General features: G+C 45.7%; 2 protein-coding genes across 4 annotated transcripts in view; both read right to left on the bottom strand.

Annotated features, from left to right (window-relative positions):
- Positions 1–9737: 9737 nt before the first annotated feature.
- On the bottom strand, positions 9738–86543 carry LOC126522337 (mannan-binding lectin serine protease 1-like). 3 transcript variants are annotated; one of them, XM_050171066.3, is made up of 13 exons: positions 86309–86543; positions 58307–58398; positions 48852–49091; positions 48037–48210; positions 47025–47231; positions 45836–45988; positions 41577–41727; positions 39493–39707; positions 34770–35057; positions 31593–31684; positions 26905–27144; positions 17076–17297; positions 9738–11660 (listed from the first exon to the last, which is right to left on the bottom strand). In XM_050171066.3, the coding sequence occupies exons 1-13, from the start codon at positions 86419–86421 to the stop codon at positions 11436–11438; spliced, it is 2412 nt and encodes an 803-aa protein (XP_050027023.1). In that variant the 5' UTR covers positions 86422–86543; the 3' UTR covers positions 9738–11435. The 3 variants fall into 3 exon arrangements, with proteins under 3 accessions (XP_050027023.1, XP_054922334.1, XP_054922335.1); XM_055066359.2 differs by lacking the exon at positions 86309–86543 and having other exon boundaries at positions 58307–58820; XM_055066360.2 differs by lacking the exons at positions 9738–11660; positions 17076–17297; positions 26905–27144; positions 86309–86543 and adding an exon at positions 31225–31528 and having other exon boundaries at positions 58307–58820.
- A 56818-nt stretch (positions 86544–143361) lies between these two features.
- LOC126522167 (uncharacterized) overlaps positions 143362–144179 on the bottom strand; it is a 2871-nt gene continuing 2053 nt past the window's right edge. Inside the window, exon 2 of the mRNA XM_050170909.2 lies at positions 143362–144179. This exon is cut by the window's right edge and continues 445 nt beyond it. The gene's annotated coding sequence lies outside the window, so the exon portion shown is untranslated.

Raw genomic sequence — 144179 nt, forward strand, 5'->3', positions numbered from 1 at the left:
TGAGAGCGCGTAGCGGGGTCTTTTCAGATGTGTCGAAAGGTTAGATGATGGGTTGTGCGCAGAGGTAGCGAATGAAATGGACGAACTAGAGGGACGAGGTCGGGCGGCAAAAGAATAGTTAGTCGAAGTTCAGTGGGCGCGGCAGTGGTGAGCGATATGCCCGATGTGTCCACAGTTAAAGCATATCGCCTTGTCGTCAAGAGTGGGCCATTCGAGCGGGTTACGTTGTCCAGAAGCGTAGTAAGAGAAGCGGGAAGCGAATGGGGGTGGATAAAGAGGTTCAGAGCGCACGCGAATGAATGGAGTGAAGGCCGACGTTTGAAAATTTCTGACGGAGGACGGCCTGCGTCAAGAAGATCGTCGCCGGAGAAGGATCAGATGACGGGAAGGAAGTAGCCGCCGGTTGTGTTGCTTCGACTTCACGACGAATGATGTGGCTTAAGTTGCCACATCGTGAGGACTGGTGGAAGAGGTCGTAACACGATGACGTAGTGGCTGTGTGGAGGAGGCGCGCGAGTTGGTGGGATATCTTTTTGTGAATTTAAACTGCCACTTGCTCATCTGCACGCAGTTCGGTCTCATTACTAATCTTATCAATCTTTATGCGACTCGTATCGGTCGTTATCAACGTTATCGCAATTGATCCAACTCCTATTAGCCATTGTCTGTCGTTATCAATCTCATTGGACATAATCCAACCATTATCGGACCTTATGAGTCTTATCAGAATTGCTGCGATCATGGTTAGTAGCCCTTACAACTATTCAGCACCTGATCCCTCTGTGTTGAAGAATTATTAACCGTGATGGCACCCACATAACCCGTCATCACTACAAATCACCCTTTTCAAATTACTGACTGCTTATCTCTCAGTATAGCGTAGCGCGAGTAGCATGAACACTCAGAGATCTGTTGCATTTCGGTCGGTGAAGGAACGCCACAACGGAAGGCACATCCCGCATCACCAACCACCGAAACGCATCGGGGATGTTCCTTATATCTACAATGCTCCAAGTCGGCTCTACATGTGGTCCTAGAGATGGCTTTAAACACGGCAGCGTTAAGGACCCCGTCGGACATCGTTTCGCGAAGAATCATTCCGAAGCACAACTAGGCAGGCCCTCCGCGGGGCGAAGAGGCGTAAAATGGGGCAGAAAAATCGTGAAGTATGACCTAAACCCAACCTGCAGATATCATAGCGTGGTATTGTAAGTTGAATATGCGAGAAAACATAATTATGTTACGCGGAAGCTGAAACACAAACCCCTCTTCCAGCGTTTCTACCATTCATAGAGCGGCGCGGCCCGATTAGTGCCTTGCAACAACACCATCCAGATGGCGCTCGCCCCCGCGCATCCTCAAGAAAGCTGCGGTTCTCGGGAAGTGTCACAAGCAGTCGGGGATATTTGAATGCTATCGCGTTCCACCCTTAAAGGCGACGCTTAAGCGTCCTCCAAATTTATTCTACCAGCAACAAATCTTTCAACAAAGTCTTTATAGAAACTGCTCTTCTTTGTTGTATTGTGTCGCCGGTACAACACTTTCATATGGTTTAGTATATTCACCTTCTGACAGCGCACGTGTTTGGACCACCGGCCAAACACCCTCAGCTTCTGAGCGTGTGGCCGTAGGTTCGAAATTCAGAACAGCTAGCGCCATTTCTTTCGTATTTATTTTGTTTAATACATTCATTTCTTTATCGGGATTCATCTTACGTGACTGACGGACGGGTTTCCTCTTCGAGTTGGCATAGAATGCTTACAAATTTAAATAAAAGTCATGAGCCATTCCACTCTGTGTAGGTGAATGACCAGTGAAGCTGCTTAGCGCACGACGCAGAGGGTACACACAATTTTCTACAAAGCTTTGAAGTCATTTACGGTAATGTTTATATACATCCGCGTGGACGACGGGATCGCTGACCCGAGGAGCCGGAACAAACTAGACACGCGCGATGACTCGACGGGTCCGCCTTCACGGGAGAGGGGAAGGAGAAGAAAGTGGATACGCAAGCGCTCGGAACGCCGACAAAGAGAGGGCAGTGCCAACGTAGTCTTAGCCGACGCAGGTCATGGTGTAGCCACTCCCTTTTCGGTCCCCATACATCCACAGTGAAAGCACCGACAATGACCACAGGGGTAGTGTCCTCGCAACTAACGCACACGAAGTGAGTCGCCGTGAATATTACAGGGCTGTGAGCCGTCGCAGTTTTTGCTTGCATGCAGGGGTATCAGCCATTCATGGCGGCAGTTTTCGGCATGCTGTTCTGTGTGTTGTATGCGCGCTTAGAAAGAATATAAGCACTGTTCGCTTCCCTTGACTGAGTGCTTGTAGCCTCTGCCTTACCGGGCTATGAGCCATTGCATTTTTGTTTGCTTACAGGGTAGTAGTTATTGGTGATGATAGATTTTGTTGACACAGAACAAGAATGCGCGGAACCCTACCATATACAGCTTCGCTGTAAGGGGGAGTGGGAGTATTTGACGTCTTTGATATGCCAGTAGGTTGTAAGATCCCATTTGAAAGGCCCTTGTCATCCGATCTCAGTAGGACATACCTCCGGGCCTGAACTAAAGGCCTAAGTACGCTAGGCTGATACGACGCTGATTTGATACTTAAAGTTCCGTGTAGTTAGGCTCTTACAAAAGTGATATTACAGAAACCGTCTTTAACGTTGTGCGATCCGCGTAGAAGTGGGAAGCAGCGACATGGCGAACGGTAACTTCAAACCCGCTACTAAATCAGCAGTGAGAGCCATTTGCAAAGCTCTGCCGTTTATGTGAGCTCGTCTCTGTGTCATGCGACGCTGGTAGCATGCTCGAATTTGTGTGTTAGGCAGCACTAAGTGAAAAATCCATGTCAGCGCTGCATGCTTTTCAGTGTCAAGGCCGCTCATAACGCGCAGTGACTAGGTTCGTTGTGACTCAGTACGACACGTATACGGTGGGCAAGCCACGGATCGTGGACGGGTCTGCAGAGTTGAGTGACAGAAAATCAGCTGAAACCTCTATTCGGCACACGTTATGGCAACGCGCTGTTTATCCAGCCATCGCATGAAGTAGCGCATACGTGCTGTCCTCCTTCCTTATAGTGTACGGAGCCTGCGTGCCCCACTGGAGGCTCAGAGTTCTTCAGATGAGGATTCTTCCAAATATGAGGTTGATAGAGAATATGAGCCGTTAAGCCTGTTCGTTTTTCAGAATCCGTACCATTGTTTAAATTTCCACCGATTAGCCGCCAAGTACAAGAACAATCCGGCGACTCCTGAGCACTTCTTACGAGTTGTCAATGCGAAAGCTGTAAGGTCCGATTGAACGCCGCTCAGTGGTCCTACGAGTTAGGAGTTCTCTCGGGCAAGCGAGCGTGCCGAGATGCTTGGTTCATATAGCCGATTTGGTAAGACATTCGGCTACTGAGCGTGGATTCACAGGTTCGAAACTCGCTACCGCCAACGCTTTTCCTCGTGAATTTATCAGGCCTTTTTATACATTAATTGCTTTATAGCGATTACCGAGGCATACTTAGAGATCAGGCGCGAGCTCTCGCGGAGAAGGAAGGCGCGGATAGCAGAGGTTTCCAAGACCAAAGGTGGCGTGGCGTCGCAGCAATGCCCTCTCGCTTCACGCAACTCCTAGCGCGACAAGGCGGCAGCAGGTGTTCCCAAATTTCGCCCACTCTGCTCCGTCAATACGTGCACGTGACGTGGCAAAGCAGCCAATGGGAATTTGTTCTCCATCTCAAAGCTGGTTGCAACAGGTTGTAAACTACGAAGCGAGCAGTGGTGGTGTCCCGGCGATGCGGCAAATGGTGTGCTCATTGAGCGTTTTGTTCCTTTGTCTAGTCTCTACAATAGGGATTGTGAGAATTCATGCAATTTAAGACACACTAGAAGGCGTTCATCTTCATTATTTTAAGCTGCATGGCTTAAATATCGCAATTTATTGTGTAAATATATATTTGCTTTTCGCCAAGAACATTCCAGAAATGGTAACTTGCACATTCCAATATTATGCTCCAAATATGGCGGAAATCATACCACTGGTTCAGCACCTATTGTTCAGACAGCACTGAGATCTTTTTATATATTCAGTTAAACGAACGTAGGAGGCAAACGCAAAAAAGGCGAACCGGAGGCTTCCCGCAAAGTAGTGCGCCGTCATAGCAAACATGGCCTGCGCCAAAGCAGTCGCGTCTCATGCGCGCCGTTCCTCCAAGGAGGAGGAAAGAGAAAAGTAGAAGGCAGGGAGGTTAACCAGAATAACGTCCGGTTGGCTACCCTACACCGGGGGAATGGGAAAGGGAGAACAAAGATCACAGGGAGAGAGAGGAGGGAAGGAAAGAAGGAAATTGCGGCGAGTTCGCTGACGCGTGTGGTGATGTTTCCCAAGGGGCACGAAGACTTTAGCTTTAAATGCCTTAGAATCGCTTCGAAATGAGTGTGAAAAGAAGCCACCAAGAATTTTCTGGTCCAGAGGACCGCACAACTAACGCAGGCGAGCGAGTGGACTCTGTACGAGTGGGTGTCGGAGAAAGAAAAGGCAGGCAGAGTGTTGACACCGAAGAAACGTTCCAGTGGAAGAGGTCGTGAGCGTAAAAAGAAGCAGGACGAATTTGACCTAGGGCTGTTGCGAAGGGTCGTGGACACCTTTTTTCGGCGGAACGAGATCCCCATTGCCACCAAGCTGATGCGCATCTTTGAAGGGGAGAGCGAGCTGCTATCGGTATCGACGGTAACTATGCACAGAATGTTGAAGAAGCTTGGCTTCCGGTACAAGAAGCGATCTCGGAACGCACTGCTCATAGGAGTGACACACATTGTGCAGTCTCACCGCCGTTACCTGCCCCAGATTGTCCAGTTGCGACGCCAAGGTAGGTACATTTCTTACACCGACGAAACGTGGCTCAACACCGGCTACACGAGTAGTCAAGTTTGGGTTGACGAAACCGTAGATACCCTGCGTAACGCGCGTCGATCCTGCCCGTCAACGGGCCTCAAAAACCCCAGTGGCAAATGCAGCAGGCTTGTTGTGACACTGCGGCAATATAAATGGCTTTGTTGAAGGTGCAGGGGAAGTTTTTTTACGCAAAGAAAAGCGGAGGCAATTATCATGAGGAAATGAACGGCGTGCACTATGAAAAGTGGTTGATTGAGAAATCGCTGCCAGTTCTGCCACCTGTAAATGTTGCGGTTATGGACAGTGCATCTTATCACTCCGTGAAACAGGAAAAGTTGCCGCGAATGAGCAGCCTGCAAAAGGAAATACAGGACTGGCTTTCTGCAAAGGGGGTTGCGTACGGCCAGGACATGGTAAAAGTTGAGCTGGTGAAGCTCACCGAAAACACTAATGCGGGTGGAGACGGATACTGAGTGGACTGTATCTCTGTAGCACCAGGTCACCTTTGTGCACTTGCCCACCCCCCCTATCAATTTCAACTGAATCCGATAGAGCTCGCAAGCGCTGATGTGAAATGTTTCGTGGCCAGGGAAAACAAGGCGTTCAAGATGCAAGACGTGGAGCCGCTGGTATGGAACGGATGGAGCAAGCGAGCGTGGAGAAGTAGAAGTGCGTACAGCACGGTCTAGACGAAGAAGACTCGAAGAAGATAGTGAATCACATTATTGGTGTTGTTGACAGTCTGGACCCAGTGGAGGTGAACCTCGGAGAGGACACACCGAGTAGTGATGACGCAATCTCTGCTGATGAAGACGACATCGAGTGCGAGCCATTGTGATGGCCTTCATCAAGACAGGCTGCGCATTCTGTGTATGGCATGGTATGAAGAACTTTATTTAGGTCCTGAGGGATCACTCTGGGACTGATGCGGGCCGCTCCCACGTAGGTAGAGAGGCCAAGTCCCTCTGCCGTCAAACAGACCCTCTGGACAGCCCTGAGTTGGTCCGCCAGCACTTCACTGTGCAGCATTCACTGCCACCACTGTTCACCTCGAGAACCATCACCGGCCAACGCCAAGCAGCGCCAAAGCCTGTTTTCTAAATCGAGCCAACCCCCAAACTTACTACAATAGGCTGAAACCCCGCAGTCCGGATTAATTTTATTCATCATGACCGGGTTAGGGTACGTTCGTGTCTGCAAAAGCCTTAATGTAACCGCCTGTGGCCTATTTAATTTAGAATGTGGCACGGGGAATGCCCTGCATACTAAGTAATAGTGCTTGGTGATTTCGTTGTAGATTAACAGTTGGTCCCTGTGCTCAGGAGCGGGAGATCCAGCCCCTTCAGGGAGTACACGGCACACTAATCCTCGTGCCTCCCTGTGCGCCACCTCCTTAAGGTTACGCGGGGCTCCCTCCACTGTCGCCATGTGCGCCGGGTACGAAGTAACTGTAGGCGAAGTGAAATCCCTACCCTGCAGCAGTCTATTAGCCGGTTCCGCAACAAATCCTCTCGAGAAGGCTTTAATCGCAGATCGCGAGTCACTGAACACCAAAACTCTTCTTGAATCAATTAGTGCTAGAGCAATAGCCATCTATTCGGCAACTCCCGGATCTTTGGTATGAATGGAAGCAGCATTTCTAATGCTTCCTTTGCCATCTACTACCACCATCGAATAAGCATTTTTACCATTAATCCATGCGGCGTCAACAAACGTCGACTCCTCCTCCTAATCCTTTGCCTCTTGCAACAAAGCCCTAGCTCTCGCGACCCGCCTCCCTACATTGTACACGGGGTGCACATTCCGCGGAAACGGACGAACCATGATATTTGCCCTAAGGTTCACGTTCAACTCGTGTAGGGGGGCCCTATCGTGCGACACAGCCACCGATTCTTCAATTGACTCTGAAATATACCTACCCGCTCGTGTACCTAGCAACCGCTCCCTCTGTGCAGTACGCTGAGTCTCGGCAATTTCATCTAAAGTATTATGCAAACCCAGTCGTAACAACATATCGTTTGACGTAGTCATAGGCAGACCAAGCGCAGCCTTGACAGCTTTTCTGTCTGATTAATGCTTCCAATTTATTTTTCTCCCCCTATGTACTGTGAATATTACGCGTCTTTTTTAAGTGTTCATAAATATAAAAAGTATACCTGTCCGGTGAGGAGTTCCATTCTGAAGGGCTTTGCAATAGGTTAGACAGCTCTGCTTTGTTTTTTTTTCTCTGGCTTGGTAGTTGTCAAACAAACTTGCTTGTTAACTCCACCATGGACGATGACAGGAGGTCGTATGAGGACGACATTAGGTGTCCGGCCATTCTATGAGCTTCGTCAAACGTTTGCGTGAAAATTGGTTTTATGCAAGACTGTCATGTGGAGTAGCAAAAGTGCCCTGAACTTGCATTTCTACTTCTGGGGGTGATTTTCATGTTTTACACATTTTGAGTTGGCTGTTTCTGTGCAGATAGAATTCTTGTTTATTACCGAAAGAAGTGCAATTGTTTTAGTGCTAATCTGTCATGACCGAAGTCGACGGTCCTCAATCAGCTTTTTGTACATTGTAAGTAGGTCATCCTGGAGACCACATGCGCATAATACATGCGACTTCCTCAAAAGAGCCTGTGTATTTTATGTGTGTCTCTCTGAAGTACAGAAATGAAAATCGGTCCTACAACGCGTTCTACATCCTTGCATATGTTATACAACTGTCTCATGTACTGTTGCCTCTTTTTTTTTGCCTGTGACATGGTAATGGTTGATGAATAAGTGCAATGAAGAGGCACCCCGAGAACATGAGGCTGTCCTTTTCATAGTGGCTTTGTGATGCTGCTAGAATGGCGTAGCGACGGCATCATGCTATTTGTATCAAAACTGCGACTGATGATTATCTATGATACAGGCTGAGATAAATATCCCCAGGGTTGTGCAGTCGTCTGAGAAGTCAAACGTCATCACATTTGCTTTGCGATAATTTCGGTGTAGCAGGAGTTACAGAGGTTCTTTGTAACCTTGCTACTCCCGCAATGACCCATGTATTGACTGCAGATGGGAATTACGAAACGGTTACAATTCCACCGTAAACTAAATCCTTAAGTAATTGAAACTCGGTGTACCGTTCGAGTCGACCTAGTGGTCTCTTGTACAATAATTTTTTCGAAGATAGATTGAGAACTACAAGGCATTTGAATGAAAGTTGGCTTTGCCGCGTAGCATATTCTGCTGACGGAGCACGCCACGAATAAATCCCGAGGTGTGAGCTACATAAAGTTTGGCGGGAAAACGACATAATACCCACAAAAACACAACCAACCACAGAAGAAAGGAGCTACCTGTAGAGGTTCTTATTGGCTTCCGTGAGGAGCAATCGTAGATCGCGGAGAAACGAACAAAAGTACTACTCAAACAGTACGGTGCGGTGTATTGGGCGTTAGGAAGCGAGAAAAAGTTTAGGTAACAAACATACAGACAAGAAACTTTATTTGGTTCTAAGGGTTTACGTTGTAGTCGCGGGCCGCAGCCGCGCCGGGCGGAAGACCATGATCTTCAGCCCTGTCGCAGGCCCTTTGGACAGCCAAATTACCGTAAAAAAATCTCCAGTGAAAAGTTTGAGCTCTACCTATACGGATTCGTACTTGCGTCCGCTGAGACGCGCACGTCCTTGCGGGACGGGCGTTCAGACTATTAGGCCACGTGTGAGAGCGAGCGTGAGCTAACACAACCCGGAGGAGCACGCCTTCCTGATTAATTGAAATCTGACCAGCTTTTGCAGTGGTGCAACCAACCTGTGAGATGGACTATAGGTGCCATTTCTGTGCTCTGGACCACAGACACCGGCTTTTTCGCTCAATGGGCCATTTGATGCTTTCGCGTCAAAAAGCAACATACTGAATGTCGTTCAGCTAGCCTCAGGGAGACTGCCCGAAGGACAGTCGGCCAGTCTCACGAAGCCTTGCTAAATGCCGAACCTATGAGCCCGCTCTCAAACATTGCTGATGTATACCCGGTACGACATTTGCAAGGGAGAGATGGTTGTTCTAAAAGAAAGGGTTTGCGGCTGCAGAAGCATGCGTCTACGTGAAAATCTGCAAGAATGTGAGAGCGGGGAAGGATTTGCTTTATAATATAGTACAAGGAAAATGAAGGGAACATGATTTGTCATTTTAGTGTTTTACGCTCGAGTGCAAATGAATGCCTGGAGAACGTCGTTAGTTTAGTAGCAGAAATGAACACTGCCGCAGCCTTCGAGATATTGCGATGCCCCCTAAAAAATTCCAGACAGGTTGTTCTCACATGGCGATTAAGCGCAGTTTGTGATTCCCCCGAAAAATAACTAAATATGATATAGTTGGTCGAAAACGCCATTTGTACCTAGGCTACTGGTCTTAAAGATACTTAGCCCCACAAAAAATCACGCCATAGAAAATTAAAACAACTTGTCCATAGAAAATTCATTGGTACGAACAAACCGTGAAATGAGAATCAATTATAGTGGAGTAATTATAATCGTTACATTAATTATTTGTTATTAATGGATTTACCTAACTATCCGCAACTGAAAATTTGCTCCAGCATAACAAAAACACTAATATGAGCTCTACATTAGGTCTGCAGCGTTTAAATCGGTCTTTAAGCCGCGAGTTCCCATATAGAATATGATGAGTTGGCGTTCTTGTGGCTAAAGAAGAAACGCGTTCAATACACCAGCCCAGTTGATGCATCTTCTTAATTTTCGCAAGTGTACATTGTGTGTGTTTCTTTGTTTATTTGTCTCTATAACGGTGAACCTTCCTCACATAGCGAGCACAGTCGTTGCTGAAGCCGTGCAACCGTCGATAGCAACTCAGGCTTTTGATACCGCTTTATTGAATTTCTTGAGACATGAAGTAATGAACACACTGTTACACACAACAGTATAGCTTAGGGTGCACACTGCACAAACTGCAGAAGAGATTACTGAAAGGATTGACATCTACACACACACACATGAAAAGCAAAGTGGAATATGGCTCAGGCAATGACTGTTTCTGAGGGCTGCCAATAGTTTATTGCAAGCTGTACAGCAAAACTCGCAATGCTGGAGACCCATCGAAAACAGTTCACAGGTGGACTCCGTGCATGCATTCTCAGCCCTCGATGCGCCCCAGTAGCAATTAGTGAAAGCAAAATTGAGCTAGTAACAGTTTTCAAGGCAAGACCTGACGACGCAGTATAAAAAAATTGGTCCTGTTTGCCTATGAACAAAAATTTTGAAAGGCAGTTGGAGTATTGCTGCCTGCCCGAGACTAGAATATGGAACACTTTCAGGGCTGCTTGAGAAAGATTTCACTTCTACCGTAACGTAGCTGATGAACGAAATGTTCAGCTCCGTGTAAGGACTTCACGGAATCTGGTGTAGCCGAATTACGAAAAACATTTTGCTTCAAGCAGCTGTTCTTCCATTGCACCTCTAAGCCACCCTAAATGCCTGGCAATCAATCTAAGCAAAACATAACGGTTCATAGGCGTTGACGTGGAACAAATTGGTCCAAATTCGCTACTAAACGCATTCAACAGCATTATGTCCAGGCCTCGCTAGAACAATATTTACATTATTGAAAACACTGTTGAATCACAAGACACTATTGAATCACTGAATCTACAGCTGGAATAACGTTCCTCAGAGGCTTCGAAAAGCCAAATTTTAATTTTAAATGATACACTTCAACAGTACAAGGATATCATTATGTCCAGGACTTCTGCAGGTGATTACTTTGGAGGTATGAAACGGTCGCCAAGGGGCTAAGGATTACAGCTAGATTTCTAAAGGCCTCTGAAGTTTGCCAGAGATTATTCGCAGGGGTCATTACTGCGAGGGTGGTGTTAGTGCCTACTCGCCCTTTTTTTTTTTGTCGAAATTACGACTTAATTGGATGATCCCTGGAGGTTCTTTTCGCTTCACTAGAGCGCCAGGTTTCCCTTTAGTAGGACTAGCTTTTCTAACGTTGGATACCAGTCCAACGACACCCGCGTTCATCCCAAATGACAGCGTGCTTCAAGCCATCGAACCGCCCGAGAAAGTAGCACGCTTGTCAATCACAGTTCGTGGTGTTGCCGCGCCATATGGCATTCTGTATGACCACGCATGTTGACCTTTGTGCGCAGGTAGACTTTGGGCGTGTCTAAGTGGCACTGGTGTGTGTATTGTTTTGTGTTTTTGCACGCATTATTTTGTGGAGAACCCCTCCCCGCGCCGCGTTCACATTCCGATCTTCATTCGATTTCTCCTTTTACTCTTAGTGTTAGCCGTTAAACGCCCGAGTAATCACCTCCTGCCTCCGTCGCAATATCACCGGAAGTCACGCCCAGCGTTCAGTATGGTCATACGGTGTGGAACACTATATGTGCACATGTTCGCCTGTACTTTCTTCTCGAGTGCGAAGGCCGTCCCCCCTCTGTCCTGAGAAGTTCAGTTCGCCCCGCACGCTTACAGGGCTCGACTCTGCGTACAGTCGAGGAATCTGGACGCATCACTCTGCGGAGTGACCTGCCGGTGAACACCTCAGCTGATGATGCTCTTGACCCATTGGTGAAAGCGGTTCACTTTGGTGTAGAATCCGTAGCTGCCCTTGGAACCACAGAGCACGCTGTCGCCCCAGCTGACGATGCCGATGAGGTACCAGCGGCCTCCGCGCTCTGCCACCAGGGGTCCACCGCTGTCTCCGTCGCAGGCGTCGCGGGCAACGCCGCCCGTAGTTGCGCCCGCGCACAGCATATTCTCGGTCACCTGCGCATGTTTTTCCCCGTCAGCATTTCAATGCACTGTGATTGACTGTAGCACGGATTGAAAATATCAAACAAAAGTTCCAGAGGCTACACAATGGCGGGAGCACAGCTCTTGCAATAAGTTTGCCAAATCAAACATTTGTGACAGGAATGTGCTACAAACAGGATGTCTCAGCTGTCATGGATCGCGTTTTTAAACATAACGAGCCATTCTACGCGAAGATAACCAGGCGCATAGTGTTCACAGTCGAGCAGAGCAGGCGACAGCAGTATTAATGCTGATGCCATATAATTTCGCAATTAGTTGAAATTCTTTAATCTTTAGTTGCTGCTCCTAATGTCATGCTGTCAATGAAAAAAATGTAGAAAATTGAAAGAAACTTAAGTTTGGGCATATTTTCGACCAGGTATTTCTTGTCCGTTTATTGTTTCCGGCTGATAATGAAAGCCCGGGCAAAATAAATAAATATCGCGTGCACAACCGTCCGTCCGCATCAAAAAGCATATTTTTCAGTTTTCGCGGGCTTTCTTTATCAGCCAGAAGAAATAAACTGGACGCAAGTACCTGGCTCAAAACAAGCCAGCTTTATGCTCCTTGCAATTTTCTGCTAATTCATTCACATCACAGCATTAGGATCACTAATTAAAAAATTAGCTGAGTGCAGATAATTAGTCAAATGAATGGCATCAACATCAAAAACTGCTGGCAGCCACTCTCTTCAACTGTGAACAATATGCACTTGATTATCTTCGAGTAGAATGCGCGTCTTTTTATAGCGAAGCTTTATGTGGCTAGGTTCTAGAAAAAATTGCGTGCGTCTATCGCGCAGTGTAGATCAAAAATCTCCCCATATGTGGACCGATTCCGAAGACGGTGCAATACCAGGCCTACCCGCGGCATAGGTGAAGCTGGCTTTAAGCACTCCACCAATTTGCAAAATTAAGTTTAATATCTTAGAAGAAACACTACAATTTTACCTGCGTTGACAATGTCTACGTTCTCACCGCCCTACCTTTGTCAGTGTTCGAGGCGCTTGCGTATCTCATTTCCTTTCTTTTCCCTCTCCCGTGGTGGCGGTCCCGTAAGCGTGCTGCCCATCACGACAGCGAGGCGTAAAAAAATGCGAACCGTCCATGCGGTCCCGATCCCGCAAACTTGAAGTGTTTCACCCTAGCAACCAACGGCCAGGTCTCAGAGGGAGTTTTTGGGGAACCAATTTTTTGTGGCCTGTGTTGTGTGTGCCTGATCGCCTGTAGTTTTTGAGTGACCTCCAAACCATTACTGTACAGCGGGACGTCGACTAACGAACGACCGCCCTGGCTACGGTGAAGAAGTGTGTGTCCTCAGAGTGCGGTAAGGTGCATCTCTGCTCTACATGCCGGGATTCGTAAGTAAAATGTGGCGTACCGCGTTTTGCGACAATACATGGGATGTATGTCCCCCGGTGCCTCATGATTTTCCAAAGCACAACATCCCGGAGGAACGACTAGTCGCGCCTCGCCTTCCATTTATGCGCATACGGCGTTTGACGCATGACAATGGACAGTTCGCCATTAATGGATCCACATATACAGCTTCACTGTTTATCCACCTTCGCATAGCGAAATGGCACTGAATTTTTTTTAACTCAATGCATGATAGCTGCGACACCCTCTTTAATATTTTAGGGACAGCAACTTTATATTTTCATGTCAGCAGATTGCTTATTTGTACTGGTATGTGCGTTTACAAAGAATATATAGGGTACTCTGATAAAGCTAATAAAATGCGAGAAGAAATGCATTTTCGCTTGTTGTCTTTACTTAGTTCCAGCATTACTGTTTATTAGGCACTCGAAGCTTCTCGCACAAGGATGGACAACAAAATACAATCATGAGACACATGATGAGGAAATCCCGACTTACCTCGCCTTATACAATGCCGCTTACATCGATTACCAGCCTTGTAAATTATGCAAATCGTACCAGTAGGAAACAATGACTTCTAGCTCCCTAGATACTGTGTTTGACCCAAGTAAGTTAATATTTCCCGCTAACTCGTTGGAGGCGCTCGAATATGATGAACCTGTAATGTTCAAGCTACAGCATTCTGAATAAGTAATGAAATGTTGTGGAACTCAGCTAAACTGTGTGATAGCAGAAAACAGTAAGTTGAAAGGTTACAGTTATTATAGGTTATAGTTGAAAGGTATATAGGCAATGGAGCGCGGTGACATCTCTAGAAACTGCATTGCGGGAGGAGACCGTAAGATGAACCTGCCTCTTAGAAAAACGAACCTGCTATTAGTTTTCTTAATAGCACAGCTCTTTCCTTTTTAAGCTTTGCATTATATATAGGCAGCTGAGTTGGGAGATGCAGAAATGAACTGCGTCTTTTAAGAAAACTAATTAGAAAAGTCAGCCCCACGAGGAGCAGCCATGAAGATTGCGTTGTCACCTGCTTATAGAAAGAAAGATGCTTTTAATTTTCTCTTCAGAATATTGTTGCACGATATATATGCTGGTGGCACATACCCAAATCAGACAAGACTTTCGCGCTTATATATATATATATATATATATATATATATATATATATATATATGTGTGTGTGTGTGTGTGTGTGTGTATGTGTGTGTGTGTGTGTGTGTGTGTGTGTGCGTGTGTGTACACCCTGCATGCACTTTCATAAGCGAAATCGGACAATATTTTGGCAAAAATTACAACACGCACTTACATGCTAACTTTGTGCCATCCTTCGAAGAAACAAAACTCATCGAAGAGGTTTGGAAAAGGATAGGATGAATCAACTAGTGGCAAAGCTGTTGTGATCAATACCTAGGGGGCGATGATCAATTCCACGACATCAGAGGCCATTCAGCAAACGCTGAAATGACTTGAGGGAAATAACTTGCTTCATACACTATTAAAACAGATAATGGCAGATGCAAGTCTCCAGCCTAAGCCACACATCTTTATTTATTAATTTATTCAGAAAACCTCAAAGGCTCCAGGAGGAGTATTGTGTGAGGAGGGGGGGATTATACAATATATATGTTCATAAGTGGAAGCATTTGAAGGAATGGAAAGAGGTAACGAATATATGAGACGTATACTAAGCTACATAAGACGAGGTGACGTTACATAATAGTTCGCGGAACGCAATATACATTATCAGAATGAATGGCCGCCACCTGCACTATGTAAGGGTGCATCATTTAACACCGTCAAATTTTACAGAAGTAATGTAAGGGCACATCTATTGACATTGGCAACTACGGAAGTTAGCGAGCCGTGTGTGCATAATTAAGAGAAAATTAATGAAAGCAACTGGTCACGAAAAAATTTGTGGTTACTTTATGACGAAACTTAAGAGGATCATGAATGTCGGCAACAATATCAGGGAGGCTATTCCATAGTTCAATGGCTAGTGGTAAGGCTGATGAATTGAAGGCGTTTGTGTGCGCAAAGATAGGTTTGAAGGAGCGGCTGTTGTGCAAGCGGCGAGGCGTTCGTAACGGTTGAGAGAGAGGGAGGACGGTTTGGTGCTGACAGTTTGTTGTTTTATGAAATAAGCAGACTAGAGCAATCTCTCTGCTTGATTCTAAGGAGGATAAGGACAAAGAAGATTTAATATTAGTAACAGCTCAGCGGCGGCTGTAGTCCTTGGTGACGGCTCTAGTCCTCCTACACGTTCAAGAGCGCTGATTAGTTATAGGTTTGATGAGGTGACCAAATTGATGACGCGTGTTCAAGTTGAGGACAAACGAATTTTAGATGTGCTTAAATTAAAAAAGTTCGCCTAAATAGAAACAGTTCAGAATTTATAAACACATGCAGCAGGTAACATAACGTATTTTTGGCATCGCCAATTACTAGCGCTGGCCGGCATAACTAAGTATGTGATAACCGCGTATATGCAAAAATTATCCGAAATTTTCTCAATAGATTTTAGGTCATTTTACACATACACTAGAATTATGGAAATGCAGCCGTTCAATGTTCAAGTTGCATATGTGCGAAGGAATTTCATGACCTCAGCAGTTGCGAAATACGTCTGCCCAAACTTGCGGAACTTGAGGAGAAGTGAATTGACGTTATAGATAAACTTTTTCTGAAAGCTTCCCTTATGCCGCAAAATACCAATTTCAGACAGCGTTAGAGGACATAGCCTAAATATTCCTACAATGTGCACGTCCCATATTAAGCACTAACTGGTCTTAAGCATTAACTGGCTATTAAGCACTAAATAGTCGGATTACATTGCTTGCAGTATCGTTTTGTAAGTGGCTCAAAGTCATATTGTTGCTCAAAAGCTTAATCAGAATTTCGTTCTTTCGCACATACTGAAATAAAGTATTTCAAATACAGTTTCATCGAAATGAAAGATTGAGTTTTAATTATTAGTCGTCAGTTTGTTGTCACCGTGTTAGGACGGGGCTATGAAACTAATCGACATCGTGTGTGCTGTGAAGCACGTGACCTACGTCTGTTTTAAACCATGCAATGTATTTCAATCTGCTGTTTCGAGCAGTGAAAGCACGTACGTAGTAGGTGTCTGCTCCCCGAGCGGGCGACTATTGCAAGTATGATTTCGCAGCGACAGCTCCGATAGCAACGACTCTTCACAGCCGGTTGCATCGTGCACTGGCACTCTCTCTGCTGTGATCCCACGGTGCTTCCGTTAGCCTGCAAGTCATCTTCGTCTTTTTAATATTTAGGCCGCGCTCTGTTGTCAGTCTTCAACGGCGAGAAGCAGAACAGAATGAGACCTTGAGAGTCGAGTCGGGAGTTTCAGTTTTCCATAGACCGTGGGGGCACCTTTACAGACACATATGCTCGCTGTCGCGGCATTAACGTCAGGGTCATGGAGCTTCCTTCTGAAGACCCAAATAACTACGCGGACGCACCGCGAGACTGCATCAGAAGATCTGGGAAAACGCGAGAAGCATTGTTATAACCGTGACATGGTTATATGAAATCCTATGTATTTAGGAAAGGAGTTATTCGCGCGCACAAACAAGCGTCTGTCACCACGAGGATTGCCTTGCTGAACAAAAAGAAAGCATAATTTCTAGTGCAGTGTCCTAAGTTATGTGGCTCTCCCCACATGAATACGGCGGTATCTAGTCTGCTGATGACACAGTTTAAATCGTTACAACGAGACTAATATCAAAATAGAGCCGCAGCTGATAAAATTAGTATTTCACGCAATGTAGCGCAGACGAAGCCATATCCGGCATGGAGATTTCGCACCATGCTGGTAGAGCTCAAAAGCCAAGCAAGAGTGAGAAGACAACACGATTAAAGTTCGTTGGCTTCTCATATAGTCCATATTTTCGGTATATCTGAACCAATCATTGGAAGCCAATGCCTCGCTGTACGAAATCTTCAAAGCAGCTATGGCCTTCAAAACGGAGGCTGGACAGATACGCACCGTAAAATTTGTGGACCGTCGGCAAGTCTCGGGCGCGTGGATGGGCACCTCCACTTCCTGCAGGCGGCTGGATGCGCGCTTGTTGTTCATGGTGCGGCCCCAGCCGGACACCAGTGCCTTCTGCTTGGAGCGCAGAAAGAAATCCTTCTCGACCTGGTCCGCGTCGCCTAGGCACACGGGTGAGACAAGCGTGCTGAAGGGGACGTGCTCAGCCAGCTCGACCTGTAGCGCAGTGAGAGCGTGACAAGTGATAAAGTTTTTAGGGATACACCAACAAGCTAATGCGAAGGAAAAAGGGTTGATGAATATCAGGGAATCTCAAAACACAATCAGTGCCACAATATTCCAAAATCAATGTTTTCCCAAATGTTTTAACGCGATAAGAATTATGCCGACGCCTGGGGCGCAATTAGGCCGTCACCGCCGTAGTCTTGCTGTCGTACTATCAACCGCGCATGGGCGGCCCAAGGGCAAATGCCAAGATCATAGAGTTTCTTACAATTACTAGAGGGAACCGTGTCGCTAGTGTCTACGGCCATTGAAACCAGGACGGTTCAGTCAACATGGAAATGGTGGTTATGTGCACTTACATATAGGCATACACGTTAAACTCTCACCTTTCCGCGCACTTCACACACACACACACACACACACACTTTTTTCCACAGTAACATTCCTGACTCTAAAGCACTAAAACTAGATGGTGCTCGTGAGATGGACGCAAGGACTAGCTGGTTTGCGTGTTCTTCTTTAGGCCACAAATGGATAGAAAAAGTTATGCAGATCAAACGGAAATGCTCGTATCTATGTGCAGCGAAGCGTTCGTGAAGCGGCTGAATGAATGGTACGCAACTGAATGCGATGCGTACATTTCTCTTTATTCTTGCCTGAGTGATACGACGAGAAGTGAAACAGCTGTCCATGTTTCTCCCAGGAAGAGTGGGGCTGGTATGTACTTGCAAGGAGAACTATCACTCGTACGGATGTAAATATGATTAAGTATTGTTGTACTGCTTTTGTGACAGTTACTCATATCTAATCTGTACGAACGGCTATGTAATATAAAACGAGTTCATATACAATACGAATACACTCTCGTCAACTTTAAATCCCAAATGATAATGCTAGGCACATGCATACAGTGGCTGATCTGCAAATAAACCCCGCCTCTCGCCTTACTCAGCATAAAGTTGAATGGTATGTAATGTTTCTCCGGGCACAAATTATGGCTCTCAATCTGTCGCTTTCTGTTTTCCAAGGGTGTTAGTAGGCGACAAAAAGTTGACAGTCACTTTAGCATACGCTAAAGAGGAAGGCCTGAAAGCCTGCATGCTCACGACGCATTCATTACATTACTTGACATTGTCGTGCGAAGGCATTGTTACTTCCACTTGCGTGTTTATCCCACCAACAATTGCGGGATCGAGTGCCCTGATTATTTCTACCTTGAAAGACGGTGCATTAATTAACTTCGCCCTAATTAGCACCAAAGGTCGTGGGTTCGACTTTCATCAAAGGTCGTGGGTTCGAGTGGCTTCATTATCTAAACTTCATTTACCTGTACTGTAATTAACATCAAAGGTGGTGGGTTAGCCTCGTGACCTTCATGACGTCAACTAGAATAAAACTTCTACAACTGTTTGTAGAATGCTACAAACAGACACATACGCCACGCAAAACAAGAGAGAGAGAGAGAGAGAGGAGGAAAGACAGGGAGGTTAGCCAGTGTAAGTACCGGCTGGCTACCCTGTGCTGGGGAAAGGGGTAAAGGGAATAAAAGGAGACCATTAACACCATTACATGCCCGAGCTCAACGACAAGTCTTATTGCACCAATTGCAATAGATCCCTTAACGTATATCATTTACTGTGGCCGTGCTCGCAAGCTCCGAACCGGACAAGCGCAAGTTTGAGGAAGCAATCCGGAGCGAAGAACTCGCTCCCCAACTCTGGGCCGTCCAGCACGACGCCGCCAGGAAACTCAACCTCCCGGTTCCGTCGTGGGAGGCGCGCACTCCATTATAGCCCAAAGCTCTCGTGGCCTGCAGGACCTTGAATAAAGCTGATTTCCTTCCTTCCTTGGAGATGTGGCCGGTTCGCCCGTATTTCCAATGTGGGTTCGACTCCCATCAAAGGTCTTGGGTACGAATGCATTAACTAACTATATCTTAATTACCTCGGCCTTAATTAGCTTTGCCTTACTTAACACCACAGGTAGCGCTGAGGCTTCTTCTCCACCTCGGGTCCACGCTTTCTTATATATTGACGGCCTAATTCGCCCTAATTAAAACCAAAGGTCACGAGTTTGACTGCCACCAAAGGTCGTGAGTCTTAATTAACTTCCCCTTTATTAACACCACAGGTCAGGCGATCGACTCCCACTGCAGGTGAAGGGTTCAACTCCCTATGGCTTTTGCTGCCATGAATTTTGGGGCCATAACGCCAGACATCGGATTTTTCGACCCATTAGCCATCTAAGGCTTTCGCCTTAATAACAATTCAGCATTTGAGTGTGTTGTCTAAAACTTCAGTATTGGAAATTCTGGGCTAAATAGGTTACGGTTTCCGAAAATCTGGCGGTTTTGAATGAAGTATGAGTTATGGTTGATGTCCGTATTGTGAAAGGCCAGGTGTGCGTTTTTTGTGGAAATTTACTTTCTGCTTCCATTGTGTCCTGTTGGTCCTATCAGAGGTTATGTGGCTAGGCAAGGCGTCCTGTAAGCAGCTTTCTTTTTTCACCTCACATAACAATGTATGTACATGTCTCATGGGCCATATGTAGTTTAATAAATTCAACCTCAAAAATGAGCCCATAATTAGTGTTACAAAACCAATGGACGAAGAAGTAGTCGAAACATAAAACGTTTTTTTAACTGATAGAAGCCATTGAAAATTTTCTTGAGCGTGGGCGCCTTAAAGATACATATGGGTCTACAGTACAATTAAGAATTTATGTCGGTATTTATTGTTTTATTAGGCAGACTAAAGGTGCATCGTTGGCAATAATATATCAACCAAAATTCCGTAAGATATTAAGCAGGAGCATGTCATGACCCATACCGATCTGCCTAGGAATGGCACAGGTGAGAACCGGACACTTGAAAAAATCTACGAAGCAGTTGAATGCCATGCGTTCTTCCATAAATTGATTTTTGTGCTCAGAAATTCACATAAGAACCGACGTTATTGGGGCAATATTTCCGTCATTGTTTAATTTTTATTACATAGTACAGTGGTGAGCTCACTCGCAAAATTTTATTCCCAAGAAAAGTCACTGCTTGATTCAGTGAGGAAGCACCATGGAATACAAAAAGAAGAACAATAGCTCCGCACAAGATCGTTATTCCGAGTTTTCACCCTCGATACTGACACAGTAATCACCAGTGATAATATATGACGGGGAAGAATATTATCACTGATAAATTGGGAAAAATCTTAGACAACTGAAAGCGGCTTTAATTGAAAAATTAGGTCAAATGAAATCTCGATTTTCTTTTGAACAGGGACCCAGGAGGGTCCAGAGTCACTTGCTATAAATAAAGTTTTCTGTCTGTTTGTCTGTCTGTAATGCAAAAAATTAAGTATAATAATGAGCGTAAGGAAGGGCACGGATCCGGCACCTGCGAGGCTGTTGCTCTTTCTGGTGCAACACTGAAAGTGATCTGACGTCTACTAGCTCACGTGAAACTGTTTATGCATAACCGACGCAAGGTCATAAACTGGCTACAGGAATGGAAGACACGGCGAAGGGGCCACAGCATGGAAACAAGATCATGGGCACTCTCCTGGAATACCTACAGGAGACGCCTTTGTCCCTTCAAATTTAACTTGCCCTGTGCTCTCGTGTCCACTTAAATTGGCGAGAAATTCAACAAGCAGGCGCAACAAAGCCCGGGTAGGAAGGCGAAGAAAGCAACTTTCCTAAATGCTTCAAGTGCTCGAGTACTTGAGTGCTTGTGGCTTGAGGTGATTGAGAGCTTGAAAGCACGCATTTGTTCCAGTGATGATATTTAGGGATCCTATGCTGTTTCGCGCGCGGTCTCTTTTACTTCAGCGAACATACCAACCAAAATTGCGACCTCAGTTTGTGACATTGATTAAAGTACAGATGGGGATGTTGATGTGCACACGCGCCATACTCATGCGCAATTCCATAGAGAACAGAGTTGGTCATGTGCATGTGTTAAAGGGCCGAAATAAATGGGTAGATATGCAGATTCATTACAAATGTATACTTTCGCTTTCCGCTGGAGACATGCGATTGGTCCGCCACATCCTAAGCCTCCCCCCCCCTCTCACCACACGCATTTGTCCTCCCACTCCCTGATATCTCCCGGACTACATTGCCTAAAAGGCCAAAGGAACAAAATCCCATGATGGCTTAATCGGCCACCAGTGACGGCTACTACTGAAGCAATGTTAACAAAGATACAGGGCTGGTAATTGTCATTTTTTCATGCTAGCAGCCCTTAAACAGCACCTGTATACGACGCACGCACCTATTCGTTGGCAGCTATGACGGAGGTACCGGCACTTTGCCTGCGAGATTGTTCAGCCCTATACGGGAAACAGCGGGTAACGGCAAAACTCGAAGCTCATTCGAAGGAGCCATGCTTTCTTAGTCATGCGTCATTTCCCGCCAGTGCTAATGCCAAAATTTTTATATAAGATGGTCTTTAGTTCCTTTGAATCACCCTTAGCAGATTTGTCCTCGCACTCTTTCTGAGCAACGGTCCATTCACTAAGCGCTTGCCACGAAGGCTTCTTCCCGTGTATTTTGTTCCTAGTGAACTGCTTTAAAAATGAGTGACTCACCCAATTGTCAATCGCTAATGCCATCACGTGACGACCTAGAAGCTAACGCCCAGTTCTGCAGACCCAACACACTGCGCAAATCGATGTTATAAGGCGAATCTTGCTGACAGCTGGCTATCCAGTATCATTTCAGGTACAACAATGCGTTCCCGGGTAGACAAGCGTATTTGTACAACATCTGTGTACATAACGCGACCGTGTGTGTGAAGCCAGGAACAAGGCGACCGCTACGACAATAGTACGACGGTTATGACAACACGACGCATTTTATAGCGAAGCTCTTCGTGCAACTAAATGCGCTTGAAAACAGTAAGTGTGCATTTATTTTTTTCAAAGGGGAACGCAGAAGCGTTGCGGCAAAAAGGAGGAGGCCTGTTTAAGTCTCCTTTTTTCCCGCAGCGCTTCTGCGCTCCCCCTTTGCAAAAATCATGTCAAGCCAACTAGCCCTTACTATTCTAAAGTGCATGTGCACTTTCGCGCTGTCCCCAGCAAAGTACCTAGATACCTACCAAGCTCTCTACAATTTTGCATGTGTGCTTGTGGTCGTGATGCGGTCGTCTTCGTTCTATCCTGGTCATTTCAGTTTCGTTATCCGACTCTCGTCATGCTGGCCTAGGTGCGCCATCGTCTTCATAATGTTTGTTTAAATTATGGGGTTTACGTGCCAAAACCACTTTCTGATTATGAGGCACGCTGTAGTAGAGGACTCCAGAAATTTCGACCACCTGGGGTTCTTTAACGTGCACCTAAATCTGAATACTCAGGTGTTTTCACATTTTGCCCCCATCGAAACGCGGCCGCCGTGGCCGGGATTCGATCCCGCGACCTCGTGCTCAGCAGCCGTCTTGATAACGGTCATCGCCTTCCCATTGTAGCCATACCTCGTCGTCACGTTGTCGTCATGTCATTTTCATAATTTCAGAAACTCCATGCAATTGTGATCATGCTTTCGTCGTCATATCGCCTCCGTCTTTCCTTTGACGTTATTTATTTTTTGCCACTCCAACGCACTCACGCTGTCGTCATTTAATATTGATTATTCCACCGTTGTCATGACATCATCGTCATTTCGTCGTTCTTGCATTCGTTGTCACATGGTCGTCGTGATGCTGTCATGGTCGTTTCGTCGCCGTCGTTCCAGCTTCGACGTATAGTTGTCGCCGCGCCATCGGCGTCGTGTTACCGCCTTCATACAGTCGTTGTCGTGCAGTCATCCTCACGGCATCAACGTCATACCTTCGTCATTATCATATGATCCTCATGCCGTCGTTGTCATCCATCATCACCAATTCAGAATCGTCGTCCCATTGTTGTGATGCCATCATTGTCATACCGCCTTTGTCGTCACATCGATATCTCTTCATCGTCGCCACAAAGTAATCGTCGTGCCGTCTCGCTCATGACCGACCTTGGCGCGCGAGTGTCATTGTTCGTAGCAAAGTAAGCCGATCGCGGAGACGGCACATGTAGCCGAAGCAACTGACGTCCCAGATTGACCACTACAGATTCTAAATAAGAGTCTGTTTAGCAGTACGGGGTGCGCTGCATTGCTTGAATGCTAATCGCTTTAACGTCGACAGCGATCGTGAGAGGAGTGCTTTTCTGCCTATTGTCCAGTAGAATTATGCTGGCCCCGTTTGCTCTCTCATCTGCACGGCTGTCGCTTCAGGTTACGACTTGCATTTGTTTCCTTCCATGTCTCGTTCCGCGGTTCTTACGTTCTTCTCAAGCTTCAGTTTCTGCCCCAGATGTTAGTACCGGTAGAATACAATGATTGTACGCTTTTCATTTCAAAGATAGCGGTCAACTTTTGCTCATGGTTTATTAATGCTGGCCGTATGCGCTCCAACACAGTTTTATTCTTCTTCAAAATTTCTTGTTATGCTCCGGGTCTCCTCTGAGCAATTGATCTAGATATAAACGTTCTGTTGCACGTATATTCCAGAGGCTTACTGCCCATCATGAGTTGTTATTATTTTGCCAGACTGCTGAACATTAACTTTGTGTTTTGTATAGCAAGCTTCAACATTACTCTTATACTTCCTCAGCTCAGGTCCTGGGAGGAGAAGGGGAAGGTGACGCCGTAGTGGGGGTCTCCGGAATAATTTATGACCACTAGGGGATCTTTGCCGTCTCCCAATGCAAGGGACACGGGTGTTCTTGCATACCGCCCCCACGGAAATGTGGCCGCCACAGCCAGGATTTGATCCCACGACCTCGTGCTTAGCAGCGCCACACCATAGCGGCTAAGCCAGCGCGGCGGGTAGTAGGTGTTGACGTGAGGGAAGAATGTGAGCGGTTGTGATAACATCATGCTAGTGTGCTGTGAGAGAGTGGCCCAATCTCACCGTCTAAAACTTTATTTTTATTTTATTGATAAGGCTCGATACAAGGCGAGACACTGACCTACCTACCGCAAAGTACCCGTCAAAAATTAAAAATATCGAAATAAAACAAAATTATTTAGAAGCTCTGGGGCCACGTTATCTTTGAACGGTACGCATAAAATCCGAATGAAGGCCAAGCTTTTCTTAGTTTGTTCATCTTGATGTTGAGTTTCACAACTTTTTCACTAGAAGGCGTGTCAAACACGCCGCTCTGTTTCACAATAAATTCCGACGTGCCATATTTTTGCACGCGATGTACTGAGCGCGTGGCATAGGTGAATTGCGTTGAAAGAGATGCCAATACAAGAAAGAACATTGCGAGAAAGAACGTGAACGGGTAACGCGCTTTAACGCAGCAACACGCTGTAGATCACTATCCTCCAACTGTATTCAGTGTCACTTCTGGTTTCTTGTGCTTGAGGAAGACAAGCACACGAAATGTAAACGCTGCTGATATGGAACAGAACACGGAAGTTTAAAGTTTGCATTAATCACGAAAGAAGGATGTACTCACTATCCAATGAGTATTGAAAGAACGGCAACACCAACAAGTTCTTCTTATTGAGCACACGTCAGCCGAGAAAAATACGTAGCAAGCGGACCCGTAGTTCTGCCTCCTGAATGCAGATCGTGATAGTTTCGTGGACTCCACAAAGATTGTTTCTGTCGTAATAATATTGTATCTTTTCGCGACGCGCTCGTCACATCATTTCAGCATACGCTGCGGCAATTACGTGCTATTCATACATTATGAGAACAACTTATTTGTGGCAGCGTCTCGGGCACACGTGATAATGATACGAAATCGTGACCGCGGTTCAGTCATTTGTTTCGCTGTGATACCCCCAAGTAAGCTGAGCTATATATATTCGTGCGCATGGGAATGCCCTGATCGCGCACAGAGTATACATGCAATCATATCCTTCTATAAGGGGTGGGAACAGCGCTTGAAAATAAACGCGACCGTGCCATGCCTGGGAGCAGCTCGTGCGTAGGCTTCAACGTCACATTGGCGCGGCTCGGTAGGGACCTTGCCAAAAGGCGGGAAAAGCCTATTGACCTCCCCGTTCTCCCATGTCCGGTGCGTATCCGTCTATGTTTGCGTAGCGCGACTCGAATTCACCGATGCTTTAGCGTGCCAACTTTGATTTCCCGTCCTCGTGCAACAATACTAGCACTGCCACGTGCTCGAAGGAAGCGCCAATTATGCAGCGATCGGCTGGCCATACCTTAAGTAGAAGTGAACGCTAGGTAGCGTGGACGAGGTCCAAGATGTTTTTACTTTTGACCCTTTATTCAATAAACACTCGATTGTTAGTCGTCGCCAGCCTTGTGTATCTTTCCTCCTATAGCATCTGCGTCCAACACGTTGCTGCTTGGGTATGCTCACGTTAGTTGTCTGTATAAAGCCGCTATGTACTAAGACCTTCTTCAGACCCTTGAGCTTAGGTTTTCCTCTATACCTTGCGGTTCTTCATATCGATCGCGTTTCGGCTTGACAGAAAATTTATATTATAAGCCAACTAACTGAACCGCAGAAAACTAGAAGTGAAGGAAGGAAATCCGAGCAAGGCACGGTTCTCTAGCAAAAAGCACACATTCTTTATTGTTTTTTCTTTTATAGCATTTGAGAATTTTTGAGATGTACAGAATTTCATAAAGTCAGCTATTTCAAACAGAATAGTTCTAGTTATTCACATACATTATTCAAGGAGGCGTACATTACTTGTCCGAGAAATAGAAACACAGATTTACCTAATTAACAAAAAAATTTTTATTGACTTAATTAAACACTCTACGGAACTTATTACAACTTACAATCCGTAGCCGGTGAATTCACAAGGCGCATCCACTGCAATTAGTTTCCAGGATAACGCCAGGTTCTAGATATTCAGTGCCAAAGAATGCGATAAGATAGATGCGGCGTTCGAGTTACTTTTGCCCTTCAACGCTTAAAATAGCGTTTTGTTCAAAAAGTAAGTGGAAAGCAGTGCACTTCTACCGCTACTTTGATGACGCATGTCTAGGAACCCAGGCCATCGTCAAACTTCGTTCAAACTTTGCGAGCTCGCCGGCTACAGTTCGTAAATTTCAATAGGTAACGTCAAGTAAATAATTAAAACGTTGATTATTAAATTCTGTCACTTAGTTTATTATGTGTAATCATTTGTCGTTTAAGTAGTATCTGCCTCTTTGAATAAATCAGCTCAAGGACTGAAACTGTGCTTACCGCCTCAGGCGATTTGAAAAATTCTGTAAAATTCAAAAGAAAAATATATCACCTCGTGCAATCCCACTTCGATACTCCTTTACGGGATAAAATAGCCTTTCCGCAGATATAGACGAATGTAACAACTAATGTTCGGTGTTAACATCACAAAGCGGCATTCTTTCGTCAGATAGCTTCTTTCTTTTAAAAAATGAAAAGAGAGAAAAGGAAAATACCAGTAGGCACCTTCTCAGCACAGAAGAATGGTACGTTGGCATTATTTCATAATGGAATGAGCAAAGTAAGCAGACAAGTGTGCTAGGGCTGTCTGAAATCTTTGTTACTTCTTTTGCGATGCGGATTCACCCCCGAATAATGTGACTGCAGCCCTGAAACGCACTGATGCGTGGTCTACTCACCAGGGCGATGTCGCTGTCGACGGTGACCAAGCGGTAGTTGGGGTGTATGCGGATGTCTCGAACGTCGGTGACCAGCTCCTCTTTTTCCTCCTGGTCCACGTATAGCTTGCCGAGTGCCACCTCGATCTGGGCTGTTCGCGTGCGCAGGTTCTCGACGCAGTGGGCCGCCGTGAGCACGTACCGCTCGCTCACCAGGCTGCCGCTGCAGAAGGCGTCGCCGCTGCGGTACCGCAGAAGAGCCTGCACCAAGACCACGGCGGCACTTTTTTTGAAAGCGTGCGCTAGAAGACACTTTCCCGAGTACGGCACTACGCTTGTCGTGGCCATGCAAGGTATACTCAAGCTCTAGGTGCCGAATTACCGAAAGACATTCGAAAAAGCCCCGTCGCTTTGACACAGCATCCGCGAAAGTATTCGTTTTACAAGAGATATACAAATAAAGAGGGGAAGGGGGGGCGGCGAAAAAGCTGTACATTTTACAATGTAATCATGCCTTGTATGAAGTCAAGCAAGAGCCACGCATGTGTTCCTGGCCTCCGTAATTTCGGTGAAAAGATGGAAAAAATAACAACGGAGTATAGGCGAACACAATTACATAGCCGCGCGACCATTTTAAATCACTTGAGCATTGGTTACGCTCACCAACATTTTCAATGCTGCCTCAAACTTAAGCGATTTCGAGCGATTTTAATGGAATGTAAACTGTACACTGGCGTCAACGATCACACGAATGTCAACGATGGCAATACCATTAAGCTCTGCTGATGAACAAATCTTCACCCTTGAACAAACTTTATTCACGCTATAGGTTCAGTATGTGACGAACGAACGGTCTAGACAAGTCACTTTCGAAATGCAAGTTACCTGGCGCCAGAAGTTAGAGACCTACAACAGTGGCACATCTTCTAGAACTGATGTGGAATGTATAGTGGTCCAGTGAACCAGAATATGCGCATGAAAAAAAGGATGCTTTACACACGGATCAAACGAAGTAAACAGATCTACGATTGACAAATCTCAGATATTGCCAAGAAATACTGACGTCATAGCCGACGTGTGCGATTTCACTTTTGAAGGAGGCCAGTAATGGGACTGAGAGCAGAAATTTCATACGCGCAAGATGTATTTACCAAGAACAGTGCAATATGCATGAGAAAAAAAAAAGCATTCAAAGGCTGTAAATAAAAAAAAAAACTTATCTCGCAGGATCGCTTATTTTCGAGGTTGTTACCGGCTGGTTGAAACGGAAGTGCAAGTACCCCTCCACAATGAAAACAACAGCCGAGGTAAACTGGCAAGAAGTAGCCAACTCCGTTAAAGTTACCTCTGCTGCAAAAAAATAAAAAGAAGTACCTCTTCTAGCGGCAGTTGACTTTCATACGCCACACGCTGTTTCCCATTGCGTTGCGTTGGCAATTTCAGATCCAAACCGGGTGCGTGCGGTTTTAGATCCGCAAACCATGACAAACAGCTCTAAAACTGTATGCTCGCGCTCGAAGAATCCGGGACACCTTTAGTCACCGCTAAATGGATGATTGTTCGGAGGTTTCGGAAACACTTTCTTCCTACTGCTCATTTTTAAAATGGCAACGTTTCGATGATGAGTCAAAGTAAAAAAAATAATAACAACATAAAGCGGAGGACGAAAAACCACGCTTAAAGAGAAGGTAAAAGAAACACACATTAAAATGCCAAGCAAGTGCAACTGCACGAACTTACTCGGTGTGTCACACGTACAAAAAAATGCTGTTCATTGCGCGTAATGCCCTTCTTGTAATCTACGGAGAAGGGCGAGCTCCACGAAAACTCCTAAAGAAATCGACCTGCTCCTAAGCGCGCCTACTCTGGCAGTACTGCTGTTCATCGAGCGGTAAAGCGAGGCACGAAACTTACCCTCATCTCGCTCACCACGAAGACGGGAACCGGATGCAGCTAATCTTCTTCGCGGTTATTGTGATACAGTAAAGAAAACGAAGTAGTGCCCGCGAGAAGGGAGAGCTCGAGGGAACATTAAAGAGGACGGTGTTCATCGGCAAGCATGTGCCGCATTGTTCCTGCCACAGGAACGTATGCCTAGCCATTTATAATTTTCTATGTGGCACAAAAAGAATGCCTTGTTAATAGTTCTTAGTTTCCACAATTGATTTACTTCTACTTCAGTCTACGAAATTAAAAAAAAGCACAAATACACAGTTTAAATCCTTCTAGTATTGTTATTCAAAAATTTAGCTTACCCAAGTTTAAGTATATGTTTTTTTTTTCTAATATTCTTTTGTTTTAAGTATTCCTATCAACGCAAGGTTTACTATAGTATTGATCACAAGTTTCACTCATGTATTCACAGTTTATTTTTCATCTTGGATTATATATTTATTTTACTTTTTGTGTTAGTTATTTATTAACCAAATTCCTTTATTCATTCAATCATATTACCACCTGATTCGTGGCCTATCCCCCATAGTGGGTTTGTGCCATTTGTTGAGGATTCATCATCATCATCATCATCATCCTCTGTGAACTCCGACATACAACAGCTGCGCGATGCATTAATATCGGTGTCCGCAGCCATCATCTTCCTTGCACATGCCTCCATTTTGTTTGTTTACGTTTAGGTGCGAGGTGGGAGAGGGAGTTGGGGACAAGCGATTTTCTTAGTCCTCCACGAAATCCTGAAACACTTGTTATAGGTCGACGCTTTACGCGAACTGTCTTGCGTATGGGTTGCACATAACAGAAACTCTCGCAGGAGGATTAAACACTGGTTCTCCACTCTTGTAGACAAGAGCAACTGAACTGACATTATGACGGACAGCTGCTACTTTCAAACACTTCGATTTCTTCCCGTTTTCGAAACGCTGCATTTGCGCTGCGATAATTGCGCAATAAATAAATATTCCCTAGATTTCATTAATGTATTACTGATAGGCAACAATTTAAGACTATGTGTATATTTAGAGTTTCGCTGACCGGGAAATTTTTCGTTATAAAAAAAAATAAAATGCGGGAGAGTGCCGCTTGTAATCTGCCTATCAAAGGCCTTTCTAAATTTGTACGTGCGGCATTTGAGCCTATGGACGAAGTGCGGACAAATACAGACACTTATTTCTGAAAGAAATATCTGTGTGCCAAACCATCGTCAATGTATGAGCGCATTAAAAAAAAGAATGAAGGATCCAGCATCAACGTCTGCAGTATTCGAAACTACGAAGGGTCCAATTCCTCCCTTTATTTTTTTGGATTCCTCTATGTATTTGCATGTGAGTCGCATACGTGACTGTGAGATGACGCGTTGTAGTTGAGTCGTTCTGCTGATATGTAAGAGTTTTGGCTCAGTGCGGTAAAGGTTGCTATTTTTTTAAATGTATTTCGCAATATGCGCGACTTTCACATTACGCCAGCACTGAGTTCAACGAAACCTGAAATGAAGTAATGCTCTCCCTCACATGCTCTGGGAGTGCGGGTCGACATACCCCAAGTTCATCAAGGAGGAGTGGGACTCGCTTTTGCGTAGCCCCGCTCTAGAAAAGCAAATCCTGGCCGTCCGGCGTGCCCGCGACCGGGCCGGTGGGCTAGACCTGCCGGTCCCGACGTGGGACTAGCCGGGTGCGCGACGAGTTCGCGTCCTCGCCGGACCTACAATAAAGTTTATTCACTCACTCACGCTCTCCCGTGACGTGTGGTCCCACCACACTAGTGGGGCGAGATAAAATGTGTTTCTTTTTTTCATTTATTTCTTTTTTGATGAGCTACAAGCCTAATAAAAGTCAGAGTGCAGTGCGTTGACATTTGCAAGGCCAAGCTGGGGGTAACGAAACGTGCGCGTCGAATATTGCGCCATGGGTACCGTAGCCATGACTTCAACTGTGAAGCCCTTCAGATCCGCGACCCGAAAATGTTGCCGCCCCCAAAAAAAGAAACAAAAAAAAAAAGATCGGTCCCGTAGGCCAAGACGAGTATAATGGCCGGACGACAAATGCACACGGAGCGCAGCGCAAGCTAACCTTAGTGCGTAGCAGAGACTTCTTTCTCCCAAGTCGTGAGCAATAAATCGATTGCGACGTTGGAGGAAACGGAGCTTGCCGGGCGTTCCGCTGGCCACTAGTGAGTCGATCCTTATAAATGGGCAAGTCCGCGAAATACTGGAATGCCCGTCTCCGCTAAAACACGGCCACAGAAATACCCGATAACGTATACAGAATACCACGCGCAAACGCTCACGAGAACGAACACTCTTTCTGAAGAGATTCGCGCGATCAGCGTTCGCACGCATGCTCACGCACTGTCAGAACAAAAACAGCACCGACAGAACGGCCCGGGAGGTCAAGAGAGAAAGCCGGCGTGTTTACCATTCCAGCGACCGCATTTAATCACGCTTCGGAAATTCCTAGAAAAAAAATCAGGAGGGAGAAGGTTGCGAAACGGGCTGGCCAGCCGTTTTTTTCCTGGCCGGTCACGTCGCCGAAGGGGTTGCGAGGTGCCCGATGCCGCCACGGATATCGAGGAGGCAATTTTGTTTCTGTCGCATTTCTTTCTTCTTCTTCTCTCTCGTCACGGAGGGCCCGCCAAGACGAGGGGTATATCCAGTCCGCCGGTTTGGTGCCAGCGGGTGCGGCGCTGGCGTCGCCTGGAAATTGGCGGCGAGGGCGACAGCGAGAAGAGATAAAAAGGGGAGGCCGCCGGGTACCTACCTGCCAGGGATGGGCTCCCTTGGGCGCATCGTGGCCGCCGGAGATCCTCTCGGCGGGCGCGTTCGCCTTGTCCAAGTCCACGCGGCCGCAAACTGCAAGAGACGAGAGGATGTGCGTCGGTCGGTTATCCAATAGTGATTGGGACGTAGTCGGGTTAGGCAAGATTCTTTTACGCTAGTATTGCTACGACGGTCCAGGAGCTGGGAGTACGAGGTATATGGTGGTGCCACGAGAAGGCTTCAATTGATGCCACACTGTCAGTTGTTCCTTTATCTCAAACCAGCATCGGTCGAGTGGTTGCAAAAAGAATGATGAACTTTTTTACAGCTTCTTGAGGAGCTGGTGATCCACCGTGTTAGCATTGCGTTGCATAGATGTGAGAAGCCGTCTGCAACGACACCTGGAGTCTCAAAGTTTGGGTTCGCGCTATGGTGTTTTGTTCTCTGACTGTCATTGGAGATTATTTGGAGCCTTTTTGCAGCGCTGATTATGTGGCGTTGTTCACTGTGCACGCAGGTGCGCAGGGTACTTCGTCGTTCGTGGATTACTGGCGGAGCTGTGCAACCGAAGCATTCAATATGTTTAAGCCATGCATTAGGGAAGACGCTGTGAAGGGTTACTTTGCGTGAATATTAAGCGCCTTTGCGATGCTACGCGAGCTTGCAGGTGGGTACTGGTCTGAGAACGAGCACATAAGGCACAGCTTTGTCTGTGCAAAGTCTATGAAGTGTGGACTTCGTACCTGCCTTCCGCGGTCACAACTGCTTTCTTTTGCCGTCTGCGTCATAATGTGCGACTCTTTCTCGCAAGTTTTCGTGGGATGGGCTGGACTGACTTGTACATAAGATGCGTTCCTCGAGGGCATAGCAATGAAACTTGGAGACGTTTTACAGATACACCCACACGTTCTTGCGCTAGCATCGGGCACGAATGCAGCTACCGCTACCACTTTGTTGTCATGTTTTCTGTGAAACGATGTGGTAGGTAATCGAGCACAGTTTTCACTTAAAATCACGAACTAATCGTGATTCGTAATGATCACAGCTCAACAAACACGCCATAATTATGGAGCGGAAACGAGGCTTAGCAGCATGTGCAAGTGTATAAATACGTTTTCAGTTAGACACGTATGGCTTGAGGCCGGATCGCTAACAGTTTGAGGCCAATGGCAGAATTGTGCTGATGGTCGTGCTTATATAATCTTTAGGCTAACGCCACACATGATGACGCTGGTTCCATGTAGAGTATATGAAGTAAGCGGTGCCCGCGATTTGTATTTTCGTGCCGTTTGTCTATAGCACAAGTCAGGAGCTTAAACCAACAAACAACCATCGATAGAACACACTTCTACATGACTGACCGCGACGTCATATAAAAGCTGAAAATTTTTATAGAGGGCTTCTCAGGCCATGTGTTATTTCGTGCTCTGGACACTTCGCGATAAGTATACGCTGGGATTTCATGGCCATTTCCCCAATACTCAAAGTAGAATGCTAGTTTTTTGTGAAACAAGAACGCTCTACAATTAAAAAGCTTAAAAATAACCTCATGATGTGTACTGTGTCAGTGCTGTCTTGCTGAGAAGGGAATCGCTCAATTATGTCCTAGCCTAATCATCGCAAGATTTTAGTACGCCAGCACGCTGGTGGGGTCGAAGAAATGGGAATATTGTGCTACATTTTAAGGTGTAGCGCTGCCAGCTCTGTCTCTCACGCTTATGAAACCATGATTTCTGCATACCCTTAATGCTTATAATTGCTCGATGTGCTGACTGTACAAACTGCCAATAAAAATTATCCTGCAAAAATTTATTTCATATTTCCGTCTATTATGAAAGCCTACACTAACAAAAAAAATCAGGGAACGCACTTGGCACATCCTCATAAGGCACTAAAATGTTTGGTGTTTGACAACTGTTGAGGATTGCTTTTCGACTTAGAAACGAGCTTGCTCTACGAGCGCTCACAGACATGGCAAATGACCTTTTATCACTGTTCTATGCAAATAGAATATTATGTTCAACCGGTTATTTATCTATCATGCACTTTCGAAATAAAACGACCCAATAAAAAACAACTATACAGCACAAAGTTCCCGAATGCACTTGCATGCAATGGCTATTGCTTCGTTCATGAATAAATTATGACTTCGGAGCCGTGCGTTACAAGATTTGAAAGTGAACACAAAAGTATTTCCATGACCAAATAGCTATCCGCATACGATGCAATGAGATTTGGACATTTCAAAATGTTGAAACATATTGAGAACCTCACAGTGTCGTGCAGTGTAAGCATTTAATTATTTCACAATATGTTAATAACGTCAAAGTGAACGTGCTAGTGCTCACCCGGCTGCATTAAACACTAAGTTTGAACACGCGAAAGGTAGCGACAGCTGTACAGTACGTTGCCATGAAAGGCTCTTTGGTTGATGCGGTAATTCTGCTGTCAAGACGTAACAAAAAATCTTGCCTCAAAGTAAAAGCATGCTCGTTTAGTACGCAGTCGCCTGATTCGATATGGTAAAGCAAACAAAAATAATTATCCCGAATGCCGCTGACACAACGAGAATGACACTTGTCAAGCCAAATACCCGTAAGTGTGCAGCAACAGTTTCGGCCCACCAAATTACACATGAAAGACTAGCGTAACGTCGACGTTATATCCACGATTCGAGTTAAAAGGAACATTCCTGAAACCAATCAGCGAACACAATAATAAGAACGCGTGCGTTCGATTCTTTGGTCATAAACATCTAATACTCGACATGTGATCTTACTCAACAGCTACTTCAATCTCTGGTTAGCCTCCCTGTCTTTTCTTTGCCTCTCTCTCTCTCTCTCAAAACTACAGGCTCCCGCCAATAGTCAACAATAACGTAACAAGCGCGAGGCAAGCAAAGGCGAGTTAGGACCCCGCCTTGCAAGACTTTTATCGCTCACGTACGCTGACGCGCTGCCACAGACCAAGCTTCCGCGCTGAGGCTGAAGTTTAGCATCCGCGCCACTGGACGTTTGCTGTTTATTTTCGCCGCGAGAGCGGCGTTTATATTGGTCATAAGTAACAGTCTCAGTAACGTGATGATCGCTGAGGGGTGGGATAAGGCTTTATTTTTCTGGCAGTTTCTGGCGCAAAGGGGCGCTGTGGTTCGCGGACGGCGGCAGGCTGAAGTGCTGACCTTCTTGCAGGCGCGACTTGGGCATGACGGCCACGGCGGCGGAGAAGGAGCGCGAGCAGTTCTTGGCCACGTCGGTGGCCACGCACGCGTACACGCCGCTGTCCTCTGGCCGCGAGTCGTTGATGGTCAGGAAGCCGATGGGCAGGATGGTCACGCGATCCACCCCGGTCCGGAGCTGGGCCCCGTTGCGCGTCCAGTGGGTGGCCACGTGCGCCCCGCTCGTCTCGCACGGCAGGATCACCGTCTCGCCGCGGGTGAAGCTCGTGTCCTGGGGCACCTTGCGTTGCACTGCGCGGGAGACACGTGGCACGAAAAAGGGGCGCTCAAAGCCGTGGCCTCGCGAGAAATAGCGTGCGCAACCAACATTTACACCATCAGTCGAGCAAGCGCTTCCAAAGTAATGGGCTCTTTAGGTGTAATTATTGGAATGAGGAAGAGGTCTTCTACAAAGGCAGGAGGGTGTTTTCAGGCGCACCAGTACAACACACAGAAAAAATTACTCAATAATTAACAGTGTCAGCGGTGGGCCGTACGGCGGTCTCTCTGATGCCCATCATGTGACAGTGCTTACCAACAAGGCAACGAAAAAAAAATGGCAGAATATAGTAGGCCTGCCCACAAATTTCTTTCATAAGGTCCCGCTCCGGCAAATATCACCATGCAGAACGCACTGGAAAGTGCAATGTCTCGATATGATCTATGTACATCGGGACATGAAGAACCTTGGACTATAAAGCGCTTATTGTATTTCTTTTTAATGCTTACAGGGGCGCTATAACGTAAAGCTATTCTAAACTTTTCTATTCCAATTCTGCTATCAGCCCTCCACCATTGGTCATAAACTTTTTTGGGCCACTCCCAGTTCGCCTGTCTGTCATGCGACGTCACGAAAACCACGATAGCTCCGTATCTGACATGACCTGTACACACTAATTATGCATTATTCGACCGAACAAAAGAAAAATATTTTTGATTCGAGGCTTTTTCGCCATTCACTCGCTGCTATAGGTCAAAACGTCTCAGGCTGCACTTACCTCACCTGCCTGTCACTCGACGTCACAAAATCGCGAAAACTCATTGCGTCAAAGTGATGTGTACGGGTTAAAGAGGCAATAATATTGCGAACGAAGCATGATTTTTTTTTTCTGAATAGCCGGTGACTTCCCCGTGCCGAAAGGAATAGAAGATGGCTGCCGCCGATCGCTCTGGCACTGGCTACTCGCACATACTGGAGACCATGGGTTTATTTGCGTATAGCAAAACTTTTTTTGCATGGTCGTATAACGTTATCGAGCCCTTTCGGCACATATACGACATCGCTCTGCCAACTGATATTTGCTGAGGATTCATTTTAGCAGCATTCCTAACCATACGTTGCAGGCCGCCGCGATTTTCGACTAGCCACCGCAAGCTAAGTAAGGGGAAGCTGACCTATCGCAGAAGTCGGTGCCACCCTCTTCATCCGGTTATCCATTTTCAGTGCGCTCGCTCGGCCTCATCGAAACCATCTCCACTTAAGCTGGCTCCTCGCCTCTTGTCAGCCAATTAGATATGAAAAAGCGCCCAATGTAGGCAATGTTATGCGTTTTCAAAGCAAACAAAAGTGACCTTCTATAAACGAGGAGAGCGTTTGATTGGGCTGTTCAGGCAACGCTGCGGGTCACCGCACGAAGCTTGCGTCAGCAGTTATGTAAATTTGACGGCAGGAGATTGGAATAAATACGTATTGGAATAGTTTTACGTTATAGGGCCCCAGATGGCGAAAGGTGAAATTTCCTCAAGTACCAGCGACAAAACTCGGGCTCCTATTCACAAAAATGTGTCGCCTAGAATAGTTCGCGAGAGCAATTCTGGCCAATCTTGAAGCTGCACATATTCGCCGAAGCGACAGGTCAATAAGGAAGAGGACTTACGAACAAAAGTTATGTGAATTCAGTTTCAGTAGCTTGAGCAGTTGGGAATTTTTCATATCTACACATTTGACACCTACAGAACCAACGGTTGCATGCGTTATCATTGCCTCAATTGCCGATGAGTTAGGTTTTTCTTTTTCAAGATGACTAGGCCTAGGAAGCCATGCGATCACTCAGTCCAGGTAGTCTGCTCGTAATGAGTAAATTCCTGAGCATTCTGAATTACAGAAATCCATTCCATTTGCGTCATTGGCATTTCCGCTTTGTCTACTACAGATCACTGCGCAACATCGCAGGTACAAATAGTGCGTTAAATTTCTTTTGCGCATCATTTCTCAGAGCTGTTAGGAACCACCCGGTATTTCTTCGGATTTTACCACATGTTATTGAAGAATTGCCACTACCTTCCCGGCGCGCTATGGGTGGCGGATTAATGGACGTTGAGGCCTGCTTAGATAAAGAGCGAGCTATACGCAACGCACTTCCGAAGACGTGACTGCAGCACGGGCAAACTAAAGCCGGAAGCAACGACTCCCTGTAGATTGAATTTACTGTCAGGAAAAACGTGTGATGAGCGCGAATAAATCGAAAAGTTGTTCGCCAGTTAGCGGTGGCTAACGCTAAATTCGATGACTACAGTTTTAGGTGCGCCAATTACATGTTGCATTTTAAAGCATGCTCATAGAGAGACAAATAGAAGAAGCAGGGAAGTTAACCAGATTGCACCTCGTTTGCTACCCTACACTATGGGAAGAGGAATGTAGAAGAAAGGAAAGAAAGAATAAGAGCCTGAGTGATGTTTTCCCCCGTACAACAGCGCTCACGACGCAAATACAGATGGTGGCACCATTGAGCAATGTTCGCGTGGTTTTCTGTGGCAGTCACACACTGGAGTCCGTGGTCCCATAACATTTCTGTGAAGCCTCCGTCGTCTAATGGTTTTAAAACTGCGCGCAACGCTTAAAGCCCATGACCACAACTTCCAAGAAACAAATGACAATTAGAATCGGCTTTCATCTGATAGAAATTTGCGGTGACCACAATGAAAAAGTGCATTATAGCGTGCGGTCGTGTTATTCCACCTGCTGTCACCACCGGTCATCTTTCTCTGCCGGGCAACGATATTATGTCTCGCCGATATCCAACTTCTTTGACTCAAGAGATGGTAGCCATAGATCTCAATGGCGGATACTCAATATTATTCATTCAGGTTTTCTTCAAATCCTTGGCAACCCCGCAAGTGCTTTCATGCGCTCTGCCAAATTTAGCAACAACTGTGCAACTCGTCAAGCATGGCAATGGAAAGCCGATTGAACTTGTCCAAGGTATCGTATCAAATATGGCCGTTCACTGCTGAGATATGCAGCTCACATTGCCTCTCTCGACATTCATTTGTCCTTTTCAACATTGTTGCCAGACATGCTTGGTAGTAACGTCAAAGATATGTTAGTGCTTCTGCTTGAGCAGGCGCTACCTTTGTCTGCTTTTCAATTCATATTCTTATGCCAAGTGGTGCTGTTACATATAGGATTACAAACATTATATATTCAAACCTCAACCCTAAGCGTGTGCTCATAATTGCTGTGATTCATCTTTAGCTGTGGAAGACATTATAACGCTATTTCAAGCATCCAGCTTGCGTCGTTAAAATATATGCAAGTTATGGCACTATGTATATATAGGCACACTGTTCCAGAAGTTCGAACTTGTTACTCACTTCGTTTACACTGCAGGATGTAACGTTAAAGAAGGCGTGTGTCCATACGTTTGTTGGATTAGGTAGCACCACGGTCATCAGGCCAGATTTCTCAAGTTGCAACCAATGCCAGATGTTAACAAACATGCTAATTATATCATAGTGTATTCAACTGGTACCCACAAGCATATCGGTGTGCGCTGGCACCGGATTGCGTATCTGCTCCCCTCCTTTTTTCTAACTTTGAGTTACTGAATGTCTTCCATACCTTCACAGACAGCTTTGGCTCGAGGAAGAGTAATTTTACTCGAAGTATTACCTGGACTGGAAAACTTTATTATGGTCCTGCAGAACCATAATAAAGATTTCCAGTCCAGTATTAAAACACAAATGAAGACAGAACTACCAGGAATATTGACATCATCATGTTATTAAGTAGTTTGAACCAAGAAGCTTTTGTCTCTAAAAGGCGCTTCACTGTGTTTAACAGAACATATCATTCGAGCAGTTACCGTAATACTACCGTCTGCTGCGTTTCCACGGCTAATGTTGTTATGGTGAAATATTACGCACTTACGGAAGATTCAGTATGATGGCTCATACCGGTGCGGCAATTGCACGGCATCTAATCAAGGTGAAGCGCTTCACGAAAACTCTTTTGTCCCTTCAATTCAACAAGCTAGGCTTCAGTGTTATAGGAAAATGTTTACTTCGTGGTTTAACCAGATGCGAAGACAACCATCAACTTATCACGATAGTAATGTTAGGCACGCCGCAGCGACGGGCTTGTGATTGATCTTGACCGCCTGCCGTCGTTTAAAACGCACCTAAATATAATTACCCGAGCGTTTCTTCATTTCGCCACCATCGAACAGCGGCTGACGCTATCGCATCGAACCCGCGCCATCGTGCTCAGCAACGCAACGCCATAGTCAGTAAGTACAGCAGCGGCTGCAGAAAACGATGAATGTCGTGAGATGGCACACGACATTATTGGGCCAATTACTTCGCGCACTAAATATTACACGTTGAGAAATACAAGACGAAAAGCATCGCCGTTGCCACATTTGCAGTCGGCGTTAACTCACTTAAATATGTTGCAGGCAACGCTTACCAATTTCGCAGGGTGGCTTGACGATGGCCGGTCCAGCGTAGCTGATCTTGAAGTGGAGGTCACGCACTGCCGAGCCGCTGGACACGCGGCAGGTGTAGTTTCCGCGCAAAGATACGTCCATCTCGCGGACCCATAGCGTGTTGTTGCCCACAAGGAGCAGGCCCTCGAGGTTTGGGTCCTGGCTGAAGATGCGCAGTTGCTCTTCCTCTTTGAACCTGAAGACGAAAGTGCGATGCGGACAATGTATACAGGCTCCACGAAATATCTTGCCTGACATGAGTGCCTAGAATGCGTTGTGCCTTACTATCACCTTTCCATGTGAAGGACTTCGCCGAATTGCGCCATATCTGCCCCTAAACAACCCCGTACTTTCTTTTTTCTGAATACAGGTAAACGATCTCATCGCAATACCAAAGGCATTGATGACGTGAGGAGTACTCAAGCTATATTTGTGCTATGATAGGCGTGTCCGAGCGTACCTTTCCATGTAAAGGACTTCGCCGAATTGCGCCATATCTGCTCTTTACGAACCCGCCCCCCCTTTTTTTTTTATGAATACAGGTAAACGATCTCATCGCAATACGAAAGGCACTGATGACGCGAGGAGTTCTCAAGCTATATTTGTGCTATGATAGGCGTGTCCGAGCGTAAGGTTGCTTCCGCATACGGGGTGAACGGAATTTAGGGACTTGTTCTGTGCGGTAAACAACCCGTAAATTTGCACTGCTGCACTCCGAAAATTGCTAACAGTTAAATGTTTGCCTAATGGCACAGCTGAGTGCCTCATGCCTCAAATAAGTTCGCCAACGGTTAAAGCTGACCGAAAAAGAAAGCCGCAGTGCACTGTATGTATTCAATAGAATAGTTAAGTGGGCCAACCGCAAGGATGGCCGCCTCATCGACGATGCGACGAGCTCGGTGAAGACTTGATCACAAAGTTAGCTGGGCCCCCTTTGTCCAATAATATATGTTGCCTTTTACGATGCCACAATGAATGTAGCATTTAAGCGCAACGTATGTATGGACAGATTGGGAGCCGAAATTATCTCCGATAACCACCCCGGTAATATAGGAAGCACGAGCATGGCAGGTGGTTTTACTAGCATCATGCTATGAAATATGCGGTTCATTACAAGGAAAGTTGCAGGAAGGCACGTTTCCAGGAAATGTGCTGGAAGACGTACCGGATGGAATAATACTGATCCGCCCAGTACCCCCCTTACTGATGGCTCCTGCCCGTTTCCTTCCAGCGGAGGCTGAGTAGAGTACAGTGAAACGATTGTTCCTTAAAAAATAAGTTATCTTGAAAAGTAAGAAGTAATACAGTTCACACCACGCGAAACATATTCTAAATCTAAGCCGTTCACTCACATGTCTACCCCGTTTTGAGCGCCAGTAAATTGTGCAGACTCAAAGTGTAGCATGAATGTTCTTTAACAAATAAGAGCACTCTCAGGCGCTCTAAGGTACTTTTATGAGACCTAGGGATAGCCTTCACGGTAAACAGTGGGTACACTTCTGGCTTCTGCTTTTTCAGGGCCACGAAAGTTGATTGTGACAATCGGGGCACATACGACAAAACTTCTTGGCACACCTTGAACAGCTATACTGCTATTAAATACTTAAAAAGAGAAGGCGAGGTAGCCACTACGTTCATTAATGGGTCAGCCAAAAAATGGCACATTTCAATCCCTGCTGCTACAGCCGCATCCTAGCGGAGGACGCGCGCTGCAAGAAAGCACGTGGAAGCTACATATAGTTCTGCGCCTGTGTTCGCAATTAATCTGTATCCCACCATTAATTCGCTGCTTGCAAACCAGGTGTCTCTTGCGGCCGTAAACACCGAGGTTTCGAGTGAATGCGACCTTGAGCTAAATGCGCATTGACATTTTTTTCTTCCACGTTAGATCTAGAAGTACGAAAATATGATTAGAAATCGGACAGGAAAGGTGGGATTTCGAAGCCAATTGACTTCAACTTTCAACACGCGGAGTTTACAAAAAAAAAAAGACAGACAGAGGCCACAGAATGCGACAGCGCACAACTGTACGTATGCGTGCCTGCTGTATCAGCGGCCAGCTCACCAGGTAGTCGAGGTGTATTGCGGGTGCGCCGGAACGCAGCGGAAGATGTGCGACTCTCGGTAGCGCAGTGAGGCGTCCCGCGGCGATTGGCGCACGTCCAGAAGGTCCTCCTCGTCGAAGCCTCGGCTCTTGCCCGTCTGATCCTTGGGACCTGCGGGCACGTAGCTCGATCGATTCCTTGCGTGTGTACAAGAAGGCGCGACTCTGTGCAGCCGCTCCCTCCGGCCCTCTTCCGGCCATCGGACACTTCGGACGTCAAAACTTAACAGCCATGATGCAGATACCGTAGTTCATCAATACCGGATCTGAACGTATTATTTATACGAGCGTTAGTACGCAGTAGAACGCGCTGGTCGGCACAGCGATGCTGACCGTAAGTGCGGGGTATTTCTACCCCGAGACACAAGTATTAAAATTGCTACGTTGAGACAGAAAACACGACTAAGTGTCGCTGAGGTTGGCGTCTCTTAAGAAGAATATGCAAATGGCCGACGTCTTTTCGAAAAGGCAACGGTCCAATAGATCCGTAGCGCTAGAGCTAATCATTAATATGTCCGCAATAGAGCGCTTCTAGCATAAATACACCATAAATAAATATAATCTTCGATGGGGCTGTCTTCTAAAACTAGTTGCGGGCTATGTGGAAGTGGCGGACTTTGCATTTCACAACTACGCCACCGACCACAAAGATAATTTATCACGGGCCACAAGAAATACGAACAGGGCTCAGCAGTACGACCAACCTGTCGCGGTATAAGAATGACTAGTTTATTATTACCCCCATAACGCTTTCATCAAGACTTCGCGAATGCTGTCTTATTTAATGTACTCACAATATAGATTTTCAGTATGCATGCCAGGCATATATGGCTCGCATCACATCCATCGAATGGCATGGCACGCTGCACTTGATATGTGTGATGCTGCGTTCCTTCCATCTTTAACCCTTTCTCTGTTCCTTGCTAATGTCCACCGTTCTCTCTTTAAAATTTTTTCTCATTCTCCTGGGTTCATATCTGTAGGCCCTTCGGTGGCTTACTTATATTTAAGGTCATATCGTTGGCAAACACTAAAAAAGGTAGTCTTCTCACAGCTTTAATTTCTTACGGAAAGGCATCGAGAAAATTTGCATTCCTTTGGGCGCTGAAATTTATTGTCACACCTGCTGTCCATTCTTTTCCCTTGTAAAATGCTAGATAGCGATAATTCGGGCACGTGTTCCCTCAAAATTTACTGCGCGAGAACGATAGACAACCGTTTTGTTGTTGCCATGGGCAACAACTACCCGACTGCAATGGAAACTGCTCGGACAACATCGCGTGCAGTCGGGTGCGAAGAGCATACGACATTTCGCTTCCGCATTGATCGTTCTTTGCGCCCCGTGGCACGCGAGGAGTTGTCAGGCCCGCCAATGTCTAGCAGCTTTTGCCTGAGAGCAGTCGAGTACTATGCGCGCAAGCTCACTGTAATGCGAAATTCCAGACAGTGTTGTGATAGCCGTCATGCTCTAGGACAGCTTGTGCGATGTCTCTCCATACGCTGCGAAGTATATTTGAGACGCGCACGAGCAATCGCAAGGAAGCACTTTAGAGGCAGCAAGAAAACACAAAAAAGGAACTCTTCCTGTTTACCATACAGGCGAATTCGCAACGGGGCGTCGCGCCTTGACCCAGGAAATACTTGAGAAAGGCAAATACGAATGGCAGTTAGAACACGCATAATCAATCTCACCTGGGACTAAATTAATCGAAATGAATGCGTAGGCATTAAAGTAATAAAACACAAACCACATGTGTTTTTCAATGAAATGGGCCTGTTGGAAGAAAATTAATGTGGGCTGTGGTAACCTGGCATCCTCTGGTTTTGTCAGCTAGGACAGAGGCCCTTGCTCTACAGCGTTCTTCCAAACCTTCGAGATTAATGTCAAGGTTCATCGTGTTTAGACTTCCACCTTCCTCCAGCTCTTTTCGCAATAATTCACGGTGTCAAGATGTGTTACTACGTTGGTATTTTTATGAGCTTGTTTCCTCTTGCCACATCATTGTTGTCATAGCTAAAGGTGTAATTTGCTTGATTGTAAGATACCCCGCTCTCCCAGAAGTATTCAGTCAACCTTGCTTTCAGTAATGCCATCCCATGACACGAACACAAGTCTCGAACTTTCACCGCACCGGTTATCCGTTCTATGCATTGCATGAGCTGCATTTTTCCGCCTACACACAACTAGACTATCAGCTTATCAGCTTTCTCGCATTTTACCTTCTATCCACTCGGTTGCCTAGTAACGTTACACGTGCCAACCTTATTTGTGCTATGAACCACATCTCTTCGTACTCGTCCGTGTTAGCGTTGCTGTTTGTCAATCATGCATCTCTAAACATTTAAAGTAAATAGCTTTCTTTGGTTTATGTGCCCGTTTTCCGAGTAGACAGTGGTGGCCGGTCTTTTACCGCACACACAGATGCGCCGATACAAAGAGCACGTGCCCTGGCGCCACCGAGTTGTGGGACGCAGTAGTCTCCGAGCGCGAACTATTATAGCTTTTTGAGGCGCATCTGTTGTTGCGCGAGAGCTCTAGGGTGTCTGAAGGTTTAGATGCCATGGTAGAGTGCTCCGAAAGGACAGCCCTTCTCTCCTCCCGTACCTTTCAGTCACGGTGAGGCTGGGGTGGTTGTAGTTCTCCACGCCGCAATTCAAGCCGTTGAAGAGAACACACAACTAATCGCGGCTTATGTGTCTAGCCACCTATTTACACTACCCGCAAGGATGTGCTGGTTAACGGCTCCGTTTTGTATTGAAATACGGAATGAAACAACGAACTCTACGTAAATATCTACGCTGCAAGAACTGCGCACATTCGAGCGCATCAATATGTTGACGAATGAAAAGGTTTTCTAGAAGCGTTGGATGATTCGCTCATTTAATCGTTGCGGGTGGTTCCCGCACGCTTCTCTCTTTTTTTTCCTAATCAGTCTTCGATTACAGACCCTATAGTTTCAAACTTGTGGAATGTTGTAAAGATATGCTTTTACACTCTGGCACGTACAATGTATCGGTGCTGCTATGTTTACAACACCATCATGAAACGCGTGGTGCCATGCCACGTATATATTCTCACGTTCCCTTCCTTCGTCTTTATGCACGAACATGCTTCGCCGCCTATTTATTAACGCAGTGGTTGTGCTCTTTAAAGAAACCGATACAACAGTGCTGGTGATTCAGGCCCAGCCTTGTCATTGCATGGAAATGGGTTAACCGAACATTCATGCCTGTCGCCGCCGAATCAAGGATACGCAGCCACCAAGGAAATATTGGATGTTGGCTCGGTGCCTAACGGTGTCATTATTTCCTGCGTAAGACCCGACGTATTTTACTGCGCACGCAAGCACGCTCTTGCGACGCACAGAGTACCGAGAGCGTCGTTAAAAACTGCGTAACCCACGCAGACGGCCGTTTTGTGTTATTGCGTGTTTCATCGGCTGGTGATCAGGTGATAGGGTGGCATTTTTGATGGTGAAATCTACCTCGCAGAAAGCAACTAGTTACGCGTTTCTTTCTTTTTTTTTTTTTTGAGGGCAGATTATACACGAAAACAACTGAACGCGTTCAATTATTCAGTGTCCACTCATCGTTGCGCCGCCTCGAAGCAATCGCCCCGAATCGCTTTGCGACTGCAAGCTTACTCGCAATACGGCGACATTGTTTCTTGTGAGACTTTAATCGGCGTTTTATACGTTCGTGAGGGCGCAGCTCGGCAACTAGGAAAACGAATGACATGCTACAGGACACCAGCACAGTCAGACCAAACGCATCCCGTACGCCCTTCACGCCTTCTCTCCCTGTTGTCAAGGGACATATACGAGCGTGAAGTTGACAGTAAAGACGTAGCTCTGTATACCTGTACATATCACGAAACGCTCTTTTCTAGGAGCTTGCAGTAGGCGGAAGGCATATTGATTGAGCCATTCCCTTACGTGGGATGTATTGCACACAGAAGCCAGATGTAACCACTAATTGCAGATGTTACCGGTAATTGTTGCGCCTGAACGCCGCTCGTGACGTGAGCTAGGAGTTTGAAGCCCGATACGTTACATCTGTGAACAAATGGAAATGCTAAAGCGTAAGCAATGGCTTCTTGTATGGGGGCACCGCAGACTACGCAGATTTCATTCAACGTCAACCCACACGGCTCAGCATACAAGAAGTTCCACGTTTCCTGTACAGCACTGCTTAAACAAGACAATTGTTCATCCGCTCACCAAGAGGCTTCTTGTGGACGCGGAACTCGGCCTTAAATCCGCGACCACTCAGGTACGAATCACTGTTGAAGAATAGGAACATCTCTCGGCCAGTTGAAGATACCGCCTCCGGTTCGCCCTGGGCTCCACAAAAGCGGCCCAGCAGGTAGGCGTCTGCGTCAGCAGCAAAAATGAATCAGCAGGAGTGTCCCTCACGTCAGACATTTCATATCATTTCTGAGAATTCACATGGACACGCCCGAAAATTGCCCTTGGTGGGGAGGGGGAAAGCATGAAACTGGGGTGCATAGATTTCCAAATGAGAGTAGAGATCAGATAGTAGTATTTATTCAGTTCAAACAAGGATCGGTTGATAATGCAATACGCAAAGCAAGGCAGGGGCTGTGGAAATTGCAGTAGTGGTGAAGTCGGGGATAGTTTTTGCAAACTGCGTTCCCCTTTGAACAGCGCCTAACAGTTAGTGGATCAGCAGTTTTCCATTCTGCGGCCATAGGCATGCGGACGCCCCTGCCAGTAACTGAATCGATGACATCGAGCTTAGCAGCAGAATACAACAGCCACTAGGCCAACCAGGAGTTGCTAGCCGAGTTAGAGTTTACACTCGCAGTAATGCAATGTATGCTGATGCAAAAGCCGACATTGTTTGATGCCCAGCGTTACTCCTAATGTACTTATTGTGGTAATTTCGCTAGATGGGATATATCATCGAATTTTCTCTGATCTTGTATACATTATTCATTTCTGTAGGCCGGCAGTTGATGAGAACAGTCTCATTCCTTCGGCCTGACTCACTGGTTTCTACCTTCGCAACGATATGCTGTGGTTTCGAGGAATTCGTCGATGTCACGGAGTACGCTTCTGTCTCTAAGCGGTGTCTCTCGCACCAGTGAAAAACTTACACTGAAGTTTTAAGGAATTATTGGAATTATTGGATTCCATAACTTTTAACACTGAGCATAGGAAGACATGTGTTTCAAGGTCTCGAAACATTTAGGTCTTGATTTCTACGTTCGCCCCTGTTCTTTTCCTACCAGCGGCCATCGAGCCGAGCACAAAGCTTGTCTCGCGACATTTGTAATTTGTTTATCAGAGCGGTTAAACACCACCACTAGCACCACATTATTCGGCGAGAACACTGAGCGAAACCGGCCCAGAATATATCACGCACTTGACGGCGGCGGTGTCTCACCTTCATTTGAACCGTCTCGGACCTCTATCTTGTCGTAAGGGCAGTCCTTGTACGGGTCCAGTTGTATGTCGACGAAGTACAGTGTGATTATGTTCTGTGGTCCGGCATCCAGCGGCACACGGCACGATGAGTTTGGCGGGTACGCGTCCGGGTAGTTTGGGCTGCTGATGAAGCCACGGGAGTCCTCTGTCCACACCCGGCAGTTGCCTGCACGCGGAATCGATCTCCGGTCAAAATGTGAACGCTTTGTCACGCTTTCTAAAAGAAGCGAACTACAACACAAACATTCCCCATGCGCAACATGCAATTTAAACTTGAATGATCGGGTGTCAAAGGTGCCATCGAAACAAAACTTCGGCGATCAAAATTTTGTTTTCTCTTTTAGTAGAGGTCTTTCCTAAAGAAGCTCGTTTTTTTTTTTTTTGAAGACTCATAAAGTAGCTTTTAGGACACAAGGATGATTCCACTAACCATTGTTAAGCTAATGCACATTCAACAGTAAAACGTAGTAGGCTCTCCAACCTTACTTTTTATTTCTATATTCGTTTGCTGTGTTACCTCTTCCGATTTCTCCTGACATTCAGATATTACTTTGGAAGACCTTCAGTAAAATACCAAAATTATCATGTCCATAAAGTAAGATAGACAATGGAGTCGAAAAGTAAAGACGCCTTGATTTTCCACATAGTTCTTTCACTGCTAGCCTTGAACTTGACCAACATGGCTAGTGGGCATTCTTTCCTTACGAAAAACAGGATGCAGAACAGTGGCAGGAAGAAATGGGACAAGAAACAACAGATGACCGAGAAGCACTTGTTACGGTCCTTTGCAGGCCGGTCTCTATCTGACGGCCTAGTGTCTGTGGTGCGGTGCATCAGTGCACTAGGTCGGAGGTGGTGTAGCATTGATGTGACAGGAACACACTAGACAACATCCAGCGACATCATTGAGCTCTCAGGTATCTGAGCGGTGGCAGGAAAGACTGTTGCGACCTGTACTTTGTGTTACTCACTGGGCTCGGCGTGCTGTTCCTCGAGCTCGTTGTAGCCGTGGTACCTGGCCCGAAAACCCTGCAGGTTAACTATGTCGTCCGAGTGGAAATGCACCGCCATGGCGTTGCCCGTAGAGCGCAGCTCTAGTGAACTTTTCTGGTTCTCTCGGCAGAAGCGACCGAGCGACGGGCTGTCTGCAAATGACAGGGAAAAAAACAAATAGGTGCATAAAAATTTGCGTTCAGAATGGGCACTGCTCATTAGGTCACTCATTGGCAGTTAGGTCACTTGCGAAAGCATTCGGTTGAGCAGCGTTATTCTTCTGCAGGTTCATTTTTTTTATGTAACTGCCAGACATATAAATTTAAAAAGCTGCACTTGGCATGAAATGAGCGGGTGACTGTAACATCGGAGCACCTTGCAACTAGCTGCTTCAAGATAGATCAGTATTCTTCCAAAATAGCTTATTGTATATTCTTATTAGCCACACTCTTATGAAACTGAAATTACCTACATTCTTTCTAGAACCTTATCCCCCGTTTTGTGAATTTTTCCGTATACGACTTGCCATGTTTATGACAGAATCTCCAACAATTGTAATTTACTTGGTTTATTCGGTTCCAGATATTTGAAGTTCACTGCTTGCTGAACGTTTACAGTCGCTACATGACAAGTACTGCTAAGATGTAGGTGTGGAAAGAACAGTATCCCTACGTTGTGTTCACACGTCAGACAAAAAAACGTTTGCAGACCTTTTTTTTGGCGAGAATCTTTTTTGTGTGTGCAAACACAATAAACGAGCCATGTGACACCACATCCAAAGCGCGCCGCTTACCGAAGGTAGGGCCGTCGAAGATTTCGACGTAGTCCGACGAGCAGCGCGGGTTCCTCTCCATGAACAGCGTCTCGAACTTCAGGGCCACCACGTCACCGGGCTTGACCCGAAGCACCGAGAAGCAGTCCGTGTTGGGCGGGTACGTGTCCGGGAAGTTGGGGCTCTCGACGAGGCCCTTGTTGTCCCGCACTTCCACGGGACACGCCGACATGCGCGAGGAGACGACCGCCGGCGAACCGACTGCGCCCAGAAAGGAACCACCGCGAGAGTGACCACCACGCTGCTGGCGCTGCTGCTGCGGCCGCTGCTGCTGCTGTCGCTGTGGTTGCGGTTGAAACCGCTGCGTCGGACGCGCTGACGGCGGAACACCGCCACGAGTTTCATGCGCTGCGAGTTCAGACACGGGCGACTCTGACTCGCCGGGACATCGGGCCACGCCTGCGAGGGGAGGCAACAATGCATTGGGCGGCCGGTGCGCCCAGTCTGTTCGCCTCGCGAGCCAAGCCTCGTAGAGAGGGCACGGTCTCCCCTTTTCGAGTTCTTGAAAATCGGACTGCTCTCGACGTTAAGTCAGCGGTCTATTCCCTTGTATTCCCGGGAATTCCCGTCTTTTCCAGAGTAGACTCCGTCATCGAGGTCATCATCATAATCATCAGCCTACTTATGTCCAATGCAGGACGAAGGTCTCTCCCTGCGATCTCCAATTGTACGGGGTCATTTTAGGAAGGCTGACTTCTCCTTGTGTCACGCGTCTCGCTCATGGTGGCACCCCTTCGCGGGCCAGGAGGGCAGTCTGAAGGCGAACGGAGCGCTAACGGGAGCAACTACCCGCGCTCTGTTTGACTCTACTTTCGGGAGCTCTCGTACTCCTATACGGAGCAGACCTGCCCTGTTTCTGCGGAATAGGAATAAATCCCTGAAGGGAATTCTTACGCAGAATGAGTTATTAGCCTACACCCGAAAGAAGTTCCGACCATATGTTTGTGATGAAAGTCTAACGAACGTATAGGGCGATGGCATTGGAAATATGTATTTCTTTATATTTTGCTTTGTGCACCTGCACAGTGTTGATTCTGAAGTGATAAGGCACGCGGCGTGTACCGTGTCCGCTTATCACTAATTCAGTCGTGCACTTCGGAACTGCCGACCACAGAAGAAAAGTATACGATTCATTCAGAATATATCTAGTCGTGATCATACATGCCCATACTTTGCCGAGAACCGGATACTTCATATAGAAATGTTGTATAAACAGCGTTTGTTGCAATTGATTTTTCTCGAATTAAAACCAAATCGTGAGATGTTGTTTCATACATATACAAATACGGAGATACCATATTATTTCAGACACAAAAACTTCGTAAAGGTTAAAACGAGAACTAGTCAGGGTATGTAACTATTAAAATGGCAAATTCCGAACCTTGCGAATTGCTTTCCATCGTTTTTAGATACAATCGAGAGTTCTCCCTCCTTGCTTGCTTTCAGAAAACTAACTAAAATGTATTTCCTCCAATAGTTGCAATTTTGGTGTATGTTTGTTTTGCTCTCTTCTATCCAGTTATAGTCTATTGGCCTTAATAGTTATGTGTCATGTTCATGATGAATGTGTTGGCGACTAATTCTGTGTGTGTTTGATACTATGTACGTGCATATTGATTTGTATGTGTTTGGTATATTGCAGTGTGCTTTGAAGCATATTACGGTCATGTTGTCTACTGCGCGTGCTGTCTCCTGTCAAAGGCCTAGTCAGGTGGCTCTTAGTGCCGCCTTTTGCCTTGGCATTAAGAAAACCGCTCTTGAGCGTTGCTTTGTCAATAAACAAACAAACAAACAAACATAAGTTTTAGCTCGTTGAGGAGCTGAAGGATGGCCACTTTTGGGATATTCAAAAAATCACGCGACTTCGGTGTTGCGCTGGTAAGCACGAGATAGCGGGACCAAATGCCGCCCATGATGGCCGAATTTTGATGCAGACGAAACGCAAGAAACTGATTTAGATGCACGTTAAAGAACCCGACGTGGTCAAAATTAAACCCAAAAAGAACCCAACGTGGCCTCGTGATCAAATCGTGCATTTGGCACGTAAAAATCCATAATTTGTGTGTGTTTCGGAAAAAGATTCTTTATTTTTTCGAAGCAATATTTAATGTGTATTTTGCTTGTAGGGTGCCCGCTTATATTCCCAAATAAAACCCGAACAGTAGTGAAGTGATACCTACTTAGCAGGCATCCTGAGTCCGGCACCCAGAATAGATGTATCTTAAATGCGTGACCCTACCCAAATCCGCCTTCGCCCAGCCCACATCGATCCAGAATCCCTCATCCCCATTCAAATCCCCAATCCTATTTTGGAAGACTTAGGAGACGTATGTAGATATTAGTGGTTCAGTACGAATTCCACTATATGACTGAGCTTCAATTTAAAGAAAAAGGTTGGCTAATCAGTGGAAAGTCTATTTAACTATCATTAGCCATCTGCAGAGTGCGATTTACAATAGAAGTAATGTCCGCCTCTTCTAGGATGCTACGTAAAGAGGTCCAACAGCTCTCTATAACACAGATGGCGTTTAACAATGTAAGACAAGACTTTTGGGAATAAAACAAAAACGTTTCGAACACTTATTCCTCTCATCTCTAGTAAGTGACGGTCTTCCAGAAAGTCAGGAGAATCGACAAAATATAAGAGCTCAAGTAAAACTCTTGCTTGGGCTAGTTGGTTCATGCTTGAAGTACGTAAAGGCAAGGCGCAGAAGAGCAGGACTTAGGAAGGACAAGGCGCCCGTCTTGTCGTTTGTGTTTCTTCCTAAGTCCTGGTCTTCTGCGCCTTGCCTTTACATATAAGAGCTCGTATCGCGTTCAACGAATTACTTATAAAGCTTGAAAATATTTTTGTTCCTATCTAACGAACCAAGATGGCGGAAGTCAGTCCTGGGGCGCTATAACGTAAAGCTATTCCAAACCTTTCCAAACTATCTTTATTCCATTTGTGCAATAAGCCCTTCACGACTGGTCAAAAATGTTCGAGCTACCCCCGCTTCGCCTGCCTGCCATGCGACGTCAAGAAAACCGAGAGAGTTCCCCATCTGATGTGACATATGCACACTGATCATGCATGAATGGGCACAACAAAAGAAAAATAAAGATTTCGGATTCCACACCGTTTTTCGCCATTAGCCCTCCGCTATTGGTTAAAAGATTTCGGGCTGCGCCCACTTCCCCTTTCTGCAACGCAACACAAAAAAAAAACGCGAGGATTCACCAGGTTAAGGTGACGTGTGCTCATTAAAGATGCTTCAATACGCCGAAAATAATTCAACTTTATTTTCGAAATAGCCGGAGACTGCACCGTTCTGAAAGGAATAGAACATGTCTGCCTACCGATCGCCCTGGCACTGGCTGCTCGTAGCTACTGGTAAGAACGAATTTATTTGTGTATGAAACATAAAAAAAAAGCAATTGCGTGTCAGTATAACTTGGTCGAAGCCCTTTCGGCACGCTTACAACATCACTCTGACAAATCTTCGTTGCTGAGGATCCGTTTTAGCGGCATTCTTAACCTTCCGTTGCACGCCGCCGCGATTTTGGACTAGCCACCCTCAAGCTAAGCAAGCAGAAGCGGGCCATCTCTAGGCTGCGGCACCACCCGCCTTCTTATTCGGTTATTTACTTTCACTGGGCTGGCTGGGCCTCACCGAAACCCTTTCCATTTCTGTGAGCTTCTCGCCTCTTTGCACCCAGTAAGAGAAAGCTGGCAAAGTAAGCAATGCGATTCGCGTTGAATCGATACAAAGGTGACTTCCTATAAACAAGGACAGCGTTTGATTGGTTGGTTTAAAGAACACTGCGGGTCACCGCCCGATGCTTACGCCGGTTGTACGTAAATTTCACGTCAGGAGGTTGCAACAAAAATAGATTGTAATAGCTTTACGTTATAGGGCCCCTGCATACGGCGTCTGTCGCAGCGCCCGTGTATCTTTGCAGCGTCAAAAGCAACGAATATACAGCAGTCACACAATCCATGACGAGTATAGCCGCTTTCACGAAATTTCGTGACGCGACACGCTGCTATGGCGAGGTGCTGTCGGCAGTAATTGATGTTTACGTGCGTCCGTTTTCTTTCCCTCGTTTTTTTTTCGTTTGTTCATTTCTTTCTTTCCTTTCTTTCCTTCTCTTTTTTTTTTCATGTCGACGCCTCTAGCGTTCCGTGTCAGAATTTGCTTCGGACTGGTGCTTCTGCGTCGATATAGCGTCGCGGTCACGCTATCGCCGAGTACGGTAGCCGCCATCCTCCAATAAGACCTAAGCTTGAACATCACGCTTAGAGTCTACAGAACTCCATCGCTGCACACGCTCCTTTGAAAATTATGAAAAAAAAAATTTATTTCAACGTTCCCTTGAAGGAAGACGCGGTGTCGCGTGCTTTCAAGCTTCGCTAGCCTGCACTACTACTATACTTTATTTTTCGTTTTTGTTTACCTTGGTGACGTTCCTTCGGCGTTTTCATCGAGTGAAAACGTGTAAATAAACGTAATGAACTGATGTCACAAGAACGATCACTGTTATATTACCGGTAGCCTGGAGCAGCTATTTAGATGTTTTAGTGTAGAATCTGGAGGGCCTCAGAAAGGCTGGTCAATGTTTAAATACGTTAACCTATCCTCGTCAAAGCCGTCCTTATCAACCTAACCCACTGAGGAAAAACCTGCGTTTGACAAAAATAGGTCCACCTATCGAAACATTGGCCAGCCTTTTTGAGGTCGTTTATTCCTGTTTACGTAACTTCTGTACCACAGTGTGCTACTTTGTTTGTCCATATCTTTCTATATGTCGATGTGGATGCCTTAGATGAACAAGTAGTAAAACATACACCCGAAAGCCTTTCTGCATCGACACGAAGACACCTTCCTCTCGTTCCTTTATTGCGGAACGTGGCCTATCTGCCGGCTGGCAAAACTTCGTATACTATGGGCAGTAGGAAGAAATTTTTGCTGACAACACATTTTCTTTTTCCTGTCATTGCGATACCCTTCTCACAAATGACATAATGATAGTTTCTTCTGTGTCTCACATGCCTCGACACATCACTATCTCCATTATTCAGCAAGGAAAACAGCGCAGTTTCCCAGGAAGGCCTCGGCGCAGAGTCTGAATTTCCGCGCTCGTTGCACCCCGTTCAGCAAAACAAGTTGGTCATTTTATTGGAAAGCTCGGCAGGTGCGGATAACGAGCTCAGAGGAGTGGGACAATAAGTGCTCTCCACAATAAAGAAAGGAAAAAGAAAAAAAGCGAATCCAACGTGAGATCTTCATTAAAGCACGTGTCAGCAGAAGCTCCATAGAATGAGTGCCACCGAACTTACTCCCTGGTTTCTTGCTCCGATTATCGTCCACTTTATTTGTAATGTTGCTTTATCTTGCAATTATCTGCGTTGGTGTTGTTCGAATTATGTTTACACGTATTTAGCGGCAGTTCTCCCTTTGTATCTGGACTGCTACAGAGACTTCCTTGCCACAGAATTCTAATGGAAAGTTTAGGTGACCTAAGTTTACCTAAAGAGAGAAAGAGATGAAGAGGAAAGGCAGGGAGGTTAACCAGATATCAGTCTCCGGTTTGCTACCCTACACTGGGGATGGGAGATAGGGGTTAGAAAAATGACAGAGAGGAAAACGCTAAAAAAAATTTTACAAAACACGCACACATGAAGACATCTTCAAGTTTACCTAAATTTTCGTTCCACTTAACCTCCCCGCTCTCTTCTGTTCTTTTGTTTCTCCGTCTCAGGTACAGACAGTTATCTTTCCTTTCTTTTTTTCTTTATCGCGCTTCTGCCCAAGCCTTCTTCTCTTGGATATATCTCTGCCTTTTTCACACGCGTATTCCCGGGATGCTTTTTAAGTCACAGTGTTCCTCGGATCATTGTACATGCCTCGTTCGCTTGGTTAGAATGGAACTATGCTTTATTCGTTCGCTCTCATTTACCTGGCTAGCCGCGCGAAGGAGGTGCGCCACTAGTGTGACGTATTCACGGCGCTTAAATAACATAACAGCGCCGCGTGCGATGAAAGGTGGCTCATGATCAAACCTTCAATGAAGAAGAAGCTGGAATCGTCTCAAAGCGAAATTGACTGAATAAATGAGCTAGCTGTCGTAAATGGCTGAATTAACAGACAGGAACACTACCTCACCTTCATATCAGTGACTATGCATGAGTGTGTAACCGAAGCGGGTTTGGAATTACAGCGGATAATCAGATCGGCGCGGTGTAAAGCATGAATTCGTTTGTAAAACAAACTGGTGATTAGGATTGAATCTGGCGTACGGCTGCCTTTTTTTAGCTCCATGATTTCATTTCCATGACAGCCACGGGCGCTTTCTTTAGCCGTTGTTTCACGGCTAAATAAAGCCCTTAACGACGAGGTCTTCATGGTGGGGTGCTGGCACCAGGACGAACAGCGCTCTGTCTACGCAGTCACCCTTTTTCCCTTCTTTTTTTAATGCGAAACCATCAGATTGCCATTGAGCGAAAAGTCCGGTGTCTGTAGCAGCGAAACGGTACCTGAATTCCCATTGGCTGCGAGGCCACGTCACGTATGGGCCTCGACGGAGCAGTGCGGGCGAAAGCGAACACCCGGTGCCGCGCTCGCACCCCAGCTCTTGCGTGAGGGAAATGGGCACCGCCACGAGGTCATGACATGCAGACTGTGCGCCCTTATTACTTTGGCTTTGCTTTTTTATGTATCAGAGGTATGCCATTAAGGAAGCTGCTCGAAATGGAGTAGTACCTTATCCATTTAACTTACTTTTCTCCGAATGGTTCTTTTTCTTAGTGCTTCTGAGTAACGTTGCGAACAATATGAAAAGTCTCAGCCGGTCGCTTCACGAAGGACTTTTCTGGCGAGCGACTCCGAATTTCTTTCTATTTTGACCGATCAGCCATTGAAGACGCAGTTTTTCTGTCCGGGACCCACTGGAGCATAGCGCATCTACAGCTGCCGTAGTGTTGCTCTCTTCCTTCCCGTTGGGTTATGAAATGGAGGAAATACAAGGCCAAAAACGGCATGAACAAGGCATGACTCAAGCTAGCTGAAGAAGAAAAATAGCCGTCAAAAATAATAGTGCGAGTGTACAGGGGGGTGGGACGTAGTCTGAAGCAGAATTAAGAAATTTTGGTGAGAACGAAATACTCGCAAGAAAGTACACATTAAGCATGACAGCCCTTTTTCTTGTGGCGCGAAAATCCAACATGCGTTGAAGCGCAAACTTACACCGCAGCTGTCAACAGCATTTTGCTCCCGCTTGCGTCTTCATGCGTCATATCGTAACGAGTTCTTGTCCGTATAATCAAGAGATTCACAATACAATGCTCGCATAGTGCGCTGTAGGCACTGAAAACTATTAAAAGCAAAGCTTGTCTACTACCAACGTCTCTTGGGGCGGCGACTGGGCACACGCGCTTAAACTTCGTCTGAACCAGTACATGAAAAGGCTACTTTCAAGGCCATTAAACACTTACGAAAGCCTCAGCTTCCAATTTTTAACAGTGTATTACACCTTTTTGCGCTGCTGATTTCCAGTACACGTGTTCAATTTGTTTTGTTCTGTTCTATTTCTCTCAGTATTTCAATTATAGTTTGCTTTACGGGTGGCGCCCTGAGAGTCTTGTACCCGAAGCCACGTTCAAAGCTCTGGTAACACGAACAAGCCTTCTTTTTGTTATTGCAATAGCAATTATAGGAACACACCAAGGCAATTTCTGCCGGCGCCGTCGACGTGGTGTTCCGTATATACTTATGTGTATGTGTGGTACATATTTATGTGTGCCATATGAAATACAGCCGATATACTATTCAACCGTGAAAGTGGCTCCCACTGGGTCATTGACTTTTTTCCTGAATTATTCCTGAGATTTTTGGTAGTTGTAGCGAGAAGCCAAAAGGTCCCGATACATTTGTTTTACCGCGTACGCCGTTTCCCTTAAATATTGTCACGCTATAAAAAAGTTCAAAGCAAGATTTGTGCTGACAACCTGAAAGTGATGTGATTTCACTGGGGTCGCTCTTAACGGGCATCGCAGTGACGCTTGTGCGATCTCATTCCAGGCCCTACACGGCTTGTTAAAGCATTCAAGGGTGTAAGAAATTTTGGCAGACCGAGGTACGTCGCCTCCGTATATAGTCCCGTCCGCGTGTAGTTAGAACACCGTCCTAGCTGTTCAATCCCAACGCTAAACCATCTTATCGCTGTGAATGCTTCGCTCTTCGGGCGAGACTATCATTCTTTTTATTTTTTATTGTGTTGTTTAGGGGTCCGTAACTACGCAGTGGGTTATGGATGACGCCGTACTGAAGGGCCTCGTAATAATTTTGACCACCTCGGTTTCTTGATAAGCGCATAAATATTGAACATTGACGCATTTAAAGCGAAGCTTTCATGCCGCGTTGCACACACCTTTATCGTACGCATCTGGCCTCTACCGCCGAACGCCCCGGATGCATGGTTCGACAAGCGGCATCGAGCACCCTTTCTCGCGAGCAAGCCAACGCGATGAGACGCTCGGCGCGTTTCGATCCGCAGTTTCCCCACAAGAAACCGATGCATCAGAAGCACGACGAGTGAAACACGACGCCATAGATCACCAATGAAAGTTCGAACAAATAATATACGTATGATCTACTGCGTGTAAATATACGTATTTAATATCCAGCCTGCCTATAATTCACTGTAAATAAAACAACTTTTTCGTATAACATGCCACTATTTAATAATTACATTTATGCCACGAAAACTTCACATCATGTGCACGCACTCATGGATCACGAGTAAATCACACCAGGAATGCTTCGCTTTACGTATAGATGTGAAGTCCGCCTGCTTCTTTAATTCATTCGGCTCCCTCAGTATGCAGCTGCCAGCGAAGATTCGAAGCCGCGACCACGAACGTACTCTGCACCTGAACGTCGCAGCTACTGAGTCACCGTAACGAGTAGAAAGAAGGAATTCTCTCATAATTGGCTTGTCCATGATCCCAGATACTAGTAGAACTGACACACCGTATACGCGTGCACAACCTGTGACCGTGAAAATTATCAGCATGCGCAGACAGACTACACTGAAAGCGAATTGAAGTTCGATAAACGCGATAAACATGAACCTTACGCGCTTGCCGTATGCTATTTGCCATAGATACAGCTACCACTCGCGAGCGATAATGGCGGAGGCAATGCTCTGCAACACTTAGCCACCTTTGAGAGAGGTGACAATGAAATGATGAGAAAAAATTCCAAAATAAGTCCCCTTGCGGTTACTACCTTCGAACAACTTACAGTAAAATTGAAAAAGAAGGTGCTACAAAAGCGTTATTCAAAAAGCTGCCCGCGCTAAACAAAAAGAATTATCTTGTTTTAAATTTGGCGTGACGCAAACCTGAGCGCAAGGGTTTTCCTGCCTGCACTTACAATTTCGTCGTCCATCTTCGACCTCGTATTTCCTTCCAGTGGCGGTGCGTGATGAGCCGTGGTTTTGAGTTCCGCCATACTGTCGACTTCGCCTGCAAAGCAAATACGATTCCGTTATACAAGGAAAGCATTGGACCGTGCGAGTAACCCCAGCATGAACTTTTCTTCCCTTATCAACAGAAATGAGTCCGAAGTTGCGCTCTTTGGTAAGGCTACATGGCGGAAAAAGCACGAGAAGCCGGGAGAATGGAAGCATGCCCAACTCTAAAGGAAAAGCTCCCCATAGCACCCGTGCACTGAAATCGGTAACCGCAGGGGGGCCGCCATGTTGCAACTCCTTAGAAGGGTGATGGTTTGGGCCAGTTGGTTTTCCATTTGAGATTGTGTGGTACAGCGCGAAGCAGGGAGAAAGGACGCAAGAAAAACGAGTGCTTGTCCCGGCGCTGTACTACACAATCTAAAAACGTTGCTACTCCGTTCAGGCACGAATGCGCAGAAGTCGAGCTGCAATTCAGACGAAGCTCAATATCAACGTAATCCCAAGCCTCCTACCGTATGGTGGCGCCATCTAGTTCGGGAACATGCAAACCCACCCTACACGCGCTGTAAGTTTACACCACAATTTTATAAACAGCCGTGGGATCTTTCTCTACAATATGTATGCAGTCAACTTTACACAGTTTATACAAGTACGTGCTATCTATCAATGCTTGTTTTTGTATCATCTTTTGAATATCTTTAGTTACGAAAATAAGAGGCCGCTACATGGCGGTGAATTTAGGGTTGCCATTTTTATCGCCCAGCTTTTCCTCTAGAGACAGCATGTGAGAGCAGAAACTATATATGAGAAACTCATGTCAGAAAATCAGGTGAGGAACTCATGTGAGGAACTCAATGAGAAGAAAGAGGTAATGTACTACATGCTGACTACCAACAAGTTCTCTTATTTTGTGTTCGGTATCGGCGACGCGGTCAGATAAGATTGCGCCATCGATGGCGTGTGCTTGGCCGGCATGCAGCCTTATCTGCAAAAGTGCGCTGCTGTCTGGAATAAAGTTTTTTTTGTGTGTGTTGCTGCCACTTAAGCGTTTCTCCGCTGCTTTAAAAGGCAAAACCTTATTTTGAAACTGCAACCCATCCAAGGAAAAGATGCAAGGAAAGAGGGCACTTGAAACCAGTGGTTGTAAGACTGCAAGTCGGCCTAGTTGGAACAGATTCATCTTAAAACTTATTGTGCGCAAAACAAACAGACAAACGTCCTTGTGTTTCTTCGATTCTTCGTCCCTGTTTGTTTTGCGCAGAATAAGTTTTAAGATGGACAGTGGTTGTTAGCTGTTTTTTACTGCCCCTTGTCTTTATTTTTGCGCAAGTTCAGCGCTAAGCAGCCCTTGAGAGCGACCTGATTGACACCGTAATTGCAGCGTGAATCTACGCGTATAGTGCTTCAGAGCTTACTTCCAGAAAGTACCAGCAACTGTAAAGACTATGTGCCAAATGAAAATCTTTGAGAACAACTTCCCGAGCACTTGGTCATAATACATACTTTTAGAAGGAAACACCATTAAAATGATAGTCATATAACAGCATGTAGTTTTGTGATGGAGACCTTCATGTTTACTCAAAGGTACAGCCTATAGATTAAGTAAATGGTGCAAGGGTAAGATATCCGCGGGACCGTGGAGCCTTCACGAGAGCCGCAGTTCAGCTTAGTGCACCTTCATTTATGAGATCAATAATTATTAATTTGAAGCAATAAATAGAAGAAAAATACAGCAACCAGTATACACGTCTAGGGCGTGTGAACTAAGGGTTATTTTTTTTTCTTGGTGTTAGCCACGCGGCTCACTTCAGGCTAAAATTACATGTAGGCATGAAGGCCAGTTTCATGCAGATACAACAAAAGTTACCTACAGAACGTGTTGTGCATGATCTATCCTACGTTTATAGTCTCAAGGAACTGAGGTTTACGACGTGCGTTTGGCACCATCTTTTGGGAGACGCTAAGTAAAGGCAAGCTGTTTCTGAGCGGCAGGGCTGAAGCATAGTTGTGCTTTCCGTGAAGTGTGTTTTTTCCACAACGTGATGGTTAATTTATCACATTTAAGATATAATTCGCTCATGTGTAGCCTGATGCTCAGTGAAGTTTCGGCGTACCTGATCTACGGTCGAATCATTCGGAGGGCACGCAAATCGGAATCCGGCTCATACGTCAGCACACATTTAAAACTAATTCTTTATAACATGGACCCCTGCTTCATAAACAATTTTCAGCGGACAACCAGAGCTTCCGGATGGGGTCAACGGGGTCGGCAATGATCTTTCCCTAGAATTAATAAACAAAGAAATCACGTTCCTAATCAGCGCCATATTGCATGACGACACATTGTCCCACATGTTTTGACTAAGGCACATCATCTGTCATTGATCATGGGCAACGTAAGTAGAACTGTAGAGTATAGTTTAGCGTATTGCATTGGTCCAAACGGGAATAATGATCTAGCACGGCGCATTGTCTGAACGTGCCAGCCGGACATGCCTTCAGTATGCTATGATGATCTATGCTATCTTACGCAGTGCGCGCTCGCTAGATGTACGCACGGGCTCATTTTCGACGCCGTCGTGCTATGTTTCCGTGCTATAGACGTGAGCATTGGCTAACCGCAATACGAGGATGTGCTGCCGTAAACTCGGCTTGTTTCACAAAGAATTCGTCTGTACGCTTGTTTCGTAAAAATTACTCTTGAGCTCAAAGGGAATACCTTTTTTTCTTCCCAATACCTTCCTCCGGGTGTGAAAGCGAACCATTCGTAAGGACATTTGAATATTTTGAAAAGGAGGTGGGACAATAGATGTTGACGTAGACTTCGAGACATGCATTTTCTGTAAACCACAACTTGATCACGTTCGTTGTGAGCAAAAGGTGCAACGTGTTTCAACTAATCTTTCAGTACTTATACATTCATTAGCGAAGCCCTCACAGAGTGCATCTATGACGTAATATGGCAGACTGGCAAATACATCTACTTGTTACGGCTTCGGCTTTTTCTCGGTATCCGGGCATGTTTTTTTCGTCTTCTTTTTTACAGAGTAAAGCACCCGAATGGGCTCACCGATGCCCTCTGAGCCAGTCATCGGGTCCGTGGTGGCTAGATGTACGTGAACCAACGCAATAGCCCTCAGCCCCACATAGTGCGGCCTTCCTGCGCATCATAAGTGTCATCACGCCATACTTGTGGCCGCCAACGAAAAAATACCTCGTGGATGCGATATTTTTATATAGTCAGTACCTGAAATGGGGCTGAAGAAGCTTATCTATGTGATCTATGTGATAAGCTTGTGCTGCTGGATAGCAAACAAGAGCCAGGGTCAGGGCTGGGTGCTCGGGCAAAAAAAAAAATTATGGGGTTTTACATGCCAAAACCCCTATCTGATTATGAGGCACGTTGTAGCGGGTAGCTCCGGAAATTTGGACCACCTGGGGTTCTTTAACGTGCACCTAAATCTAAGTACACGGGTGCTTTCGCATTTCGCTCCCATAGAAATGCTCGCCGCCGTGGCCAGGACTCGATCCCGTGCCTTCGTGCTTAGCAGCCCAACACCATAGCCACTAAGCAGCCACGGCGGGTGGTGCTCGGGCAAGAAAATTTGTTTAGGCGTTGTGCCGAACTTTTAACCGCCACGGACTACTCGAGTATCTAAATTCCTTAATCATCGAATACACAGCCCAAGATGAGAACGAAAACTGAAGTCGCACGGTAAGAACAGAAACACCTTCTTCTCTTTGCCTATACTTTCACTTATTGACCAGTTCTTTGAGATGTGTACGCATGATTGAAACGTAATCTCGCTTACGTTGATTATCCTCGTTCCTTTTTTACAAGGCGAGACTTGAGACTCGAAACGGATTATTTGCTGCATGCACACGTGAACAGATAAAGCGCCGTGTCTGTAAATAACTAATAAACCATTTCAATACAGCGCGCTAACAAAGGTGTGCGGGTACACTCTTGTTTAATTGGGGAAAATGCGCTGAATATGACTTTTGCGTAAACTATTAGCCAGAATATTTTCTCCTAAGTTTATTCACCTATGATTCACGATCATATCACCTTAGAGATTGGAAACAAATTCACGTGCTACTCAGAACGTATGTTAAAAAGGGATGGATGGCTCTGCTGAAAATCAACGTATCATGCACCCAGACATTATATGCAAGGAAAGAAATCCCGCGACTGTCAAGAGGTGGCGACAGAGCAAATTCACATTTCTTGACATGCTCAAACGGTCTCATGACAGTTCCCCGTTTTCCTGCAGTATCGCCCGACCTTGTTGCAGGCCAATTATATTGCATGCACACTTTTCCTTGAAAGAAATCACGTGAAGCATTTGGATTGTGCTGGGCGCACCTCTCTGAGTACGGTAATAGTGGCTGGGTGCGGTGTACTTATATATTGACTGAGTTCTTAGCGTTTCTAATTAGAAGTCTGTACGGGTGTCAAGGTGTCATTTAGGCTGTATGCTGAAACAGGCGCCCGGGAAATACAGAATGCATAAGTTCAGAAACTGCCCTTTCCCCGTACTGGAGTTATATGTTAAGCACATTCTATTCTATATTACTTTGCAATTATATGAGTGATTTCCTTCCCTAATTCCTACTTTGCACACTCGGAAAGTCGGTGAGCAGACTTTTTTTTTTCAACGATGCCTCAGTATATTTTTCCCGTTTGTTTCCCAGTGGCAATGAGCAGTTGTTGTTCATCGTGTTTTGAAGATTAAACGAAATTAAATTTTGAAATTAAGCAAACTGCATAAGAGTTAGACACGAAAGGTTGGCTGTGTTCAGAAAAGAATGCAATAAATTTTTCTCTTTTTTTTTCTTTTTTTTTTAACGATGCATTGCACGATTTGCGACCTGTTGCATCGGTGTTTACACCTGCCGCGGGGCCGCAGATTATACAACGACCAAGAAAGTGCCTGCATCGCCGATTATTGAACGTTCGTGAGAACGGTCGTGAATGGTGGCGACCATTTTATGACATGGGTATCGGTGTAATGCTCATTAGACCCGTCCAGTTCATTAGCGTCTGCTACGAGAGTAAGTATATCATGGTGTTTAACTTGATCCAGCGATACCCACCGCACGTAAAAAAAGATCTGCCGCTATTTGCGGCAACAAGCTTGTTATTTTATAGCCAGGAAAGCAGAAGCGAATATGACGCCAGACAAGGGTCATAGCGCTCCTGACGCTTAAGGCGAGGCGATAGTGCATCGGACCACACGTTAGTGCTTATCAAAACGTGCAGCCACTTTTGTCCAGCATTTGCGCACATTACGTACATTAGACACAGAAACGTGCACAGCATCATTTTGTTTTTGAGGAAGCTGCATTCCGCCACTCGAGGAACGGCTTCTTCAGAAACGCAAAGGGGCAAAGACAAAACCTATTAAAAAGCTACAATGTATCGTGTTGAACGCTTGGCCTATATCAATGCTTTTAAAAAGAAATAATAATTGCTAGTACAGAATGCGACATTCAGACAATAACATTTCTTATTTTCGGCCCTTAACCACGACGCGCATGACCTCGGTTTGACGTCACTTATTTCACGGCATTCTTACTTCCACGGGTTTTTTTCTAAGACATGTTTTCGCGAAACTTGCCATATTGTCCCATTGCTTACACACAAGTGCATTGCAATTTTAGGAAGCAACGATTCTGAGGCAGCCAAAAGACGCTCATCAATTGCGTTCCTCAAGAGGGAGTTGACGGGGTAGAATAAAGGCGCCGCAACCATCCCACTTCGTTTAATGCATTCCCTTTGGCGCTGAAACTCAGCTGTTCGTATCTGCAGAGCTGGTATCAACAAACTTTAATGTAGTGTTTCATTCTGCGCTACTCTAAATGTATTTGATCGCATACTATTCAAGGTTTACGTGAACTCTGCCTTGGATATTTCACAGTTGCGAAATAGGGCGAATAGATTTTGCGCACAAAATATTTAAACCTTGAGAACTCAAAATGAAGGTCTTAAGTCGGAACCTAATGCCTTCTACAGATATAGCTACCAGTGGGCTGCTTTACTTTAGCCCTTACGCACAACTCAAAGACCACTCACGCCTTTACCATCACTCTTGAATATTTCCTCAGATTAACATAATAAGTTTGAACGTGTTGAAAACGGCCGTTGTAAAATCTGTGATCATGGAAGAGACAGCCGGCGTTTCACCACCCTGCAAAATCTCAAATGAATTTAATTTTAAAAAGTGCATATGCACCATTACCCTAAAGACCAAGAAACCATCGTTGTAATGTGGATTCACATGTTTGGACACACACTCTCTTGTGGACGTATTACGCCATTTGCCAAAGCCGTTACGGGTCTGTGAGTACACTCGCTAGGAGGAAGAGTATGCGTTCTACTTGGAGCTCTCACTCTTTCAAAATAGCACGTTCACTATAAACGCAAAACATGCTGAAAAGCCCACTACTTTTCACAGTAGCCAGTTCGCTGCCACAAAGCCTTCCAAGCGACGGTGAATACAGGACATTTCGTGGTAGGAAAAGCGAGGCGTGCGCATAACACGGACCACAAGAACAGCGCCACGAGCGTCCTCCTCCTTTCCTTAGCATAAACATGTGACAACTTGCTGAGAGTTTTGGCGTTCCAAGTTTCGTGCGAGATGATTATGCAGCACCCTGAATGTAGGTTCCGCAGTGCCAGACCTCCTTTTTTGCCGCGTCGCCTTGCACTGCAACCGTACAAGCTGCGCGCCCGATCGAGGCAGCAGTGAGATCAGAATTCTTCGTGGTCCTTCGGGCACGTGCCTCTGCTCACTCGTGCCTGACGGAAACGCTCGACTGGCGCCCGGTGCAGGTAAGTTCGCCGCTCACACGCGACGCAAATACACCAGCGCTTTGGAACCTTGCCAGGCTCATCGCGGCTTGGAATGCGCCTCTGAGTGGCCAGCGAAGTTCTTACTTGCACCGAACAAGAACTCGGTAACAGTTCCGCTATAGCGCTGGCGCACTAAGCGTCCATATGTGGGTACTGCACCTTCTTCGCATCAGGATGGGCGCACCTATGTTCGTTTTTGATTGACTGGTGCCTATACAGTATTGACTCCAGATAACTTTCCTGTGCCTCTGCAGTGTCCAAGACAACGCAATTTCTTCAGCACTCCAGATTTGGTTGGCTAGTGTGCTGTGTTATTATTTCGCGGAGTTCTTGCTGACTAGTAGCTTCCTTGCACCCACGGATTAGGCATTGAGCCACGTAAAATATGCTTAGCTCACTCAAGGGTATACGTTGAACGCGACGACGTTAAAAACCGCCGGACCACTTGCTTTACGTCAGAATAAATTTTCAGGAAAGTACAGACGACAATGGAAGACGATTTTTTTCAGCCCATACTATCGTAATGAAAAAAGCTGATAACTCGGTGCGTGTCGCAAAAGACAAGCAGCTTAATTGACGAGAATGCTTGTGGACCCACGACATTGTCAACATTACGGCGAAAAAACGCAACGGTACAGTTTGAGACAGGGAGGATATAAAGATTGTTCGTTTGCTAAATACTACAGCAGTAGCATCCCATCCGATCTACTCGTTGAGAAAGTGCGCAAAATAGTGATTTGTCTCCAACGTAAGTTTCTTTCTAGCGCTACTGAAATCAGAATACTGAACCAAATATAACTTGCACCGTTCATACATTTCGCGGACAAATTTTTCTAGTGAATACCTCGAAGATACTATTCTTTCTAAATTTGGACTAAAATCGGGTGTCTTCAAAGGTCACGCACTGCAAAAATCAGACTGCAGCACGCGGCTGAAGGCATTTACTAAAAATAATTTCGCATTCTTCTGATAAACAGATATTTATACCAGAACTTTTAATGGCAGACAGCCACGATTAGCGTCCTGCAAAATTTATTTCTTGCTATTTTTCTATAGTATGTGACTACAGTATGTCCCACATCTGTCCAGCAAGAAATTTATACAAATAACAGGCACAAACAGTTGAAATGACCGCTTGATTGTTCTGACCTAAGGCATCGTGAATGAAAACATGTGCAGAACTCCGCACATTAAGTATGAAACCGAAATAGCGTGCGCCGCATTTATCCATCCCCATTTGTGCCCTTTGTCGCTCCATTCTTTCGCCATCCATTCTTTTTTGGCTTTCTTTCAAGCGTGCACGATGCAATCGATAACCTTTCATTTACTTCGGGAAATCGCCCATGTTTCTCTGACTACCTTTCACTGACCTTCAAAAGACCTTCTACATATTCTGTTCCCGCTCGACTAGCTTTTACTGTGCCGTTTGTTTTCTAAGTATTTCCGTCGCTAATACGTGCTCATTTAAAAATCACGCCTGCTAGCGCCCTATCCGCGGGGAAGTCCCTGTGCTACATGTTAGCTGAAGGACGTCTTAAAGGAATGTAGGCCTGCAGAAGTCGTGATTACAAAAGCAATGTCCTAATCGGCATTCCGTCTGCCATTGCTGCTGGAATTTGAAACGAAGCATTGCTTGTTTTGGCTGTGCTAAACCGTCTCTGTATTTGAGAAAGTGTTCATCATTATTACTTTTTATTTCTTGGACAACATGACGTAAGAGATACTGAATCGTCTGGAATGTGAATCATCCCGTTTCACTTTCTTAATTAATGAAAACTGCGCGCTTCTGCGTCGCACTAGACAACCGTAACCTACAAGATACACTGTGCCGCGTCAACACTACACACGAAAAGGGAAAGCGTGAAGGCCCAACATAGGCTGCTTGAAAGTTCGTTTGAGTTGAAGACAATTCGAGTATACAGGCCAAGCAAGATTGCTTAGGCGAACGCGGAATATTCTAGGGAAATAAGCGGCTTCATAGAATGCCCAAACTATTTGTGTCGCATTGATCTCGCTGTTTTCCGTGAACCCCTGCATTGTCAAACTAAAGGCACGTGTTAGGCCTTCGGGAACTTCGGCAGTTTATTCTACTTATTCCTTCATTTAAAGCGACGCTGTAGAGATGTAAATTCTACTGAAGTGAGGCGGAGCACATCGTCGGGGACAAATATTTAGAGCTTAAATTGCGCAAGACCAATACTGACTGTGATGAAAATAGCAGACGTTCTTTACATCCACCGAACTTTTGAGATTTCTAGGACGACGAGTTTCAAGGTTTGTTGCTGTGGTTCACTGTGTCTGTAGGACGAGGATGCCTGGTGACCAACACTGGCCTCGTGACGTCTGAGTTCAAAACTCGTTTAAGCGCAACGTTTTTCAGTCTTTTATATGGGATAGCAGCGCAGTTGTACGGCCCGTTAAAGACCTCAAAAACCCGCCTTTAAAAGGAATAGGAAGACAAAGGTAATAACGCGACCTTCCACAAATACGTAGGTGTACTTTTCAAATTTTCGGTCAGCCTTTCTGACGCATTTCACCCTGAGTGGTCTCTCTTCACTCACGAAAGGCTTCAGTCTATTCGACAAATAACTTTTGTAGGAAAACAAAATCACAGTTTTAGCTAAATGAACCAGGGGCACAGCGAATCACAAGCATCATGTCCGACCAACGTGAAAGCCTTTGTCTATATTGCGAACGCATTGGCGAGCGATTTTTTTCTGAACAAAGGGCGGAGTAGCCCCCTCTCCAGTGGCTATCTACTAGACTTTTCCAATAAGGCGAGAGCTATAAGGACTTTTACGGTGCCAATAGGGCGAAATAAACAGCGTTAGCTCGTGTATGTGGATGGTACATGAATGCCTTTTGAAATTCATTTTCCTTTCGTTATACCAGCAATCTAGAAAAACAACTTATAGGGCGGCTATTCCGGACGCCTTCTTTATCACTAATGCGCATCACTTAAAATTCACTAAGGAAGAAACCGCCACTCGCTCCTACTATTGTAGCAAACAGAAAAAGGAGCCAAGCCGCCTGCTCTATCACAGATGTTCATTCTACAAGAAAAGCACGATAATGTTAATGCAACAGGCGCCTTGTCGTGAGAGTAATCACTTCTCTTCATTTTGCAGGGTTCCAGCTCACCCATGTCCACGTTCACTTTTCATTACCGAAACGTCGTACACTGTACGGAGATTTATGATGGAGGCCCTTTTTGTTGCCCCCAACTGCCAACTGGAGTAGTGAAACAGCGCACCTGCGTCTAAAAGTTGAGTTGGTGGCACGTTCAAAAAACGCTGCTGCGTCATTCTTGTTAACTTCTAGTTCCGTAACTGGAGCCAATAGTGTTCAAAATAGTTGAATATTTTTGGTAAAATTAGGGTGATAGCACAACCATAATTATTCAGATTGAACGTGAAAAACTAACTCTTCCAGAAGAGCGCCCGGAAACTACGAGAAGCTTTCCATTACTATTTAGTGTAAGATTGAAAGCAGTATATGATATGCTGGAGCGCCAAGGATTTGGTAGAAGTTTTAACGCCAGTAACTCCTAAATTACGGCTTGCTATTGACATAGAAAAGATTAAAGGTAAACTTGAATGTTATTATAGCCGAAAGAAACCTAATGTCATATATTTTAGCACGAAAACGCAGTTGGCAATTCAATAGCCAGCCTGCCGAATCTGTGAAAGAGTACGTTTTTGTAGGTCAAGAAGGTACTGACCTCCCGAGGGTGAAAGATCCAAAGGAATAGTAATGCGTGAATGAGCCTACTGCACAAAATATCTAGCCACGAACAACAGTTTCCCGATACCAGTGTGCGGTAATATACGCCAGTCGACGAGTTCGTAAATTCTAGAATAATAAAGAAACATGATAGGGAGAGCAAAATATTGCGCAATGACTCAAAAGATGGCATTCATGCGTTAAGAAATAGCATGGAAAACAGTACAAACGGGGACCGCTGATGTAACAGTGGGGATTTAGATTTAGCAGAGTTGATATGCAGACCATGGAACGCCTATCGTTATAGGTTGGTCTATTGGCCCAAAAAAGAAGGGGTGCCAAATGCAGGGAAACTCCGTCCAAGTCGGTGGAGGAATAAGGTGGTGATATGCTATTAGGAAATTTCCAGGCAAGACGTGGAACCGGCTGACCAAAGGAAGGGTCCAGTGTAATTCGCTGGGAGAAACCTTAATCCTGCTTCGGACATAGCTCCGCTCCTATGAATCACGAATTAAAAACAAGAACAAGATTAACACTTTGAACAAAGCCGCAAACATCAAGGAATTTCACTGGAATTTCAGAAATTCTTTCTCTGCAGAGATCACATAAGCCTCGCTGTTTCTAATACTCTCACAAACGCATAACTTCAAAGCGCGGTGCATAGGAGCGGTTCGATTATAATAATACAAATATACTGCGGGTATAATTACCACAGACTTAATGAGTAAATTTTTGTTTTTAGCTTCCTTTCATGTTTGAAAAGAAACATACAAAGTTATGTCGCAAGAATTCAGCTGACTATTTATTCAATGCGTAGAAACGGATGACAATAACTTCCAACTTGTCCTAGGGAGTAGAACAAAGGCGACTGGAATTACGCAACACGTCTCTGTGTTGAATAATTTTATTCTGAATTACCCCTACGTATGGGACGTGTATTCATGCGTTCTACGATGCCACGTACCTTTTTGAGAAAATAATTCCGCCTTGCTGTCACTGGGAATGTTTATTACACTTCCTGATGCAAATCTGCCGTCGGCGACCTTTAGTGCGTGCAACCTTTTTTACAGCCTTTTGCGAAAGCATCGTAAATGCATTAATAGCTTCTGTAAAAGGATGATTCAAGCTGACAAGTATACGACGTGTGCGACGCTGTCACGGGACAACTTTATTTTATTAGTTTATTAACAGCCTGCGGGAGAGGATTTTCAAAGCCCGCATTCTGAACGCCCGTTCATGCTAGAAGCCTGATGGACACAGTTCACAGTCCTCCATTCTCATCACCACGAGTCGAGCTGTCCTGAGCTTTCCTTGTTTACCCATCCTCCGTTCTTTAGTCGAAGTTTCTGAAAGCGTTAAGCTTTAGCATTCCTTGCCACTTCCTTCTGAGAATCCCCCTGCCGAGTGGTGAGCCCGATGCGCAAGAGTAACGCTGCTGTGTGCCTTACTTTATAACGCAGCCTGCTGTCCTTCTGGACGTTTATGGCGTCGGTTAAAGCTGTTTCGGTGAATTTGCGTAAGCCTGCATAAATGACGCGCGCACCAACAAAACCGTTCCTACTTCGTGGCACTCGTGGATATATACAGCAGCGTCACTTAACCGGGTTCGATTTGCTGAGAACGCCCCTAGTTTCCTTTCCTGGCTTCAAGTTCGCAGATCTAGGAGAAAGTGTCGGGCAGGACGCGAAGGCGCGCGCCTCATTAAATCGTTAGCTGCCTCTATTTAGCACATGCTTACGCAGGGTAGACCTGCAGCACGTAGCTTTGCTTCCCATCAGGGATTTCCGTAGGGACGCTCTCATCCTTCTGTTTATGCATGAAGAATTTGGTTGTTCCTGCATCTGCTGAACTCCTGCACTAGGTGTCAGAGGTGAGCATTACGCATGCGCAATGGTTATCGTATACTGGGTACGTTCGCTGTGCGGAGATTGATCGCGCGCGCCACACTGCACGCTATGCGGTGCAGCCAAATAATTTTGTTTTTCTTTATTTTTCTGGAACACTTTTGGACCGGTTTACTTCGCAAGACACTTTGATGACGCATCACCTAACCTTAAGGTACCCTTGACACCATGAGGCCTATGTCGGGAGCCGCTTTCTGCAGCAGAAGGGAATGTATGTAAGGCCTGGGACCGGGGCATACTGAATTTGGAAAACCATTAGAGCCAAAGACGCTCAACTCTGCCTCCACGTTCGGGCAACTTGCAGGTGCACATGGAGATAATCAACCAGGCTGGGTGAAGCTTGGGCACATATCGCGAGTGAGAGTTCAAGTTATGGGGCGGTTATAAATACGTACATACATGAGTGTCTCGCCATTTCGTATTAACATACGCGACGTCTCTGTGATGCAAGTAAAAAAATTTAAAAAAGAATGAAAGCTTGATTTGCTGACTACGGGTTTTGCATCCTACGAACGCTGGGCTGCTAGCTTCTGTTGATTTTTTACACGTCTGATGTCCTCTTTGCTCAGAAGAAGCGGATCGCCATATCCCACGTTTCGGGAAATAGTAAGTGAGTAATATTACCCTCTTCGCATTATTAGTTATGTAGCGTCGACCAATGGGACATTTGCATATTGTTAAGACGAATACAACCCTCTTCCAGCTAACTACATTCGCAACACGAAATAAAGTTGACGTTTGCATCTATGATTCTTAAACATCTGGGAGTAACCGCACGCGTACAAGGGGGAAGGTGCACTTTTATTCGGCTTCAGAAATATCATGCTAATTATGGTTCTCGGAAAGTTTGCTTCCTATTGCATTCTTCTTTGTCGAGCGTGTTCGCCATGGCTTTTAAATACAACCGTTGAGTGTAAGCAAAAACGATCGTGAAATGCTTAGAATGACCCATTGCTATTATTAACCGAGGGTCCCGCTGCAGTCTTTGACTTTAGGACCCTCGTCTGTATATTGTCTCTTGCCCATTCAGTGTACTTAAAGAATAATAAACTGAAACTGAATGTGCTCTTAAGATTGTGATGCGCTCCCTTCAGACTTTTTTTTTGGGTAAGAAAATCATAACTGACACGTAATCATCACATTGTGTGAGTGCGTTTTAATTCACAATGTATTCGTACGATGTACGAGAACCCAACATCTCCTAATGGTAAGTTCCGCTTCTTTATTCTTAAAGAAAGGGCGGAAGCTGGACACGTAATAAGAGACGACACATGCATTTAGAAAGAACATTGTTCCTTACTCTAAATCAAACTGTACCGGTGACTCAAAATGTAAAGCCCAATTTTCATTCACACGTCTAGGCCTTCATTACTTTTAGCCTAGTGTGAAATATAGTGAAATATACCAATGTTCGAAATGTCAACATAATGAGTTTATTTTTCTGAAAGGCGCTTCTTTTTGAGACACAGTCGTGAAATTGTTTTCAATGTATGATCTTTCAGAGATGTTGGTGCAAGTATTTGAGCTCGCTGCTCCTTTTCAGATAAAGATGCCATCAGTTAAGGTCGCAGCTACAAACAAAATTGAATAAAAACACACTAAAACTTACAGTCAACTCAGATAAGATAAACGCAATAAAGCGTAAATTAAATCACACGTATAAGTGAAGCACACTAAGTCTTAATAACTACTCAAAAAATGTACTGAAGTAAGGGCACAAAACAAAACATGGAACGAGTTCACAAAAGGCACATTAAGTGAGAAACAGAATGGAACTTACTCAACTCTGCATTAAATGCATTACTTGTACACCAACCTTGCGCCAGAATTGGGGCGACTGAATTTACTAGGATTTTAAAATTGTTTTTCTTTTCCTGGGGGAGGGGGGGTTTACAGTAGTCCTTGTGAAAACATGTTCACAATCCTTGTGCTGCAGTAATTTTTCAGGCAATCAAACATAATTGAACAGAGTAATAAATGATCAGTTGAAATAGCACGCTTCTCGTCTCATCACTGTAAACGTACATTCATACAAAAAAGGGACTTAGGTTGCGATGTGCGAAGCCTATGATGCTCAATTGAGAGAAAAAGTAATGTAGTGTGTAAAATGTTATTAATAAACTAGTACGTTGCAGTAAAACGAAAGGCGGCATAAGGAGAAGTGGATGTGCTTTGGCCCAAAATAAGCTATAGTCACAAATACTGGCACTAGTCAAACTAGTCCTACCGACCAACTTTTAACTTTTCTTCCACTTGAAATACATAGTTCTTACCGCAACGAACTAAGGTAATGTGCAGTAAACAAGACCATCTCATTGAACGCTGCAGGATCAACTGTCTTATACAAAGTGTATTATGCATTTACATATGAGCATTCTTGCTCTAGGAATAAATTTGCCCACAGCAACCACAGATGACACGTATGCATAGTGAAACAAGCATTTCTGACAAAGGGTCTGGAAACACCGTGCATATTAAGTTTACCACGAATTGTATCTTACCTCTCAATCGTGCTAGCGCACATCCTTTAAGCCTGAAAGACTGCGCGGAACGAAGCAACTATTTCACTGAAGCGCCCGCGAAACAACAAGGAAAGCAAGCGAAGCTAATTTCCGAGCTCACAGCGAGCGAACGCTGGCTAACCACGTTTGTAAACAAACATTATTGCTGGTGCAGTCACCACGGAATATTCTTTTGCTGATAACAAACCTATGCTAATAAACAAAGCGAAGCGCAACACAATTTCTCCGCTACGCTGACGAAACCAGCACAGAGAGCACAAGTGGTGCTATCTCTTTCGAGTCAAGGCAGTTTGTTTACGCCGTCTGTTTCAGAGTAATCGCAACCGACGGGCCTGAAACGCTCACCGCAAGAGCTGCACCGGCGTTAGGTGTCCATGGCTGTGGCAAGACGTTAGGTTTAAGTATGTCTGTATTATTAGCCGTGCATGCGATGGCGCAGCTCATGCCTGTTGAGTTTCTCAAAACGAGCGGCTTGCACCGCTGAATGATCCCAACACCGACGCCACATATTGAACAGTGTGCTGTGCGAGTATACCCAGTGGAATGTGGAAATAAACATTTCCTGCCTCATGAGGCTCTATCTGCCTAAGAAATGGCGTACTTTCTGAGGAGATTGGGTTCACCGTACAAATTAAAAACGAAGGTGCCGCTAAGTGAAGACTCAAAAACGTGTAAAACGACCAACCTAACAAAACGCAGCCCCCTTCGAGCACTTTTTGAACGTTCGAATACGCGTTAGTTCCTGCAAGTCACTTCCGCTTGGCAGCGTCACATAGAAAGTAAACGATTTTCCCGCATGCAACCAAGTGCTCGCTGTGCGGTGCTTCGCAAATGCTAGAAGTAGTGGACCTTATTCTGCTGATTGTCACCGAGCCCACGTGCAACTACACTGCGTCGGCAACATTCTCGCCACATAGCGATCGTAACATTTAGTTGTCTTTCTCAACATATAATGTTTCCTTAATGTTATTTTGAAAAGCAGCTGTGTCACCTCGTCTGCTCGTCCCGGTTACTTTTTATTGCCTGAGAATCTCGGTGCAAGTGGAAACGTTTCGGTGGAACGAGTCTCGTTGCTACCGACTAGCGATGGCGACTGCGAGCCCCACAAACAGCTGCTAGGCACATGCACCTTCTTTGCTTGCTAAGTCTCTCCGGCGATTCCGAACGAAACGACGCCAAGCCACTAATGTTTCCTCCTCTTATTGCGCGACAAATACTCGACGCCGGCTATCTGTTCTCGGAGCCGCCTTCTGCAAGAGGACAAGAAAAACAACGAGTGTCCTGTTTTCGCCGCTGCCGCTTTCGCGAACACCCTCGTCGTCCCGCGCCACAACCGTCAAGCGTATGTATACCATCTGCGGACTGCAACTGGCCGGGCGGGCACCAGCGGAGGTCAGCTGGGACCCCTGATCGACGACGCTCCGTGCCTCGCATGCTGATGGCGCCAAGCCAGGGGTTTCCCCGGCTGAGCCGTTCCAACGGCAAAGGGTCGAAGGCCCTTCCTGCTGCGGCTAACACCTCCTCCTGGTAAGACCGTTGGATGCGCGTCACAGCCGCGCTAAGGCAGGAATCGCTATCGCCTCTGGCGTGGACGGGAAATTGCTCGCCCACGCATACCGAGGTATTCAGCAGCTTTAGCTCCCCTAATTAGTGCCGGGGATTCTTTGGAAGATCCTGACGCGGTGCTCAAGGGTAACATATTTGGTCAGTACTCAATCTCTTAACGCAGCTCTTACGAGAGTGTGGGGATGATGTTGTGAATGGAAAAATAAAATATTATACTCGCACCGAAATTGGGGTGCTACCTTGTCCCAGATAGTAGCGACAGTGCTCATCATGTACCTAAATGCCCTCGCCAAGCCGCGAATTTTCCTTATGTGTGGCATGCTGAGCCTCGCGGCAACCAGCCCGACTTAAGGTAAACAGAGCGCATATAAACAGGAGAAACGTAAGCCCCAAAGCCACGTGTCGCTTCCACTGCAACGTCCTTCGCCGAGAACGCTTCGAGTGTCACGTAAGGAGACCGCCTACGAATACTTTATAGAATCGCTGACTTGTTGCACCTCTGGTGCACATGGCATATCAAAAAGTTCGCGTGATATATCAAGGTTGGGTTGCAACGAGCTCGGATTGAGACTCCTTTTCATTGGACAAGATGTTAGCGTTGTGGCGTTGTCCGGAGATGTGCGTACACGGCTGGGATTTTTTTTTCCTTTCCCTGAAATATTTCTTGTACAGGATGAAAACGTTCTTGGGTTGCGCCAGACATTTGAGGAATTTGCAAAGATACGCACGAAAGAAAGACGGAATCTAATTAGCGTACAAGGTTATAAGTTGTCTCTGCAGTGGCGTATGGTACCTTATACTCCCACCTGTTTACTCTACAGTGACATATTTTTGAGGTAGAGGTCCGGATCTACGTTGTGCGTCATGACTGAATCTTAATCCACATGCCTTAAGTAGTTTGTAACTTACCATCTAATAAAGCACTTGCGCTTTTCTCCCATGCGACAAGAGCAGGACACAGTCGACTGTGCAGCAGGCGTTTACTATATATAGTTGTAGATGTAGTACGCTGATCTGTTCCTGACAATGATAGCATGATGCGTGCCGCACTTCACACGTCGCAAGAGAGTTTACGAAGAATTGACGAGCATCAACGATTTTATAGAGGTGTTTCGGTCTCATCAAGTTCAAAACAAGAATCCAGCTTCAGTGATAACCGCAAGTCTGCGTACAAAGTTGGTACACAGCGCGTATGACTGTCGCAGTCGAGGATTAATCATTCATCGGTTCTCACTCACGGTAACTGGTTAACCCTTTGTGGTACAGTGGTACAAATATGTACCACTTCTTGGGCACGTTTCAAATGCCCGCAATGAAACAACTGTTCGAATTGGAGCCAATTTTACTAGTGCTCCCATCTACCAAGGCATTTAGAAAGCTTTATGGGCGTTTTTATTTTATTCTGTCATGTGGCGCGAAGAGTAACTTAGTTTTTGCAAATGTCTTCATTGCGGTTCAGTACGTGCTGCTGTGGCGTGGGAAAAACTCACTCAAAACGCTGCTTCAACATGCCTACTAAGTGTATCCTTTTACCCGTTTACTAAATGGAACCTAGTGATTTACCTGCAACCATATACATACATTGAGGGCGCCCTAATTTTTCACCGTTTTGAATTGTCTGTTCTGGGCTCGCTTTTGGCTGGGGTTGTTAGGCCTAAGTGGACGGCTATCGCACCAGTCAAATCGCACAGGCCGTGCTTTTGCATTCTTTCTGCAAGCGGAGGTAATAACAAAGGATTGTCGCCCGTAAAAGCAAGAAGAGGACGGCAAGCATATGGTAGGAGTTCCTGACGACATCAGACTTCTCAGCCGAGATCGTCACCCGTAGCGGTCGGCCTGTCGACAGAGGTGTAGGTTGGGCTCCACGACACAGCAGCAAGTTCGAACGAGCTTTCTGTGCAGCAAATGCCAAGTTCTGCTATGTGTCGAATGTTTTTAGCCATTCCACAAGTGAACAGCAGCATTGACTTCGTAAATATCGTTCCTGCTACACAATGTCTCTTCATTTTAAACCGCCTGCGGACAGCGGTACAAATGTGTACCACATTTCATTTCTTCTAGTAAAGTCAGTGGTACATATATGTACCACTTTTCTTTCGAGAACTGCTGCACCATGTTTCTTGAAAAACGTGTCAAACATTTTCTTTTGCCCTGCTGAATGCTATTCTTCAGATTTTATGAACGAAATTTCAAGGAAAAAGTAGCAACTCACAAAGGGTTAAACGTGGAAAACGCACTAGTCGCTTTTTGTTAGGGCGGATTGCTGACACTTTCACCGCTTAAGCCAACCGCACTTGTGCTGGCACTGCTTAACTCACGACAACCGCTGTCGTTGTGCGTCACTGTCTAATTTTTGGTGCGGATTCATTGGCGCCGGAAGAAAGCCTTGAACTGAAACACACATAAGTGTGTCTATTCTTGTGCTTTTATTAGGTGTCCCCTACAAGATCACCACAGCAACCGAAGTCTAAAACACAGGAAAAGTTCACCTGCCCAGATGCACACTGTCTCCCTGCGATCAAATCGAGCTCGTGCATTAATGGTATAAAGCATAAGGCTTCACTAATCACGCCTATCAATATCTCTGTGCGCCTCTGCATCAGAAAATCAGGCTTTATGGTACGGCTATTTTGACATTCTGTTTTCAATATTTACTTCCAGTGTGTTTATACAGTTACTTGGTTTGTCATGATGAGAACTAAACACATACACAAACACAACATAAACGGCTTTAGTAAGCTGGATAAATCTCTATAGACTGTTTCATAACCTAGCACACACATTTAGGTGTCTTCTTCTAATACGGGGCCTACTGATGTGTCTGTATAAGTTCAGCGAATCTTATGAGTTCCATCAGTGTTTTCTCTCTTACGGTGATCTGTTCGTTTTGGTAGAAAACGTCAATTGGCGACCAATTCGACCAACATAGTTCCTCGTACAGCGTCCACACTGGCCAACTCTTATTTGAGTTCATCCAGAGCAATTTTTTAATGTGAGGAGGAATGAGCCTCAGTAATGCATACTCGGCGTGTCCGACTTCGAGTAAGTACGAGTGCCTTGTAGTGGGTGCCAGTCGGTGTAAGCCAGTGTGCGTATGAAGATTAGTTCTGCTTTTGGTGGGGCCGAGCATGTCGAAGTCATGGTCAGTCGTGAGTTAGTTACCTGTAATTTCAAGTATACCAATGCCTGTCGGATCTTATGGCTGCAGTTATATACGTGCCGAAGTCCAACAATTCTGGCGTTTCTACATCCTCATGTGGTCACGCGGAACTTAAGTCAGTATATGCACAAGGTAGTTTCGACTCATCGAAAACTCTCATGCCAAATTCAGTATCGCTTAAACAACCAGAGTTTGAGTTGAGCAACGTCAGAGCGAGCTTGCTTCATTCTATTTAATTAGGGTGGTTATATCAGCAATTATGGAGCGTATAAATAAAGTAGAAATCCCCCCCCCCCCCTCCTTACCCCCTACACCGAAGAAACATATAGAAGATTGGAGATTATCCGTATTTGAGGGCTTCGAAAGAAATTCGCTCACACGTGTTTCTGTAATGGTCGCATACAGAAATACTTCAACACTTTCTTAAGGCCACTAGTTTTGCGTTGAACCTTTTCTTAGCAGTTTTTTTTTTTCTAAAAGCAAAATAAGTTAGGATAACTAAAGTGCACAAATCTAAGGAATTTGTGACATAAACTTTGGCATCCTAACAATATGTGTTACGCTCGACTCAAATTTGCGTGGCTCCGGATTCCACATTTAACGTCATAGTGTGGCGTCCAACAGCTGCGGAGTATTGAAGTTATATAGGGGAAGTCAGTGCGCCATAGTCGCCAAGTCTTCTAATATTGTTGATTGCGTCACCATAGCCTCTGAAATTAGCGGGAGCGCCTTGCAATCTGGGAGGCCATGGAGATGCCCCTATGGTTACGACAGCCTCCGTGAGGCGGCCGTTGAAGCGCCATGTGGTAGGCGTGTTGGTGCGTCATTCCCATGGTTACACCGCCTTACTCGTATTTGTATATTATTGAGGCGATAATAAAAGATGCAGTTGCGCCCAAAAGGCGAAGCATCGGCTGCGCTAGCGAATTAGCAGACAGCCATACGAAAAAAGGATAGCACTTTTAGGCCGTATGAACTTGTAAATATTCGCTTGCTAACTAAATTCATAAGCATGGTGTCCGTACGCATGGGAAACATGAACACATCAGACTCCATGACTGCGGACACTCACTGAAACACTCACTGCCTCATTTCCTCACACTCACGCGTGAGGAAATAGGGCAGAAGCAGCGAGCGAAGTGACATTCGTGCTATCTATCGCTTCAACGTGAAGCGAGCGGCGAAAATACACAGCACACAGAAAGTTACGAACCGCTGATGTACCTAGACTCTGCCCCCAACGCAGATGGCTCTCGAGCATTGCACAGCCTGCTCTGATTAATGGTCTTGACTGAATATTTACGAAGATCTGAAGCAATATGATGCATTGTCAGCAGCAGCTCAATCTGTCGCCGCATGGAACTCGCTAATAACACCAGCTAGAAAACCTAAAGATGACGAAACAATCAGCAATATGCACGATTCCAGTATGAACAGCAACTCGTATGTCTGCTTTCTTCTCTGCACACACACGCACACACAAACACACACACGCATATATGAACGAGAAGAAAAGGAACCGATGTCTGATTTATAGCAAAGCTGTATATGGCTAGCTGTCCGTGCCCCCTATGATATTGTTAATGTACTTTGGGTGTGGGTATGTGTTTGTCTGGAGTCGCCTAAACGCGACCGCTCTGTTCACAAACAGGGAAACTCGCACACATAATGTGGGAGTGCACCTCGCTCCCGTTTTCACATCCCCCCGTCAGCAGCGAGACTGACTGGACAGCCTGGCTCAGTTCCGGGGACGTCAACCGACAGCCTGAACTGGAGGACTGGGCGGAGAAGGCCAAGCAGGCCCAGGGCCTTACTTGAGCCTGATCCCTCAGCCACCTCTCCCTTTCCCCTTCCCCCTTTCAATAAAATTGACCACCACCACCATATGGCTGGCTGATTCGTTTGTCCGTACGTTTGCCGCCTGTACGCCGAAAACTCCTCCGGAGCAACTCCATGTACATCAGCAACACGATAAGAGAATTAGAGGCGCGTGATTGGCTGCACAGAAGTGACGTCGTTGCTCGCCACCGCATCGGAGCGCAGGCGCAGAAGATTGTCCCCAGCTCCGAAATGAATAGGCCACGCGTGATGTGCGTACTCCTGAGGGGCAGGCAGCTTTCGATCAGCAACGCCGTGAGCAGAAGGCACGCAGATGCTCGTCTACGCTTTGCCGGTGCTGCAACCTGGGCACAAGAAGAGGCTCGTACAGTCGAGCGCAAGCATCATTTGCGTATCGAGGATCCGGCCGCCTACTAAGCGGTCGTGTAATGAACCGTCGGCATTAACCCAGTGATAAATACCGGGACCACGCGTTTCAGCTTCGCTGGTTAACCTTCTTTACAGAGTGCTTGGGCGGTGATTTTTTTAATAATCAGAACATAAGAAACCAACAAAGACACCAGGGACATCATAGGGGAAATTACTGCATTTACTAAATGAATTAAAGAAATTATGAATTAATGGAAATGAAAGTCGATGAGAAAGCAACTGGCCGCAGCTGGGATACGAACCCACGTGTTCGTATCCTCAATATTGTCAGATTTGAGACCCCCCTAATGTAATGAACGAGGAGAAAGGGAACTGAGCGGCCCAAACAAAGACAACGCAGCAATGGCCTAGCGGTAGAACATTCGCCTCGTGTGCGGGAGGTATCCAGCTCCAATTCCGGCTCCACCGGAAACCCACAGGCTTTTTTCTAATGTGTAGGTTTCTTCCATAGCCGGGTGTTCGGCTCTTGTGACGACTCACATGTCCAATAATGGGGCCAATAGAAACTTATGAGTTGTTTCTGGGCGCCTGGGTATCCAGCCACAGAGCTGGAGAGCATCCGGCGTTGCTGTGGTAGGGAAGTGCTGCCGCCGGGTCCCTGCCGGTATAATAGGTACAAGCGCGCTCCCGGCCTAGCGTTCGGTCAGTATGGGACTTCTAGCTTGGAAAGGGGTGTTCGTCTAAACCCGAAGGCGTCCCCACCTCAACAGGTGCATTTGGGGCGCCACATGGAGGAATGGCCGCCATGGGAACGGCCATGGGAGCGGCTCACGAAAGTCTCGACGGGAATTGAGGGCGCAGGGTCCTTTCCCAAGTGTATCACCCGTGTAGAAAGGTGAACGCCAGGCCGGATGGCACTTTTGTCCATTTGAGAACCAGTGGCTGCCCGGAGTGCCGGGACCGTGGTGATGTGAGCGGCCACGGCTCTATAGGCATCGGCTTCACAGTGCGTCAGCATCTTCGACATATATACATATATATACATATATATATAACACGCCAATAGACTGCCTTACATGCTGTGTAGCATTGGAATTTAAAGCGGCATAGCAAGATGATATTTCAGAAACAATTGCGATAAATATGGGCATCGGATGCAGAACCATACAAAACGAATAACAAGCGCTGCCTTCATTTCCTTTGATGTATGCTAGTGAACAAAACGAGCGATTGTGATTACTTATAAATTAATTTCAGTGCGTGATATAGAAAAGAACACACTGTAACGTATATTTCAAGAACAAAAAGAATATTGACAAATCTATTCTTCACACTTTATCCTCAGCCCAGCCGCATAAACTTCAGTGGACGCTGCAACCTGTGTGTAGTACATACAGCTTTGAAGGAAGGTTGTTATGAAGCGTCGGGATAATGCGGAAGTGCGTCATCGGCGATGTAATCTGCCGCGGTCGTGGCACTTGGCAAACGTCGTTGCTATATATATATATATATATATACATATATATATATATATATATATATATATATATATATATATATGCGCTCGCGCGCGTGTGTTTGTGTGTGTGTGCGTGTCAGCAAGTCCACGCGAAATTGCCGCGCGACTGGCCACTTCAGGAACATTGCGTGCATTCGCGGGCTCATTTCACGCTCGGAAAAGCATATTTATGTAGCACGTATTGATAGACAGAAACCTCTATGGGTAGTTTATCATGTGGCTCTAGAATTTTCTAATTGGCACTTTTCATGTAATTTTAATAATTAAGTTGATTAGTTATTTAGGACTAGTTATCTAAGGAGGTGGAATGCAAAAGCATACTCTGAGTATCTCCAAGCGACGGCAAACATATACTTTGGTTGTGTCCAGCTACGTGGCATTTGCATATTTTTCAAGTTTGACTAAGGTTGGAACACCCTTTATATGCAGTTCAAATCTCACCTTGTGATCTACTCACGCAACCATAGCAGCAATACCACAGGGGAAGACGTAAACTTTAATTCGAAAGCCCGCATTGCACATCGCAATAATTTCCAATATGGAAGTGTTCAACCGCAATAAACGTTTGTCGAAGAAGCCATTTGCTGCTTATTAACGTGATCTGAATCAGTATGCATTGACTGAATGTTTGAAAATAAATTTAGAGTTCCTTCCCTTGTTTCTCAGGAGTGCACAAGCATTAATAGTATACATACGTCTCAAAATACATTGCGCCGAAGCTCACTGTGTGCCGTAATAAAACTAACGATGACGGGAAGAGATGTAGGGATATCTTTTTTTTTTTTTGCGTCCCGTTACTTAAAAAGTTCTTACTTAAGCAACCGATCCTTATCGCGACAGCAGCTTTATTTGCTTTTTTAATTGCCAAGCCTGAAGATCAAGATATTTAAGAAATTTGAAGAAAGCTAAAGCGGTGACACATCAGTCAGGAGCGCTACTTCAAGAAACGCTTGTAGATTGGCGCGCATTCGCTTAAATCCTACACGCTTGACGAGTGGGGCGACACGAAGCCTCGCTGTTAACACCTGCGCAACGAGCTCTTGCACCGGGGATTCAGGGGCATAAATTTGGGCGCGCACTCAACAGCTTAAGATGCAATCGCATTTCGAACTGTAGAGGAAGACGCGTCCGCATGCTGGCGCGATTCAAAGCGCTCGTTTCCTAGCGTCAGTCAACTTGATTTTATTTCTTGCATTTTGCATGCCACTTTTCCTTCGACTAAAAATGCCACACAGACGGGTGCTACGTAAGGGTACCAGCCTTGTTACACATTCGCGCATTGTTTCCCTCGCCCTTGCGGAAAAATGGCAAATATTGCCGACTTAGCGTGGTGACTGTTGCCCCAAGCAAGAACCGGAGGAATGTGCCCCCACAGAGTTACCAATTATGCACATTTCGAGGCAGACTCGGCGCAGCGCCTCGAGCAACGTTGAGCGGCCTTGGGATTTTCCCACGAGCTGCAGTCCTCAGTTTTCACTTCTGGGCGTTCTTGTACGACTCCCTTTGGTGCGCGCAATTCGCACACTTAACGTCTAGCTTATCTGTCTGCGCGTCTCGTCATTACAGCTCCCTAAAAGGGCCATCGAGAGAAATTCGTTGAGCACGTCGTGTGGTGTCGGTATGCCGGCGCGGAGCAACGGCGATAGCACGTCGGAATGCACGACTGTATATATCGTAGCGGGCTTTGGCAATGAAACACTCATGAAATATTGACGTTTCCTAAACGTAACCAAATTTCAGCTGCCAGTAAAACAACGCGACTGTGCCAGGGCACCTCGGACAAATCTCGAATTATCACAATGCAGTAGCGATGTTCGCATTGCTATATTTTTTTTACTGCCGATAAGTCTTATACGTCATAATATAACAGACGTACAGCACACATGTACACAAAGTTGTCATGCAAATACATGAAGACCAATGTTCAAGTCGACGTTGACTTCAAATTGAGAGTCAGGCTAGTGCAGTAAAATATTCATATGTGCGCCCGAGAGTCCTGAGAAAGACGCAACGAGCGAATTATGCAGGGAGTCCCCACTGTCATGCACCAAGATTTGAAAATATGCGAATGCCACGTTACTGAACAGAACCAAGGGAATGTTCTTTGCCGTCACTTGGAGATACTCAGAGTACTTTTTTGCATTCCGCCTAATTCCATATTTAGCTTTATAGGTAAATATTCAACTTCCCAAAAGTACCTAGATGTAAAATGTCAATGAGAAAAATTTAGAGCAACATGAAAAGCTCCAGAAAAGCTTGGCTAAAGATGTTTCCTACCTAATTCATTCTTAATATGAGTTATACTGAAATAAAATTATAATTACCACTGATAAAAGGTGCAGGATGGTTTTTTATACATTCAAGTTTATTGATTAGCGTTTGGCCATGATGATCCCACACTGTAGAAGCATATTCATGGACTGGACGCACATTGGTGGCATCCAGAGCTGCTTTAAGGCTTTTTGGGGCAAATTTGAAGTTAAGTTTAATGAAATTTAACACAGCATTGGATTTACCAGTTACCTAGCCGATATATTTATTCCAAGATACATTGGGACATAAACAGACACCAAGGCATTTAAAATGGCCAACGCGGCCGAGCGATGTACAAGACAGGCTATAAGAAGAATGGAAGCTAGGGTTTGCGTTTCGAATAAAACTAATAAAACAACACTTAGCTCAATTCAAACGCACTTACCATTTTTTGCACCGCGATACCACTATGTGGAGATCACGTTGTAAGACGTGAATATCATCCGTGCCGCGTCTAGATTTATAAATGACAGAATCATCCGCGTACAGCCTGACGTTTGAACCGTTCATAGAGACCATTAATATAAACTAAAGGAAAGTACTGTTACTAGCACTGAACCCTCTGGCACTCCGGAAGTCACGTGGACAAACGAAGAAGAACCATTTACCACAACGGCCTGTTTTCTACAAGATTGATAAACCCTCAACCAACCAAGAACAGAAGCAGCCAAACCTAAAAATGACAATTTATGGAGTGAAAGAGCATCTGGAACAGTGTCGAATACCTTCTGAAAATCAAACAATACCGAATCAAGTTGTATCCTCCTATCGTATAAACTTAAAACAATATGAGAAAATTCACACAGTTGTGTAACACACGATAAACTGGACCTAAAACCATGCTGTACTGAACTGAAAAAAAAATTATTAGATCCTAAATGTATCGTAATACAGCTAATGATTGCATGCTGAAGGGCTTTGCAGCAGACACTTGTCTAGGAAATCAGTATGTAGTTAATGACGCTATTTCTATGACCGGACTTTAGTATTGGCACAACATTCGCGAACTTGTTGCCCATGTTGTTGTCCATGTTGCGCTGCAGTTTTCTCGTGCACACTTTTAATCTAAGTATACTTGATAAGTTCGTTCATTAGTTAAGGTTAATTATGTAATTAAGGGGAATGCAAAAATCAACTATTCTGAGTATCTCCAAGCGACGGCAAGCAACATTACCTTGGTTCTGTCCAGCTACGTGACATTTGCAGATTTTTAAATCTTGGTGCATGATAGTCAGGACACCCTGCATAGTGCTCAACACGGTTGTAGCGGTTAACGTATTTGCAGATGCTACTATTGCTTGTGACGTTCAACTTCCCGTTTACATCTGCGAGCTAATCGTTCTGACGTTTAGCCCTTCTTTCGAAGCGGCCGACAAACGCAGGTCTCTTTGGTTCTCCCATCCAAACAGACGCGGAAGCTCTGACGCGTGGTGACTATTTTTACCTCCGCTACGCGCTCAGAACTTTCCCCGCGGTGTTGACAATCCGACTTTACCGGAAGTTCGATGCAATACGCTGTGTCGTAACGAGCGCGGGAATACACTTCCGCTGTAAACGCGCCTTGCGTCGACGACAAGGTTGAATGACGGCGGCAAACAGCGCTCCAGGTGGCGGCTTAATTTGACATCTTGATCGAGAGGGGAAACGTGGTGATGCCTGCACTGTTTGAACCAGACACAAATCCTTCAATCACACGACAGTCAAACCGAGAGCGCATGAGAACGACTCTCGGCACCTTTGACTCCGGCGGAGTCACGCGACAGCTTCACGTACACTGGACGTTCACATGCTGCGAAAAGTTGTGGACAAGCAACACAAAGAGGATAAAAGATGCTAAGCCGCTTCTGGGTGTCACGTCTCGGCTCCTATGTCTGCGCCGTCCTCCAGCTGTCTATACTTAATTTATAGCAGCCGGGAATTGAAACTTACTTGCGCTGGCGCCCGCGCATGCTCACGCACACACCGCTAGCGCCCACATTGTATTAATTTTTACCGCTTGAGTGACAGACTAGAATCACGGCAGTCTGCCTGTCCACTCTGCTTGATACAAGATTTAAAGCAAACGGGGCATGTGCAATATAAGTTGGTATCACAGACTAGACCACAAAAGTAATTTGGCGCTTCTCGTACTGTGCCACAGAAACCAAAGAAACTGAACCACTCGGGATACCCGCAAGAAAGACGTGCATACCTGAGAGCAGGGTATTCCGATCCACGGACGCAGCAACACGCGACGACCAAAAGTAGCAGCGCCAGCGCCGCGAAGCGATGGGCACTCGGGGTAGGCATGTTTCTGCGCGGCATCGCGTCTCTGTTCAGCGCGCGCGTCAAGAGAGGGGTTGTCGATCGAGGCCGGCGGCTCTTCGGCGGCCGCTCGGACGGGCTTCTCTCTCTCTCTCACTTTTGGCTCTCCTCGACACTTCGTCGCGTGACGCCAGGCAAACCGGCCACCTCCTCTCGTGCCGGCGGGGCAGCCCCTTTGCTTGCACGCCAACCGAAGCGGTGGCGGCTCTGACGTCGCGCACGCAAACACGGAATGAAGAACCAGTTTCCTCCAGTTGCGGGCAACAAGAGTAAAGCCTAAGCCGCGCGGAGGGGTGCGAGAAAATCGCCACCGAAGGGCGCGCAGTGGGGATCAGAGGTACGCCTTACCACCTCTCACCCCCCCCCCCCCCCCGGCCTTCTCGAAGGCTCAGTGCGGCTTTAATGGCCCAGCTCATTTTGGGACCGGAACTGAGGAAGACGGCACCGGGTGGACCACGTTATGCGCCTCCTTCTTGAATGCTCGGCCCTTGCGGTTGGCCATGGGTGCCTCCGTAGCTGCTTAACGCCTCATCTATACTGCTTGCGCAATTTTGGCATTAGTTAAAGCCTGCGCTATATTCAAGGGCGCCTATTGCCTCACCATCGTCGCGCCAGTGCTTCTGATAGCACTGTAAGCGCACCAGCGAAGCGCTACGCCGATACCCGCGCATTCGCTATGGGACAACGTAATGGGAAGCTTACTGACGGCCATTTATTAAATCTTGTGCATGCTGCGACTACGTGTGTGTAGGTTACTTTGTTCTCAGCATAGGCCAGTACAAATATTATTGGCCTTATTTGTTGTGGTTGCAAACCGCCATTGAGGGCCTTGTGATGAGTACGGAATCACTGGTTTGGTTTCCTACACGTTTCGATGGGAGCGTAATGCAATAACGCCCGTGCTTTTAGATATAGTGCAGCTTAAACAGTCCCAGTTAGTAAATTTCAACGAAGACTTCTCCACTACAGCGTCCGTTATAGACACTGCTTGCATTCGTACGTTAAAATTAACAATACCGAAAAAAAAAGAAATAGCGTAGGGGCGATCTCGTGAGCTGTTCAGCATTTTTGTAAGAGCGTTTGGTATATGCGGATTCAGTAAGGTTGTTGGCAGCGCTAGAGCCGATTACATGGCCTACTCCTCCAAACAAAAACTACTATACTGACATTCACCATTGCTTGCACGCAAATAAATATAAAATTTAGGACAGAAACCACCGAAAGTCATTGCGAAAGTTAGCGATAGCTTTCCCGCTATCCTGGTGCACTTCTCTTATAATGTTGTGTACGCGGTACCCTTATTGGGCACGTTGTCTGTGAGCCTCGCAGCAACCTCGTCTCCCTTCTCTCTGCATGCATGCCAGCTTCCCCTTTTCAGAAATTTTACTTTGCCGGTCTCACTGGGTTGCGTTTTGTAACGACGGAGCAAGAAGATCAGACGCAAAGACCTATTTGTCGGATGAATGAGTCATTCAGGCCCTCTGCAATATGTAAGCGTCGCCGTTCCATGCAATGTTTCACCTTTTCTGCACAACATTGAAGCGCCCCTTCAGCACTACCTTATTTTCTCTCACATCTTGTGACACATTGCCAAGCATTCTCAAACACATTCTGACGTTATCATCTTCTTTCTGCTATGCACGTACATAAGCACATTCTCACGTTGCGAGAATGTCTTTTATATAGGTATATAGCAGGTGAGGAAGTGTGCGTATCTGGAAAGCGCACGTGGCGTGCTATCTTATGCACTGCTCGCGCACGGAAGGTGTCGTGGCTTCCGGCGACGTCCGGAGTGCGGGCGCGGATGTGACACGGATGTGGCTTGACGCTTTCCCACCTCCATTCGGCGCAATATTGCCGTCCGTCTATCCAAACTGAGTGTAGCAGCAAGTTTAGAAATACTATCGCTATTCCCTTTCAGTTTTAAAGTGGTCCTGAACCAACCCTTGCGCACGGTGAAAAAAACCAGTTCGGTGGATAGCATACGCCGCTGCGGACATCTCAGTCAAATCTTGCAGTCGCGCGCGTAGCATTGAGTTCACAAGCGGAACGCGAAATTGCGTTTTTCACAAAGACCCTTTTTTCGAAGCGAGGCCTGCTCCTCGCCCGTTTGAAGGATGCCTGCGTTTCGTATATTTCATCATGTGCTAGATTCCCTTAGAGGGTTGCTATTCAATGATAGATGACCAATCATGAAGGGTGTTTGGATCAGCCCGCTGCTTTCCACTGTTCCTGCGTTTATTAATAGACGCTGTTAGCTAAACAGGCTGAAGCAAGCGAAAATCTTCGTTTCAGATTTCAATAAGAATCCTCAGGAAAAAGAGGGATGTCGTCTTCTCACACTCGGCCGCACCCGTTCATCCAAGAATTGCAAGAATGAAATTTCAGCTACGCTGCTTATCGGGGTCGTAGCCATCGGGGCTGGTTAATTTCCATTAGTTTCGAACATTCGACTTGCCTCGAACCACGCGACACTTAAGCCCAGAGAACGCGTGCACTACGCCTGCTGCGACTCGCGAGAAATCGCGGTTAGCTTCTACAAGTGGCGTGCGCCAGAGCGCTCCCACACGTGACCAAAGCAGCACCCGGCCACTTCTGGCTAGACACCCTGGAAGACATCCCGTCGTAGTGACGGGATATCTGCCAGGGTGTCTAGCCAGAACCTATTTGTTACCTATTTGCAACGCTTGGCAATGCGCAGTTTGAATTGGTCTACTATTCCTGCGGTACAAAGCCGGTCCGTACCTCCTAGCACGCTTAAACTGAAGCACCTGATCGCTAGGGTGCACTCCAGCCATGCCTTGCACAAAGCAAACGCAATAGGGGCTATGTGCGAAAGAAAATGTGCTACTCGTGTCAGTTCGTAAGAGAAAAAAAATACAGCCACCAAAAGCAATCTAATACCTACGCTATTGCACAGCAGAGCGATGGCCCACATCCCCCTAATAACGGCAACCGGAAGTATTCGTAGCCAACAGCGTCCGTTCAATTCCGCCGAAAGAAGAAACAGGACCTATAGAAGCCAGGTTACGTAATTCCGTAGTCGTGGCACAAAAACTTGCGTCACCCCGCTCCTCCCGAGCGTAGAAAGTTGAGGAGAAATGGGAAAGATAAATATTGTGCTCGTAGCATCTACGCCCGTACTACGTCTTTTCGAAAAATTCTTTCAGTAATACGATTATGGGAGGCACAAAACTCGTTCCAAGCCATTTCTGTGTCTTCAAAGAAAAGTGGTTCGGGGCCCTTTACCCTTTCTAGCATGGCGTTTATTTCGATCGATGCTGGTGAAATTTGTTGCAGGGTAGGAGGAAATGAAGGTTCTAGAAATAGTTTACAACAAATTTCACTTATATACACCAAACATGTTTTTAAAAATTGAGAAGTTGTTTTGTGCCACTGGTAAAATATAACGTTTTTCGAAAACTGGGACGCATTTGTTCCACGGATCCTGCACCCATCAAGGAAAAATTATAGTAAAATCACTTTATAAAGTATACCTACATATAACTCAGTTTATGTAAATACTGTTTTTTCTCCTCGCCACAGTCCGTTACACTAGGCGCTGATTAGATAATTTATGATTGCCCTAAACTAATCTCGAAGACGTGTTCTTCAGCGTAAAAATACACCAGATAGACACGCCATTTAGGGTCATTGGGTCGGTAAATGGCACGTGGTAAAAATTTATTGCACTGTTTCTTCAAAAAATGCTTAAGATGTTACCCATTGAAAATTCGTTCCTTGTAAAAAAACTCTGAAGCAGTTTTGGACTATCTCAGGTCGTTATCGTATAAGAGCATTAAGGCGTTTTCCATATACATCAAAGATCTTCTATTCCCCACCACATTTAGCTCTGCTCTCCTGTGTTCAGTGTTGTATCGGCGGCTTTGGAAACGTCGCCTTCATGAACGCAACCAGGATGTCAAATGGTGTATTTTTAGAAGCCCTTAGTTTTTATCTTCGGTCTACTTAAATGCAGTAGGGAGGGCCGTCTTATATACAGGAGGCAATTTGCATAGGCTCCTGTATTGCGCCTCTTCTTAGCGGCTAATTTCTAGCGGAACGAGGCAGAGACATGAGCGATCGGCCTCCAGAGCCTAAGATAAAGAAAGTTTTTAGATATGTCGACGATTTTTTATTTGATTTTGACTGCAGCGCTTTTCTGAACCTCTAGGTACTCACATACTTACTTTCTTTTGTACGCGAGGACTTATCACCTCTATACGTAACACATGAGATGCCTATTGACGGAAGTATTGGCTTTCTTGACATCTTCTTTTTTTCTATGACGAGCACGTCTACTAGAAGCACGAGCCACGCAACAACTGTTCACTGCTCCCATATCAATCAGTGCACTCAAAATTGGTCAAGGGGGGAATGGCGAGGGCATGCCTGTCCAATGCATTATGTAAGTCAAATCTTGGGTAGATGGCTGCAAGGTTTAAAGACCATATCATCCTTCTTCGGTTGGCGGGTTGTCCCACGCATGTACTTGTCAGCGTTGCTGACCATCTTCTGGATTCAAATTTGCCTAGAAAGGCTTCTGCCATCCTGACTCCAGGAAAGCTGTGGTCATCCCGTACATCCACGGCTTATCGCACCGATTAAAAAAGACAGGACAACGTTCGAATGTCAAAGTAGTGTTTTCCGCTCTGACGAAATTGCAATGTCCGCGAAGACAAACCCCGCCTGGTCTACCTGAAGAGCCAGTGTGCAATAAGAAGTATCAGAACAAGTTAGTTGATTGTGCTAAGGCAGTAGTGTACAACCTCCCATTAGCATGTGGTAAGAACTATGTCTGACAAAGCGGAAGGTGCCTCAATGAGAGTTTACAGGAACACCACTATAACACAATCAAAAAGCGGGTAGGTTCCTCGACGCTTACTGTAGGCATTACGGTGTTTGTGCAAGTGATGATCAATGTACTACGTGCGTTCCAGTATATCAAGACTGCTCCATTGTTAACAGCAGCAGGGGTCAGTTAACTCACGAAATTATCGATGTCGAACCGATTGATAGGTTAGGGGACCACTTTGTCTCAAAGCCATCAATCGCCCTTTCGCCTAAAGAGTTATCCTGTCTTCGTAAAGATAGATGAGTCTTGCAAACTGCGCACTTGGGACGAATCCTGACGTTGCCTATATATGTGGTTCTTTTACTCGAATAAACACTGTTGTAAGTCAGCGCCTGTGTGTACAAGGTCTTTCTGCGACCTTGTCCTTTCGTGCGCAATAAGCCGCATTATGTCATACGAACACGCCCAGAACGCTGCGTTCCTAAACTGCCCAGATTTGCAGCTCCGCCAGTGTGTTTCGGAATGAGCACACTCTAAGCTTTCGAAGCATTACTCCTGCCTGATTTTTTTTAGTTCAGTTACGGGATCTTCTTTAAGCGTTGCTGGCAGGTGTTATTGCGCAGCGCAAAGGCACAATAACAGCTTTCGAAGATCGTTCGAGGGTTCGTGGAATCAGGTTGCGTAATTAAAGATGGACGCATATATGGTTGTGCCAGATATAACGTTCTGTGGTGCATGTGACCAGAAAAACTATCAGGCTTCTTGTCGACGTGATGTCGCTTGACGTAATTGGTGTTTAACTTGACAAACAGCATGCCAAGCCGCTGTGATTCCATAGTCGCGCATATGCAGAACAGTGTTGTAGGAGGTTTTTTTTTCTTCTGGAAAACCTAATTAGCATGTGTACGACCAACATTTTCTTTCGTGTCTCTGTCTGGCTGCTGCGCGCTACCTTCCGTACTAGTTCTGATGCAAATGACTGTCCCGTGCAGGCGACGTTGAAATTTTAACTTGGAGAAAATAGATGTCCTGATCGGCCTTCGTGTCTCCTCGACTATATTTTTCGCTGTGCCAGCTGCTTCGCTTCCTAATTTCTGTTCGTGAGGTTGTGTAACGGTTCTGCAGTTTGCTCGGCTGGCAAGCCGTGAGCAGATTTTGACGCCCTTTGCACGATATATTTTACGCTGGTTGAATTGATACGGGATAAAAATGGTGTGCGCAAGTAGGGCTATTGTGTGGAAGCGTAAGTAGTCTAGGGGTAAACATAAAACTTTTTATAGAAGTGTGGCACACTTTTCACTATAAACAGCTTACTACGCGGCAAGTTACTGCCACTTACCTGAATTTTTTCCACCAAGGGTTAACATAGATGGGTGTATGATTATAAGTGAAAGCGACCTCTGCGTAGTGGAACCCTCAAAGAGGGTTATATTTTTTTCGTTTCAGTTCTCGTATTATATCGGTTTACGCTTACACAGACATACATACCGAGTGCAAATGAATCTAGAGCCACGGAAGAGCGTAACGATCGATATTACTATTAAAAAGAAGTTTATGAGTTGTGCGTGATCTTATGGTTTACAAATTCATCCAAGTCCGGCATTGCTGAAGCTGCAAGTCTAGTCCAGCAGCGAAAAAAAAAAAATACATGTAATGTCGCCTTTACTCCCGCTTACACAAATTGCATGAGGCCAACGACGTAGAGTGAAGTGCTGCGGTAGCGGAAGCTTTAAAGAGACTGGCAGCTCACCCATTACTTAATTTTCCTGCACTTTCACCCGCACATCACAAAGCTCTTGACTATACGTGCCGTCTAGACCACTTGCTTCTTCTAGGTATCTGCAAACTAGTAACTCGCCGCAGTTACATTACGTTGTCAAGTATCCTGTTACTATTACATGGACAATGGCGCGGGCACGGTTGGCGTGGTGTAAGTAGGGCATCTAACATGGATGAGCCATTCTTGCTACAGGTACTCACGCATTCTTTCTTTCTTTTTGTGGTTCAGAGTTTTCTGGTTACGGCCCCCATATAGACGTGCATCTTAGAAGGTCTGGCGCCACTGCTGCTGTACAAATATCGCTGCCTATTAACCCTATTCTTAAATTTCGTTGCGCGTATAGCATTGTAAAAAAAATAGTTTTAGATACCTATTTGCCACAAACTTTCAATATAAGCAACAAGTTATGCAGCTTAATTCTTTACATGAAATATGTATTTCAATAAATTTTGTGTTTGAGCGAGACAACCGAAATCAGCTGTGGAAGTTCCACTAACTAAAATTGCATGTTGTATACAGTGACATTCCCGTTGAATTGAAGCACAGATTTGAATTAGTGTTAAGTCTTTATGTGGAATTGCGCATAAGATTTGCAGTTGCGCATGTACTATTCTGTCGATGGAGATTTTAAACACACATATTGTAACAATAGGCGCTGAATTCACTCTGAACAATCGAGATATTGAAACGTTAACGGCCTAAGCCGCGCATTGAAAGTGCCCTAATTGTCGGGTTGCGCTTATGAAAATTCACTTACAATGCTAAAAAGCTTATTGATTGCGTGTCAGCATAGTCGCTAGCCCCTTGCTCTCTACGGTGATTTCTTTCTCGAATACCCGTTTGTAGTTTTGTTGACATTGTTGATGCGTAAACCGACATACATGTTGCAGCTCAACGTGTCATGATGTTGCTCCTGACATTGCTGTGGCGCATAACTAAATTTCGGGAGTGGTGCTGTCTTATAATCCTCATACTACTAGTGGGGTTGGTACCTCATAGTTCTCGCAATGTTTCTTCTGTTTAACGATTTCCCGTTTCATTGAATTTCACTTTATTTAATTACCTGGTTTGGACGTCCGGTCTGATTTTATAAAAACTGAAGGGAAATCTACAGACTATAAGTCTGACACTGGCTCTTCATTCGCATGCAGTCCGGCAAGTGGAAATACATAACAAAATGAATCTATACAAGTGTCACGACATCGCAATGTATGGAAACATCTTCACGGAGAAACGATACAAAAAATAATATATACCAGTATCATCCACTCATCGAACAGGACACAACACAAAGTACGGAACATCACAACAAAAGCAGCCACCGTAGTTAAAAATTATTGCTTAATAATACATTTGTAAAGAAGCATAATAACGTCAGATAGAATGACGGACGCTGCTAATTAAACAGCTAAGGTAAATATTTAAGCACTACAAATATAATAAAATTACCTATGTTTCAGATATTTTTTGACTAGTGCTCATTTAAGCACCATTTTAGCTATTTCATTATCAAAATTGAGGAGCTTGTTAGGTTCTTTTGAAAGACAAAGTACTTGGTATTCTACATGCTGTGTTTCAGAGTGCGCCCTTGTTCTTGGCATTTGAAATGTATGCCTGCGAAAAAATGTACGGGCTGCTTTGGTAGAAGTTACGTGCAATGTGCAGATTATTTTTTCTGTAGAATCTACGAGCTTAAATAATAGTAGTGTTGGGCTTTGAGGATTGAGAATTTTTTGTATAATGGTTTTGTACGTAATCATCTAAGTTGTTAGATAACCGAATAACTTTATTTTGTAAAGCTGATTACCTCATTTGATTCTTGTTTGTATATAGCTGCTCCCCATATCAAACTGCAATACGATATCCTAGAATGAGATATTGTTTAGTACAGCTGAATTTTTAACCATGGGGGTATTATTTTCCGAAGCTTGTATAACCATCGGACTGCCCTACTCATGTCTGCTGTTAAGTTGTTGACATGTGTATGCCAGGGCAGGTTGTCCTACAACCAAAATCCCAAGAATTTTTGTTTGCTAGTCTGCTGCAGCTTTGCATTTTAACATAGAATAGAGGTATATAAGTTCATTCGTTTGTTTCATAGATGCAAAGATGAAATACTCTGGTTTAGATGCACTAGGCTCAAATGTGTTGCGTTTAGCCAAAGGGTAGAGTAACATTAACTATGCAATTCTTTCGGTCGCAGTTTAAGAATTTTCACGCCTGTGAAAAAAAAAAATACTTTTGTCATCCGCGTATATTACCAATTAAGAGAACCAGAGATACCAGATAAATCATTTGTGCAAATTGTAAACAGAACAGTTTCAAGAATACTTCCTCGCAATACACCTTGCCGTATGCACATAATCTGGCAGATTCTTAATAATTTAGTGACGTGCATGTTTATCTTTCTTCCATACAATGCCTTAACAAACTCAGAACTTTCGTAGATAATCTACACAATTACTCTAGGAGTAAAAAAATACTGTGCCTGAAAAATGCAGATACTTCCTTTGAGTAGGTGGGCGTCGATTGTGCTCCTTTGTGCAGCTAAGGCGAGGAGCCCTTGTAATTCAGGACAGTCGCACAGAATGTGTTCCAGCGTCTCCTCGCAAAGAAAAGTATTGCAGAGAGCGTTGTCGGCCTTTCCAATGCGAAATGAGTACGATTTCGTGAAAGCCACCCCTAGCCATAAGCGATAAAGCAGAGTCGCCTCTCTTCGGCGTAGTCCAGTTGGCATATAGAGATGCATCAAAGAGGGCAGGTGGTATTGACGGTTGCTCTGGTTGGTCTGGCTGTTTGGTGGGCACCATAGAGAGAGCGTGATCTCCTGTGCAAGCACTCGAAGTCTGCTAGCTGCGTCGGATCGTGAAAGCGGTATGGCCTCTTCTTGTGCGTCTTCAAGAGCTGCCCGAGTGGCATTATCTACGTCTTCGTTTGCAGTGACGCCGCAGTGACTTGGCAGCCACTGAAACGTCACGTGGTGTCCTTTCTCCTGTGATGTATGGAGTAGGCGTCTAATATCGAATACGAGCCGTAATAAGAATAAGAGGCATTTCTGTGTGCCTATGTATGCATAAAAACTATGTAATGTAGACCCAGTGAGTGAAATTTTTGAGCTAAAACTCCGGGAACACGGACCATGTGGCAAAGCCAATGAACTCGCCTAAAGGCACGGCTCTCTTTAAGTATACTATTAAGCGCGGATATTAAGCAAAAAAGAAACTTTACTTAAATGTTAATGAAATTGTATTTACATACATGCACACTTCCTCACTGTAGTTTCGTATCCAGGAATGCAGCCACCAAGTTACATACAGGATCTGCGCAAGCTGCATGTCCATAGCTAGGATAGCATCAAAACAATTACTGAAAATTGCATTTTTCGGGACAGAGCTATATAGCTTATATAGCTTAGAACTGTACAGATTAGGAAAAGGTATTTGATTCAGTAGAGATACCAGCAGTCATGAAGGCATTCGTTTATGAAGGAGTACAGGAGGCATATGTGCATACCTTGGGAAATACCCACAAAGATTCGACAGCTACCTTGATTCTCCTTAGGAAAAGTTGAAAGTTACGCATCAAGAAAGGGGTCAGGCAAGAAGGCAGAATCTCTCCAATGCCATGCACTGCATGCATAGAAGAAGTACTTAAGCTGTTAGACTGGGAACAACAATCTTCGGCTTGTGGATGGCATTGCACTGTTCAGCAACACTGGGGATGAATACCAACAAATGACTGATGACCTTAATCGGGAAAATGTAAGAGTAGGATTGAAGAATAATATATAGAAGACAAAGATAATGTCCATTAGCCTGGCAAGGGAAAACAATGGCTTAGCTCGGCTATGCCAGGATATAAGTAGCGAGGCTAAGGCATGGTTAGCCTTGTTTAATCTTCATTGCAAGTCCAGGTTAGTCTGGTTGTGTAGCTATGTTGCGGCGTTTAGCCGGTCGTTCGGCGCGCTGTTCGTCTGTTCCTTGGGCGATTCATTTCCTCTTCATCTCGTTCCGATGTCGATTCCAGGCCTCCTCCTGCTTATCAGAATTGTCGCCGTCCATACTGCCACCTCAACTGTGATTGCGGCGCACGCGAGCTTTCCTTTTCAATCCTCCGACATGTTATCAGGCATGCGACGCAGCTGGCAAAGCGAGTGGAGGCGACGCAACGACAAGGAACGCGGTGTGACGAGGAACGTGGTGTGACGTCATGTGCCTCCTCGGAGCACGGCCACTTCGAAATCGCAAGTTCGCGGCCGGTAAAGCTTTCGCTTTAAAAGAATTCATGATCCCCAGTCAGCTTTTAGAGTCGGTGCAGGACTACACTTGCTGAAGTCAATAACGGGGACCCCGATCATGACAATGAAATTTTCAGAAGTATAAAAATGAAATCAAGTGCACACGACAGGAATTATCAAAGCCTGACTGGAAGGTTGCGACTGTCGTTGAAAAAAAAGTGTGAGATCGCTGCATTCTACCGGAGCTGCCACATAGGAAAGAACCTTGGAGGTTAACAAAGAAGCTCGAGAACAAGTTAAGGACTGCGCAGGAAGAGCGATGGAACGAGAAATGTGACGCGTAACAATAGGGGACAAGAAGAAAGCGGTGTGGATCAAAGAATACACGGAGATGGCCGACATTTGTGTCGACATTAAGGCAGAAAATGGAGTTGGGCAGGTCACGTAATGCGTAGGGCAGATGATCGGTGGACCATTAGAGTTACAAAATCTGTGCCGTCGGAGGGGAAGCGCAGTTGATGACGGCAGAAAACTAGGTGGTGCGTTGAAAGGAGGAAATCTGCAGGCGCCAGTTGGAATCAGCTATCACAGGACAGGGGCACTTGTAGATCGCTTGGAGAGTGCTTCGTCCTGAAGTGGACATAAATATAGGCTGACGATCATGACGACTATATAGCACAGTAAACAACCATGTTTCGTTGGTTTTAAGCCAATACGGACCCCTCAGCTGAAGAAACAGCTCGTCGAGAAGACTGTACACATTACATTAAGAAAAAACATGCAATTACCGCCTACCATTTTTTAAAGAAAGCAAAATTCACTTGCAGATGTGTGCGTTCTTTGCCATTGCAGTTATGAGCATAAATGTCCATGTTTTTGATCTTTTTCTACTACATAAAATGTCGGCATCATTCGTAGGGCCCTTTGGGTGAGCTACGCCGTATTTAATATAGCCTCAATGTGCAGAACCAACTGGCTCGAACATGATTACCGTGAGTTTCCTGCCAACTTGAGTTTCCATGATTATAAATTGTCGATAGTAATAACGATAATGGGTAATAGGATCGTTATCTGATTTTTTTTGGAGGAAGTAGTTCCTTCACTGCAGAGGTACTTCGGCGAAAGAGTTATTTGTCTATACTCTAGCAGCGTACAGTTTTCGTGTCATCAAGGCATGCAGAGTGGCATTCAAATTGTGACCCGCAGTATTTTGGCGTGCGTTTGTTCTCTGTAACACGTAGTCGATGTAAAGGACTCCGGGCAGAAGGGAAGAGGAGGAGGATCACATCTATGTGGTCACCTGGTAATGTGACTACAGGAGGAGCGCAGCATCTCGCCTTCTTTGTAGTATGCAAGGCTGATCAGACGTAATGCTTCTAGCATATGAGACGTGTATGATACTGTCACCATCACTCTAAAAAAAGTTTGCACCCTTTGGGGTGTGTATCTGCCACACAACAATAATAGTCATCTGCCTTGACGCGTTTCCTTTCTTTAACGCTGCAAGCCCGGTACTTTCCAGTGACGAACAGCATACGCGTTATCAGCATGACATAGCATTCCCGACTGGAAAGTAGCGGGCGCGGCGTTTTCAAGAAAGGAAACGCATCAAGGCAGACGACGATTATTGTTGTGTGGCAGAGATACACTCCAAAGGGTGCAAACTTTTCTTAGAGTGATCAAGACTGTGTCCCGGGCGCAGCGGGAGGTGAATTCGATATCAATCTCGGGTGTCGAATTCTATTGGCTGGGAAATAAACGTTCGGGAAGTATTTAAAGTTGTATTTAGCTTGCCACACTTTGGTACAGCTTAGTGAATCAAGCCAAGAATCGCACTAAAAAGCTGTGATTTCATTTCGGGCTGTTAAAACGCAAAGGGTGTTTGATGACGCGATATAAGGCATGGCGGAAATACCACAAAAGTTCCACCGAAAAAAGAAAGACGTCACAGACAAAGCAGCGCTTACTCGCGCAGATAGCTGGTGAACAGACATCGCGAAGTAGCAAGAAAATTTGGAATAAAGAAAGGTGGCCACAGGAGAACTTGGTAGAATTCTGCTATAAGATACAAGGCTATCGTTGCTTCAGTGTCTGCTATAGGGGGTTTGTTACCAAACCACAATAACGCAGTTACAATCAAGGTTAATGCCTTGCGTGCTTCATAGTACAAAGCCGAGAAGCACTAGGCCAACTATCGCGCTTTCTGTTGAATGTACTTAGGAAACCCTCCATGCAAGGTTGAAGAGGTCGTGCCGTGTAATTATGACGTGTTGTGAGGTACGCACAACCCCATAATATGTAATGACATGCGGTCACTCACGCTATTGTTTCTCTTTCAATCCCCCGGGCCCCGCTTCCTCCGGCTCGCACACACACACACAATGTCTATATTTGTCGACAGAGACAATTAAGACGCCCTCACTCTGACCTGAAATTAGCTGTGGGGGAGAGAGAAGAGGAGGACAGGCGAACCGTTTAACCATGCTCGCGCCAGGTGAACTTTTGTGCAAAGGGTTGGAGTAAGAAAGCGGAAAACATGCAGAGAGAGAAAGCAAATTCTAAATGGGAGTGCCTCACACGCGCGTGGCATAGGTGGATGACGACATCAGATGCAGTCGCGCAAGCAACCTTGAAGAAAGACAACAGCTCTCGGGCAGCTTTTTACGGGCAGCGGCCGTATCCAAGGTCACGAAACACTTTTCTCTGTGAACGGCCGGACACAGCTGGCATAGGCTTGAGCCGCAAGAGGATAAATGATCATGTAAGGCCAGTGTCACGAGATGTGTACGTAGTTTTAGTAAGCGAAGTGGTGACACGAGGCGCGGTCAGTCACTTGCAATAAAAAAACGATGCCTCTTCGTGATCGACAACAATCAGCGCTGGTTGTCAGAAAACAATTTCTTCACAGCGAGAGAGTATATGAATGTCAGTCAAAACCGCAAAATACGATAACGAAAGCATACCGACAAATTAACCAACTTTGCTTCTTGCCATTGTTGCAGCGGCGTCTGAAGACAAAGCGAACGAAGTTGCGGCACCACATGTAATTGTTACAAGAAAATGAACACACATTTTAAGCATAGGACGACTTGACGCTTGCCGTATCATTTTTAAAGGAGGAAGAGAAAAAGAATAGCACAGGCAGGGAGGTAAACAAGGAAACAACTGTTCTGCAGCACTAAACTGGGGGAGGGAAAAGCTGAAAGAAACGAGAAAAAGTAAAGAAATAGCCGGTGATGTCCGCACCCACAAAACAGCGATCACTATTGATGCGAAATCGGTAACGTATACCACTAGCTCTGCAAGTGCAATGCAATTTCGCTTTGGCTAAACTTGTTATAACTGAGAAGTACATGTTTCTAAATCAATCTTGGCAAAGTCTCAAGGCTTCTAATTGCATAGTTTTCTTGTTAGCAGCCTTTCTACACCACCTAAGCAGATGGCGCGTGCACTTGGTGGTCGTCGCTATGACACAAGTGCCACCACGTCACTTCCAAGCAGATTTAGTGCGCTGTGGGAAGCCGGGGGCATCGCTTAATCTCGGAATAGGTGCCGAAAAGCTGCACGCTCCAGGTCATGCGTTCCAGGTGATGCGTCACTTCAAGCAAGCGGTAATGGCGATGCTACTTTTTTTTTCAGTTTCTATCAAAAACGGATACATTTGCACGCTTGTCGTGATGTTCCGCTGGTAAGTCAAAATTCAAGTTTTGCCCGAAGGCTATCTTATAGCTAGGTTACCTTAAACTAGGTGTTTTAGGAGACGAAATAATCTGTTGCACTTCGCCTTTGAGTAAAGCAGTAGGGCTCTGGTAACCTTCCGGGCGGATTACGGTCGGGTCCACGGTCCAACTGAGTATCTTTTCTTGTGCCATTTGCGATGATGCCAGAGTAGCGCGGATGTAATAAAATGCCGGGACGTATTGATTTTCCGTAATGTGGTCCAATGCTTAGATATTTTAAGACACAAGTTGCTAAAACTAACCGCTATTTAGGGCAGACTGTATGTAGAAAGAGAAAGGCATTAATGAACAAAAAAATGGGAGATGTCCATCGCGATAATGGCTCTTTTGCGTGCTGCTCATCACTGGGAAAGGGGAGAGACTGGTAGAAGAAGAGAAACTTAGCTGATGATGCAATGGTGCAGTGAACTATATACGCTGCGTCCAATACGCGCTTTGTGTGTTGTACGCTCTGCAGAATGTAGACAGAGTCACCCTCGAGTAGCAAAACCATGGCCCAACAATTCTGCTCTGCGCTGAGCAATCTTATCAGCAGCTTCTCGGATAGGCACACGTTCTTAGCCTTTCTATGCCGCTGATACGAGTGATTTGGAACTTAGTTAACAATGACCTTCATGGAGAAAAACTGCGCATGGGCTGCAGGTACCAGTGGTATAAACCACCCATGTCCATACGATCAAAGTGCCATTTGTGTAAGCTTTTCCTGCGTATGGCTTTGGTCTTTATTTAGAGTGGGGCTTTCTTTGCATCTTCCTTCGACTTTTCCACTGCTGCTACTGCTACTGCTGCTGCTGCCGTCGTTGTCTTGCACGTCACATCGGGGGGTTGTTGAGAATGTGTATAATGCATATGGTACGGACAGAGGAGAGGCGTCTGTGAGCCCTTTCCAGCAAGAACTTTGTGGAAAGTGTTCTGTGCATAACAAAAAAAGAAAAGAAAAACATCGCAGGTGAGTCGACTGGCATACATCCGCTCTGATTTCAGCTGAATGCTACATGAAGCGTGTAACCGCAGAACAACGCTTCAGTGTGCTACAAGTCGCTAGAGTTGGAAGGAAGTGCGTAAAAATTACAATAAAAAATAACATATTTTGCATGACCGTACTTTACAGTCTGGAAAAGAGCCTCATGAACAACACCGCATCGTGTGTGCCTAAATGACCTTGAAATGTCAGATTGAATCTTTGAATATACAAGCATTCTTCGATGACGCCAATTTCTAAACAGCTCACAATTTGTACTGCTATTATGTACTGAACCTGGTTCTTTTTGTGTCGATATGTGTTGTTGATAAAATACAGTTGATGATGAATTTGTTGTTTTATGGCGCAAGGGCCAATTATGACCAAAGTGCGCCAGATAAAATACAGTTACCCACATTAGGCGATCGCTGCTTTCTTCATTTGACTTTGTCTCGTATAAAAAGCCGAACATTAAGAAATAAAACCGCTCGGCTGTATGAAGTCCGTCTGCTGGTTCATTACCGAAATGAAATGTGAAATGTTATTCGATATTAGCAAGCGGAATCTCTTGCATTGGTGCGTTAGATTTAATTCCTGTGCAACAAACGTCACGCCAATTTATCTACCTGCGACTTCAACGACAAATGAATGAGATAAATAAAGGTATGCCGAACCAACTAGCCCAACAGCTTACTCTTCTGAAGAACATCAAAATATTATTCGGTGCAAAAAATTTTCGCGGCAGCATTGTTGATCCGGCTTAGTGAAATGCTACGTGAACGCGCGCTCCACATGTCTTGATTCTGTGATGGCAAGAGGTTTTCTTAATGAGTCCTCGCCTTCATTAAAATAGTTATTGTGCGGCACCGGCTCGCGTGATTGTCGCTTTAATGCTTTAGCGACAAAACGTTGATGCTTGCCTGTACAAAATGGCAACTCCCTATAAAAAAGAGTTGCATATATCAACGAGTGGAACAGTTCCCTATGTATAGTCACAGCAACGCAGTCACCTCGTATGTAAATCACCATAGTTAGCGACGATTAAAATACATAGAACATACGTACCTGATGCAATAGTGAGCGTGCAATCCAACAAGCACAAAAACGAGCGATGTTAAAGAAAGATTTACCTCGGTTAAACATTTCCAAACACGCACGAGGAGAAACATGAAAGACGACCACGGATTGAGCAGGCACGACGCAGGATTATGGGTATTTGGCAGTAAACAACATTCGTAAATGTTCTCTTGCACTCGCTCAAAGCGTTTAGGGCAAAAAGACGCTAATATAACCCCGACAAAATAAGTTTTGAGGAATGCAGCACACGGTATCGCAGCCATGTTTCTCTTAACACACGGGTTGCGACCATCAATAGAACGTGTCCGACCAACCCGGCGGTTGGTACAGTCACTTAGTGTGACGCATAGGGTTTATCAGTTGCAAGGACAGTTGGTTCTCAGCGGCATGGTCGACCTTGGTGCCACACCGTACCCGGACGCCACTGGCAGACGCCAGAGCCACACAACGTACAACTCAATGGTGGCGCTGACCCAATTCACGCCAGAGAAGTCCGCGTTACCGCCCAATTGTGGGTCGGAGATAGGCGTGTCGTCTTTCGATTACATCTTTATTCAAACGGCGCAGCCGACGTTGCGCAGACATTGCATTTGCTAGAGCTTTGTCTCAAAAACAAAAATACTAAATCGAGCAATAAGACACGATGTAAAATTTTGTACCTTGGACCCAGCTTTTTTTTTTTTCGCAAAATATTACTCAGCGGTTCTTCGATTGCGTCATTAAGAAGAAATTTGCCAGTTAGTTTCTGAACCATGATGGCTGCATTCTGATTTAAAAAGAATCTAAAGACGCCGAATTGCTTGGCATATGACGAGGGCTTAAGAAGCCGCAGTTTGTCGTAATTATTCTGGAACCCATTGTATCATGAATCGTTTCGATAATTTCATGAGATCTGCATGAAATGAAACGTCCTTATCAAAAATTCAAACAGGCAAGCGCTCAATCACTTCAGCCTGAATGACTTGCCCGCTTCAATATAACGTCAACCAGCAATGAAACCAAGGAAACCATAGGGATAATTAGAAATGTACAAAATAATGAATAACAAGGAAAATGAAACCCGCCGTGGTTGCTCAGTGGCTATGGTGTTGGGCTGCTGAGCACGAGGTCGCGGGATCGAATCCCGGCCGCGGCGGCCGCATTTCGATGGGGGCGAAATGCGAAAACACCCATGTACTTTGATTTAGGTGCACGTTAAAGAACCCCAGGTGGTCGAAATTTCCGGAGTCCTCCACTACGGCGTGCCTCATAATCAGAAAGTGGTTTTGGCACGTTAAACCCCATAATTTAATTTTAATTAAGAAAAATGAAAGTGGACAAAAAGGTATATAACGTGTCATCGCTGGGCGGGGGCAAACCAACAACATCCGCACTACGCATGCGTTGCACAATCTATTGTGCTGTGGCCACGGCCATCAATCCATCTTGAAACTTCGGTATTTATGTGTACACTAGATCTAGCCCTGGGAGTGTTAGCCAGCGCCACTGAGGGCCATAGTCAGTGGATGTGTAACATCTTTATTGCCCGATAGCGTGACGCAACACGGGAACTTAAGAGAGTGAGCACTTCGCTACTAAGGTCTCGCATGCAGCCTAATGGCATCGAGGCGGCCAGATTCGAGACCCTCGAAATGAATAAACGAGAGAAGAAGGGGAACCGAGAAGCTCGATTATTGTTAATCACCTTCGTACAACACGAACAGTCAATGACGCCGTAGTAAGCACACGGATAATTAGCTGCTGTTGATATTGAATTGCTGAAGATAATGAAGGAAAATGGGAAAATGAAAGTGGACGCAAAATAAGTTGTCGCCGGTGAGAGATGAGCCAACAACTATTAAGTGTGCTACGGTGACGGTCATCAACCATCGCAAAGCATGTTTACACAGCTAACGATCATCTGTCCTTCGCGTTCTCTGGCACCACTCGCAAGCCATTACAAACCGATTAGCCCCACAATGCTCTGCCCAGTTTCAAACTAAAATATATATAATAAATGACAGCAAGCCTGCAGATGTGCGCGTTTTCCGATCGTGATTTCGAGATCAGTGCTCCAGCATTTACGGCTTGAACTCGCATACTACTAGAGCAAAGGCTAAGAAGGCAAATGGCCTCGCGACGCGGCTGGCAATGTGTGGCGAATACTGGTCAGTAATACATGCGCATTGCATGCAGGGGCTGCTCGCACCTGTTCACTTTAGTCACATCACCGTGGCAGCTAGCATGCACCAATGATTTTAATCGGGCGCGGTCACGTGGCAGCGAAGAATTCAAATTTGATTAGAGACAGGGTCAGTGGGAAAGCCGGGATGCATTCGTCGTTTCAATAGCGCCGCTAGATTGAAGGAAGAACAACTTGATAGGGGCAGCACAGGACGACAAATGCAGAACGCAGGAAATACACAGGACAGCGCTGTTTCCTTCCTTCTGTCCTTGTCGTCTTGCACTGCCCCCTTCAACATGTTCGACCAGTACCAACTTACCCAAATGTCCATTCTTCTACAGATTGAAGGAACACTTTTTCATGAGCTTCCGCAATATTTAGAGCGACGTCTTCTTATAGACAAATCGATTCATCATTTTGGAAGGAGAAAGAAAGTGGTAGTCCAAAGAAACCAAGACAAGAGAAACATAGTAACAAACAGCACAATAAGGACACTACTTAAAAGTGAAATTTATTGCATACGACCAACCGTACTTATGCGCTGAATGTAGTCGGGCATTCATTTGGGTTAGTTGTTTTCTCTCAGTTGTGTTCTCATGCTAAGTTTTTGTGCAGAAATACAAGGTGCTGCAAAATGCATTTGTTAATATTGCTCATTTAGTGCTTTCTTTCACCTTTTTGTTTTTTTTAGTTTTCTTCAGATACACAGCTTTTCGTCACCATTATTTCTCATTGATAAGCCTTCCAATTATCCTGTCGTTATCAACGACAGTGGTCACAAAAATCCCTTTCTTGACGCAGGTTTTCATGCTGTAATTCGTATTGTCACTTCGGCTGAGCTTTCACGGCAGCCAGACGTTTCTGGCTTATCGCCAAAGCGCTCCCGCCCAGATGCTATCCATGGCCCTGAACGATTCTTCGCAAGTCACCTCACACAAGCCGTTCCTTGCCACAGTCCGGTTTTTTGTCTGGCAACATTGAGCAACTATGCACGAGGGGCAGCCGCATGGACTACATATTGCACCACCGGACTGGGGCGAGTTGGGGCACGCCACCGCAGCAAGTGGTCACAAAAATCCCCTTCTTGACGCAGGTCAGTTACCTTCCCACGCGGCTTGTGCCCGCTCTGGAAATCGCCGTTTTCTTGCGGTGTCGTGCCCCCCTTGTGTTATTAGAACTTGTTGTGGGCTGTTGTGTCGAATGTTATCCCTGTACATCAATGCTAAAACAATTATTCTGCTTCTGTTGCTGTCGGGAGATGCAGAATTAAACCCAGGACCAAATGACGTTTCACCGCCATCCATTGAAACTATTTCAAAGGCGATATCTCGCATAGAAACGTCACAAAGCTCTGTTACGTCCGAACTTTCTTTAGTCCGAGCATCACAGAATAGCATCGAGACCCTCGTGACCAGCCTTTCAGCTCGCATTGCTGCCCTGGAGAAGATTGTCCAGTCGACTCTGTCAAACGAAATAGGCTTAAAGGCGGACGTGAATGGTAGCCTTGCGAAACTTTCCACTGAAATCAAAGTTCTTGCCGAAAAATGCGATGATGCATTCAAACTTAGTTTTTTGTGGAATTCAAGACACAAAGGGCGAGACTTGGCTTGAGTCCCAGACAAAACTAGTATCATTCCGCTCCGAGAAACTCGGCTTATCCGTTAGTACAGACGACTTGGAGCGTGCACACCGACTCGGTCGTTACCAGCAAGACAAAATTAGGCCAATTGTTGTAAAATAAGCAAGTTTTAAAGATAAATCAAGAATTCTTGCAGTGGCTTCTAAGCTCAAAGACACGAATTTTTCGATTCGCAAGGACTACTCAGCCAGAGTTCGACAGGTGCGAAGAAAACTTTATCTTCATGGACAACAGAGCGGCAGATCATTTAAACTTCGCTTTGACAGGCTGTTGCTTGATGGCAAGCAATTCACGTACTATGCTGAATCTGATTGTATAGTTGAACTGAGGGCATAGCGGTCACTGCGTCTCTCCAGGCATGCGCGTCCCTCTTGGTCCCCCAGACCTGCCTCGCCTCGATTACTGTCCCTGTTTATCAAAATATGTCGGTCTTGCTCACAAACGTGCGTAGCTATCTGCCTAAGAAAGACGCCCTAGAATCTATTTTGAAAGGTAACAATACTGACCTCGCTATACTTACGGAATCTTGGCTGCATCCAAATATTGCTGACCACGAGCTACTAAATGAAAGCCTAACATACGCTGTTCACAGGCTTGACAGTTTGGGGCGCAGGGGAGGGGGCATTTTGATTTTTGTGAAAGAAAGTGTTCGTTCATATGTCACCAAATCGAACTCTCAACATGATTTTTTTTTGCAAATATATTACTTCGGTCAAGTATGACTGATTATTGTTTGTTATCGCGCTCCTGACTGTGATGTTTCTTTCAACCATGAGCTGAATTCTGTACTAGCGAATCTTTACTCACGCTTCCCGTCAGCGAATCGTATGCTCTGTGGCGATATTAATTTTCCCGACATTAACTGGGCAAATCTAGAGGCACATAACCGCCAATCCAAAGATTTTCTTGACACAATCCTCACATTCAACTTTACTCAGATGGTTAATATGGCAACCCATGGGGAGAACATCCTAGACCTTGTCCTTGTTTTTAGCCCCGAAATAATAAAATCGCTATCATCCGTTGCTGGTCTAAGCGGCCACAAATTACTGCTATTTATTCTCTGCATCGCAGTTCCTTTCAGACAGCCCTCGACCAAACACATTAGGGACTACAACAAAGCAGATTTTAGCAAAATTAGCACTGAACCAAACACTTTTTCAATTTTTTTTCCTGAGACTGATCCTTCTCGTACAGTAAATGAAAACTGGTTTCTATTTAAGAATAAATTATTATGGTTTGTTGAGAGACATGTGCCTCTTGTTCGCATTCGCGGTGATTTAAGAAAACCCTGGTTTTCTAACACACTTAGGAGGTTGTCGGGAAAGAAAAAAACGTGTTTTTCGTGATGCGAAACGCTGTGTATCTTGTGCAAAGTGGGATAACTACTTTAAATGCATGCGCAAATACTCTAGCACTTTCAGACAATCCAAAAAGAAGTTCTTCCACCACGATTTGCCTAACATCATACGTGTCAACCCCAAAAAATGTTGGAATATTCTGAAACAAAACAATAGCTCCAATAACATTTCCTTGACTTATCCTGATGGTACAAACGTACCGCTTTATCAGCAGTCAGACGTAATGCACGCATATTTTTCTTCTGTTTGCACTCATGAGCCTGCACTGAAGGACTTTGATTTGCCCAGCCACAGTTTTCCCCTCATATTCCCCATTACGATTAATTCTCAAGGCATTATGAAACTTATCGAAAACCTAAAGATTTCTAGTGCCCCCGGGCCAGATAACATCACTGCTAAGATACTAAGAGGTACGAAAGACATTTCCAGCCCAATATTACAAATAATTTTTACCCATTCCTTTACTGATAGTTCACTTCAAAGTCACTGGAAGATTAGTAAAGTGGTAACGGTATATAAGTCAGGCAGCCACTCTAATCCTTCCAATCATCGCCCTATTTCCCTAACGAGTATTCCCTGTAAACTCCTAGAACATATAATATATTCGCAAATATCATGTCCTCTCGGTGATCATTCCTTCTTTTTTCACAGTCAGCACGGTTTCCGGCCTGGTTTGTCATGCGATACACAGATTTTTTAATTTATTACTGAACTTCACCTCAACATAGACTCATTACTTGAAACTGACGTCATATACTTAGACTTTGCCAAAGCATTTGACTGTGTTCCCCATCAGTGGCTTTTGGCCAAACGTTCGTGCCTCGGTCTCGGCCCTCTCGCACTGTCATGGATCCGTTACTTTCTTACTAATCGATTCCAGTACACAGCTGTCGGAAATCATTGCTCAACCACTGCCAGCGTCATATCCGGAGTACCACAGGGGTCCGTCCTCGGTCCCCTTCTCTTTCTCATCTTCAGAAACGGCCTTCCTAACGGCATATCATCCAATATCCGACTTTTTGCAGGTGACTGCGTAACCTATCGTCCCATTACAGACCGAACCGACCATGCACTGCTCCAAAAAAGACTTACATTTATCAGAAACCTGGTGTTCCAACTCTTTAATGAAACTTAACATCTCCAAATGTAAAGTTATGCAGGTATCCCGTAAACACTCTAACAAGGATCACCCGCCCTTTTTAAACTCGACAGCCCTATATACCGTTGAATCATATCGTTTTCTCGGTATCACTATTGACAGCAAGTTGACCTGGTCCGACCACATAAAATTGGCTACCGACACCAATAAATCACTTGGTTAAGTCAGGCGTACCCTTGCGTTGCGCCTCTCATCCACAAGAAAACTAGCTTATGAAACTTTCATTCGAAGTAGACTTGAATACGCCTCAGCAATTTGGAGGCCGCATCAAGCTTACTTAACATATTGGAATGAATAGAAAATCGGGCCGCTAGATTCATCACTTCCAGGTACAGCCGTGAAGAAAGTGTCAGTGCAATTAAATCATCTCTAGGACTCGAACCATTGGTGTTGCGTCGGAAAATTGCAAAACTGTGCCTTTTCCAGCGACTTTATTATAACTTCCCTGAACTGCACGGAAGGCTTCTAATCCTACCAACCCGTACATCTCGTCACCTTTTTAACTCTTGCAGCATCCAGCGCTTGCATGCTACAACATTTTCCTTTAACCAATCGTTTTTGCCTACGCCATTACAGAGTGGAACAATTTACCAGATTGAGTTGTCAATGAGCGCAACGCCATTATCTTCAAGCAGCTGCTTACTGATCACCTAAAACCCTAACCTTATAGTGACTGTACTGTGCCTTCATTGTATGGCGATTGCCGTCTCAGATTGTGACTGTTCTGCTGATTCGCTTTTGCATTCTATTCAGTATGCCTCTTGGCTTTTCTCTTTTTTTGTTCTAATACGAATCCACAGGCTGACTTTTGTAAGAAATTGTAACCATATCTTTGTTTCTATCCTTATCTTCTGTAACCCCCTCCCCCTTTTGTAATACCCCGACAGGGGTCCTTAAGGAAAAATAAATGATGATGATGATCCTTTCTTCGGAAATCTTGAGACGCTTCTTCAATACAAAAAATTGCAAGCTCCAACAGTAGAACGCATTCAGAAGAGCTGTTAGCTTTCCCGCGCATGAAATGAACTTCGTTCATTTACCACCATCTATAACAAATTCAGATATTATAACTGCACTGGAAAGTTGCAGTCATGCAGCTAGACGAGCACACAGCCCCTAAATAAATATATTTTTGCAACAGCGTGATACAACGCACACAATTACCACAACAACAGTTTACACAAATAGTAACATATTGTATATAATCAAACAAATGATATAGGCAGATCATAAAAGATTATATGAGAATATCATTGTTATTATATTTTGCTCTGAGTGTTCCAGACATTCCAGGCTATGCACGATTCTTTGTGTCTCTAGCTTAAAATTTACGGCTCCATATCCATGTAACTTATGTAATCTTATTATCTGGGACTTTGAAAAGGATCGGCGCTTGGTGACTCATAAGGTGCAATATAAATGTGGCGAATGTATCTTTCTTGAATCAAGGGAATTCATAAAAATTAGGATATATTGCTCTTCCCCACACAAGCTGACAATATTGATACGAATAGAACAGTTAATAACACACACGTAGTTTTATTCTTGAAGTTAACTTATATCCGAGCATGATTCTGTTAATCGTTCTTTGAGAACGCTTTATGCCTATTCCAAAAACAGTGTCCATTCACAGCATGTCAATGCGAACCAATTGACAGAGCGAAGGCTGATGAGACTCCTGGTGAACGCGCTGTGTCGATGCGGGCATGAGCAAGTGTGTTGGTGATTGTTCAACAGTCCATCTTTCTGCACGTTCTCAAAGTACTTGACAAGCAAGAACTTACCACAATGCCTCAATAAAAAAAAAAGAGCTCGACACTTTTCCACGTTTGACCTCTCCATAACTAGCAATCTGCGCAGTCATGCATAGCGACACTTTTACGTCAGGTTGACCATTTCAGAGTGCATCGAGAAGTCGTTCACACAAGGAGGCGAAGTACGAGCGAGGGAGCGTAAAGACGAGAGTGAGGTACATTTCGCCACCAGCCATGTCAGGCTAAGTGAAATACTTCTTACATCGGGCAATGGCTCCAAGCATCCTTGCTCTCGCTTCCTGTCATATCATGACGCAGCCATGTTCGGACCACTCCGTGAAAACCCATGAAATCAGCATAGACCATTACGCGGTTGCCGGCCTTCATGGCGGGAGTATTGCACCGGCATTTGCGAGCCTATAAAGGTCGTGACTTCTGTCGCAATTTCTGTCGCCGTCTGGTGCAGTTGCTGTATTTGGGTGCCACATGCCGCTTCGGGGTTTCACGGTTGGCTGAGAGCGTTGGGTGACGGTTTATGGAAATGTGCAGCAGGATCTGGCGTCAGCTCCTAAAGCAGACGAAGCGAAGGAGGATGGGAGTGACGCATAAGCGTTTAAAAAGCAAACTGCATCTCATCAGGTGCGGGCGAAGTGCTTTATCAATCCCGATGCAGGCACATCAACACTTTTTTTTGTGCGATACTTTGCTTAATCACCGACTCTAGTCTTGCGATGTTAGCGCAGCGACTCTACCGTACCAGTTATTGCATTTGCAGTCGTAGTTGGTTGAATATATGGCGCGAAATCTTGTTACGTGCATGAAAGTGTTTGTCTGTAGTTTGTCTGAGTTTGACTTCGTCTTCTCTGGATAGCTTGTGGTGTGTGGGAGGGTAGATTCTCTTTTCTAGCCTGTAACGCGCTGAAATGTAAATGTATTTCTTTGCAACGCCTTTGTCTGTATTCCCTAGAGCGCGGTCGCTCGCGAGGTGGCCTGGAGAGTATGCCCTCGGGCAGCGGGGTGCACTGCTAGATGACCAGCTACAGGGGTTCATTTCCCATGCCCGAACTCTGTAGATTTGGTGGCCATCTTCCATTCTTGCTAGCATTATGAGGGCCGATTTTGATATTCGGCCTATTTGATCATTCCTGCTGGCGGCTAGCGAGTCTGCTATAACCGTAATGTGTTCTTTGCCTGCCGTCGCTGTGAGGACGATTGCCGTCACCTTTGCAGAGTCCCTTCTTGTTAACCTTTGAATCAATCAAGGCAAGTATAAATACAAGGAAAGAATTATATCTAAATGTGCAACACATCGAGAATAAGCATACCCAATGGAAAGAAAAAAAAACATTTCTCGGAACCTTCTTCAGCATTAGGGAGGAATCCCCTGGCAGAACACTGGAAGTGGCCTTCAACCCAAACACCCTATGGCTTCGTTTTATATTTGTACAGACAGACAGCTTTCGCCAAATGTGAACCATACGTGTAGATTTCATTTGCTTTACGTCACGTGGGTGACACTAATGCAACCGGAGATCTTGAATCGGTCAATCTCCTCTGACCCGCGCTCTTGAAATAACGCGAGTCGCGTGCCAAACGTCTTTCTCATCCTCTATTACTGCTCTAAATGATCAAATGACGCCTGCTGCCCGTCGTTCAGTGTTGATTGAAGACATGTACCTAAGAACTCTGTAGACAATGCTGAAACTCAGCAATAAAATATTCATGTGGTATGTTTCCTCTAGGCAACACTCGTCAATAAATTGTTAAGCGCGCTGATCGAGCGCACTTTCTGTTTCTTGTGCATTGCTGCGCCAGTGAACCACACATTCATATCTCTCGTAGGCCTTTCCAAGATCAGTCACCGTTGCTATTCTTTCTTTGTTGCGCCTTGAATGTATGATACAAGGAATAGAAGACACCTTGATCTTGACTCTTCGATGTAAATGAATCCTTTGTTTACTTGTACACTCGTCTTCAACTTTGTCACGTAGCCTTCTTAAGGTCTTGCTGCCCTTGCTCGCGAGCTGGCTCGACTTGCGTGCTTCTGCTAGCTGATCCCACGTGTTATGTGTGCCCAGTTGGAGTAGTTTCTCTGCGGAGGTTTTTGAGGGAAGCCCTAAGGACAGTTTGGGCGTCTCGCGTGTGTTGAGCTTCTCGAGCTCGTTGTTTTTGCGGCATGATACAGTGTCCCTTAAGTGATTCTGCTGACGACGAGTGCCTGAATAAGCCTAACAGTGCCTTGCTACTTATGGCCATCTCTTCCGTTTGTTACCTTTTGGTTAGGTGCGTGACTTGTAGGACTGTTTCTTGGAGTTTCTACATGGTGGCATAGCCCTGCTCCATCCTTCTAGAATACAAATTCCAGAATAAGGAGAACGTTGATGTTCTGCATGGTAACTCCACTTAGAGTTCAGCATTTCGCGTTTACGTGTAGGATGCTCTCTCATCCTCCTTCTTAGCACCAAATGTTCCACCCTTTCTGGGGCTCACGGGATACTTTAGTCACGCAGGTATCGCTTGGTCCTGTGCACTGCTTCTTGCACCGCTTCTTGATAAATGAAATAAAAGAGATAGACTTCTCTGCAAAGGTGCGAATTATTATAGAGAAACGGCATGTAACTTCCAGGTCTGTTCGAGGATAAAAATTCCTGCGCGAACATTTAGCCATTATTTCAATTTCCCGACTTTCATACTACCCACGTAACGCAAAGGAGACAGTAACAATTCGCTCAGTGCGCATCAAAAAGGCCAGTTTCCTCGTATCCCAGCACGGTGACGAATACTAATTCTTCATAATGAATTTCGATAGAGAGAGAGCTATGCATGTTTTGTCTGTTAGCGATACAGCTTAACTTTTCTTTCGGGATAAACTTCACCTCCTGCCAGAGCTCTGCGAGACCCCATCACAACAATCCTCCCACCGCGCCTCTCAGTTATCCTGCCCTCATATAACCTTAGTGCAAGGGCAACAAACGAACGGAGTTGACACACCTAGCCACTAAGTTCAAATCAGAGAAGCTTGCCGGCACAAAATTACTGTCTCGCATGCTACTCTACAAGAGATATGGAGAGAGAGGCTATCAGTGACGAAAGGCAGAACAAAGGAAATATAAATAACATAACGTAATTTGACATCTTCATGTCTGTTTTTGCACCTTTAGTGATAAACATTTGTGTACGACTTTGAAACTTGGTTCAGTGAAGGCCTGAATGAGGCACCTTCATAGAGTGTTGCCATATTTGTCTTGTATATAGGCCTTCCTACAAGTCACGCTCTACAGTCATACAGGATGGGCTCAATCGATTCGAAGAAGCGAACATTGTTTAACTGCGCTAACAAACGGACCACAGAGACAGCATGGAAAAAGGACGGGCGCAGTCCTTGTCCTTGAGCCCGTCCTTGTCCCATGCTGTCTCTGTGGTCCGTTTGTTAGCGCAGTTAAACAATGTTCGCTAATATGTACCAACTCGCCCAAAAACAAGTTCTGCTAAACTACGATTCGAAGAAGTCTCAATTGTTGCAACAAGGACTTTTATTTTGGCAAAGGTGGTAGAGGCAACTGTTTATATGCGTGAAAGAGGGTTTCTAATTTTCACGGAAGTATTCTTCAGAGCCTTGAGTTCAATTTGTGGGCGAAAATAATAAGCAAACTCGTAATGTCCAAGTGGCGAAGACTTGAGTTCCCCCGCAGGGGCGTCTGCGTCAGCAGGCGTTTGATGTGTTGCGACACCACGTACCCGAGCACACGAGGGTTGGACCCTCCCGCATCTAACTGTGTGCGGCTTAGCCGTGCGCGGGGAAAAGGGCATCCTGGGGGTTGAGCCAATGCCCGGTGTTTGGACCTTTACGGCCCCTCGGCGGCGGCCACACACCCCTTTGGCCTAGGCTTCACGTAGACGGCACCCCCGGACTAACCCACCCAGGGGAAATCTGTAGTTGCCTTTTCCTGTCTCTCTCTCTCCCTCCAATTTGCGTCTTTCTCTCACTTTCCATATTTCCTGTCTTCTCCTGGCTTCCCTTTACTTCCAATTTTTCCAAGCAGCAAGGGTGTCAGTTCGGGCCATTCTTTTTTATAAATTAATCACTGTCTGTTCTATTTATATACCCCCGAACCATCATCTAAAAAAAAAAACAGACTTTTACAACCTTAATATCCAGCTTCCCGAACCTTACATACTTGCGGGAGATTTTAATGCTCACCACACGATGTGGGGAGACTCACGATGCGACGCGAGAGGTCGATTAGTAGGAAACATTTTAGTAAACACGGGCACATGTCTCTTCAATAAAAACGAGCCGATTAATTATAATATGTATCACGATTCACATTCTTCTATAGACCTATCTATTGGCTCGGCAGGTCTTTTCCTTTACCTAGAGTGGAGTGTTACTAAAAATCCTTACGGAAGTGACCATTTTCCTATACTTTTAAACTTAATTGAAGAACATCAACGCCCTTCATACACGCCTCGGTGGAAGCTAGCTTCTGCCGACTGGGAGCATTTTAAGGAGTTGACTTACCTATCACGAGATTTTATCACCGATTTTAGTATTGACGATGCCGCAGCGTATTTTACCGCTTTTATCATCGAGGCAGCCAATAACTTCATCACACATCCATACCTCATCCAAAAGACGAGTTCCGTGGTGGAATGAGGAATGCAAGGAGGCGCGGAAAAAATATGAAGCGTGGGGCATACTTCGCCGATACCCCACTGCAGAAAATTTGATAGAAATTAAAAACATTATATCACAGGGAAGGCGGACGCGACGGCGTGCTAAGAAGACAAGTTGGGAGAGATTCTTGGCCGGCATTAACTCCTACACACGGAAGGCAAAAGTATGGAACGGGCTGAGGAGACTAAAGGGACAACAATTTCAGCCATTGCCCCTGGTTGGTAAAGAAGGAAACAAGTTGGAAGACCAGGCTGATCCTCTCGGTGATCACTTCGAGCTCGTGTCTAGCTCCACTCACTATTCGGAGAAGTTACTTAAACATAAAGCAATGGAAGAGCTTAAGCCACTGAATCGGAAATGCATCCCAAACGATCCCTATAACCGTCCTTTTACCATTGCTGAACTTAAAGCTTCCTTATCAGTATGTCGGAGCTCTGCACCGGGCCCCGCTAGAATCATGTATGATATGCTTAAACACCTGCACTCCGACACACAAATCACGCTACTCACACTTCTCAATACTATCTGTCCTGCTGGTTATCTCCCATCAAAGTGGAAGGAGGCTATTGTGATCCCTGTTTTGAAGCATGGTAAAGACACTTCATTGCTTACTAGCTACCGTCCTATAGCGCTTACGAACTGCCTCTGTAAGCTTTTTAAAAAATGATCAATCGCCGTCACCTACATCTCCTGGAGTCCAGCAAAATGCTTGACCCATTTCAATGTGGTTTTAGGAAAGGCCGATCTACAACAGACCATCTCGTGCTCATCGAAGCGAGCATTCGCGATGCCATCGTGCACAAACAATCTTTCTTATCTGAATTTCTGGATATGGAAAAAGCGTACGACACAACCTGGCGGTGCGAAATCATGCGCGACCTTTTGGCGCTGGGCATCTGCGGCAATATGTTAAAGGTTATAGAGAGCTATCTAGAGAACCGTACATTTCGGGTGACAATAGGTCATGCACTGTCGCGCACATTCATGCAGGAAACTGGGGTACCCCAGGGTGGCGCACTCAGCTGCACGCTCTTTGTCGTAAAGATGAACACGCTTAGTGCATCCTTACCACCAGCTACTTTTTATTCCGTCTACGTAGACGATATACAAATAGGTTTGAAATTCTGCAACCCCACAGTGGGTGAGATACAGGTACAGCAGGCCCTAAACAAGGTGTCCATGTGGGCAGACAAAAATGGATTTAAAATCAACCCCCACAAAAGTTCTTGTGTTCTCTTCACAAGAAAGAGAGGCCTGGTCCCAAATCCTTTTCTTGAACTGGATGAACAACAAATTGCTTTAAACAAAGAGCACAAATTTCTAGGTGTTATACTTGACTCCAAGCTTACTTTCATTTCACACATAAAATGTCTAAAAACAAAATGTCCCAAAACAATGAACTTACTTAACATCCTATCCCACACAACATGGGGTAGCGACAGGAAGTGCCTGTTGAATCTTTACAGGAGCCTAGTTCGATCACGAATAGATTATGGTGCCGTAGACTCTGCCGCCCCGAGTGCACTAAAGATGTTAGACCCCGTTCACCATCTGGGAATCCGCCCGGCCACTGGCGCATTTAGAACAAGCCCTGTTGAAAGTCTGTATGTCGAGTCAGATGAGTGGTCACTCCATTTTCAGAGTCCATCAGCTTTACCTATTTTCTGAAAGCGCGCTCTAAGGAACATCCGTGTTTCACAACCGTTAACGACTTGACGTGTGAAGCCCTTTTTCGTAATAAACCCTCTATAAGATTGCCTTTCTCACTGCGTGTAAGAGAACTTAGCGAAGAAATGGACGTCCCATTTCCCGAACATCGCCTAATGCCTGCAGCTAAGCTTTTACCGCCCTGGCAGTGGCAGGTGATAGAATGTGACGTATCCTTTGTAGAGGTCACAAAGCACGCTCCTGAGCTTGAAATTGCCATGCATTTCCGTGAGCTTCAATTGAAGTACTCCTGCTCCGAATTATACACAGACAAGTTAAAATCACATGCTGTCGTATCCTACGCTGCGGTTGGTCCCTCTCTTACTCAATCTGGCGTGTTGAACCCCCTAACAAGCATCTTCACTGCAGAAGGCAGAAGGCTATGCAGTACTGTGTGCCGTAAAACATATAAAGAAACTGAAACTTGACAAAGCAATCACATTCACAGACTCGTTAAGTCTTGTAAAAGCACTCATTTCTTCACAAAAGCATACGAATCCTGTCTTCAATGAACTCTACTCACTCTTATGCAACATCTATTTACCACATAGACATGTAGTAATATGCTGGGTTCCTGGCCATAAAGGAATCGAGGGAAATGTGCTTGCCGACGAGATCGTCAAATCAATAGCATCGCAAGGTATTCGTTCTGCTTCTGTCCCTGCCATAGACATGAAGCCTTTCCTAAGAGACAAACTACGAAGCCACGGGCAACGCTTGTGAGACGCAGAAACGAGTAATAAGCTTCACCTCATTAGGCCGAAGTTAAGTTTCTGGCACCCAACTACGAAAACACGAAGAACAGATGTCCTATTCACTAGACTGAGAATAGTACACACATTTCGCACTCATAACTTTCTCTTGACCGGCAACGAGCCTCCAACCTGTGGTAGATGTGGCGACCAGCTGACCGTCCTCCATGTCTTCCTGGAGTGCCGGGAAGCCGAAAGAGACAGGAGGAAACATTTCCCTTTTGCATACCGCCATTGTATTCCCCTGCATCCGGCTATGATTCTTGGAGACGAACCGCTTTTTAAGACCGAAGCAGTCCTCGCCTTTTTAAAGGTTTTGGGCTCCATGTCTCAAGCCCATTAATTTCGTAGCGCGTCCTCTTTCCAGAGAATGCCCCTACGATATTTTTCTTTGTATAGCACATGTCTCTAGGCCCTTGGCTTTCAAGGGCTCGGGTGAGGCAGTAGTGCTCTAGACGATTTAGCACCTCACATATTTTATATATTGCCCCATTCTTTCTCTATGCATTCTAATGTTCATAGTACACGCCAATAGTCATTCCCATAATTTTACTACACGTAGATTTTATGGAATTTACATCAACTCTTTTAGGCCCTTTACAGCCACGTCACATTAAGTTCACAGAACCTATCAGTCCACTGCAAACTCATTAACACTAGCATGGCGCTCTTTGGCCCCACCTGGCCCTTGCGCCATTAAACATAAAATATTGATTGATTAATTCAAAGCTTGAGTTCCTTCCGCTCCTTAAGAGCCTACGACTTCGTTGCTGATAAAAAAAGACTTTTGAGTTTCTGTGGCCTGATATACCAAATTGCGATAGTTTCCACCTAATGGTTGTGACGTTACATGCTTGGCATGGCAAGTGGTGTAAATATGCAATGTCGTTCATGGTCATGTGGTAGTTTGAGTTAGCCTTTCCCATGCCTTGACTTTGCAAAAGCTGCCTTCGAGTCGGTAAGTATTATCTAATGTGCCGGAAGGCATGGCTACAGATATCATTATGTATCAGCGATTTAACTGATGAGTCACCCTATCAGTGCCATAATTTATGAAACAAAAAAATAAAATCAGTACTATTTAGTAAAGAATTTGATATTATTTCGCATTTAATGATTATTCTCTCCACCACACTAGAGGGATTCCGCATAGCAACACCGCTGATTTCTTAAGCCAACGAAGCAAGCTAGTAGCTTCACCACATTGAAATGCGAATGCCATCCTGGGCATAGCATTCACATGTGTCCTTGTTTAGCTTTCTTGGGTGGCCGCTTTTCGCCGGCTTACAAATGTTAAACATTATCGCTCAGCTCAGGACGCGCTTGCATGTATCGGAAGTTTCTAGAATGTTATCGATGGTTCTATCCATTGTCACCGAACCTTGTGTAATCTGCTTGTATGCGCAACGCGAATTGTGTAGTAACTTTCTGGAAGACACGCGGGCACCAGCGATTACTCTGGAACCTTCGACGATTCATGTGTAAAAGCCGACGCGCTTGGCCGCACATCAGATCACAAGTCGTTGGATGTTATAAGCTCAAAATATTCTCATGGCCTAGTAAGAGTAAGGAAGCAGAAACGTTACCAAAAAGCAAACGAAAGAAAGAAACAAACAAACAGGAACTTAGAGCTTTTAGTGAGCAAGCTTAGTCGGTAAAGCAGCTCGCTGTTGCTGGCTTCAACCTCCAATTGAAGTCGATGAAAGACAGTCTTCCTGGGCGTGTTGGGCGTGAGATAGAAGCAGAGTCACTGCGCATCACAGTTTCTCATGTCACTCTTCGAGCGACGGGAGTGTGAGGAACGTCGGGGTCAATTTTATTGTCGAAATATCTTCGGTATCAGCCCACATTTTGACATATCATGGCATGTTACGTAATCTTATGTAATTTCCGCGATATAGCATGTGCTAATTATGATGCGATTATGAGGCACGCTGTTATATGAGAAAAGCATCCGTGGCGTAATGGTTGAGGTATTAGGCTTCTGTGCTACATGTGCTCCTTTCGACTATGGTCGATCAACAATTTTATTGATATGTTTATTTATTAAAGAGATCACGACTACGCTATAAGGGCGAAACAATGCATGTGACGGCAACATGTTAGAATACTACACTAAGAATGATATGAATGAATGAATAAATTCTAGGTTTTTACGTGCCAAATTTGAAGTAAGGGTCGTATCTTTAGTGGCAGTATGAAGTGCAGTAAACTTATAAGCTGGTTCAGTAAACACGCGTGGTGTGACACACGCAGCCACACATGAACACAAAGAACTCGATGACCGTGAGCAGCATCGCCTACAACTCTAGGATTTAGTCATCGTTGTAGCCTTGCGTCCGTCTCACGTTTATGTATTGTCGCATGCTCACGGCGACCACGGTGCGTCCGCTTCGCGCTTTTGAACGGCGTGGTTTTGTTGGCGTTGTCACTTAGTCTCGGCCTCCTGTTCCGGTAACGTGGCGCCTGGCCACCTCTTGCTTTGAGCTGCAGCGTGTGCCAAACACGCAGCAGCACGTTGTTCCTACGACTGGGCCACTTTGTGATCTTGACACGTACGCTGGCCCTCCTTGCTTCAGTCCAATTAGCGTTTCACAGCACATCTTGAAGAGGCAGTGCGATATGGCGAAGACAGAAGGCAGGAACGCACAGGACAGCGCTGAACTCACAACTAACTTTATTCGAAGGCATACACAAACTTGTGTACACAACCCATAGTCACGTGCTCTCCGATTGATGGCGTCATTATCAGTGTGCAGGCACTGATAATGACGCCATCGACGTGATAGCACGTGGCTATGGGTTGAGTACATAAGATTGTGTGTGCCTTCGAATAAAATTAGTTGTGAGCTCAGCGCTGTCCTGTGTGTTCCTGCCTTCTGTCTTCGCCATACTGCGCTGCCCCTTCAAGATGTTCTACCGGTACATAACTCACCCAAATGTCGATCCTTCTACAGCATGTTTCACAGCAGCTTCTCCGATGGCATTCTGACAATAATTACGAAGAGCAATGTTGTCGCCATGTGAGGGACGTGGCGCTTCGCCGCAAGAACTCTGCACCGGCAGGCACTACTACGTCTACTTCGTGTGAGAAGATGATGGGACAAGCTGACAAGATCAGCGTAGCTGTGATACAATTCATTCCAGCAAGCAATGCTTTCTAACCTGAGCTCTTAGAATACAGCCGCTTCTGTGAACTAAAGCACTTATATTTTCTGCTTTCGTTTAAGTAGCGACATATACCTCCTCTCCCGACCCCCTCTCAAACGCAGCCGACACCGACCGCCATGTTTTCCCTAGCCTCCTGAAGCGGTGGAAATGTCACTGCGGCCGCAATCGAGCACACGCGTTATAGGAACTCGGGAAGCTATGTACTGAAGGTGGAAGCTACGCTTCGCGTTAATACAACGTGGTAAAAGGCGTCCGTGAATGTTATGCACATTTGAAATTTTTAAATGTGTCAAAACTGAGGCGCTTACTAGGAAGTTCGAACGGCCGAAAGCGTAAAACGCTTTGATGCGTCAGTCGCTGGAACACGGCGTTTTCGAGACTGGTCGCGCCCACCGGAGAAAATTATTTGCCCAAGGAAAAGACTAAAAGGTGAATGCACACACAAACACTGGCTCACTCAATACGTCTTCCGCCTGCCCTGATGTTCTCTTGCAGCAGCGTGTAAGTGACTGGGGGGGGGGGGGGGGGGGGGGGAACAGCGTTAGGAATAAGATGGCTGCCGGAAATGAGCGCCGGCCAATGAGATTCGCCGGCGGCGCTTTAAAACTTGTCGATCGCTAAAAAAAGCAAAAAAGAAGACTATCTAGGGACTTTACTTTGAACTAGTCCGGGCGATTGGAACACGAACAGGTATAGAAATCTTTCGCCACCTGGCGTTCAAGTTATGACGCTAAAGAAAACCGCGCAGTTAAGGGCTCCATGTAGCAGAAAATCTGGCATCGGCGTCTGGCGTTGACTGAGGTTTCGGGAATATTCATTTCGAGCGACGCGAACCCAACCACGCGTACCCAACCACGCAGGCCCTCCATGTAGCGTAAAGAAGTTACTGAACTAATTGAATTCATCAAAGTGAAATGCGCCAGAAAATTCGTAAAGTACTACTTACACAGAATCTACAGACATGATAGCGTCGGAATGTAATTTGAACAGGCACGTACCCAGGGGGGGGGCCCGGTGGGGCCCGGGCCCCCCCCCCCCCGAAATCAAGTGGCACCCCCCCCCCGCCAACCCACGCCACCACTCCTCACACATTCCTAAAGCGCCGCCAGATCAATGTTGAGACTTGGCAGCTGTTCATCGGTCAGCATTATGCTGCCTTTTTCACTCCTTTTAGATGGCGGTAGTTATCGGCATCTCTTGTAATGTGAAAGACAGTTTTCTCATAGATTCCGCACCCGCACGATTAACTCGAGATGCGTTCAGTTGTCACCATCTATTCAACCGTCACGCGCATAGCTGTTGCTTTTGTTAGTTCAACCTTCTTTGTTTAGGCTGATCCTGAGACCAGGAGAGGGATGCGGCTGTTACTAAGCTGGTCTGTACTCTCATGGAACGAGTTGCGGCCGGAGAAAACGCCAATTGCGTTTAACTTATCCCTTTGCTTCATTATTTCCTTGAGTTACAGCTCGCCGCGACGCTGGCAGATGCCCGGAACCATATACACGTGATATGGGTTAGATAAGGTGGGAAATAAAATAATGTGAAAGAGCGTCCATCATGAAACCCTGCAATAACCCTTAAACCCATAAGCAAGATGACTGTCGCCCGTTACCTCGTCTGTTTTTTCCTAATTGTATAGCACTTTTCGTGCAAAATTGGCAACTGGAAAGAAAAATCGCAAGGAGTTGAGAAATTAAGCGATCTACTAAGGGAGAGAGCCAAGGCAACAACCAAACTGCAAGCAAAAGCGAATAAAAAAGTTAACCGTTGTTTATGAGAATATTTATGGATCAACATCTTTTCATTTAAAAAGGAAGTACAGAAAACGCCGCCGGAAGTGTAGGACAATTACTTGTTTTGAATGACGCTTCTACAGTTATCGGTCGAACCGCCTCATCTAGCCACTTCTCTGCTGTGCTTATGTGGGTGTTTTTCTAACCTTTCGCGGTGAGCACAGTACGTCTAGAATCGCAGAGTCCTGCGCTCTACGTGGTAGTATGGGACTGGCGGCCGCACAGCGTTACGCAATCGCGGAACTGTCAAAACTGATCAACAAGGCGAAAATAACTGATATTCGAAACTATAACATGAGAAAGACTGAAGAAGCCGTAAAAAATGAACGCAGTCTGAAATCAGTAAAAAAGAAACCTGGCATAGGACAAACCATGATGTATGCACTAAAAGATAAGAAGGATAATATCATCAGCAATCTCGAAGATATAGTAAAAGCAGCGGAAAAATTCTAAGCTGACCTGTATACAGTACCCAGAGGAGTCACGATACCTCACTTAGAAACAGTAATGAACAGGATACAGAAACTCTCCTATAACTAGCGATGAGGTCAGAAGGGCCCTGCAAGACATGAAACGATGAAGAGCGGGAGGAGAAGGTGGAATAACAGTCGATTTAATCAAAGATGGAGGAGACATAATGCTTGGAAAACTGGCGGCTCTTTATACGAAGTGTCTATTGACTGCAAGGGTCCCAGAAAACTGGAAGAATGCAGACATTATACTAATCCACAAACAAGGAGACGTTAAAGAATTGAAAAATTATGGGACCATTAGCTTGCTCCCAGTATTATATAAAATATTTACCAAAATATTCTCCAATAGAATAAGGGCAACACTGGATTTTGTCAACCAAGAGAACAGGCTGGCTTCAGGAAGAGATACTTTACAATGGATCACATCCATGTCATCAATCAGGTTATCGCGAAATCTGCAGAGTACAATAAGCCTCTGTATGTGGCTTATATAGATAACGAAAAGGCATTTGATTCAGTAGAGATACCAGCAATCGTAGAGGCACTACGTAATCAAGGAGTACAGAACGCTTACGTAAAAAGCTTGGAAAATATTGCTACATGCGTGTGGTATTTGTTTGTTTGAACGAGGCGCGTAGGCGCCATCACTCCAGAAAAGAGCAGGAAGAACGAACTGGGCTCGCGCTGTGAATCTAACCGGTCAGCGCTGCAACCGTTGTTGTAAATATAATATGTAAATAGTTTCTCGTCTTACTAACTCGTCCTTTGCGTAAGAATATCTACAGAGGTTCTACAGCTACCTTAATTCTACACAAGAAAAGCAGGGAGATACCTATAGAGAAAGGGGTCAGACAGGGAGACACAATTTCTCCAAAGCTATTCACTGCGTGCTTAGAAGAATTCAAGCTATTAAACTGGGAAGGCTTAGGAGTAAAGATCAACGGCAAATACCTCAGCAACCTCCGGTTTGCCGGTGACATTGTTCTATTCAACAACAATGCAGACGAGTTACAACAAATGATTGGATACCTTAACAGACAGAGTGTAAGAGTGTGGTTGAATATTAATATGCAAAAGATAAAGATAATGATAAATAGCCGGGCAAAGGAACAAGAGATCAGGATCGCCAGTCGGCCACTAGAGACTGTGAAGGAGTACGTTTACCTAGGTCAATTATTCACAGGGAACCCTGATCATGAGAAGGAAATTCACAGAAGAATAAAAATAGGTTGGATCGCATACGGCAGACATTGCCAGCTCCTGACTGGAAGCTTACCATTATTATTGAAATGTAAGGTGCGCAATCAGTGCATTTTGCCAGTGCTGACATATGGGGCAGAGACTTGAGAGCAAGTTAAGGACCGCGCAAAGAGCGATCGAACGAAGATTGCTAGGGATAACGTTAAGAGAGAAAGGGAGCGGTTTGGATCAGAGAGCGAACGGGTATAGAGGATATTCTAATTGACATCAAGAGAAAAAAATGTAGCTGGGCAGGTCATGTAATGCGCTGGTTAGATAACCGTTGGACCATTAGGGTTACAGAATGGGTACCAAGAGAAGGAAAACGCAATCGAGGACGACAAAACACTAGGTGGAGCGATGAAATTAGGAAATTCGCGGGCGCTAGTTGGAATCGGTTGGCGCAGGACAGGGGTAACTGGAGATCGCAGGGAGAGGCCTTCGTCCTGCAGTGGACATAAAACAGGCTGATGATAATGATGATGATGATGATGATGATGATGATGATGATGATGATGATGGTGGGCCCCCCCCGAAAAAAAATCCTGGGTACGTGCCTGAATTTGAATATACGAGAAAACATAATTCTGTTGCGCGGGAACTCATACACAAACCCTCTTTAATGCGATAGCATTTTCCAGCTGCCGTTCGAGGTCTGTCTTAGTAGGAGCGGCGCGGCCCCTTCAGTTCTTTGACCACCATTGAAAAAGAACAACAAAGCTCGCCTTCGAGTATAGCGTTCACTGCAGCGTTGCCGGTAAACATTGCGGTTACATAAGCTGCAGTTGCCGGGAAGCGTGAAAAGCACTCGGGCATCTTTGAATGATATCCCGTTCCACTATTAAAGGCAAACCTGAAGCGTCCTCCAAATTTCTCATCGGAAAACGTATTGAAGCTAAAGAAATTGGTATGTTTTGGTGTAATTAGCCACGACGGCGAGATATGGCACGAAGTGTTCATGCAATTAATATTGGAATGAAGCACGCCAAGCGCCTTATCCTGCTGTTTTGCACGTGGGAAATGCTTAAGCATATGCTATTCCACCTACTGAGATATGCGCGCTCATAGTCTACTCGTCGGAGCATCAACTGCTGTGCTATAGGTGTCCTCTGTTCAAATCCGGCACCCAGAAAATGTTATCTTTTTCCGATAGCAATTATATGGACACTCCAGGTGCAGGACACTCCCCCGCAAAGTGCGTAGTTTGCACAGCTACGCGCGGTCGCGCGCGCCGTATCATGAAAATATTCTGCGGATGGCTCATACCATGGAAAAAAGAACCAACTTTAGAGATGGGAAATTGCACCTTCACAGTGTTGCGAAAATAAGAAGCAGCAACGCATGGAACTTACTGGGGAGTCCTATAAATGGCGCCGATCAAACAGGAAGCGGAAGTACATATTTTCTTCTTCTTTTTTTTTTTTTGGTCGTGCAGTATTCAATATGGTTTTTATCGGTAGCGTAGGCTGGTACGCACCATGCTCGCTCTCCTGGCTTGGGGGCATGCCTCGGTGCCTAAGTTGGCTTCTCCCGAAATTTAAGTTGGCCCTAGTCCAAATTTCTAGTTCACCAACTCCCAAGTTTAAGTGGCCCCACCCCCAGATTTCAACTTAGCTTATCTACTAAATTAAGTTGGTCAACCCCCAAATTTAACTTGGCACACCCTCGTATTTCATGTTGGTCCACCCCAAATTTTAAGTTCGCAAATGTCCAAATTTAAGTTGGACCATGTCCAAATTTTAGCTTGGCCCACCCGCAAATTTCAGTGGGCCCATCTCCAAATTTCAAGTTGGCGCAGCGCCAAGCTTCAATTGCCCCTCCCCCCCCCCCCCCCCCTTATTGTAAGCATCCGTATGCATTTTGAAAGGAGGCCTATGTATCTGTATGGGTATCTCTTTTTATTTTTGGTGTAGGGGCGAGGGCTTCAAAGATTTCTGATCGCTTATGAAGCTATCAATGAGCTACATTTACACTACCGTTAATTATAACTTATAACCTAAAAATGTCTTAACCGTGCAAATTTTGCATTTTTGTGCATATACAAGGTATTGCGCTTTTCGCGTGACGGGCCGGTGTACTCGTCAAAGAATGATTACGCATTAAGAACACAATGTACACTACCTGGCGTTTATCACCCGCAATGTCACAGGTACACTTGGCATTAATTTTTTCAAGGTCTCCATTCACTGTATCTAAGTGGCTGACGCATACATTGGAGTAACTTGGAAAGAAAGCTCCTCTACAAGCCACTATTTTGATTTTCAGTAAAACAGGCAACGGATCCTAACTCTTGGTTTAGTGGTCGGCAGGGGTCGCGGGCCGCACCCACGTTTGGAGGGGAAGCCCGTGAGCTTCCGCCCATTCGTGAGCCTCCGCCCTTTCGTGAGCTATCTGGAATCCCGGAGCTGGGTCTGGTGGTCGCCGCTTCGCAGGGCGTCCACCCAGTCTTCTTCTTTACTGAACACGGTGCCGCTTAACGCGGAGCATTGCCAGAGCATGTGTGCTAGCGAGCAGTACGATTCGCCACAATCCGGACATTGCGGCTCTACCTCTGGTGAATAAAGGCTCAGTCTGCTTCTCGAGGGTAACGACCCTGTCTGAAGCATTCTGAATATCGATGACTGCGGTCTATTGAATTTAGCGTGGGGGAGCGGGAAGGTCCCCCTCGACACCTGATAGTGCGTTGTTATTTCGTTGAAGGTGAGCAGCGGGTCTTGGTACTCCCCTCCCTCCCCGCCACTTCGCTCGCCACGATCGCCGCGGTGCGTGAGTCCTCGCGTGCGGCCGTGCGCCAGCTCGTTGGCGTTGGGAATGTCGTGGTGCACGTCAGCCCCCATGGGGGCCGGAAACCATCTGACGATGTGATGACCCGCGGCTCCCTCATTGACGAGGACGGCCACCGCTTCCCGCGATATCGAGCGCGAAGCGAATGCTCTGGCCGCCGATCGCGAATCTGTGTACCCGTACGGACGTTCGGGATCCCTCATTGCCATGGCTATTGCCACCTGTTCGGCCACTTCGGACGTTACCCCCTTGACCGATACCGCGTTAATGATCGTCCCATCCCAGCGTATCGAGACGGCCGCGTACCGGTCGCTGCGCCCGTACTGGGCCGCGTCTACAAATGCCGCCAGTCCGGGCAGTTGGCGGTCGATTTCAGCAGTGCTCGGGCCCTCGCCTTTCGGCTTCCCTCGTTGAATTGCGGGTGGACGTTTCTCAGAAGCGGTTCTACCTTGAAAGTGCCCCTGACCGCCTGGCTGAGCGCGACCTTGTATGCGTTGCACTCTGCGTCTGCATTTATGCCTGCTTCTTCTAGGAAGCGTCTGCCGGCTAGCCTATTTCAGCTAGCGAATTGTGGTCCCCTAACCCATCGAGCCGCTCCGTGCTTATAGTGATTGGAAGACCTAGCACCCTTTTGATGCTCTTGTGCATCAGTGTCTCCATCTGGGCCGCGTCTCTCTTGGTCCATCTTCGAGCCGAGGCAACGTAACTTACGTGACTTATGAGGAAGGCGTGGTAAAGTCTGATGAGATTGCTCGCGCTGAGCCCTCCCCTGTGGTTGGTCACCCTGAGGACCAGCCTGAGCATGTTCTCCGTTTTGGACGTGAGTTTCATGACAGTTTGCGTGTTACCGCATTTAGCCTCAATTAGCAGCCCCAGGATTCTTATAGTGTCCTCCCTGGGGATCGGCTGGCCGTCGCTCGTGTGTAATTTGATTGGTATTTGATCGATCGGCGTCAAAATCCTCATGCCTTGTTTCTAGGACCTGTACAGCAACAGTTTTGATTTCCTGGGTGACAGGCGGAGTCCCGTTTCCTTCAGGTACTTCTCCGTTGTGTCCAGCGCCTCTTGAAGAGCCCGCTCGACTTCTGCGTCGGACCCTCCCGGGCACCACACCGAATGTCGTCTGCGTACAGGGCGTGATTGACGTTGGTCACTCTCGTCAGCCGGTCCGAGAGCCCTTTCATTGCTAGATTGAATAATAGTTTTAACGTTTTCTTTTTTTTTTCAGCCAAGAGCAGCACAAAAAAAAATTGGATACGTACAGCATACATGGATACTGCACAGTGGGCGACGCACCTAAAAATGTTAATTAGAACACCGGACTGGTTCGATGCATAGATCACCCACTTACGATTGTGTCTCCTCAGTATCATACCATGGCACTGCGCGAAAGACTTGTGAAATTTCAAAAGAAAGCACGTACGTCCTTCCTCTCTCGAGAGTGTCCCTTCCTGCAAGAGAATCAAGGTGACCTGCAGAAACGCTTCCGTGTCAGACGCACTGCCTGCGACGTCCTACATTGCGACATGTTGCTTCGCTAAATCTCTCAATGCAGAACACGCAACACCGCTAGTGGCGCCATCAAGCCAAAAATGAAGAATAGAAAAGAGCAGATGTCGTGGCTTGAGAAATAAACGGGGCGCGGTACCTCGGCTCCTGTGCACGAAATGGAAGGGAAGGATTTGCAGGGATTTGCCGTGAGAAAATTGCCTCATGTGCAGACGCATAATGTTCAATCATAATACCCGCTGATCGCGTTTATTTGTTTCCTTATTGTTTAATTCTAGCTTCCTCTCCTTCTCGCTCCTAAAAGAAGACGTAAGTTAAGCATGGCGCCACTTCGATTGCTCTCTTATGTTAACGTAAGAACGTTTCGGTTGAGAAATTGCATGCGGAAGACGCAGGTTAGCGAATTCCACCGCGATTGTCAAAATAGATCCAATGGCGAAAATTAACTACGTATTATATATAGTGTGTATGGGGCACCTTCTTATGTTGTTACGGAGCAGTGGGGAATAGTCATAGTATGATTATGAACAAAGACGACGATTGGTCGAGAAGAGCGTGCGGCTGGTTCAGGCAGCCATTTTGTGCATCTAGTGCTGCTGCGACTTCTATGTACTTGTACATACTCTTAGGTTTCACAAATTCTGCCCCGTGGCAATATTATCAGAGAGAAAGAAGAAAATAAAGTCTAGCGGCTGATGATCCCAGAATTTCAATTTGCACCCTCGGAACTTCGAAAGCTGGGGAGTGTCGTATGATTTTTGCCGAGTGCTTTTCCCCGCAGGAGCATTTTCTTAGACTTACTTTATATACCTAATATTACTTTTTTATTCTGTATGTTTTTTTTTTTTTTTTTTTTTTTTTTTTTTGCACGGGCGTTTTAAACGCGTACAGTGATCCGAGCGATGGTTACGACGGTGTTTCGTGAAGAGAGCAAGGAAGCTTCGCTGCATCGCCCAGGGACATCGCCCGAGGCGATCTTCTTGCGCAAGTGCTGCAAGGGCACGTCGCGTTGTGTGCTGTGTGGGAGCTGTTAATCGATACAGCGCCGACGAATGAGTACATGTTTACGAAACGCTTCGGCGACGCTCGAGGGGAATCCCGGGCCCCGCCGTTCCTCGAACGAAGGGGTCCCGCCCGCGCCACCGTTTCCGCTGCCGAGCTCGACAGAAGAGAACGTCCGGGCGCCGACGGGTGCTCCTTAATTCGGCTTGTGAGCCCTTGGTTCTTGTTGACTAAGTCTCACCTTTCGACGTCTGCCGGGACTCGTGCACGCTCGAGTGAGCCATTATTTATATATCTCCAACTTTTCACATGACGCTTCTCGCAAGTCGAATGACTCTTCGGGATGCCGAATTCAACGCCCACGCAGGTAAAAACATGGCCGCTTCGAGTAGACTGGCATAATAGGAAATGCCATTGCGTGAGACGGGCTCTTCATTATGCGATGTCGCTTTGGGAAGACCCAGAACCTAGAACAGATTTTCGTACGCTTAGGCGAAAATTCGAAACCATCTCTGTTTATCTTGAACTCATAGCTCCCTCACATTTATTGTCAATGGTAATCCCTTCAGCTGAAGCCCTCGCTTGAGTACACCAAGGAATGAGTTATCTGGTCATATCACAAGGATAAAACAAATACTGGCAGCGTATTTGTACTTCGGAGATGATTCGCGACGTTATTGGGAATAGCAATGTATTTTGTTTTGGAGATATATTTGCTGCAATGGTGGACTGTACTTTTCGTTACCAGTGGCACATCCACCGTTGAGCGCAAGCCAGAGGAACATTAGCCAAAACATAATGATTCGCCACTGAACTTTGATTGCAAGAAACGCGAATGGCTGACGATAATGATCACCTCCGACCAAATACGACTCAAGATAATTAAAAGGAAGTAAGGACAGCGCAAGCAATAAGGAGTATAGCAGTCATCCGCGGCAAGAGAAACAAAACACGCGGCACTGTTAAGTGAGAAATCAGCCCTCTCATGTGTACAAATCAGCTAAAGCCAAATGGGTGTACATGGTCGACACCACGACGTGCGAGTCCACATGTCCTGAGCGGAACACAGCGACTAGCCGATCCTTCTGCGTCAATGTGCGTGACGTAGTTTATACCAGAAGTTTGTTTACGCTCCAATAAAAGAGCCTATTTTAAAAGGCGATTTTCGTCTTTGCCTACTGTAGACTGCTCTAGATGCATTACTTACAGGAGAAATGTCGACCCTAACAAATTCACAGTCAATGGAGGCTGAATTTAACGCTAGCGAAAGGAAGAGTTACAGCCGAACACCTTGCTCCTGCATTTATGTAAGGAAAATTTGGCTTTGACAAGAGCGGCGTATTAGCGAAATGACCTGAAACTTTAGCGCCTAATAAGTTTTTGTTGCTGGAGCAAGCGGTGTCTCCAGATTGGTATGCGATTCCTTGAAAACAAAAATCTGCACGAGCGGTGTTGCTAAGGTTGCGAAACGTTAATGAAATTTACACTCTTTTCGTCTTTCCAGCCTTGCTTTTTCCAAAGTGCCTGCCATCCCATAGCGGCGACATATTTTTGGGCTCAGAAACAAATATGGACACGGAGCTTCTAATTGTATTTTCCTGCGAAGAAAAAGTGGGCCGTCTCTTTACATCTTGTGACAAGTTTCGAAAGAGCTACCGGCGGGATTGAGGGCGATCCGGCTGGAACCGGTCTTTTGTTTTGTATCTCCTCCGATGTTTCCTTTTCATGCGCTCATCACGTGGTCTGTAGCTCTATGGCATCCTCATCATAGCGTCCGGCTTGGTGTCACCGTTGGCGACCACACAATTGACGGCAGCGCAAACTCCTACTCCAATGAACCAAAGTGAACATCGTTTCTGCAAGACACCTTTGGCGTCGAGGAAGCAGTTAGCGGCAAGACAATGACGACACAATGAAAACAACGACGACGACGACGATGACGACGACGAGGACGACTCTAGCATGAACGTGATGACGACTACGACACCTTTATGCCTAACATCTACTACAGCAAAAAACTGTTAGTTTAAACTGATAGTTTAATCAATTTGCGGATGGAATGGGCCAGTGAACGAACAGGAGCAAAAAGAAAGTACTGGGCAGGACAAGCGCCGGTCTTACAACTGAAAATTATTGCAATAGCAACCCCCCCGACATCGAAGCATCAGCGCATGCGTCAACTCCCGCCATCTGGCCAAGACACATCGCTAAAGCAAAAACGATGTGAAACAGAGGACCCGTCTAACATTACATTGATTAAGAAAACGCATGCGTTGATAGGTCAATTTCAACATTGTTCAATTGAATGTCCAGCGCTTGTCTTTTCGATTTCACCTGTCTCTGTTTATTTGCTGTCGCATCCACCCACGAATATGAACCTATATAGTCGCCCGGCAACAGCGTTATTGAATAAGATCAATATTATGGAAAGACCCTTGTGAAAGAAATATCGATCCATTCCACTATGCGAAGGTGGATGACCAGCGAAGCTGTTGAGCACCGGGCACAGAGTGACAGAGAATTTTGACGAAAGGTACGAACTCGTTTATTGTCTTGATCGATGACCATCGTGACGAAAGGTGGGCACAAACATTTAATGTATTAATCGGTGGTCATTATTTGTGTAGATTGGTGGGTCATTATTTGGACGTGATGGTGGTGACGACACCCTTTCAGTAGAGAATCTCTGCACGTCCCACACACACTTTGAAGGTTACTACGTCCTCGCCTGGAAAGAAATGCGACAAAACTTCGATTGCACGATTCCGCTTCGCCGAATCTGTCAGATTTCCGATCTTGGTGAAATCGCCGTCGTATCAAAGCCGATCAGAGACTCTAAAACTAAATCCGAAATTTACGGCCAGAAACTCCCTTTTGAATTTAGCGTAAGCTTTAAAGAATTACATTTGAGTAGCATGACACATACGTCTATTTGCCGCATGCGCTTGGCGTTTTGTGTGCGATATTCGGTGGTGTTTGCCGCATGCCGGTGCCGTTGACATTCCCGTTGATAATTCCCTTCGTCTTTCCTGGTAGGCACGTTGATCTTCGGGAGTCCCAACTATACGTGGCCTTCCCATAGCGACGCATAACGCAAACGGAATACGCTGCTCCGCAGCTGCTGTTCAAATACCTGTCAGAAATTGGTGTAATCGGAAAACTTTAAAGATTCTCTATTTTATATAGAAAAGCCTAAACTTAGCGGCCATCTTCCCTGTAAAGGTTACTATCAGGTTCACTCGCGCATTTCACATTTATTTTATTCCCTTTTATTATTATTTTTTTTACTCTCCTCTGGTACATTTTAATCCCATGCCCCATTCCTGTACAAAGTATCACGCCAGCGGTTGTATACGCGCCGGCAAAAATCTGTTTTTCTAATAAGCAGCTTCTCTCTCTCTCTTTCTTTCTCTCTTTCTCTCTTTCTTTCTTTCTCTCTCTTTCTCACTCGATCGCTCGTTCGCTGCTTACGGGGGTGTGAGTCATTGCTTATAGGTGTACGAGCCATTGCTTACGGGGTATCAGCCATTGATGTTGAAAATTTTCGTCATGCAGTTCTGTACATTGTAGGCGTGACTGTAAAGAATGTAAGCACTGTTCGCCTCCCTTTGCTGAGTGCTTGTAGCCTCTTACTTACGGGGCTTTTTTTATTGCATATTTTGATTGCCTACGGTTGTATGAGTGCCGAGGTATAAGCCATTGATGATCATAATTTTTGGTGACGCACACGAAAAATACCTAGCCATGTACAACTTCGCTGTAATGTTACACTACTGTTAAGAAAGCTCCTTAATTCAGTGCATTTATGCAACTAGTTCAGCGAATTTAGGAAAATACTTATGATATTGTGAGCAGCTGCATATTTTTAACATTTTTGTGTTTTTTTAATGTCAGTTATTATGCTCTGTCTATACCGCGTTATTATCTATTAACTTTTTCGAGCTTGCCCATGAGCACGACTAAAAGTGCACTGTCATCCTGACACTACACGCTTACTCTATTGCGCTATAAACGAAATCTACTTCAACGGCACTTTTGTGCTGTGAAGACTTCGCCTCATGGCATGCTGAACTGTTAGGCTCTACACATTCAACGCTAACATGCTATACTGAAGTTGTGCCTTTTCCGCAAGTGTTCTTACTTTGCCGAATAAATATGTGTCCGTTCTTTGATGGCAAGAGTGAGCAGAAAATAATTGACGCCACAGAAGAAAGCTAAATTCAATGTGAATACCGGTCAAGTCCTATTCGGCTCGGGCTACGAATAAATGAACCTTGTTTCTATTTTTCTGTGATATATTCCCATAAAATTCCCTTAACGCAACGTTCCAAAACTGCAGGCATTGGGACAAAGCTATATGTCACTTTTCTGTGTTCATTTGCGAATTTCCGCAAGCTTTATGGGCAAACTTAATCAGTACTCTAACAATGGGGTAATGTGGGGTTTTCCGTTTAATGTACCAAGAAACAACCCAATATTTATGTAAATAGCCCATCACAAATAATTTCAACGTGGTAGCGACACGAGCACTACTAACACTTGACATCTTTGCGTAACATTTTAAAGGTATATACCGAATTTCTGGGACAAGAAAAAAAAGCAATAAAATTTGTGGAGCCCTTGCCGAATTATCGCGGCAAAGTGAGCACTATCCTATGAGAACGTAGCAGTTCTGATAAGCACGTAGCAGTGTCTTGAACATGAAATAAACTAGGTCATTCATTAGATTGCGTCGAACACTATCAGAAGACAAACGTTTTTTACGATCGCATAAAACGCGTTCTAAGTAATGGTTCGTGGGTTGAATGCAAATAATTTCTGAAAACCTGTGGCGTTTAGGTTTGGTGCCACCCAAGATAAATATTTTTCTTTAGCATTTCTTTGTTGCTAAACATTATTCCAAAAAGGCTCTTATCATGCGAACTTTCTCAATCACGAGAAAAAACTTTATTTCGTTTCTTGATGGGAGCAATGCGCAAATCGCGAAATCGGAACGCGCGCTTATATTCAACATTTATTTCCTATTCTGTTTCTACAAAGAGCATTCCAACGCACACAGAGTTCTTGACCTTGACTGTCGGTTAAAGTCGCCTATCGAGGTAAGTGTCTAAAGTATTCCTAATTGTATTTCTGACCTAAAGACGGGCAGCGCGGGGAGTCATCATCTACCGGAGTTGCTAACACCAATAAAAAAAAAAAAAATTTTAAGGGTTCCAGTCGGATCTAACATCTTATATTTGAGCAATATTCGTGTGCAGGTCAACCACCAGCCAACTAGAGAATTGCCAGAATAGGTCCCGTTTCTCAAGAATTCCGGCGGATCTGATAACTGATAACATCTACTGATAACTGTCGACTCAGGCCACTCGCTACAGACAGGTGCAAGCTCTAGGAAAATATCATCACTTGGCATGTGGCAAATAGCAAATCACTCCTGAGTGCGGTTCCCAGGCGGTATAAAATCGGAAAGAATTGTATTATCGCGTGTTTAAATTTTCCGTCCAGAAATTTTCCACAGCACGTTGAAAGGTTGAGATTGGCGAAGTACGGCGGCCCACAAGTTTCTGAACTCATTCACGAATTACTTCAGTGCGTGACGGCATTTGATTTCCCAACGAAACGCCATGCGTGCAAGAAAAAGCAAACTCACCATTCCTTACATATATCGCATGCTCCAACAAAAAATTAAATTATGGGGTTTTACGTGCCAAAACCACTTTCTGATTATGAGGCACGCCGTAGTGAAGGACTCCGGAAATTTAGACCACTTAGGGTTCTTTAACATGCACCTAAATCTAAGCACACGGGTGTTTTCGCATTTCGCCCCCATCGAAATGCGGCCGCCGCAGCCGGGATTCGATCCCGCGACCTCGAGCTCAGCAGCCCAACACCATAGCCACTGAGCAACCACGACGGGTCGCATGCTCCACGACGTATAGAATGTGATTGCAAGAAATAAGTGGAGTTTGCATTGCCTGTACCGAACAAGCTGGCTAGAATTAGCAGATCCGTGCAAAAATATTTAGAAATAAGGTAAAGCCGACAGAACTAGCAAAGAAAAAGTAGGTGTGTTGCGAGGAGGGGGGGGGGGGGCACAGCACGTGCTTTGTGTGTGTCGTGGGGGGATGAACTACTCTATTTTTTTTATATCAACGCTTGCTCAATTTACTACCACCTCGACTTAAAGAAAATAATATTTGTCAACGAGAATGGCTTAGAGGGTGACGATTACGAGCAATTACTATTCACGACAGAACTACACCACCACATCGATAGCTACACACAAACCAACTGCATATTTCTTGCTTTCGCAACGAAATATGATCGTGCAGATTGATTTATCTGCTCATCGACTCGGCTGTATAAAGGGTTGGGACATCAAATTTTGAGGCTATAAAAACATGTTGTTGGCTGCTTCCGTATGCAAGGACATCCAGAACAAGGTATTGGACGCTGCAAACATTTCAAAATACTTTTAATTCAGCTCCAAAAAGTCATTAAAAACTCCTTCTCGTAGTCGAGACCCATCGCTGGCGCGGAAGTTACTATGTTACAGCGAACAGAGGAGGAACGAAAATATTGACGTCATAGCACACTAGCACAGAAACGTGACATATGATGAGTAGCGATGAAATGCCGATTACGGAGCCTGCTGAGCCGAGCGACCGAGCATAGCCTCCACTACGACCGAGCTACAGGCATATAGAAATCCTTTCTTAATGAAAATAAGGGGTAAGGCGTGAATACACGGACACAAGAGGAAAGAAGTGGACAACACGAACGCCGCACGGAGGCCCGCTAACGGCAAGCTGCGTGCTGCGAGTTGCCGTGCGGGCGGGCCTTTACACGTTTACACTAGCCGGCCGACTCCGAAAGGGACCAGGATATGCGGCGTTCATGTTGTCCGCTTCTCTCCTCGCATAGTAGCATAGTTCGGTAGCTCGGAACGGTCTCTCGTTCGCTTGGCCTTTCTCAATGTGAGGGCCCGTCCACGTTACCGGCACGGAAACTCGCCGCTCGCCGTTCGCGGGCCCCCGTGCGACGGCGGTTTTGCTCGCGAACGGCAAGATTTCCTTGCCGTAGAGAGGACGGGCCCGGGACCCATTTGTGCGGCAGCCGTACGGCGAAGCGGCCAATCAGCGACCGAGTGGTCACTCTGGCACCGACGGCAGCTTCACCGCCTCTGATCGTTCGGCGCCGCCGATATTGTCGCTAGGCCTTTTCCGGTTCACTTCAAAGCTAAAGCTTACGGCGCTTCAGAATGAATCACCGACTCTCACAAGCCGCGTTATTTTCTTACCGTTGTTGTCGCTCTTCGCAATAATTATAATAATCGCGACATGCACTTCGAATCGCCAGTTGACCTCTGCTGGCAGAGCACGCGTATGCGCGAGCAGATGACGCAGCATAGTTTTACGTCACTATTTTTTGTGGCCCACGTGACCAAGCCATGTTGCGTTTCCGCCTCTGTGACGTCATAGCATCCCCCAGAGCCCAGAAACCGAAACCGGAATCGCTCGGTATAATAATGCTCTTATTAAATTATTTATCGGGTATATATGAATCCCGCTGTGTGTATCGTGCTCCCTGAAGCATGACGCAACGTTTGAATCAACAAACGCATGAACGAAAATTTTGATGTCTCCACCCCTTTAACAATGTCTTGGCTGAAGAATATTTGTTGAACAACAATGATGCGAACACTACATGCGCCTTCTTCTTGCCGTCGCCGTGAGGTTCTGTATAAATCCAAGGGCGCTAAAATCGTCGCCGCGCGCCGTGTGTTGTACATGCCAGTGAAGGAGTGCGAGGGTGATCCGGCGATCGCGGCTTAGAGGGTGACGAAAGCAGAGAGCAAACGCGCCGGCTTCTGTCGCTTAAAAGGCCATGGGGATTTGGGAGAGAAGGGGGGGGGTGGCGTTGTGCCCCGGCAGCAATAGCGCATTTCTCGACCGGGCGCAAGGGTAACTGACGGTCGCAGGTTAAAGCCCCTTAAACTTCGTAAAGTAGTGCCACGCTTTGAAGAATGCCGCCCCCTCCTCGAGCGCTCTGCCCGAAGCCGACGCCGCGTCGCTATTGGCCTAATGGCATCACGTGGCCCCTTGCACCGGCTTCGTTTGTTTACAGTCGCGCTTCAGTGCCATCTTTGCTCGAGAAGCGGCGCTTGTTGGCGGCATTCCTTCCGTTCCTATTCTGTGTTTTGATCTTGTGAACGCCTTGAAGGATGTTTTGTGGCAAGTGCGACGTCGCTTCACGTCATTTTCTGTTACCATGACCTGCTGCGCGTTTGGATGCCAATATAGTTTTAGCAAAGGCAAGAATATGTTCGCAATACCGTCCGGTAAGCGCAACGCGTTAAGGAGAAAGATATGGCTTCACCGAATCGGGAGGGACAACTTCCGACCAACTTCCTCCGCGCGACTATGTGATGTAAGTTGTGGCTCTCTCAGAGTATTGTATGTGCCAGGCTTGCGTATTGTGCTGCGGGCAATAACGTAGTAGATATTGCACAGTTCACTGTGCATGTTGTCATTTGTACGCACGCTTTAACATGATTTTTACGCAACGTCCGCTTTGCTTTATGCGCACTACGTGGTCGTGTTAGTCACATTTGGTGCGCTTAATCGTTTTGAACGCCAACCGGCTTGAGTTCGCGGGCACGCGAGGTTGCGTGCGATAACGTGATTACGAAATTTTTAGGATTCAGCGCAGTCCTTTTGATAAAATTTCAGTCTCGATCATGAAAACGCCTCAGGAGAGCAACTCTCTGCCTTTTGTGGTTACTTACTAGCCTTCTTTAGATAGACTAGCTTTGTTTGCCACATTTGTTCGTGTTCCTCGTTGGCGGTCGCCCGGTGGATTTGTGATACAGAGGCACCGATGAAAAGCGTGCGTGCTCTCCCGAAACCGTGTTACGCGGTGCGTTCGTCGTCGAGCGACCGCATCATATGTAATTGAAACGTATGTGCTAATTCGCGTGCGCTTTAAAGTGTGCGAAGCTTAAGATGCGGCGGTGGAGCACTCGCAAAGAAAACGTGCGGTCGCCCGCCCGTTCCCTGGCTGGTTTAGTCGTCGTTCGTGCTTAGTCGTTTGCTCGTTCGTTCGCACGCTCGTTTAGTCGTTTGCGCGCTCGTTTAGTTCGCGCGCTCATATAGTCGTTCGCTTGCTCGTCTATGCCACTATTAGTTTCTACAGTCACTATGCCTAATTGAGACGCGCTTGCTGTAGGACTCTTAGGCTGGTGCGTTTATTTACGCAATGAGACAATAAATGGTGCACACGGACTTGTGACTGCAAAGGCAAATCTGTAGTGCATCTATGTGAAAATAAACTGTTGACTTGCAACTCGAATGCCGTTTCATATCATTTTAACCTATGGATAAAACATCGTTTCACTTGCTGCAATTTCGGCCGCGTCATGGCGGGGGGATTCTCTGCGCGATCATGACTTCACTAATAAAGTCATGTCTCGCAAATGTTACTTCGAAGGGAGTACAACCGTCCTGAATGCATGCACCTCAGTGCAACTCTGTTCGCGACAAGTACGTCACTTAGTAAACGGACGAACCAACGCACGATGAAGTGTTATTCGTGATAAGTCATTAACCTGAAAAAATTACTGAAGGCCACAGTGGTCTTGTTTGAGATTGAGTCAAGCATTGTTATCGCGCTCCCGCTTCGCGCACGAATGCTAAAAAACTCATTTTATTTTCTTGGCTACGCACAGTCCCGACTCGATGATCGGCCGCGGTATTTCTGTCGGCGTTGAGACACGAGAAACATAATAGCACCATCGCCCACCTCTGAGGCTTTGCGCGCGCTTAGATTGGCAAGCACGCACGTTGGCGGCACTGTAGCCTGTAATACACTTTCGAACCTCCAGAGCAGTGATCTCCGTCAGCCTTTGTACGTCATAGCTGATACGCGCCGCGAATTCACATGGTAAGGGCGGCGCGGATTCTTTAGGCTGAGGGCTTGCTGGAAGCCAAGAGGTTGTCATTCGATGGTAAACGTGTTATTTACAACCATTCGCAACAAGATCTTGCGACACGCCCTTGACAATTGTTGCGTACCTAATTGTAGGGCACGCGATACATTCGCAGTCGTCAACGCACAGCGTTAACACTCCTTCAGATACTTTTTTTAAGAAATAGTTATCAAAAAATGAAACAAAAGCTGCCGTTACCGAATTTGTATAAGCATCCGACTAGAAATTCTATGCTGTACACGAAGTTACGCGGAGCTGGAAAGCCAACGTGAACGCCTAAAGAGCACTGCCTTGCTATGCGTGCATTCACTCTGCGAAAGGTCGTCTGCTGCGCTCGAGCAACGTAGGCGGCGCCATGGTCGAGGAGGGAGCGTGAAAGAGAGGAGAAACGAGGAGGAGTGAACGCGGAGGAGGAGAGTGGCACTACTTTACGAAGTTTCAGGGGCTTTATCGGAGGTCAGTCTCACGCGACATCTATAGAGGAAAGCGGGGAGGCAGCGTGGGAAGGAGGAGGCGGGGCTTCGACTCTGCCAACAAGCGCGTACTTCGCACGGCCGCGAGCGGTCCCGCGCGCCGTATCTTGAAAGCGATCTGCAGACGGCTCATGGCTTTGCGAGCGCTGTTTCAACGCGACAGCGTTAGGAGCTCGTGTCGCAGAAAAGCAGGTGTCGTCGGCGTTGGTGTCGGCGTCAGCGGCATTGGCCGTGAGCGATAAATACCAGAAGGCACGTCATAAATAAAAAAACATCTTGCAAGATGGGCTGGTGAGAATCGAACCAGGGTCTCCGGAGTGTGAAACGGAGACGCTACCACTCAGCCACGAGTTCGCTTCTTCAAAACTGGACAAAACCGCCTCTAGTGAATGCGGTGTTGCCTTAGAAACTTGCCGTAGAAAGTTATACTGCGGTATACATCGGTAATTATGACCATGTAACTTACAGATGTCGCAGTTTCACGAGTAGCGAAGTACGTTTCCGCTACGTTTCTTCTGCGCTCTGCGCACACGCAGAGCCATCTTGCGGCAAACACAGAAGACCCGCTCCTCGCAATGTACGGCGCTGCCCCGGCACGTGGGGCGCCACTCGCCCCATGATCGCGTCCGCCTTCATGGCGCGTCGGGGCCCGGCTATGTGTGCCGATCGCGACGTTTGGCTGGCGTAGCGCGTTTGAGTAGGCGGCGCGAACGGGGTGCGATAACGCTATCGCGTTCCACTCTTGAAGGCGAAGCTTAAGCGTCCATCAAATTTTTTCTCGCCGCTCTTGCGTTGAAGCAATAGACCGCACGAAGGTCACTTCGCTCGCTGCGGCTGCCGCGCTTGATCGCACCAGTGATTTAACGTCGAGTGACGGCGCTAATCGAGTGCGATATGTTCATATTTGCTTGCGCGATCTGACACAATGCTTCTTAATTCAGTTAATAAGCGAATGCTTCCAAGTTTATACTGCCTATCTTACTTCGTATAGTCTAGTAATCTGCTATTGCAATCGATGCTTCGCTTTTCGGGCGAAACTGCAACTTTTTTGTGTCTTCGTCACTGGTTCATATCAGTGAGTAACCTTACCTAGTTCACTTTCTGATGTAACATCGGGTGTAGCGAAAATGAGCTTTTTAATGCCTCTCTCGTTCTTTGTCTATTATAAAGAGTTAATCACTAGCATTTCATTCTCCCTGCTACTACTCATATTTAAGACGTAATATTTGGAATTATTATTGCCTCTAATATTCAGCTTGACCTACGACATTACCTACATCTCCTAAGTCTGTGCGAGGGTATGTCCTGAGGCATTTACCCTCGCATTAAAAAAAAAAGTCTGTGCTGCATTGAAATGCCCAGTGACATTTGAAAATAGAAAATAGAAAATGCAAACTTATTTTTGTTAGCCTCAAGACATAAAATTCAAAGTTTTTCCGGCATCATAAATATTGTTTCAGTTCCTCGTGCAGCCATGTATCACTACGTGTTCTTCTTGCTTAAAACCTAACTTTGTTCCCCCGTGTTAAGATAATTAATGTAGAACTGGAAAAACCCTGGTATTTCAACGCCGGAACTTGTGTAGCTGTTCAATTGACATTCGGAAACCAGCTTACTATTTCTCTTTTGTTCGTCCGCAACCTGTATATGCATAGTCCATTTGATGGTCGCACGAAAACTGTATGATCTCCGCCAATCAAGCTCTCCGAAACCGAGTAGCTCAGTTCATTACACGCACGTGCAGTTGTTATTGCCGAATTGCCAAAATTCAGGAAAACGCCCTTGAGAGTTGCGGAGTGCTCCATTTTGACGCAATCATGCGCTTTTGCAGCAATAAATGACTCCTGCTAAGGATCTGATGGAAGCTTTAGTCTTCTCATAGTTGTCAGCGGACCATCGATAGCGTTGTTAGTAGAAGATAATGTACTTGACCTTACTAAGTAAATCTGGCATCTTAAAAATATTGTAGTCAGATTTATAGAAATGTGGACCTTGAACCTACGCTCTGCAAGTCATGAGTGGTTGGGGGCCGGCCGAGAAATAACGAATTGCCATCCCTTTTCTACTTCTATGCATCTTAAGCATTGCTTCATAATATTATGGTCGTACTAGCGTCACAGGTTCTTGCACATTCTTGTTCGTTTCAATATTTTCATGACCGCCACTTAACTACAGATGGTAGTCGTTGCGAAAATCATCAAAATTGAACGCATCGCCCAATGCACTTGAATGTCACGTCTTGTGGGTTCGCCAAAGGTTTGTATTCTGCACTCCTAGCCTCCAACAGACAACCTTGAACCTAAATGGAAGGGAACACTTAGACCTCATACTTCTAACAACGCAAAAAAATGAAAAGCAAAATCATACACCTCATCGTTACGCATGAAGGCTATAACGTGGCCGGTTGAAAAAGAGAAGTCGCCAGTATCCATTAATCAGTTCCATGATCGGGAATATTGCTCTGGAATGGTTCAACAAGTAAGTGTCGTAAAACATACTCTCATCCCCCTGAAGTTATGTCTATTTAAGCACGATGCTAATTAACTTAGGCTGATCTGAAGCAAAATAGAGGCATGAAGCCAAACGCACTAACTCCAGTGCACCTGCAGGAAGTTTTCACGAGCGCTTGGCAGTGCACTTTCATGGGCACTGCTCACCGCTATTCATCGCGTACACATTGAAAAGATCGCTCTGTACACAAATACAAGGAAAGCAACACCATTCATGAATATTTATTTACAGTTTCCAAACAAAGACAGTTCCCCACATAAGGTAATCGCGAAGGAGAAGTAAAATTGCTGGAATGGAACATGCTAACATTCGAAGACGCATTTGTACAATTTCTGTCCACCTGTCTCTGCAGCCAACTCATACACATGATCCACATGGGCGTCGTTTGCACAAGCCAAGGAAATTATATTGAAACCTCCTTGGCGCAAGGAAATCACAATATTCTGGAAAAGCCGGCGACAAAAGTCACCAACATCTTCAATATAACCAAATAAATCAGTCACTGACGCGATATTGGTTCTCGATTCTTTCGGGACCCTCTATAGTGGATAGCTTTTGGCCGCGCAGCGATACCTCAGATTTCCATTCAAAGGCTGTCTACTAAAGGATCAGGAATCATACAATTTATCATATCAGCATCTCACAGTACATGGTAGAGATGTCCACAAAGAACAAGTGAATGTACATTGATGAGTACGATTACAACAACAGACGTTTTAGAGGTGGACCACAATCTCATCATCTTGGCGACAATTTCGTGTGCGATAATTCTAAGTGCAAAAGTGTGGTTGTCTGCAGTAGCATCGACAACGATTCCCCTGTTCCTTTTCGTCTCAGTAAAACAAAAACAAAGGGGGCCGGGGGGGGGTTGGGCGGAGGATCTAACTGATCCACCCACTAAGACATAAGCCATCAGAATATGCAAATTGGGTTCTTTTCGCTCTTTATCACAATGTTGTCGCCGGCACAACATTTAAGGGACGCACGTAACATACTATTGTAGTCGTAGAT

Source organism: Dermacentor andersoni, chromosome 6 (assembly GCF_023375885.2).
Source record: "Dermacentor andersoni chromosome 6, qqDerAnde1_hic_scaffold, whole genome shotgun sequence".
In the NCBI taxonomy this organism is placed as follows: Eukaryota; Metazoa; Arthropoda; class Arachnida; order Ixodida; family Ixodidae; genus Dermacentor; species Dermacentor andersoni.

What these genes read in the sequence shown, in the direction of transcription:
- LOC126522337 (XM_055066359.2), bottom strand. Translation starts at nt 58,562, where the DNA reads ATGCTTCCATTCTCCCGGCTTCTCGTGCTTTTTCCGCCATGTAGCCTT. An exon ending in CAATACACCTCGACTACCTG is followed by an intron (nt 39,708 to 41,576) that starts GTGAGCTGGCCG and finishes TTTCGTCTTCAG; the next exon opens with GTTCAAAGAGGAAGAGCAAC. An exon ending in CAAGTCGCGCCTGCAAGAAG is followed by an intron (nt 31,685 to 34,769) that starts GTCAGCACTTCA and finishes CGTCTCTTGCAG; the next exon opens with TTTGCGGCCGCGTGGACTTG.